General features: G+C 43.0%; 3 protein-coding genes and 1 long non-coding RNA gene across 17 annotated transcripts in view; 1 reads left to right on the forward strand and 3 right to left on the reverse strand.

The window, feature by feature from the left end:
* Positions 1 to 8,587: 8,587 nt before the first annotated feature.
* On the reverse strand, positions 8,588 to 71,073 carry LOC135515814 (protein phosphatase 1 regulatory subunit 12A-like). 11 transcript variants are annotated; one of them, XM_064939568.1, is made up of 27 exons: positions 70,740 to 71,073; positions 49,089 to 49,219; positions 44,036 to 44,154; positions 36,699 to 36,858; positions 35,878 to 36,022; positions 35,668 to 35,742; positions 35,333 to 35,424; positions 34,769 to 34,926; positions 34,074 to 34,207; positions 30,936 to 31,043; positions 29,826 to 30,089; positions 29,304 to 29,395; positions 28,735 to 28,854; positions 27,969 to 28,121; positions 27,457 to 27,624; positions 27,111 to 27,260; positions 26,297 to 26,387; positions 25,514 to 25,693; positions 25,100 to 25,304; positions 23,517 to 23,647; positions 23,165 to 23,230; positions 18,725 to 18,741; positions 18,305 to 18,419; positions 18,076 to 18,180; positions 17,903 to 17,950; positions 13,096 to 13,146; positions 8,588 to 10,302 (listed from the first exon to the last, which is right to left on the reverse strand). In XM_064939568.1, exons 1-27 carry the CDS (start codon positions 70,974 to 70,976, stop codon positions 10,216 to 10,218), a joined length of 3,402 nt encoding a protein of 1,133 aa, XP_064795640.1. In that variant the 5' UTR covers positions 70,977 to 71,073; the 3' UTR covers positions 8,588 to 10,215. The 11 variants fall into 11 exon arrangements, 10 of the variants coding, with proteins under 10 accessions (XP_064795640.1, XP_064795635.1, XP_064795634.1 ...); XM_064939563.1 differs by lacking the exon at positions 30,936 to 31,043 and having other exon boundaries at positions 34,101 to 34,207; positions 70,740 to 71,072; XM_064939562.1 differs by lacking the exon at positions 30,936 to 31,043 and having other exon boundaries at positions 27,457 to 27,609; positions 70,740 to 71,072.
* A 33,794-nt stretch (positions 71,074 to 104,867) lies between these two features.
* LOC135515816 (zinc finger protein 34-like) lies at positions 104,868 to 108,926 on the reverse strand. Of its 2 annotated transcripts, XM_064939574.1 has the most exons (7): positions 108,700 to 108,926; positions 108,222 to 108,424; positions 108,065 to 108,145; positions 107,583 to 107,678; positions 107,381 to 107,491; positions 107,094 to 107,214; positions 104,868 to 106,882 (listed from the first exon to the last, which is right to left on the reverse strand). In XM_064939574.1, exons 1-7 carry the CDS (start codon positions 108,734 to 108,736, stop codon positions 105,234 to 105,236), a joined length of 2,298 nt encoding a protein of 765 aa, XP_064795646.1. In that variant the 5' UTR covers positions 108,737 to 108,926; the 3' UTR covers positions 104,868 to 105,233. The 2 variants fall into 2 exon arrangements, with proteins under 2 accessions (XP_064795646.1, XP_064795647.1); XM_064939575.1 differs by lacking the exon at positions 108,222 to 108,424.
* Positions 108,927 to 109,157: 231 nt separating this feature from the next.
* Positions 109,158 to 119,607, reverse strand: part of LOC135515815 (zinc finger protein 79-like) — a 16,958-nt gene continuing 6,508 nt past the window's right edge. Inside the window, exons 2-8 of one of the 3 annotated variants that reach the window (XM_064939573.1) lie at positions 117,637 to 117,724; positions 112,948 to 113,150; positions 112,706 to 112,798; positions 112,253 to 112,348; positions 112,038 to 112,148; positions 111,742 to 111,871; positions 109,158 to 111,327 (exon numbers count right to left, since the gene is read on the reverse strand). In XM_064939573.1, coding sequence (XP_064795645.1) covers positions 109,577 to 111,327; positions 111,742 to 111,871; positions 112,038 to 112,148; positions 112,253 to 112,348; positions 112,706 to 112,798; positions 112,948 to 113,097 — 2,331 coding nt within the window. In that variant the 5' untranslated portion in view covers positions 113,098 to 113,150; positions 117,637 to 117,724 and the 3' untranslated portion in view covers positions 109,158 to 109,576. Of the gene's footprint in view, positions 111,328 to 111,741; positions 111,872 to 112,037; positions 112,149 to 112,252; positions 112,349 to 112,705; positions 112,799 to 112,947; positions 113,151 to 113,483; positions 114,000 to 117,636; positions 117,725 to 119,607 lie in introns of those variants that run through there. The other 2 variants (XM_064939570.1, XM_064939572.1) reach the window with 2 other exon arrangements.
* LOC135515820 (uncharacterized) lies at positions 114,485 to 118,246 on the forward strand. Its single transcript, XR_010451858.1, has 2 exons — positions 114,485 to 114,734; positions 115,920 to 118,246. It is a non-coding gene; the product is annotated as an uncharacterized LOC135515820 (long non-coding RNA).

The raw sequence follows: 119,607 nt of genomic DNA on the forward strand, positions 1-119,607 counted from the left end.
GTGTATGCGTGTTCGTTCTTCTATCCTTGTGGGGACCTAAAATCTCACAAAGTCCCCACAAGGATAGTAAAACAAGGAAAATCCTTTCCTATGTCCCCATGAGGACAAAGGCTATTTTGAGTTTTGTCGTTAGGTTTAAGATTGGGGTTAGAATTAGGGTTAGTGTACTGCGTTAGTTGTTAGGTTTAGGGTTTGGGCTAGGGTTAAGGAAAATAGGATTTTGAATGGAAACACATTTTAGGTCTTCACGAGGATAGAAGAACAAAACGTGTGTGTGTGTGTGTGTAAGAAAGTTGAAGCTCATTTACAGCATTTCTACACAATTGAAGAACTCTCAAATGCAATTCGGAGAACAGAAAAAAGCAAGCAGATATTAGCCCAACCATTATCACATTGGTTGCTGTAGCTTCATTCACCTCAGTTGATCTAAAAACACATAGCCTATTAGCTATACAATCAGGGGTTGGAACCCGGTTCAGGGAACAGAACAGAAAACTGTAAAATAAACATTTTTAAGAAACATAAATGAAAACGAAAGTAGTCCATACTGATCCGGAACAGAACCATTATTTTTAAAACATGGGAACCGGTTAATCACGTTCCTTTAGGTTCCTAGTCCCACAAAAAAATGCAGCAAAGTGCGTCTGCAAAGCCCTCACTGTCACTCAGAAATGTATTTCAGTATCTGCCTGCAAGCTGAAAATCTTTGCCAGTGTGTGCGTGTTTAGGATACCTGCCCCTCCCCCCTCTGGCGTCACCATAGGCTACTGCACTGGCGTCACCATAGGCTACTGCACTGGCGTCACCATAGGCTACTGCACTGGCGTCACCATAGGCTACTGCACTGGCGTCACCATAGGCTACTGCACTGGCGTCACCATAGGCTACTGCACTGGCGTCACCATAGGCTACTGCACTGGCGTCACCATAGGCTACTGCACTGGCGTTACAAGCGTGGTTCAGAAGATAGGAGAGATTTTTAATTAGCTAGAGAAGAATGGATTCACTTTTTTCAATGCTAGTTAAGAATAATATAGGCCTAGTCATCACCTTTCAACTTGGATATACTAACTCCAAAATCGTTAGATGTGTTTTTGAATTCTGGTGCCACTATTTCACACAAGTTTTTTTTAGATAGCAGCTAGCTCAAAGGACATTCAAAGTTCCTCCATAGAAGCCGCTCCTCCTAGTTCTAATACTGTGGACCCAATTAAGATAATGCATGTCATAACAAGATGCCCAGGCTTCAAGCCTCCTCCTCAACCCTCTCTCTCCACCCGTAAAATTTCAGTCGCATCTTGCGTCATAGGCTACACTTGTCTGTCCATCACATATGTAAATAACTTGCATGCCTGCTTTATCAGCACTGATGGGTGAAGTAATTTAATGAGCTAAATGTAAAAAAAATAATAATCACAGGTTAAAAAAGGAACAGAAAGGAAAGATAAACCAATTTTTGTAAAAAACGTTATACCTTTATTTAACGAGGCCAGGGTGTTCAACTAGGGGTTGCTGGTTGGAACAGTGGTACGAATGAAAAAACAATGGTTCTGTTCAGGACTAAATGATTAGCCGCTACATATTAACTCAGTGCTGGGATTAAAAACTCTAATTTAATACACAGAGATGGATCTGTTCGCAACAAAATTATTTTATTAACAAAATGAACACCCATACGTTTGCTTCACATAACTTTTTGTTGTTGTTATTGTTTAGGAGCTAATTTCCTGAAATTCTACACATTTTGCCATGGGTTGGGGAGACATTTTTTGCAGTTTTAAAAGCTTTTTTCCAGCAATTCTACATATGTTGACATGACTTATGCCATGTTAATATGATACCTGAATGAGAGTGACTAAGAAACTCAATGAAGGCCCCCCTGGAGGTCTGGGCCCCTGGACACGTGCCCAGTGTTCCCGGACGGTAATTCGGCCATGATGACTACAAATTTAGTTAGCTGGTTAGACGAACTAGACCAATTTAACAAAAATGTTAACTGACATGGGCTAATTGAGTGCCTGTCAATGAGTAACATATAACAAGAGGCAAATTGCTGATGCACAACCAAGTGTATGCACCTTGTGTATTCTACCATTTTAACTCTCAACAGTAAACTACAGTCTGTGTTGTACTTCAAATTAGATAAAAATGTATCGGTCGCGTACAGAAATTTGCAGATGTTGTTATCGTAGGTGCAGCAAAATGCTTATACAAACATAATACCAAAAGTTTCAGAAGTAAAAAAAAAAGAAATATCAGAACGAGTAATGTCAGTCACCGAAATGTATATACAGTACCAGTCAAAAGTTTGGACACACCTACACATTCAAGGGTTTTTCTTTATTTGTACTATTTTCTACATTGTAGAATAATAGCGAAGACATTAAAACCATGAAATAACACATTTGGAATCATGTAGTAACCAAAAAAGTGTTAAATCAAAATGTATTTTTCAATTTTGATTCTTCAAAGTACCCACCCTTTGTTCAAAGCTGTCATCAAGGCAATCTTGACATTCTCTCAACCAGCTTCACCTGGAATGCTTTCCCAACAGTCTTGAAGGACTTCACACATGCTGAGCACTTGTTGGCTGCTTTTCATTCACTCTGCGATCTAACTCATCCCAAACCATCTCAATTGGGTTGGAGGTCGGGTGATTGCAGAGGCCAGGTCATCTGATGCAGCACTCCACTTTCCTTCTTGGTCAAATAGCCCTTACACAGCCTGGAGATGTGTTGGGTAATTGTCCTGTTGATAAACTAATGATAGTCCCACTAAGCATAAACCAGGTGGGATGGTGTATCGCTGCAGAATGCTGTGGTAGCCATGCTGGTTAAGTGTGCATTAAATGCTAAATAAATCACTGACAATATCACCAGCAAAGCACCCCTAAAACCATCACACCTCCTCTTCCACTCTTCACGGTGGGAACTACACATGTGAGATCATCCGTTCACCTACTCCCCACAAAAGGACAGATTTCCACCTGACTAATGTCCATTTCTCATGTTTATTGGCTTCTTATTGGTATCCTTTAGTAGTGATTTCTTTGCAGCAATTCAACCATGAAGGCCTGATTCACGAGGTCTCCTCTGAAAAGTTGATGTTGAGATGTCTGTTACTTGAACATTTTTTTGGGGCTGCAATTTCAGAGGCTTTTAACTCTAATGAACTTATCCTCTGCAGCAGAGGTAACTCCTGTGGCTGTCATCATAGAGAGCTTGATGGTTTTTGTAACTGCACTTCAAGAAACTTCCAAAGTTCTTGAAATGTTCTGGATTGACTGACCATGTCTTAAAGTAATGATGGAATGTCGTTTCTCTTTGCTTATTTAAGCTGTTCTTGCCATAAAATGTATTAGGTCTTTTACCAAATTGGGCTATCTTCTGTATATCACACCTACCTTGTCACAACACAACTGATTGGCTCAAATACATGAAGGAAAGAAATTCCACAAATGCATTCCAGGTGATTACCTCATGAAGCTGTTGGAGAGAATGTAGTGTGCAAAGTTGTCAAGGTAAAGGGTGGATACTTTTAAAGAATCTCAAATAAACAAATCAAAAAGTGTATTTTATAACACGTTTTTGGTTACTACATGATTCCATATGTTATTTCATAGTTTTGATGTCTTCCCTATTATTCTACAATGTAGTAAAAATAAAGAAAATCTTGAATGATTAGGTGTCTAAACGTTTGACTGGTTTGACTGGTACTGTATAATGCTAGGCCAATTGTGCGTCGCGGCCGGTTACGACAGAGCCTGGGCGCGAACCTGGGGTCTCTGGTGCCACAGCTGGCGCTGCAGTACAGCGCCCTTAACCACTGCGCCACCTGGGAGGCCAGGACAGTGTATTCTTACCTGAACAATATCACACTACCAGGGTGAGCTGTTCAATTTAGTCTGCTTAACAAATTCACTGCAGCCCTTACCAGTGACATCAGCATGCTTCACAATCTTGCTATCATGTTTCTAGACAGTTCCAGTAGAAATAATGGTACTGGCAGTGCCTTTAAAAGGAATATAACTCATGTACAGTGGGGCAAAAAAGTATTTAGTCAGCCACCAATTGTGCAAGTTCTCCCACTTAAAAAGATGAGCCCTGTAATTTTCATCATAGGTACACTTCAACTATGACAGTGAAAAATAAAGAAAACAAAATCCAGAAAATCACATTGTAGGATTTTTTATGAATTTATTTGCAAATTATGGTGGAAAATAAGTATTTGGTCACCTACAAACAAGCAAGATTTCTGGCTCTCACAGACCTGTAACAACTTCTTTCAGAGGCTCCTCTGTCCTCCACTCGTTACCTGTATTAATGGCACCGGTTTGAACTTGTTATCAGTATTAAAGACACCTGTCCACAACCTCAAACAGTCACACTCCAAACTCCACTATGGCCAAGACCAAAGAGCTGTCAAAGGACACCAGAAACAGAGAGCTGGGACCAAAGTAACAAAGCCTACCATCAGTAACACACTACGCCGCCAGGGACTCAAATCCTGCAGTGCCAGACGTGTCCCCCTGCTTAAGCCAGTACATGTCCAGGCCCGTCTGAAGTTTGCTAGAGAGCATTTGGATGATCCAGAAGAAGATTCTCCCAATGTCATATGGTCAGATAAAACCAAAATATAACTTTTTGGTAAAAACTCAATTCGCCGTGTTTGGAGGACAAAGAATGCTGAGTTGCATCCAAAGAACACCATACCTACTGTGAAGCATGGGGGTGGAAACATCATGCTTTGGGGCTGTTTTTCTGCAAAGGGACCGGGACGACTGATCCGTGTAAAGGAAGGAATGAATGGGGCCATGTATCGTGAGATTGAGTGAAAACCTCCTTCCATCAGCAAGGGCATTGAAGATGAAACGTGGCTGGGTCTTTCAGCATGACAATCATCCCAAACACACCGCCCAGGCAACAAAGGAGTGGCTTCGTAAGAAGCATTTAAAGGTCCTGGAGTGGCCTAGCCAGTCTCCAGATCTCAACCCCAAAGAAAATCTTTGAAGGGAGTTGAAAGTCCATGTTGCCCAGCAAAAGCCCCAAAACATCACTGCTCTAGAGGAGATCTGCATGGAGGAATGGGCCAAAATTCCAGCAGTGTGTGAAAACCTTGTCAAACGTTTTCTCTAAGTCTTCACCTCTGTCATTGCCAACAAATGGTATATAACAAAGTATTGAGATAAACTTTTGTTATTGACCAAATACTTATTTTCCACCATAATTTGAAAATAAATTCATTAAAAATCCTACAATGTGATTTTCTGGATTTTTTTTCCTCATTTTGTCTGTCATAGTTAAAGTGTACCTATGATGAAAATTACAGGCCTCTCATCTTTTTAAGTGGGAGAACTTGCACAATTGGTGGCTGACTAAATACTTTTTTGCCCCACTGTACATGTGTATAGACTGAAGTGACCCAAGCACAAAACATCAGGTCTAAGAACAGCCCTTAATTATCACACAACAAAACCCGGGTTCTCATGCCTTATAAACTGAAATTGCCCATTGTGTACAATCACATGCCAGGTATATAGAGACATGCCTGTAACCCTAGCTGGGAGGTAAGGTTGTAATTCTATGGTGCTGTTCTCATGTTACCTGGATGTGTTCTCTGATTTCTACAGTGTGCTTCGGCAGACTGTTGATGCCGTTCCTGTCTTTCTGGTTTAACACAGCGATCCGATCGTCTCCACAGTCCTGGCCTCCAGAACCACCACCTCTTTTTGTACAGTGGGTTTTAAATTTACAAACAGGGGCGCACTCCAACATTCACAAATACAGTGATTCTGTCAGATCAGAGGCAGTAGGGGTTACAAGGCGTTTTATTGATAGGTTTGTGAATTGGACCATATCATTGTCATGGGTAACGTCGAGGAACATGGCATGGGCGAGAGGGCACGAGACGTTCGTTCAGCCCAGCCTCAGACGAGCCCACAGGCTCTCCACCAAACGTGTGGACCAGCCTACCCTCCTCGTGACTGTCTCCTGCACTCATGGCCTCTGAGGAACAGAGACAGACATAAAGAGACCGAGAGAGATTGTTATTGTAGCAACTAGATAAAACAGGCAAATGGTTATAGCCAATATGGTCATTAATAAGAAAACTCACTCGATCTGAATGAATCTGTCAATTTATTCATAGTTCACTTCTAATATTACCACCAACAGTCCTTTTTAGCCAAGAGACAATCAATTGCAGATGTATTTAATTTCATGTGTATCAATATACCGTGAACAAAGGCAATACCCAACTGTTGAAGAAAAACAGACAGTGAAAACTTGTTTTTCAATTTCTACCAGATTATGTAGCCTGGTCCCAGATCTATGTGCTCTGGTCCACTCCAATGCTCAACTCATTTCCTAATTGTCAAGGAGTTGGCTTGATTTCACAAATAGACTGGCAGTCAGGCTATAGATTACGTGCCATTTGTGCATTTCCCAGGCTCTTACCTCTGGTGAGGGAGGTAATGGCCAGTCTAGTGACAAAGACATTGTCCAGCTCCTCGCTGCCCGTGAACAGCTCAGCCACCACATACAGGTCTGGCTTCAGCTTGCGAGTTCTCTCCAGCATGTACTACATACAGCACAGCCACACCACACACACAATGCAACATGGGCAATGTTGGGGAAGGGAGAAAGAGTGAGGTTGGAGATAGAGAAGAAGAGTAAGAGAGATGGGAAAGTGAAGGGGTAGAGGCTTTGGCAGATCAGCTCTCCCCTCAGCAGCACAGCTTCAGGCTGTCTCCCCAGCAGATCAGCTCTCCCCTCAGGTACAAGGTAGAGCCAGACAGGGATGAAACAGAAGAGTTAGAAATATCAATGATATCTAAAACGAGAAAGAGTCACATTTCTCAGGGAAAGGTCAATCTTTACCACCCCCTTTTGGTATAGACTGGATATGACAATTATAGGCCAAAACTAGGCCACAGTTTCAACAGCACTATCAGCTGGCCTGTAACCTAATACTACTTAACTGTCAGCTGGCCTGTAACCTAATACTACTGAACTGTCAGCTGGCCTGTAACCTAATACTACTGAACTGTCAGCTGGCCTGTAACCTAATACTACTGAACTGTCAGCTGGCCTGTAACCTAATACTACTGAACTGTCAGCTGACCTGTAACCTAATACTACTGAACTGTCAGCTGACCTGTAACCTAATACTACTGAACTGTCAGCTGACCTGGCTCTGCAAAGTTCGTCAGGGGGTCATCTGACATCACCCAGCCGTTGTGGGCCAGGAAGTGTCTGTCTGGCTCATCAACTGCATTTCCTGGTCAAATGCCAAGTTGTCCTCTGGTGAAATATCTGCACACCACTGGATGTTACCCGGTGATAGGTCCCAATTTAGGTTTTTATAAACTACATTTCCCACGATGCAGTTCTAGAGCTCAACATTAAGCTCCTGAACCAGTTACAACACTCCAGGGCAGTTGAGGTCGCATTACTGTAACACAAGCACAGGAGTGACAATCATTTGTAGCTCCAACACTAGTGACAAGGTAACACCCAGCTCAAGATTATTGGGCTCATTTTATTCAAGGTATTCCCGCTCCTCTAAAATGGGTCTAAAGCACTTTTCTCGGACATAAAGATCGAAATTGTCAGACGGTAGCATACAATATAAGAATGGTGATTCAACATAACAATCACTCTGTATGAGCGGGTCTATTGCAATAATGGAGTATCCTAAAACAGACATGATTTGTGGCCACAGATGGTTTGTTTACATTACTGTTGAGGCTAGAGGGAGTCGACTTAGGCTTACAGCTCCATCTAGCAGTCGCATCGGGGACAACAGTTAACTATAGCATTAGCTTAACCCTTTTCCTAAACTGCTATGTTAATTCACCTAAACTGCTGTGTTAATATCCTAATCTGCTGTGGTGACAAATCACACCCCTAACCTCACAATCGTGTGATTCGCAAACATTCAATGAAATACTTCACTCATTATAGTCACTCACCAAGTCCAACTTTCAAATCGTTGACATCCCAAGAGTATATTCCCAATAGCCCTGGGGACGAGGTTAGATGGTTCCTCACCCTGAAAGTAATCTATGGGCCAGGAGAAACTAATCCATGGTTGACATGGGTCTAAATCACATCCCTATTAATGCAGGTGAAACAAACTGACCTGAGGTGGTGGTGGATGTAGGCCTAGAGTAGCATGGTTGTTGGGCTCTCCCCGGCTGAGCTGGGTGTTTCCATTCAATGTGGGTTAAAATAAACTTGAACATTTTATTGGGAAACATGAATAAGTAGGCTTTGTTATTTCTAAAAACATGCACTCGTTTGTCCTAAATAAAATACAGGTAGTTGACAGACAACATGGACATCTTTGAAGGTCCTCCACAGCTTTAGCCAGTTGTTGGAATTGGTGACATCCATAACACAGCAGAGACGACCCAAGAAACCATTCTCCTAACATGTTTCTGCTGTGCAATGGAGGGATCACTGCAGAAAGAGGCCAAGACAGAAACTATTCAGAGAAGTGACAGGTTAGCATCCCTGAAGGGCTAAAGTCACCTTGAAGTGTACAATTTAATGAATGACAAGAATAAAATAGCCAACACAAGGGCTTTACAATGTACAAGTTTATTTTTAATGAACTCTTCAGTGGTTGGTAGTCACAGCACAGCTCGCATGTATGAAGCCACATGCCTATTTTACAAGATGGGAAATTTAAAAAGGAAAAACAGCAATGTAAACCAAAAGAGATGGCCAACAGTCCAACTACAGCAACGTTTTCTTTACTACAGTATCCTTAAAAAGGCCACTGAAATGCATAAAATGTGTTTGATGCATGGACTTTATTTGATGGTGGCTGACATCAAATACTCCTCACATGGCATTGACAGTGCATGTAGACATTGTAAAAAGGACTGGGTTAGCAATACCTAAGATCTTTTAGTGACAACACCTTGGCTAATACTACAGCTTAAAAAAACAACTGAAAAGAAAATGAACAGCACTCATCCAAAGATACTGAATACAATGTGTGAAATGTAGTGAAGCAATTATATTATTCGTATCTCACAATTACCGTGAACACTTAAAACTGGAAAGAAAAAGCACTGAACACTGCCAGCCATTCCCTTTAAGAGAGAGAGGCCCTATTGTAATCCAATGTCTTTAGACTATAGATGAAGAAAATAGTTAAAAACACACTTTTTTTGTCCTCTGGAGTTTGTATATTTTTAATAGTAACAGACGGGAACCATAAATGCATGCCATGTGCTGGTCTCAAACGATACATACAGGTATATACAGCATCACTCAGTACCTGCTAAAACGAAGTGAGAAATACAGAGTATAAACCAACGCCTACACTACAACCTTAAAGAAAAGATGGGGGGGAGAGGGTCGGTGAAAGGGGTGAGCGATGGAAAGATGGAGGAGTGAAAATCCTACTAGTGATGGACTCATCATTAAAGCATTTTTATTAGAAATAAATGCATATTGCACATACAGTGAAAGCTTAAATTCCACCAAGTCCACCTGTTCTGTAAAGCGATAATTCCATTTACCTCTGAGGGAGACACACAAAGGTACAGAAAAGGAAAGGGGGTGAGTGGCGTGGTTAGAGGTGTGTGTGCTTGTGTGGTGTGTGTCGGGGTGGGGTTGCGTGTACTAAGACGGGGTACGACTGGGAAGTCTTCTGCTGTGAGGCAGAGCCTCCAAAAACGGGGAGGACTTCTTCGGGGGGGGGGGTCAGAAAGAACAGGACAACTACACATCGCACAACCCTTGTATGTAGGTCGAGGAACAAACAGGAAATGAAAACAAAAAGATCAAATAAAGGTTTGTGGCACGAATAAAATCAGGTGGGAAATAACTGTTCTTCTGTGACAGCCGAGAGATCGATACAAGTGTTTTATGTACAACTAAGGCTTATTGGTTAAATAGTTGAGGCTTCCCCGCCCGCAAACGCTTTTACATGCCGTTCACAACCCTATCCTCTGCTAATGTAAACTCAGTGGTTCTATCTGGAGAGCAGCCACAGGTTGAAGTGGAGAATAACCTAATGGAGAGAGGGAGGACATGGAGGACTCTGTGGTGGTGGTGGGAGAGGAGCGAGGCATAGAAGAGCTGAGAAGGAGTCTTGTTGCGGATGTCTCTTGCAATTAATACCTAAAAGTTGCAATTCCATTAGTCACTGCCATGGAGGAGTGGGTGGGCGCAGGAGGGCGGGTGGGGGGGGTCTGTTCTACTTGGAAAGCTTGCTAATGACTCGAATAAGAGCTCCGTTCTCGTCCTTTAGTCTCTGGTTGTCTGATTTCAAGTCTGGTAGCGTCTGGAAGAGAACAAAAAACGGAGAGAGGGGGGAAACGGGCTTAGAGACACGTCACCATCGAGACACATTGAGGTTTACCAGTCAGCCCAGTTCGAGAAACTGTTAATTGCAGTGTGTCATCAGCATCTTTGACAAGCCAGTCTCAACCACTTTTTTCCCCCTTGTCTTTATATTCTTAGCTGAGAATGGAGCAAGCACACCCCAATCCAAAGTCTCTGCTAAAAAGCCATGCAGAACAGGAGAGGCGGCTCCACTGGCAGCCAGGAATACAACACACTCGTCAAATACACAGCATAAATCCTGGCAGCACAAACAGTGCACCTTTGTTTGAAGCATACAGGACTAAATAAAAATGCATGAGCGACAACTCAAACTGTTGCAGCATCAAATAATGCCTCTGCTATCATTGACTTTTCTATTTTTTTCCTTGTGAGGTAGACTTATCAAGTGTAAAGCTAACGCCATCTCGCAGTCAGTACCCACCCAATACCCATTTCTGCCCTGAACCAAATTTCCAAACTAACTGCTATATGAAAAATGGCATTACTACATCTCTGCCTTAATATAATGCCAGTAGTTATGTTATTCACCAACATAACTACACCACTGCCTGTCATCTTGGTCATAGTTTGTGAGTGTAGTCTGAAATAGAAACTTTAACTAGTCAGTGTGGTGCCAAAGTGTTGTGGATTAAGGGGGTAATATTACGAGAGAACTACAAAATACTACCCAGTTTGTTTGACAGATGAAAATATAAATAATAACAATGAGTCACAGATTTTCATTCCCAAATATAATTCCCTCAATATCAATTAAATCCATACTGGGCTAAGCAGATTCATGAAGCCATGCAGTCCAGCATTGCCTGGGGCAGTGCAACCATGGCGGATTGCCCAGTCCCTCTTGAAACACTTCAGCATTCCCATAGGAAACAACTGAACATCCATGGAGATCAAGAGCAAAACGTAAAACTGTTCACCGCAAAACTATAAAAGCATTATGTTACAGATGACAATCAACCAACCGGAGATTCTTATGGCATGTAATGGAAATTGAAATCATGAGCAAGAGCCAAATTAATATGTCTAGGTCACTGGGAAATTAAATAAGACCAAGTGGAAACCTGCAGTATTGGGGTGACCCAGTCTCAAAGCTGGGTTGATGTCATCTATAAAGACTCAATTGAAATGGGGGTGGGACTGGAGAAAGACACTGAGGGGAAAGGAAATGTGTCCGTCCTCCATAAAAAAAATATGTCCGCCATTTGACGCTAAAATGAAGCCATGTCATGCAAAGCCAGAAACCAGCCGAACGAAACAGCGGCACTCCCTGATAAAGACTTCAAGACTGCACACTGGGGGGAAAAGAACAAAATGGGGCCCTCTCCTTTACAGTATATCAAATGATCTAGTAAAATCAATTGAATAAAGACCTAATCACGTTGTCCAATATTTATACTTCAGGTGCTGCACTAACAATAAAGAAATACATTTGCTTATATGAAAATTAACACCCGAATTGATACTTACCTGACTGCAAATAACATTTAACTTTACTGTGAACTATAGGTACTGCAAATGGAAAGTGCCCAGTCAAAACACACACCCCAATATGAAAACCAGAGGACAGGGGAGGTAGGGGGAGGAGATAACCTTGTAGTTGGGCGGCTGGGGACCTGCCTGTCTATGGGTGAGGTCGGAGCACGAATGGAGCATGAGAAGGGAGGGTGAGGGGGTGAGGAAGAGCGGTTGGGCAGGGCTACAGGTCCACGGAGGGGGGCAGCTGGCTGCAGGCTGACTGGGAGAGCTTGACCACCACGCGGGCCAGGGCCCTGTTCTCTGCCTGCAGCCGCTCCTTGACCTGACGCAGGGCCTGAACCTGCTTTACCTCTGGGAGGTTCTGCAGGAAAACCACAACACAGGGAGAGAGAGGGGGAGAGCGAGAGAGAAGGTAGAGCGAGAGAGGAGGGAGAGTGAGAGTCAAACCAGCAGAGGGCAGAGCAAAGGGGGAGATGGGAGAGTGTACCAGAAGGGAGAGAAAGAATGGAAGACAAGGGGGGCCAATACAAAATTATAGAAAGGATAAGAAGAAGGGGCAAAGAAGACAAAACAGAAAAAGGAAATTGTTAGGAAAATGGGACAGAGTTTGGAACTGGAGGAATGACAAGTGCTTTCCAAGCAGGCTGGTATGTAGTAGAGACGCCAATCTACAGTAGCAGAGTAGAATAGAGAGAGAGAGAGGGAGGAAGACCGATATGGTCGCTGGGCTGCCTATGACCTAGAAATAGTCACTACATTATGGCAGTGCTGTGAAGAAGGAAAACACTTGTTTATTTTGATGCCCTGTTTCTGAGAACATCCAATCTCCTTAGTTAGAAGGGTTTACGAGTTACGTCAACATAGAGCATCCCAAAATGTGGCAATACTGAACACGCACACACACAGAATACACACCACAGATGGGATATACTGGGGGCTCAAATCAAACACTGGGGAGTGTACAGTGACAACAGCACTATGCTGACTGTCAGGATTGTTACGTTATACATCTACAATGCTATAATTCACAGCACCAGAGTTTTTATCAAATGGGACTTTGAATTGCCTCCGACCCTCCTCACATTGGTCCACACTAGTGGTCCAGCTAAAGTATACAGTATGTTTAACATTGGAATATTGACTGCTGTTCCTGATCTTAAAGGGGCAATATGCAATATGTCACTCAAAACCTTCTGGTGCCCTACAAAAAGCATGGCATTACACCCATCGAGGGCCCAGTCTCATAACACAGTACCTTGAGTTCCTCCTCCATCTCAGAGATCTTCCTTTCTAGAGCTCTTCTTTCCTGCAGGGAGGAGGGGGACAAACAGATGTTAACCCCGGGTTTAAAGAAGAGGGAGACGAGCATAGAAAACACCACACAAGACAACCACCGCATACAGGCTCCCACAAACTGCTTCAGTTATGTTACCTCACACCTCGGCTCCGCAGCTCGGCTGTTACAGCATCGAGTTACTCTGGCTCTGATAACAATGTTCATTTCATCAACAGTATTTTTCCTGACTAAAACTATGACGAGACGAGATTCCATGGGGGGGGGATAACTATCACTCATTACTTTCATTTTAGTCAACGAAAATGTGACACTAATGGACATTTAATTTGGCATGACATGCGGACCACGGCACTAAAGCCGCAACATTCGACAGTCAAGTGTCACCTGGCTTCGCATCAGTTCAAAAGATTGACGAGTGACTGAAGTGACGGCCTGGAGCTGTGTGGGAGCAGGGCAGATCAACTCAAATCAGCTGCAGACCACGGAACATGAAGGATGCCAATTCTGCCAATGAGAGGACTGCATGAAATATTCTGAAGCATACATGTTTAGGATTGGACATGTTTGTAGAATTGACATCTTTCAGTTGCATGGTCTGATTGAGCTGATCCACCCAGCTCTCCTCCCACAGCTTCCCAGGCCACTTCAATCACAAGTCAATCTTTTGAACCGATGCGAAGCCAGGTGCCAGGACACTTTACTGTTCTAGTTGAGCTTAGTTACAAGTCATGTTTACTCACTTTCATGTTGGCTATTTTTGCTTTGATCACATCAGAACCTCCATTTCCCCCTTTGCGCTATTATTCATCTGTGTTGCCGCTCACGCACAGCGATGTGCGAATGGAAGTGATTCCATTTTTCCTATGGGACAAACGAATGCTATTTGTTGAATATTAAGAGTATGGTAATACTTTGACATTTCTGGAAAGCTTAAATTCTCCCCTTTTCAAGAGACCACTTATTTACCCCCCTTTACGGTTATGATGGGGGAGAAAAATCAGTCGTAAATTTAACCTGTAGCAAAGGCTTTATAGCCTATATGGTTAATTGTGCCACAATTAATGTCAGAGGTAGCCTAAGTATTCATTATTTAATAGAAGAAAATGCACCGACTTGTGGCTAAAATGTGACTAAGCCTAAAAAGGTATTATGACTAAAACAAAGACGAAATCTAAATTGACACTGTCTGATAGTAAAACCTAGCTGCAGTTATATCCAATAAAGTGACTGTGGAGATGAGGTGTGAACGTCAGATAACAGATGCAGGTTGAGGAGCTTCATGAAGAGAGAGACAGAGGCGAGAGGAAAGTGGGTGAGGTGCACTCGCATGATTGTGAAGCATCAAAAAGACCTAATATCTAATCTAAAAAAGACCTAACATGTCTAGTGCTGCATGTCCCATCTTCTCCTGATGTGGTTATCTTAACATGACACGTTCATGAAATGACTCATGGGTAATGTCAGCCATACTGGCGGGGCCAATACAGCTAAAATAAAAGAAGCAGTTGGCTTCGCTTACAAAGGCAGACCCAAGCTGTGAAGGTTGAGGTATGCTGACTTTAGGGAACGCCAGGGGAAGGAGATCAAGGGAAGGTCATCTAAAATCCAGTGACAACATGGACTTTAATAAGCAAACTAAAGCAATAGATTAGGGTATAAGTAAATCATTCATGGAAGATGGTTGGAGATCAGGATTAACTTTAGTTCTTGGCCATCATGCGAACTACATGTGCCTGTTGTCGTTAAGGTGATGTTTGTGTCAGTCGTTAAGGTGATGTTTCTATTGGGTCAATTTCACACCATATGTATTGAATTCAAAATAAACTACATCATGAACATGAAAAATAGTTGAGAATGTAAACATGTTTGAGGACGGGTGAAATAATGGATTTTGAAATCAAAAACCAAACAAATAAAATATCAATGTAAACAAAAATACATTAAAAGCAAAACCCCAAAACTTGTAAGCAAATCATTTTAAAGCGAGAGCAAAACTTAATGGCAAAGTATTTTTTTTAAATATTTTCAAACAAATACAAAAATAGTTTTTGGTTAAACTTTCCCAGCAACCAATCGTATTGAATAGATTTTGCCTACGGTCTTGCCTGCATGTCCTACTCTTTGGTTACGCTACTCGTATCTTTGCTTTCGATGTCTGTTTCTTTGCTTTCACAGCAAGTCTTTTCGAATGCAAGTTACACATTATTTTTCTGTGAAAGGCGGGGTTTAGGGAGGCGTAGAGAAGTCTCCATTGGCCCACTAGTTTTGTACTGACGGTTCGTCTTACCCCAATCAATGAACATGACAGGCTTTTCCCCCCTATTGTCTACTTCAGTAGACAGTCTGATGACCTCGTTTTAGGGTTTTAGTTAACGTACTTCAAACTGTCAGTCACGGGTCAATAATGTACAGATATTAGAAGCATGTCTAATACATTGAATGGCAAACCATCTGTCAGACAAAGTTCGCGCAGGTGTTGGCAAATTGTTCGTCATACACCTGCTCCGAACATTGTGCAACAGGTAATTCATATGTTTACCTAAGTAGTTAGATAAAATATGTTTTGCTCTCGCTCTAAAATTATTTTCTTACAAGTGTCGGGGTTTTGCTTTTGATGTATTATTTGTTTCTACAGCCGTGGCCAAAAGTTGAGAATGACACAAATATTAATTTTCAAAGTCTGCTGCCTCAGTTTGTATGATGGAAATTGACATATACTCCAGAATGTTATGAAGAGTGATCAGATGAATTGCAATTAATTGGCAAAGTCCTTTTGCCATGCAAATGGTCTGAATCCCCCAAAAACATTTCCACTGCATTTCAGCCCTGCCACAAAAGGACCAGCTGACATCATGTAAGTGATTCTCGTTAACACAGGTGTGAGTGTTGACGAGGACAAGGCTGGAGATCACTCTGTCACGCTGATTGAGGTCGAATAACAGACAGGAAGCTTCAAAAGGAGGGTGGTGCTAGGAATCATTGTTCTTCCTCTGTCAATCATGGTTACCTTTTTGCTTTGCACAAAAAGGGCTTCACAGGCAAGGATATTGCTGCCAGTAAGATTGCACCTAAACTATTTATCGGATAATCAAGAACTTCAAGGAGAGCGGTTCAATTGTTGTGAAGAAGGCTTCAGGGCGCCCAAGAAAGTCCAGCAAGCACCAGGACCATATCCTAAAGTTGATTCACCTGCAGGATTGGGGCACCACCAGTACAGAGCTTGCTCAGGAATGGCAGCAGGCAGGTGTGAGTGTGTCTGCACGCACAGACTGATATTCTGCAAAAGGTACAGGGATTGGACTGCTGAGGACTGGGGTAAAGTCATTTTCTCTGATGAATCCCCTTTACGATTGTTTGGGGCATCTGGAAAAAAGCTTGTCCGGAGAAGACAAGGTGAGCGCTACCATCAGTCCTGTGTCATGCCAACAGTAAAGCATCCTGAGACCATTCATGGGTGGGGTTGCTTATCAGCCAAGGGAGTGGACTCACTCACAATTTTGCCTAAGAACACAGCCATGAATAAAGAATGGTACCAACACATCCTCCGAGAGCAACTTCTCCCAACCATTCAGGAACAGTTTGGTGACAAACAATGCCTTTTCCAGCATGATGGAGCACCTTGCCATAAGGCAAAAGTGATAACCTAAGTGGCTCGGGGAACAAAACATCAATATTTTTGGTCCATGGCCAGGAAACTCCCCAGACCTTAATCCCATTGAGAACTTGGTCAATCCTCAAGAGGTGGGTGGGACAAACAAAAACACACACATTCTGACAAACTCCAAGCATTGATTATGCAAGAATGGGATGCCATCAGTCAGGATGTGGCCCAGAAGTTAATTGACAACATGCCAGGGCAGATTGCAGAGGTCTTGAAAAAGGGTCAACACTGCAAATATTGACTCTTTGCATCAACTTCATGTAATTGTCAATAGCCTTTGACACTTATGAAATGCTTGTAATTATACTTCAGTATTCCATAGTAACTGACAAATATCTGAAGACAATGAAGCAGTAAACTGAGTAAATTAATTTGTGTCATTCTCAAAACTTTTACACGACTGTATATATTTTGCCTTCAATTGTTTGATTTTTGATTTCAAAATCCATTATTTCACCCGTCCCCCAAAATATGTTTACACATTCTCAACTTTATTTTTCATGTTCATGTTTTATTTTTAATTTGAATTCAATACATATGGCGTGAAATTGACCCCATACATTTGTGTCAGTCGTTAAGGTGATGTGAGTGAACAGTTTCCAAAAAGAATGGCAAAAAGCACATGCGTAAGATAACACATTTACATTGAAACAACCCATCATGTATACTCGCTATCACACACACACTCGTCAAAAAGAACAACCATGGAGAAAAAGTGACCACACACTGGCTAAAAATGTTCAAAAACACGTGAGAGAAGGTAGGTAGCTCGTGCTTGGGTGGGGTTGCACGCCCCCCAGCCAAATATATGGGCATGGTGAGCCAGCCAGCAGGAGAGGCAGTAGACTGGAGAAAGTAGTCAGGTTTATAAGACCATACCACCCAGCTGAAATTGGGGCCTGCTTGTAACCTTCAGACATAAACCAGTTGGCATTGATTACCACGCTGTTAACCACTACCAATACCAATTCAGTTCAAACCAATAATAATTTTATTTGTAAGTGCCTTTCATTCATACAACTCCTTTTTGTAAGTTAATCATTTGACCAAACAAATGAATGAAGTTAAAAACATTAACACATAAAACACTTAATAAATCAGTACCCTTTTCTCCATCTCAAGCTGCGACCGGTCAGCAAAGCGCTCCTGCCTCTGTAATACAAGCAACGTTGATAACCCACAGTTAGCGTGGAAGTCCTATTTATTCACAATGACTGATCCTAATGCTACATGCTAATTTCCCAACTGTACAGCGCAGCCTGGCCACAATGCCTCACCTGTGTGGCCTTCTCCAGCTGTAGCTTCAAGTCATTCAGCTGCAGGTCTGTGTCACGTAACTGGGACTTCAGCTTCTCATTCTCAGCTAGGATCTGCTCATAAAGCTGAGAGAGTGAAAAACAGTCAGAAAAAAGTAACTTCACAGGGAAAATGGTGTTGTCATTGAGTCTGGTGTGATTATAGAAGGTGAATATCTGGTAGAAGGTGAGTGTCTGGGAGCTCCAGTACCTTCTTGTAGTCAGTGCTATCGTCTCGGTCCAGCCTGCTTGAGAATGACCTGCGACCCTCGCCACGGCTACCCAGGTGGTCATAGCGGTCAGAAGAGGAAGTGCTGCTCTCATTCCTGAACAGAATAAAAACATGGACACTTAGCTCTACAGCATCTTATTGACCATGTCTAATATTTACATAGCAATATACCAGTTTGTCAACGATTTATTTGGTCCAAAGTTGCACAAGCCCTCCAAGTGAAGGGTAAATAGACAGGAATGATGCATTCCCAAATGGCACCCTATTCTCTACATAGGGCTCTGGTCAAAATTAGTACACTACAGGTGCCCTATGGGCCCTGGTCAAAAGTTGTGCACTATATAGGGAATAGTGTGCCATTTGGATAGACCTGAAGAATATACTGAATTTGGCACGTACCTGGACAGTCGGTCGCTCTGTGAAAAGAAAAACAGCAGTGATTTAATGTCTTTACCCGATGTTAATACAAGCAAATCCACATGACTGATTCAAAGCAGTTTTCCTGTTGTCTAGACGAGCGCAGTATGGGGAATGTAGATGATCAATTAGAGTGCATTTGAGGGTTGTTGTTGTTCTGCTGGGGAATGTTTGGAGCATCACAATGAAAACAGGAACTTTAAGGTGCATTCTATTCTCCGAACACATCTTTTTGTAAATACTAAATTAGATATACTGCCAGGTTATTAATTTCCTTGGCTTCAAAAGGTCTGCCTCATTGATTAGCAAAGAGCTGACAAAGCTAGATGTTGGATGAATTAGTGTCCAGCCCCTCTCCCTTCTCATAGTACCTGACCCCTCTGCACTGCAACAGCCCCCCCCCCCCAACACATATTCCTGAATGGCTGCCAAGCCTGCCAGTGCCTTAAGGGCCTGCCCCTGATCCCAGCTTCTCCTAGCTCCAGCAGTGTTTCTCAGAGCAGGCGGGATGTGGGTCAGAGGGCCAAGCCTACAACAGTGTTCAAATTGCTGTTGGTTTCCTGAAGCTGAAGGAGGCCGATCTCCAGGGAAAACCCTTGTGTGTCAGGATATCTTTAAGACCTTAGCGACAGAGATTAAAATGGTGAGGGGGAAGAAACCGATAATTCAACCTGTTGTACATGTCCGAAAAATATACTGCTTCACAAAAACACCAAAGCATGTTTTAACCTACTTCCCCCAGGGTGTGATATATTTTGAAGATCTTGACCAATTCAAATCTCCCTCAAGTCAAGAAAAAAAGTGCTTCACTTCACACTGCAAGTAATTGATAAATGCAGGGACATTCTTCAATAACTCCAGTTGTCCTTGACTTCACCACCACAAGGCCAGCTATGTTTACCACCTAAAATCAAGTGGGCAGAACTGGGGGGATGAAACTCGTTACATATCACAATATTATATTGATACTTTGACTGCAAGTATCGATTTGTACTGAATGCACGTCTAATTTACACATCTCCATCTGGCTTTCGGGGGTCACCTTTTTTTCACCCAATTGTAAAGATTTTATTTTTTTAATTGCAGCGTTTTAAAAATCCTATATCGTTGCTTTAAATCAATGTACGGGCGAGCACGCCCGCTCTCCATCAATTCCATTCCAATTGCATCCAAACTAGACAATTCCGTTCAAGATTGAAGAGAGATTATGCATAATAAGCTTCTCATTTATTGCCTCCATCTCTTGCACAATATGCACACACCTGTACTCCGCTCGCTGGCCTCTTAAAAAGGCACCTTAGCTCTTGGAGTCCCATGCAGGAAAAGCTAGACTAGAATACCTTGCTGGACATTTATTTTGCATTCCTTACACCAATAGACTATTTGAAGAGAGCAAACAAGAGTTGTGTGTTCGAATGTTAAACGCAACAACCAATAGAACGCACAGGTAGTTTGAAAGAGCGATTGCGTGACGGCGCTAGACTATAGTAGTCATTTATTCAGACCCATTAACCATTCAATCCTCATGGAGAGGTGAACACCTTCTACATCTCATTCTAGTCTTACATTATTCAAGTATGTCATTAGAATGATAGACAACACAACGTATTTAATTTAACTGCTGAAAGCGAGGAAGGAATGGAGCAACACTAGAGAGAGAAAGGTTGGCTAATAACAGGAAATATCTTAAAATGTAAATCAAATTTGCTAGCCTTTACTTGTAGCTTTGCAGGCTGCATGTGCTGCACCTGCTTTATCATGGTTAGAACAAGGGGTGTAATTCCAGTCCACACTCAAGACTACTGCCACTTGTTTCATTTACTTATCCATAGATGTAGCTATGCGCCTTTATGTTTTTCTGCCGTGCATAATGTGCAGTAGCTTATATATCATATAGCCTATGTATTGGATAACGTCCCAATCATTTGGCCTTCGACGCATTGTCATTTATGTAGGGCTCATAATATGTATTCAATCAGGCGCAGGTTGCATCAGGCTTGCAATTTCAAACAAAGCTCTAATCAAATCCAGACATAGGCCTATTTATATGCTTTATAAATGCTTTTGAATAACACTTCCGGTTTTGATGGGAAGTACCGGGTTACACGGGAGAAAAGTGATTTATTCTCAGGATGAAACATTTGTAAAATACCAGGAAACTATTCAACCCTAATTGCCAGGTAACTTTAGTTGACCGTACCTGCACCAAAACTCCTGTATTGTTCAGCCTATAGCTTGTTCTCCATCTTCTTAAATAGTGGGCGAATGTGTTGTTTTCAGCCCTTTCATTTCCATGACGATCAAAAGTCACTTTCACATGCGCTCTCGTCTCTCTGTAGCAGACATGTAGTGATCAATAGTTTAAACATCAAATCGAAATACACATCGTGTATCGGCCCCTAAGTATCCTAACATTGTATCGTGAGGTCCCTGGCAATTCCAAGCCCAGGGAGAAACCCAAATCAACTCTGGCAGGAGGGAGCAGCTCTTCCTGAATTCTTTCCTATTCATGCAGAGATAATAGACCATTTCCTATTTGGTGTTCCGTTAAGGCCCCGCCCCAACGTGCAGCCTTCAACAACAAAGAGATATGCTGGCTTTCTGGCTGGTTGCTCCGTCCACCAGCCCTCCTCCTCCCACTGTGTGCGTCTGATCTGCAGCCAAGCGCCTGGCCACATCACTGTCCGCTCCGCAGCACTGCATAGGACACACCCCTTCCAAAACAGGAAGACTTAGCCAGGGAGACTCCATCTTATTCAACCTTTATTTGACAGGGAAGCCATAAGACTAGGGTCTCTTACAGAGGAGCTCTGCACAAATACAAACAGATACAATGTACAACATAACAAAAAGAGATTAAAACAGAGATATATCAAGAGAGGTCACTGATTATTGACCAAGGAGGACGAGGAGATCTCATTTCAGAGACCTCTGGAAGTTGTTCCACATGAAGGTCGCAAAAAAAAAGAAAGACTAAAAGCAGCTTTACCCAACTGTGGAGACTGAAGGGGCCTCCAGTAGTATCCAAGCCTGAGACTGGGTTTGGTCATTTTTAAGTCTAAATTGAATTAATGATACAATAGAGATAGGAAGTTTCTTCATGAGTCTTTTGTAGATAAACAAAATGCCGCTCTCTTTCTACATACAAAGAGGCCTGACCCATTTTTTGTTAGTCATACCGACCTTCTCATCTCCCTCCCAAAAGGTACAAAAGGAACTCGGTTGGGGGTTCTTTAGCTATGATTACAGGGTGGATGTCTTGTCCACTAAAAATAAGTCATTGTGGATTGCTGAATGCTGGACATTTTTCAATGCATGTGAAAAAATAAACTTAAAGTAATTGTCAATATCTAGTCCAAAAAAGTAACAAGCCCAGAACGTTATAATTCCTTCCATTTTCTCCTCCATTCGCAGAATAGTTTTCATTATAGTGAAAACTGCCTGTACGTTCAACCTTCGACATGAACAAGACAATTTCCTTTGTGTGGTGGCTTGTTTTGGAACTTACTGAACTATGGTGGAGAGTGCTTTGCGTTTGAGGTCACCTTAGCAACAGGACAATCACAGGAAAGGAGGAACCATGATATCCAAAGTAAGCAGAAGAGGGAGTCTTTAAAGTACCAAAGCTGGCTAAAATAGGCCAAATAAAGGAAAAGCAGAGGAACTTGCTTGGCCGTGACTATAGACAAAAGAGTGAAAGAGCAAAAAAAGTTGATTGGGGTGGTTGAACTTCATCAAAAAAAATGGCCACTCACTAAAAGTGTTTAATCAAAACAGTCTATCCTTTAGTTTGGGTCTCAGGCTGGACCACAGACAGTTGCGGTAAAGAGGTCAATGGAACTCTATCAAAACAATGTAAATGCCATGGAAACGAGTGGAATATCCTCAATGCCCCCCAGCAAAAACAGCCTATAGGCTATTGTTTATTATGGATATTTCACAATATGTTGAGGTATAAATCTGAGCATAACGCTTGTATGGATGTCAAATCCAATACACGTCCATGTCATAGTCACCAATCAATGGGGCTCGTGATATACACCCACTGACACTTTAATGTGGACATGCCTTTCTGTTAAAAACGACTGCCTTCCATAACTATCTCTGTATGCTAGCTATGATACCATCTTATACAAACTTGAGTAAGCATTTAGCAGTCACTTCTTCAAAACGTGAAAAGGGGACAACTTTAAAACGTTATGCAGTGAAAACAGCCCAAAATATCCAAATCAGACTTTAACCACCTTGAGCCCGTTTCAAATTAATAATACAAAAATAACAGATTTGACATACATCCACTTAGTTCGATCAGATGTGTTGAATTTGCGCAAATGAGGGCGTCACAGCATCCTGCGTTCCAATGACCTCTTTACTGCATCTATTGTGGGTTTATTTCTGCACGGTTGTGTGGACTAAGGTTACCTGAGGTTCACCCTTGATGCTGCCTTCCTCGGAGTCCGCCGATTGGTCTGGGTCATTGTCATCACTCTGGAACGCAAGGAGGGACAGGAGGTCAGGAACAGCACCGGGACAGTTATTCTCAGAATAAACCCAAAGTCTGGCTGAAAAACCCCAATCACCTACATCCAGATGTTTCATGGAGGTGCACTTCAGTGTAGTACCTCGAGAGTAGTTGTACTGCTAAATCTATAAAATGGCTTTTCACCTCAAACTGACATGTATCCTTATTACCTTAAAGGTGGGTCAAGTGGGCTCTGTTCATTACACTTGAGGCATGTCCACATTAAAGTGTCAGTGTGTGTATGTCACAAACCCCATCTTGGGTCCAGAAAGACACCCCGGTGGAGCGTCTCTTCTCACGGGGCCGCCGGCGATCCCGTATGGAGCGGGGCTGGGACTTATCCTCTCCCTCCTTCTCCTCCTCCTGCTGCTTCTTGTCTGATTCTGTCAATCACAGAGACTGAGTGAGACATATGCACTGGACCTAGTACATTTGGGGTCAATTCCAATTCGTCAGGTTTACATTGTCAAATCAAAATGTAATTTTGGAAATGCATTTGACTTTACTGAGGAGCCTAACTGGTGACAAACTATTAGTCACCCAATAAATGAGCATGTCCTTCATCAATAGTGTTCATTAGTCAGTGTGTGCCGACATCAAAGTTTCATTCCATCAAAGCATAGTTCGGTAAACCTTAAGTTATATCTTTGGTTTGCGCCTCCCGAGTGGCACAGAGGTCTAAGGCACAGAATCGCAGTGCTGAGGCGCTACTACAGCCTCGAGTTCGATCTCAGGCTGTGTCACAGCAGGACGTGACCGGGAGACCCATGGGGCGGGGTACAATTGGCCGGCTGGGATTTCCTTGTCTCATCGTGCTCTAGCGACTACTTGTGGCGGGCCAGCCACCTGCAAGCGGACTCGGTCGTCAGTTGGACGGTGTTTCCTCCGACACATTGGTGCGGCTGGCTTCCTGGTTAAGCGAGCAGAGTCAAGAAGCAGTGTGGCTTGGCAGGGCCATGTTTCATTTAAGGCATTTCATTTAAGGAAACCCAATCCTTTCCCTGCCTGGGTGGAACCAGTCACATGGCGATTCGATTTTTACCTTTATTTAACTAGGCAAGTCAGTTAAGAACAAATTCTTATTTTCAATGACGGCCTAGGAACCTAGGTTAACTGGTTAACCAGTGGGTTAACTTCAGGGGCAGAACGACAGATTTGTACCTTGTCAGGTTGGGGGTTTGAACTTGCAACCTTCCGGTTACTAGTCCAACGCTCTAACCACTAGGCTACGCTGCCACCCCGATACAGTGGAAAGTATTCATACCCCTTAACTTGTTCTACATTTTGTTCTGTTTCAGCCTGAATTCAAAATGGATTAAATTGATAATTTGTTAACCCATCTACACAAAATATCCCATAATGACAAAGTGAAAAGACATTTTTAGATTTATTGAAAATGTAATACAGAAATCTAATTTACAGAAGTATTCCCGAGTCAATTCTTTGCATAAACAACTTGGCAGCGATACAGATTTAAGTAGTCTTTGGTTTGGCTGTATGCTTGGGGTCATTCTGCTGCTGGAATGTAAATCTTCACCCTCAGTCTAAGGTCCTTTACGCTCTCAAGCAGGTTCTCCAAGAAATTGGCTGCATGTGTCTATTCATTGGTCCCTCTATCCTTACCAGTCTCCCAGTCCCTGCTGCTGAAAAGCATTCCCATAGCATGCTGCTGCCACCACGCAATGCAATGCTGACATTGTCCAGAAAGCTTACAGTTTGGCATGAGAGTACATAGATTTATCATACTGATACACCGAATGGCAGCAACATATGAGGTTTAATACAATCCATAGCATTTAGAGATCTGCACCCGTAGCTCTGCTCTAAAGGCTGACCTTTCTCAGTGTCCCTGGAGGAGCGGCTGTAGGAAGAGGTGATGCCCGTCAGGCTGTTGGGCCTGTTGAGGGAGCTGGAGGAGGAAGTGATGCTGGTCAGGCTGTTGGGCCTGTTGAGGGAGCTGGAGGTGGTGGAGGACGGGGTGGAGGCCGTGCTCAGGGTGGAGGTGGTTGAGGTGGTGGAGGGACGGTAGCGCTGGTAAGTCTGGAGAGGAGAAAGAACAGGAAGTCCAGAATGGTTACAGTCTTCTGATCAAACAACCAGAGCTTGAGGAAAACTGCCAAAAAATGTACCTAATTTACTTAGAAACCTCAAGTGATTGTCAGTTTACACATCAACAGTAAACTCATATGTTGCATTTCCAGATGGATAATAGAGCATCGTAAATAACTCTTGGGGAAGCCATGACATACCTCTTCGAAGCTGCGGTACCTCGACCGGTAGTCGTCCTCCTTGGTCTCACCAGTCTCCTTCTCCTCTTGCTTCTCCTTGTCTTGTTTCTCCTTCTCTTCTTTCTCCTCCTCCCGGGTCCGTGTGGGGCGGCTCCTGCCGATGGTCTTCTCTGCCTCTTGGAGGTCAGTCAGAGTCACACCCTGAGAGGAAACGGAGAGAATTTAGTGAATCTCTGCCGAAAGGGGTTACAGGAGCAAATGTTTGTTATTTGGCAATTTTGATATCCTCATGGAAAGAAAAACTACAAAATGGCAGTAATCTGCATTTTGGAAGATGAAACTGTACAACTAATTTCAGGCATTCTCTTACTGCACTGTGAACATTGTGGTTATGGAAAGTAAATTTACTTGGGCATTTTAAGCTGAACCATATTTAGTCATTTCAGAAAGTATTCGTGACAGCGTGGAAAAGGACCAGCCCAGTTTCCTACAGCTTGTAAACAATCTCATTAAAACTCGCCACGCTTAGGAATGTGTGCCACTTTACACAATGTTTATGTTTCCGCAATAAAAACAAACTGGCAATAACCTTTCTTTTTTTTTTTTTTTTTTTACAACAATCAGTTCAGCTATATTAGCCCAAGCCACATTATGGCAGAATACTTGATAACATGTACATTACTTTTTCTTATTTCAAAAGTCCAATAAGAAGTGACTCAGTTGACACAGCATTTATCGACAAGTATTTGGTTGGCCATTTAGGGCCAGTTCAGAAGCAGAGTTAGGACAGATGTCTTCACTAACCTGGGTAGACCGTCTGGACTGTCTAGCCTGTCTGGAGCGGGCTTTCCTCTGGGACTCCGACTCTTCATCCCTAACAGGCGTGAGGTACGATCTGCAACACAAACAAGGACAGGCGTGAGGTACAATCTTGAACAAAAACAAGCTAAAGCCACATGTAAGGATGATGGACGTGGTAGTTATGAGATTAGGCTATGTAACTGAACAGTTGTCAATCGAAAATGGCAAATCTAACAGTGTTTTCTCTGCTCACATCCATATTTGTATTGTACCATCAGCTGTGGAGATATTTATTCTCCTTTCACCTTTAATTTAGCATCAGTCTCAAAATATTGCAAATACTGAGGGAACAAGACAGGTAATTGTAATGCTTTCTTTGAAGAGGGAATGTGTTCCTTCACCGCATTCAAAAATATGAACACAATTACTCGTGAGCCTTGTCTAGGCATTGAGAAACCCCATATTCCTTATAAGGAGAACTTTCTGAAGCAGTCAGGGTTCTAGAACCCTCCCAGAACAGGTGGCTTCTTTCAGCAGCAGTGATTTCACAGGAAGACGTGCTCTTAACCCCATTCATTTTAACAGACTCCCACTCCTCCTCCAGTGTGTACACATTGTAGGAGATCACACCCAATTCTCAAGTAGGCAATGCAATCTCAAACGGCACAGGATCCTGCAAGCTTCAAGATATCCCACTTTCAGAGATGGCAGTTATTACATTGAAGAAGTGAAGAAACATGAGCTGTGTGTATCAGTGACAACCTTGTTTTTCCCCCATGGGTGCACGTGTGTGTGTGTGTGCAGGGGGTGCGCGTACGTGCGCATGTCGGACCTGCGTCTCTCCCTGCCGTCAGAGCCAATGATCGTGCCAGTAGTGGACGTGGTGGTGGTGGTAGAACCAGTGTTAATCGTAGGGATGACTGCAGCAGACTCCTTCTCCCTCTCCGCACTCTCCTCTGCCCAGTACCTGATCCACACAATTGTACACACACAGGACTTCAAAAGAGGACTAACAACTAACTGCCATTCCCAGCAATCTAGATAATAAAATGGCCTTAAATGATAAAGTAAAAAGTACTTATTTTACATAGCGGTGCAATGCTCCTCTTACATTATTTGGGGGAGATCCCTGTGTGTCACATGCATGTTTTACGTGTGTGTACCTGCTGGTGAGGCTGGAGGATCCGGTGCGGGTGGAGGAGCCCAGGCTGGAGAGCAGGCTGCGGTCACGGTGGCCGGTGGGCGAGGTAACAGACGAGGTGGTTGTGGTGGTGCTAGTGGAGGAAGAGGTGGTCGAACCCAGGTCCTCGTGCCTCCTGCCAAAGGAACCACTGTGGATATCAGTGGAACAACAGTCAGAAGGAACGAGACAACAGGAAAGAGGGAAGGAGAGTGAAAGAGGCTGGAGAGGACCCATTACCCATGCCATGAATGGCACGTTACAATCCAATACAGTTAACACTGTGGCCGTTGAAGATTAATTCCTCTCCCATTAGCCGTTACCCAGTATTCCAAAATGGGGTTGATTCTCTTTAGTTAATGGGAGGGTCAAGAGAACACCATAGTCACAAAGACACATGGAACTACACAACACTTATGCAGTCGAGACCAACAGACAGGTGACAGACAGTGGAGGTGGAGAGGGGTTCTTGTTCAGTGGGGGCTGGTGGTATACCTGCGGTAAATGCTGTAAGACTGGTAGTGGGAGGTGGGCGACTGCCAGGGTTTAGTGTTACAGGTGATAGGGTCCAAGCTGGAGGCAGACGAGGACTTGGCTGGCACGTCCCGCGTGCTGCCGCTCCGCCCTAGTGTTAGCGTGTGGGACGTGCTGGCAGTGTGTGGGGGTGGGGGGAGCGAAGATAGGCATGTTAGCAAGGGGGCACACCACACACATTAATATAACACACACACAAACACTAAGCTCTGATACACTTGGTCCATGTCTTGGTTTCTTGAGCCATAGTGATGGATTCTGGATTATGTCGTTTTGGAACCTTGCAGGCTGTAAGAGCGTGACAATGGCAGATTGTAATGTAGAACCTGGTGTGTAGTATAGAGAAACTAAAGGCACAGAAACCTGACAGGACTAGTAGTCATGCAGGAGACTGTGGCGTTTGTGACAGAGGCGTTAGACTGACTTGAACAGCTTTTCTCAGTAGATGTTTGCATGTACATGCACTGCTTTCAAATGGGACATTAGCATTGAGCAAAACTACTAAGAGTGAACTAAAAAGTGTAACTGGATATGTCCACAACGTTATTAGCAAGTCCAGAACTGGTACTGAATGAATGGATGCGCTGATCTGGTGTAGTGAGTCAGTCACGTTGAGGACCCTGAGGGGTAGCATATAGTGAAGCGTGGCAAACCTGCGCTGATCTGGTGTAGTGAGTCAGTCACGTTGAGGACCCTGAGGGGTAGCATATAGTGAAGCGTGGCAAACCTGCGCTGATAGCTGGGTGTTGTTCGATTGGTGGAAGCGCTTCCTTCACTGTTCTTCAGCTCATCGTCCCAGCGTCTCCTGGTGTAGGAGCCGCTACGTACCAGACTAGCAGCAGTGTCCCTGGGATTGGAACCACACACACTACAATAGCACCCAGGGATCCACAATATACAGGCAAGGACCAGCAGCAATGTGCTACAACAAGTCAGCACTGGATAAATCCTAAAATGTGTCTAAAATGTAAAATCAGTAATGACTAACAAAGTATCAATGACCGATATTTGTAACACATTTGAGATATTGTCAATCTAATTGATGCTGGTCAAATGTGACCCGTGAGAATATTATTTTCCAGTAACTAATTCCTACACGTCATAGAAATATGTATGAGCCCACTTTTTTAAATCTGTAGATTTTTCATTGTAAACTGAAGTACTCAGAGGCAGCAGAGCAGCTACATAAAGACAACATGCAGTGCTGTTTTTGGCCTGTAACACACAGCAGTGAACAGCAGGTGGTGCTCCTGTCTATGCACTTTTCCCTTTGGAGGGACCACGCTGGCACTTCACCTGTTCTCCTTCTCGTCAACGTCTGATGTACTGGCCAGTCTCCTGGGGATGGTGGGGGCAACGTAGGCAAGTCTGGTTCCTTTGTCTTTTTCCTGCACATGAAACATTAGGAGCTCAAGCAAATGGCTCAAAACACAAACTACATCTACTAACATTCTTCACACATTGTCCCCCAGCCAACAAACCAGTCTCCGTCAACGGTGGATTTCAACTTAACGCAAATTTAAGACAGTCTGGAACGGTGATACCGGTATATGTCCATCAACTTCATCTTAATATACACACTTCAATGTGTTCAAAGCAGCTGGACATATAACATGATTTGAAACAGATGTCATCAAATATCAGCACTATTGACTAGGATAGAGAGGGACACATTGTTATAGTAGGGGCACTGAGTGGGTCCTATAGAGACATACAGTAAGTAAATGATATCGGGTCAGCACTAATGACAAGCTCAGATAGGGACACATTATGACTGCACTGATGCCTGGGTGAAACAGCGTTAAGTTAGCTACTGACCTTCTCTTTGTCCTTGTTGTCCAGGGAGGAGGAGAGGCGGGGGCTGGAGGCCGAGCGCATCACCCCGGCCGTGTCCTTCTCCTTCTGGGCCTCCTTAGTGGCCGTGATCTCCGCCAGCGCCCCGTAGCTGCCCGTCTTCCTCAGACCCAGGCGCCACGACGCCGGGGACTCGTCCGATTTCTTAGTCTTGTCATCCTCCTGTTTATCTTTAGGGGAGACCTCTTTAGGAGAGACCTTACCGGCAGGGGACACCTGCTGGGCCACCTGGGGGAAGAGAGAGAGGAGAGGGGTTAGTGGCTAGCCGTTAGCAAAACACGTTAATAAGGGGGGTTTATACAGAGAGCAGACGAAGGCAGCAGTCCGGGGTTTAGTTTAGTTTTCTGGGGTGAAGAACACAGAGCAGTCCAGAGGTTAAGAGGTCAAAAAGCAAAGGTTTGTGTGGAATGAATCTGCAGAGGCTACGGTCTGATCTATGGCAGCACTTGATAACGTGTCATGGATTGACAACAAATTCAAGGGGGATGTTTGAGTAGGGGCGCATGGGGGGGGTCTGGAGACATGCCGGAGACATGCTCACTTGCACCCCTAGAAATAATATAACCATATCTAGGTCGACTGCTCCCTTGAAAAAGAATCCTTGGTCTCAATGGGAATCCCTGCTAAAATAAAGGTAAAATAAATAAACGCTGGTACTAGGACTTTTGACTGAGGGCCAGAGTACCGACTCCTTAATCTTAGCAGCAGTGGCAGGCCTAGAATCAGACACGAAAGAGACTAAACACTTCACTTAAACTCCAGTTAGTGATTAAGTCCTCACACAAGCCTTGGGAATATGGTTACACTGCACACATAATGGCTACAGAAACATCAAATAGACCACACTAGTTGGAGCACATGAGCCACAGACACACAGAGAAAGCATTATAGGACAGTGTGTTTGAAGACCCATGCAGAAAACAAATGTTTTGGCGGGGGGGGGGGCTGTCACTATGTTAGCAAGAGTGTTGACTGGATGGGCTATTGAAGTCAGGTGATTAGGCAAGTTGTCATTTGGTGCGGCGGTAACAAGGGCAGGGTAACTAATAACTCTGGAACACACCAATGCCTCACCATGGTTTTTTTGGGCACAAGAGAAATGCCAGTTTTGCGCAAGCCTTGACGCCACAATGCAGGACAGCTTGGCTCCACCACAGGCATGAGGGCAGTAATATAATCAGACTAAAGCCAATCAAGACAAGAGCCATGATGAGAGAGGGGCGGACAGAGAGAAAGAGACAAATGGAGTGGGAGAGAAACAGAGTAGAGAGAGAGAAGCAGCAAAGAGACAGTTCCTAGCACAGAGAGAGAGATATAATTTAAGGCCTGACCACACCAAACAATGTCTGACAAGGGGGTCAATCGTTTCTATTGGTTGAGTGAGTGACAGCTCTCGCAGGACACAAGAGGCATTTTGAAAAGAAGACAATGCTAGTCTCAAAGCGGACATTGTTAATTGTTTTGGTCACTCTCGTTAGACAGAAGACATTGTGTTGTGTGTGCGCTAGGCATTAAAGCAGGAGGGGAATAAGAGCATTTCTACAACAGAGATAACAGGAAATATTGATAACAGGGATAGTGATGGGTACATTTCATAGTCTGGACTTCAGCTTGAATGCAGAGTCCTCCACAAAGAAAATGCAATCAGATGGGAGGATATATCCAATGGGAGAAATTTCCTTGGGCACATAACATCAACTTGAAGGGAAAACGTGACCGTTTCAAAAAATTGTGGACTTCAACGAAACGTAAAAACAGAAGTAGTATAGACCAGGTATTGTTTATTGCAGGTATTTTTCTAGTTTAATGATACTGTGCCAGTGGTGTTGACATTTAAAGTAAGAGTGGTTTGTAGTATCATTAGGATAATGTTGCGCAAGTCCATTGCCTCAGTTCTTATGAGGGAATAAAGCAAAGTGCCCTCTAAAGAGTAACAGGCCTGCACTGAGACAGTATATGGACGGAGGTCACTGAGTACATTGTCAGCTCCAACGCCACATCTGCACTGCAGAGGGCAGCAGACAAAGGGAAACTGGGGTCATTTTTGAAAGAAATTCCCATCCTCATGGTGTCTTGTAATAATCAACACTGCTAAAATATTTGACTGAGGACCTTACCTGTGTCCTTCCAGGGGTCAACAGTGTGCCATTAACAATGTCGAGCAAAGCTACCCACCCCCATGTACAACCACTGCTATGCCCTCAGACAACCCATCAAACAAGCAAAGCGCTAATACAGGATTCAGATTGAATCGTACTACACCGGCTCTGACGCTCGTCGGATGTGGCAGGGCTTGAAAACTATTATCGACTACAAAGGGAAACCCAGATGCGAGGTGCATTTTCAACCTCTCCCTGACCAAGTCTGTAATACCTACATGTTTCAAGCAGACCACCAAAGTCCCCGTGCCCAAGGAAGCAAAGGTAACCTGCCTAAATGATTACCGCCCCATGGCACTCATGTTGGTAGCCATGAAGTGCTTTGAAAGGTTGGTCATGGCTCACATCAACAGCATCCTCCCAGACACCCTAGACCCACTCCAATTTGCCTACCGCCCCAACAGATAATGCAATCTCAATCACACTCCACACCACCCTTCCTCACCTGGACAAAAGGAACACCTATGTGAGAATGCTGTTCATCGACTACAGCACAGCATTAAACACCATAGTGTCCACGAAGCTCATCACTAAGCTAAGGACCCTGGGACTGAACACCTCCCTCTGCAACTGGATCCTGGACTGCCTGACGGGCCACCCCCAGGTGATAGGAGTAGGCAACAACACGTCTGCTACACTGATCCTTAACAATGGGGCCCCTCAGGGGTACTTAGTTCCCTCCTGTATTCCCTGTTCACCCACGACTCCATGGCAAAACACAACTCCAACACTTTCATTAAGTTTCCTGACGACACACGTGGTCGGCCTGATCACCGACAATGATGAGACAGCCTATAGGGAGGTCAGAGAACTGACAGTGTGGTGCCAGAACAACCTCTCCGTCAATGTGTGCAAGACAAAGCAGCTGATCGTGGACCACAGGAAAATAAGGGCCTAACAGGCCCCCATTAACATCGCCGGGGCTGTAGTGGAACGGGTCGAGAGTTTCAAGTTCCTTAGTGTCCACATCACCAACAAACTATCATGGTCCAAACATACCAAGACAGTCATAAAGAGGGCATGACAAAACCTTTTCCCCTCAGGAGACTGAAAAGATTTGGCATAGGTCCTCAGATCCTCAAAAAGTTCAGCTGCACCATGGAGAGCATCCTGCCTGGTATGGAAACTGCTCAGCATCTGACCATAAGGCGTAACAGAGGGTCGTGAAAACAGCCCTGTACGTCACTGGGGACAAGCTTCCTGCCATCCAGGACCTATATACTAAGCGGTGCCAGAGACTCCAGTCACCCAAGTTAAACTGTTCTCTCTGCTACTGCACGGCAAGCGGTACCGGAAGGCAAAGTCTAGGACCAAAAGGCTCCTCAACAGCTTCTACCCCCAAGCCATTAGAGTGCTGAACAATTCATAAGTCTACACGTGTCACGGTAAAGTCTACACGTGTCACGGTAAAGTCTACACGTGTCACGGTAAAGTCTACACGTGTCACGGTAAAGTCTACACGTGTCACGGTAAAGTCTACACGTGTCGTATTCGGCGCATATGGAAAATAAAGTTTGATTTGAAGACCAGAGCTCCTGTTCTTCAACTAATTGTAACTCACGCCCCCTGGGCCTCTGACATTTGTTTCGGTTCACAGTGTACCGCAGGTGTCGACAACACCTACCCAAGTGTTGTACTCTTCATGTGACCGGCAACAAATCCCAGGTATCCCCTTTATGTAAACCCTGTGTAACTTCAGCCAAGCGTGAAGCGTGGGTTTGTGTTAAAGCTTTAACTAAACAGACATGGAATTATATTGATCTGTATACCGGTGAGGCATTGCGCTGGCTCATTTCAGGGCCTCGCGTAAACTGAGCTCAGGCGTAGCTATGTATCCCGGTTTACAGGCTACATCTTAACGCATCAGCGGTTAAACCTTCCTTTTAGGTTCTATAATTAACAAACTTCTGGGACACGGAACCACTTGGTCAGTCATGTGACTCCAGAAAGAGTTCTTCAGTAGAGGGAGCTGTAAAGGCGTGATAAACTCTCTGCAGAAGAGGCTGACGATGACTAGTGGAGGACTTCAGTGGACCTATCCACCAGGCCGTACCTTCTTGACAGGCGAGGTGAGAGTCACCTGGTTAGTGGGGCTGGTTGGGGAGGTGGACACCGTAACGCTGGTCGGCGTTGGCACCACAGCAGTGCCGTTACTGTTGCTCACAGGGACAGGCGTCTTGCTCTTGTCTGGAGGGGAGGAAGAGAGGGGCTAGTATGAGTTACTGATGCATAAAAACTGGTTTATACTTCATCTAACCACGTGCCTGTAGACCATTAAAATGCATCAAGTGTTTCTTGGCAAAAAAATTATAAAAACGATACTCAGGAAGACTGTCGTCTGCAGACCGTCATTGCAACTGTTGCTCGTAAGATATGGTCTGATTAGCTGTCTTTTTGACATAGCTTTTTAGTACTAAAATAATCTTTAAATGGATGGGTTTGTCTGTGTTAAAATAGAGCAGGTATGCTTTTTTGACCATATTTTGTTGATGTAATGCAGACTGTCATTTTTGTGTTTATACTTTTTCATAAAGATGCACGACCATAGGTGATGTCACAGACAAGTGTTTATGATGTCATTGCAACAAGTATGTACAGACACGGTTCCAAAGAGTACATCTACGACACACTACAACATTTACAAATCAGTTCAACTAATGTAGACAGTCTAAGGTCTTCTTCAGAAATCAGGTCAGGGTTTAGAAACACCCTGCCTGCCAGTGTACCATTACAGTAGGTTGAACGTACCGGCTTCAGTCTCAGACTCCGAGTCTTCCTCCTCTTCCTCCTCGCTGGAGCAGCTGGACTCCTGGTCCTTCTTTCCCTCTTCCTCATCCACCTTCTCCGGTTCCAGGGCCTCGATGCGCGGGGCGGGCTTCTCGGGCTCCAAGAGGAGGGTCTCTTTGCTGGAACACATGTTTTGTACTTTTTGTGTGCATGGATTCATTATTAAACTACAAAGATATGTGCACCATTTCAGAGCAACACTCAAACCTGCATATTATCAGGGTGCCTCAATTACTTAGAGATACTTTCAATGTACTGAATACTTAAAACATGAACTTAACTCTATATAGCTGGGGTACCGGCACAGAGTCTATGTGCAGTGGGCACCGGTTAGTCGAGGTAATATGTACAAGTAGGTAGAATTATTAACGTGAATATGCATAGATAGAGTGAAGCAGCAGTGTAAAAGAGGCGTTGGGCGACCTACCCTGCGGTTAATTCATAAAAGACAATCCATTACATGACTGTATTTCACTGAGTGACTACCTAATGTCACCCCATTTCCCCCCCAACCAGGACATTTACCTCTTAATGGATTTTAGATTTTGATTGTTGTCCCCAGTGGTCGTCGTTTCTATCAAGGGAGACTTCTTAACATCCTTCTTTTCACTATTGAGCTGCAACGGGAGAAAAACATTAAATGATTGAAGGCAGTAAGCTCCCTAAAGCTATAAATGTAAAACTTTTTATTTTTTTATTTTAGACAGTCTGATTTGATCAAGGGCCTCTGCTACGATAACACCTGCAAGGCATATACCAGTGACTCTCAGTTTCACTTTTGAAAGCTTTAATAGCAGGTTATGCAGTTCATCCAGGCTCAAATGAAAGCGCTTATGTAAGCATTAGCCACACTGGCTTACCAGATTCTGCTTTTTCTGTAATTCCTCTAAGTAGCCAAGGACATCTTCATCTGCGACATCAAAAGCAGTCTGACCCTGAGGAGGAAGCAGACAATTCTCAGAACAAGTGTTATGAGAAGAGCACATGTGCAGTACAGAACATGCTCCACATTCAACTGAACCTTAGAGGGTATGGATAGAGGATGGAGACTCTGTAGAAGTACTACCCACCACTTTATTGATAAGGTCCATGTCACACAGGTTCTCCACCAGTATCTTGCAGGCCTCCTCTTTGCCCCAATGTGAAGCAGCGTGGAGCGGGGTCCAGCCGTCAAAGTCTTTAATATTTACATCATACCCTGCTTGGATTAAAAGCCTGGTGGGCGCAGGGGGGGGGGACAACAAAAATAGTGTTTATGAGATTTAGCTAATCTTGTTCTTTTGGATTTGGTGCTGCAACCTAATCTTATTAGTCGTTGCCAGTGTCCAGGCTTTTGTTACTGTGCCAGCATTTTGGCTGCATTTTGTATTAGTTCGGCAACAACAGAACCCAAAGACACAAATAAACCAAAAAGTATTCCATCAAATATTTGCATAAGTGCAGATACATTCGTGCAAAAGGTTTAAGAACCCTATTTCAGTCAATAAACATCTTGCAGGACAGGAAAAAATGTTGACCTCTGAGTATCTGGTCCTCAACATGGTAGATGTTAGTGTTAGCCAACTATGGCAGTGGAGTGTGTGGGAGACTTCGTTGGCTGCATTCCCAGGAGCAGATGGACAGGGTGCTGCAGTCCCTCCCTTAGGCAGTCTGTCTGTACTGACAGGCCAGAGATTGGTTCTTGATAACCACTGACACAGTAATGAAGTAAATTCCCACAAGGGACATGGCTATAAGCAGAATCCACTGAACAAATATCTAACGACAACATGTAAGTGGAAATCTCTTAAAAATCAGCATTAATAAAGGTGATAAGTCTAGAATATAAAGGAATCCAACGATGGGCTACAGCTTGTTAGAGGTAAAGGCGAGGTAAGGAGTCTGGACGTACTTTAAAACCTCAGCGTATCCCTTGGCGGCGGCCACGTGGAGTGCGGTCCCCCCGGACTTGGCGTGTCGGACGTCGTTGATGGTTCCGCTGTTGAGCCACTGCCGGGCGTCCCTCAGCATGATCCGCTCCTCCTCCTTCCTGGCCGCCTCGATGTCCACGCCTGGTGAGGGCGAAGTGTAACAGTGACCACTGTTAGTCTGGCCTCGGTGGATTAACTGCTACTTAAAAAGAGGCATGTCCCTATAAACACTGGAGATTATCTAGGCTACAAAAGAGCAGTAGAAGGCAGAAACTGTTAGGAAATAAATGCTGCCTGTCTGCCATTCAACCCCAGGGAACTAACATCACAATATTACAGAAGTGATTCAAAGACAAAAATGGAACCCTGAAATTAGCTGAAAATGACCACATCACATACACATGCTTGCCACACATGGCCTTAAGTGAATGAGTTGAAGGCTCACACTCAAATGGGGAACTACAGTCCAGAGTTTCATTTGAAACTAGCAATGGATGAAAAGTCAATGAGTCTGATACCCTTTACACAGCAGAAATCTGACCTGGAATATTACACAACAGGCTGAATGTCCCTATGGTTTACACAGTGTTGTAAGCGAGCTATGGACATTTGACATACTTTGTATGGCGAGGTGTCAAAATCCAGGCCATGTAGGCATGTAGTTTAAGCAAATAATCCACTTGTGGTTGTGCAAAGTGAGTGGGAGCAAAGCTAGCACTCTTTTCTATAGACTAGAGGCCTCTGACCTCTGACAAATTGCTTATTTCAATATTTTGTCCATGTTATCACTGCTCTGGGACTGATAGCAAACACAGTAAGTTTTCCATGTGGGTCAGTATGTCTAAGGTATGGGCCGGCATTATACAGGATACAGGCTGTTGCAGGAACAGGCGTGTACCGTCTTGCCGACACTCGACTGGAACCCGAGACGGCTGAAATTTGGAGCAACTGGTGAAGGCGTGTCTGACTACTCAGCTGTGAGTTGATATGCTCATTGTTTATGTAGTTGAGCACTAAGTGCTCTGGGGTGGAAGCCAACAACATTTCAGCTGATCCTATAGGTTTTGGGTTTCTCGTATGATGCACAATCATCCCTCAGCTCCTGGAAAAACAGCTGGACTTTCTTTTTCTATCCATTCATGAAATTACTTTATTTGTCCATTCATGAGAAAAGCAGCATTAAAAAATGAAAATTGACTAAGATCGAACATAAGGTCCAGGAATAGTTGATTTTATTCAAAAACAGATCGACATTCGTTAAATCAGCGCTGGTTCAGTGCCTTGTTAACACCATCTGTCATTGTTGATGAGATTACCGAGTTGAAGTGTGACTAATTAAAAAGGACAAAAGAAGATTCCAACTGTCTGACAGTGTGTTAGGCTGGATGGACAGGGAGCAGTTTACTCCAGCCAGAGGTTCTGACCTCGCGCCAGCAGAGGAGAACAAGGGACGATGGGACGTAGATCTGTCAGCTAGGGGACCTTGGCAAAAATTCCTGCACAAATTCACTGACAGAACGCCGCTTGTCTGCATGCTGCGTTTCAATCGTGGGAAGAAATTAAGACTTGGAAACGGTATGAAACTGACTCCTGGCTGCCCAAGAACCAATCCTGCTGCACAGCTACAGCTCACCACAGTCCATCTAGTTTGGTTTTACTTTCATATTGTGCAGTAAGAGTTAATGGTTATGACAAAAATACTTCTAGCTAAACTATAAGCCTTTGCATTGAGTTTCCCATCCCTTTCATCAACGACACCTTGGGTCACTAGGACGTCTGGGTGCATGGAATAAACAAGCTCCATTTGAAGGGGGGGGATGGGTGTGGCTCCACAAGTCAAATCCCTGACTCACTGCACAAATGAATGGTCCAATGAAACAGATTTTTCCAATACAGAAGTGAATCAATGGGTTCAGGCTGGTCTTGGGGGCAGATGGCACCATGGCTACAGTGTTCTGCAATGCTTTGCCCTTTAGTCCAGTTCATGTGATGCCATTAGTGTAATACACAATGCCCTGCTGTCATAATGGATCTCAATTAGTCCTTTATTCTGCTGGGCTGCCGCGCATGCAGCCTGTGGACCGGGTGGACTGTGGTACAAAAGGTGAGATGTCCACAACCTCACAGATGCATGTTTTACAAATGCACCAGCAAGGCAGGCGAACTATTAGTCAAGGCATTATCAAAATGACTATCCCTGCAGTAATTGGCCTGTATAAATGTTTATTGCATCTGTTACAAAAGGGCCCATCGCTTACTAGAGAACAGGGAATTTAAGGAGTAGCCTGTACTGGTTCTAGAAAAAGGCCTGTGAGACTAATAGATCCTAAGTCGGACTACAAACAGCAGCCTGGTGGAGGAACTGGACACATTCAAAGCTGCTTTTTCAAGAGAAAATTGCACCTTCTACCGGGAAGCTGAGAAAATAAATAGAGAAAGGCCAGTAGACCAGAAAACTGACTGGATGAGGACTGAATCACTCTCCCAAAGCTAGGCCTACATATGGTCTGGTAAAGCCAAAATGGAAAATATCCCAAAGAATCTGACCTGGCGCAAACATGAGAATCCTCTGAGGAAATTCACTTGGACCTCTGAGGATGAGATAACACAGGACTAAATTCAGTGAAGCAAATAATGAAGGGAAAACCTGCTGACTAGCCAAAACTAAATTACCCCAAGACATTGATCAGAGACAGCCCTTATGGGCAGTTATAGAGGTAGTGGGTGGGGGCCAAGTCACCTAATGTCTGGGAGGCAGAGGGGATCTGAAGGTGGAGCCAGCTGCGCGGGAATGGTGGCGGCTCCTTAACGAGTTTAACCCCATGATTAAGGTATCTCTTTAGAGAGGAGACCATGAGACAGGAAGAGAAAAATCACATTAAGCATACAGAGGGAGCTGCACAACACTGTTACATAACTGTACCTTACTGAACACTGAGAACGGAGAGCTGCTCTCGCCATTATTGTGGTAAGGTCAAGAACAATGCGCATGAATTCATTCCCTACGTGGGGTTACATCTAACAGCCTGAGCATTCCACTCATGCTGCAACTCCGCTGCAAACTAATTGCCAGTGTAACTGCCCATCGACCCTCAAAAAAATGTGGCATCACTGATCAGATACAGCCAGGAGGGAGAAACACTTTGCATATTAAAAAGACCTGTATTTGTATTTATTTGTAATAATGGCTATTGCACCAATACTGAATGAACACTTATTTTAACTTAATGCATCAATAAAAATCAATTTAGCCTTAAATAATGAAACATGTTCAATTTGTTTTAAATAATGCAAAAACAAAGTGTTGGAGAAGAAAGTAAAAGTGCAATATGTGCCATGTAAGAAAGCTAACGTTTAAGTTCCTTGCTCAGAACATGAGAACATGAAAGCTGGTGGTTCCTTTTAACATGAGTCTTCAATAGTCCCAGTTAAGAAGTTGTAGGTTGTAGTTATTATGGGAAGTATAGGACTCTCTCTCTCTACCATTTGTATTTCATTAACCTTTGACTATTGGATGTATTTATAGGCACTTTAGTATTGCCAGTGTAACAGTATAGCTTCTGTCCTTCTCCTCGCCCCTACCTGGGCTCGAACCAGGAACACATTGACAACAGCCAACCTCGAAGCAGCTTTACCCATGCAGAGCAAGGGGAACAACCACTCCAAGTCTCAGAGCGAGTGACGTTTGAAACGCTATTAGCGTGCAGCCAGCTAAAAGTGCTGTTTGAATGAATGCTTACGAGCCTGCTGGTGCCTACCACCGCTCAGTCAGGCTGCTCTATCAAATCATAGACTTAGTTATAACATGATAACACACAGAAATACAAGCCGTAGGTCGTTAATATGGTCGAATCTGGAAACTCTTCGAAAACAAGACGTTTATTCTTTCAGTGAAATACGGAACCATTCCATATTTTATCTAACGGGTGGCATCCATAAGTCTAAATATTGCTGTTACATTGCACAACCTTCAATGTTATGTCATAATTACGTAACATTCTGGCAAATTAGGCGTCCCATACTGTTGCATATACACTGACTGCGTGCAATGAACGCAAGAGAAATGACAATTTCGCCTGGTTAATATTGGCTGCTAACCTGGGTTTCCTTAAGCTAAATATGCAGGTTTAAAAATATATACTTCTGTGTATTGATTTTAAGAAAGGCATTGATATTTATGGTTAGGTACACATTGGCGCAACTATACGCACCGCATGGATTATATGCAACACAGGACACGCTAGATAAACTAGTAATATCAACCATGTGAAGTTAACTAGTGATTTATGATTGATTGATTTTTATAAGATAAGTTTAATGCTAGCTAGCAACTTACCTTGGCTGCATTCGCGTAACATGCAGGCTCCTCGTGGAGTGCAATGAGAGGCAGGTGATTAGAGCGTTGGACTAGTTAACTGAAAGGTTGCAAGATTGAATCCCTGAGCTGACAAGGTAAAAATCTGTCGTTCTGCAACCTGAACAAGGCAGTTAACCCACCGTTCATAGGCAGTCATTGAAAAGAAGAAGGCCGTTCTTAACTGACTTGCCTAGTTTAATAAAGATTAAATAGGGGTGTAAAATATTATTATTATTATAAAAATAAATAAAAAACGGCCAAATTGGTGCCCAAAAATACAGATTTCTGATTGTTATGAAAAGTTGAAAATCGGCCCTAATTAAATCGGCCATTCCGATTAATCGGTCAACCTCCAAAATGCAGTGGTGTGCAACATTGTGATGCTGCAGGCAGGAGTTTGTGTGTCTGTCAGTAAGGTATCTTGGGAACTGGCCTACTGACGCCCCGCTTCAAAGCCGCAGACTGTGTATCCATCAAGCCCGGAAAACGAAGGCTGAAAGCTGCAGTCGGCCGTGAGATGTGCAGGGCTCCTGTGGGATAAGCCGCCGCCTCCGTTATATAATACTCTTAAGTAGCGTAGCATGCTAACAAACAGCAGGAGAGGTCATAACTGCTGAATGAATTCTGCACATTCAGCCCTTAGGACTGGAGTGTTAAAAGGATAGGGCTCTGACCACCTCAGCCAAGCCCTGCTCCAGGTCCCTCCACTGCTGCCTTCACCTCATACCCAGACCTGGATCATGTTACTGGGACTAGTCTGGTTCTACTTAAGGCTGGGCTGTATAGCATATTTTACTACATGCCATTATTGCAGAATGAACTTATTGCAGAATGAACTATTTGAATGTTTGGTTTGTTAAAATGTGATATGCTGTGTGTAACGACCATTTTTATAGTTTATACGCTACTTGAGTCATCCGCCTCATCTCTCTCCATGCCACTTTCCACACAGACTTAGCCCAGCCCACTGTCACTCAAGGAGCACTTTCTTGCTTGACCATGAGAAACATAGGGCGCGTTCGTAAATTCACTCTGGCTATCTACTCCGATGTACCAAAGTTCAGAATAACTGATGAACTTACGAACGCTCAATAACCGTTGAATATGTCCGGCATCAGTAAACATCGGAAAAAAGCGTAATTAAATTGTCACCAACACTCTGGGTAACATGAAAACAGCTTAACCAGCTCTACTAGGACAAGTAAAAAGGTTGACTGAGGTTCTCATTCATGTCTGGAATTAACTAGCAAGCTAGCTAACTTTAGCCAGTCAGCTTAGGCACTTGACTGCCATTGTGATGTCAGAACGCTCAGATCAACCCTACTCTTCAGCCAGAGCATCCAGTGTGCGCTCGAAACGCTCAGAATTTACAAAATGGACAAATCTGACAACGCTCTGAATTTACGAACGCCCAGAGTGCGTGGAGCACTCTGGCACTCGAGTTAATTTACGAACACACCCTTAAAGTTAAGTCTGCATATTGGTTCCTACCCTGTCAACTCATTGTCATATCAAACACACTTCAAAATGCCCGTATTATTTATATTCCAACTATAGAATTAGAATAATTATTCTATTTCCATGATTCCAACAGTTTACCGAAGTAAAATTGCAGTTGCAACATTTGTTTACAAAAATAAGGCCTAGTGTTTTTGCCCATATCATGCAGCCCTTATGTGGCAGTGGGGGAATTCTCAAATGAGAGCAGGAAATGCAGAAATTGGTGAAAGTGTAGGATTTCTTTTTAGGTTGAAGAATAGTATAAAACAGAATGGAGAAAGACCCATTGAAATCACTTAGAATGTATGTGTTGCCACTGTAGGGTCACACACTAACCATAAAGCAAAAGTATAACTTTATTTCAAAAGCAACATCAGCATAAAAAACGACAGTGATGTGATATTTTGGCATATCGCCCAGCCCTAGTTCTACTCGTCTACACGTCAGGGGAGGAGCAACCTAAGCAGACAAGGGTGCAAATAACAGAGGGGGCTGTCTGACAAGCTAATCTGCTACCTAACTTCTAATTATGGCTGGTGGCTAGCATGGCTAACAATGTAAACAGTGCAAAGGTGTCCAGCCACACTTAGTGGATTTGAAGAGAGCTGCATTTGGAATGGCTACTAGGTGCAGGAGAGGGCCACAATCTGCCGACAACGTAGCGGCATCATGAGCAGAGGAGTGGTTCATCCCCGGGGCCATTAGCATGTCTGAACAAGGCCTCCCACCGGAGGGGACGGGAACACGTCATCATATCAAGAACACAGGCTCAAAAATAGAGAAACCCTTCCATCCAGTTTAGAATCATCACAAAGAGAAACCCAGAGTTTAAGTGGATCGCATTAATCTCCGAGGCAAAGCGTCGCAGCTACTGGGACTGCGTCTCACTTTATTTCATAAATTCTTTGACACAGTACACGCATGTTATACCTGGACATCATGTACGTAAGCATGGTATTGGGTGAAGTAGTGAAGGGGGAGTTAAACCAGACCAGTGAGCTTGTTGGCCGTGGAGGCTGCAGTGCTATTGAACCAAGCTGAGTGCACGCCACTGGAGGCCTGCCAAGACCTGCCTGATATGAACAGAGGCCACAGCGGCATAGATGCATGTGCCACGATCCATTTCACACACACCAACTCTCCTCCCTTAACTGTCTATTTGGAGAGGCAGTGCATAACTGCCTAGTCTGTATCAAACACAATGATGCTAGCAAAGTAGCAGCACTCAGGTCATTAAAAAGTAATCTATTTTGAAAACATAATGAAAAATATTCCCATTGCCGTTTTAGGCACTTCCCTTCCAATTACAGATGTGAAAAGCCCCATTTATGATATGCTTGGTGGACAATGTTTGACTGGCAATGGTTCAACTGAAAGCAGAAGTGAAAGTTGTTGACTAGCAGGTCAGTGTGGGGCAGACAGTGGGGCAGACAGTGAGTCAGTGCTGCGGTCCGTCTGTACCTTGTCGGTTGATCTCATTCTTCAGGAGCTCTTCCATGGCCTCCTCCTCAGCGATGTCCAGTGGTGTCTCCCCCTCACTGTTCACCACCCCCACACTGGCTCCCTGGCCAATCAGATACCTGCACAAACACACACACTTACTTAGGACAGGTAAGTAGTAGTCCAAATAGTATTAGTAACATTCAGTAGTATGTAACTCTTACACTGACTCAAAATGTATGGATCAAGTCTCTTATTGAACCTGTATTCACCTGGGTTAAATCAAAATGCCTAGGAAATCATGTCCATCTCATTCTATGTATTATGCCTATATAAAGCTACTGCTTTAGGCCTATGAAAAGTTTGAAAACAAAAATGGCACAAATTCTCACAAGACCCATTTATGAGGATTGGAAAATAGATGCATTTACCAATTACCATAACGGTGGATAATGTGTTCCCTTCCCCTGCAGGGAAACAGTCAAGTGAATATATTATGAAAACCTATACGTCATAACCGGGGATTCAGTTAGGAAAATGTGGTGCCGGACATTTGACCGGCAGAGTTTAAAATTTAGCGGACGGTGCTCAAAATGACAGAAATCCCAAGTAGATTATGGTAATTAATATTAACAGAACATACAAGACGAGGAACAACAACATGTGGTCTTTCTTACCAAATTCTGATTCGCACTTCAAATAATAATCCACATTTACTTTCTCAGCCAACAAGACGAGTGACGAACAGCAAAATCACTAACCTTTGACAATCTACTATCCCCCATAGTAGAAAAAAAGACATTCTACTGGTCAGCTTGTCGAGAAAGAAATAGCTTATTTCAAACAGACTGGGACGATAGATCACACCTTCATAAAAAAAAATGTAGCCTAGACCTTTTGATTGTATGACGTTAAAAAGCAAAGCGAGATGCATCAGAACGGTTCGCTTAAAAATGTTGATAAACTTATTCCCTCACATTATAAGGCACAGCAACACCCACAACGCAATGGGCTATAAGCAAATGTTTGTTCCGTAATACAATTATCGTGAAAACACCATTGTCAAAAGCGCACCGCACATGCTAGCGGTTTAAAGTGAATAGGGATGTCTGACAAACCAAAAAAAACAAAAAGAAAGTCTATCCGAGTTGTCTGTTCTTTTGACCAATTGATAGTTCGAAATGTTAAGTGTGCTTTTCCCCGAGTGTTTTAATAAAATCAACTATATGCACTGATCTTGTCTGATGTGTTAAGCTTGATTAAATAATTAAGACAAATGACTAGAGGGAGTCGGACCCCAATCGATTTGATTGTGCTGAGCCTGGCTCGTCCTCCCTGCTGTAACGACCACCACAGAACATTAGTGTGTATCGTGCTGTAACCATATACATTTTCAGTAGCACATCTTAGTCTGATGGACTGTGCAAGGCTTCCACAATGGATCAGTCAACTCAGACAGGTGCAAATCAGACAGGTGTCTTGTACACCATTATTTATTTATTATTAGCTACTGCTCGACTAAAATCTGTCGACCAACAGCCTATCGACCAGTCAACTAAATGGAGTCAGCCCTAAATGTGACAGATGAAAATATCAGTTAAACATTTAGAAAGAGGGGAGAGTTAATATTCAACAACTAGCATGGGTTGCTAATATGACATGGACTGTTCCTTTGGCTACTAGACAATGAAAGAAATGTCATAAAATAATTGCCTCCACAGATGGTCTGCGTTTGGCTAGGCTACTTTGTAGTAAAATGGTCAGGTTTCAAACAATTAAGTATATGTTCTTAACATGCATACTGCCTCCAGATCATTGCAACGTGGTGTGACGCGCTGTTGCCTATGCATTTGCTGTTTGGGATGCTGTAGCAGCAGATCTTGCACTGTCTGACAGATTTTCCATCAGTCTTTAGGCTTCATGTCCATCAATGAAGGCTAAAAAGCATTATTTCGCAATTTTATTCATCGGCTTATTCATTTATTAAATTGCATTTTAAAATTGTCCGAAAGCCAGCTATTACCGACCAATGGAAACCCTGGTCGCAACCCACTGGTAGCAGAAATCCCAGACCTTGGGGAAGGCTAGGCACATATCCCTCCACTGACCTAACCACCTGAGTTTAATGCTGTACTCCTCCACCCAATGGTCTTAATGCTGCATCCCTCCGCTGACCTAACCACCTAAGGGAGAAAGGTGTAAATCTAGATATCAAGTTACACCTATTGGTGCTTGGCCGTTTTTCCTCGTTCGGGATAACAGTGGTTCACATTGACAGGGCTGAAGTGGAGCGTAATTATGACATAACATTGAAGGTTGTACAGTGTAACATTTAGACTTAGGGATGCCACCCGTTAGATAAAATACCAAACAGTTCCGTACTTCACTGAAATAAACGTTTTGTTTTCGAAATTATAGTTTCCGGATTCGACCATATTAATGACCAAAGGCTCGTATTTATGTGTGTTATGTTATAATTAAGCCTATTATTTGATATTTGATAGAGCAGTCAGACTGCTCTGTGGATGGTAGCAGCAGGCTGGTAAGCATTCATTCAAACAGCACTTGTGCATTTTGCCAGCAGCTCTTCGGAAGCACAGCGCTGTTTATGACTTCAAGCCTATCAGCCTAATGGCTGGTGTAATCGATGTGAAATGGCTAGCTAGTTAGCGGGGTGCGCACTAATAGCGTTTCAAACATCACTCGCTCTGAGACTTGATGTGGTTATTCCCCTTGCTCTGCATGGGTAACGCTGCTCCGAGGGTGGCTGTTGTCAATGTGTTCCTGGTTCGAGCCCAGGTAGGGGTGAGGAGGGGGACGGAAGCTATACTCTTACACTGGCAATACTAAAGTGCCTATAAGAACATCCAATAGTCAAAGATTAATGAAATACACATGGTAGAGAGAAATAGCCCTATAAATACTATATTAACTACAACCTAAAAACCCCTTACCTTGGAATATTGAAGTCTCATGTGAAAAGGAACCAATGTTCATATGTTCTCATGTTCTGAGCAAGGAACTCAAACGTTAGCACTTAGTGCGCACTTTTACTCCAACACTTTGTTTTTGCATTATTTAAACCAAATTTAACATGTTTATTTGAGGCCAAATTGATTTTTATTGATTTATTTTAACTTAATATAATACGTGTTCATTCAGTATCGTTGTAATGGTCATTATTACAAATAAATAAGGCTTTTTTTGGTCCTCCAATAAATCGCTATTAGCGTTGAAAAATCAGTCAGTCGACCTCTAATCCACATCACCAACGAACTATCATTGTCCAAACACACCAAAACAGTCGTGAAGAGGGCATGACAAGACCTTCTCCCAATCAGAAGACTGAAAAGGTTTGGCATGGTCCGCAGATCCTAATCGGTTGCATCACTGCCTGGTATGGCAACCTCTCAGCATCTGAACATAAGGCGCTACAGAGGGTAGTGCGTATGGCCCAGTACATCACTGGGGCCACGCTTCCTGCCAGCCAGGACATGTACACTAGGCGGTGTCAGAGGAAGGCCCCAAAAATATTGTCAAAGACTCCAGTCACCCAAGTCATAGACTGTTCTCTCTGCTACCACACGGCAAGTGGTACCGGAGCACCAAGTCTAGGTCCAAAAGGCTTTTTAAAAGCTTCTACCCTATCGCCAAGGCATAAGACTGCTGGACAATTAATCAAATGGCCACCTGGACCATTTACATTACATTGAACAGTTCAAATGAGCAAAATGAAACGACAGTCCATTACTTTAACCTTTACGGGATCAGCAGAGGGACAATAAGTTACTCCCCACTGTATGAAAATGATTTAACTGAACACGACAGCTTTAACTTATTTTTAATAAATAATTTGTCGTAAGGGTGAGAAGGAAGTGTAAAGGACATCTACAAGGCAGCTCTTGGAATTACAGCAACCAATTGCAGCTGATGAAACACTATAAAAGGCAAAAATTCAGTCAATTAATAACCTTGGTAGCATAGTAGGATACTTTTACTCGGGCAGCAGGACTGCACAGGGTATGATAACGCTCATGCCAGGCTCCTGTAATATAATACAGAGAAGTAAAACAGGTCACAGCACAATGAGTGCAAGTGAGCTCCTTCAGCTCTCAGCCCGTTTAAAATGTCTACTGATAATATCTCCCTCCTTGCCGGCCCGGTTTCTGTCCCTTTTAAACAGTCTTCTTACCTCAAAAAGACAATGAAAGGAAAGACTGGAAGCAACTGGAGTAATGACCGATGCCAGTGGTTAACCCCCCGATTTCTCTATATTGATTACATCACAAGGAACTTGTGTGAGGTTGTTGGGGCCATCTGATAGGCGGTTGCCCCCATCAACATGTAATCATGCACCTTGGAGAAACAGACCATTGAAAAAAAACTGTGACCCCCTGACAAATTTAGACAGGTCTCCTCCATAAAAAGTAGCTATGAGGAATGAATTGATTAGCATTACATTTCAGTCTAAGATAATTGAACAGAAAGGGTTAATTGATGACCAAAATTATCTATACAGGATGGGGTAATGGCTGTTCCCCAAACGTAAAGGCATTCGCACAATTACGTGTTCAACCAGCCATAAGCCTCAGGGAATAGCCTTGTAACTTTTGGCGATGCAAAATAAACACTAAATTAAAAAATTAAAAAAAACTGACCATTGATTCTTGATGTGCCTGTGAGTCATTGCCTCCATTGTAAAAAAACAAAAAAAAACGGGTTTGCTCAAGGTGAATTACATGGCTAGCCATACACGTCGCCTCGGCCAAACTGACGTTTCTTATCCACAATGAATGTATACTATCATGCATGTAGCGATCAGAGCAGCAGAATTTAATTCAGGACGAGTCATCAGGCAATGTGAAAGGGCTGGTACATAATGGGGTTATCCCAATGTAGTAATGTGTGTGTGTGTGTGTGTGTGTGTGTGTGTGTGTGTGTGTGTGTGTGTGTGTGTGTGTGTGTGTGTGTGTGTGTGTAAGAGACCAGCCATTGCCCTAGAGGTCCATAACAGCCTCCAGCTGGACCCTCGCCACGTCAGCCATGACATCTCTGGCCCAGCAGCTGTACTTACTCTGCTATGTCCATGTATCCACAGGAGGCTGCGGCGTGGAGGGGGATCCAGCCCTCATTGTCGGGCTGGTTGATGGCAGCCCCATGTTCCACCAGGAACGTCACCATGTCCACGTTGTCATCTATGCATGCCTGAAGGAGGGCGGGAGAGAGAAATAGTAAGTACATTAGAAAAGTCCAACATTTAACACTAAGATACTTCAGTGCGACGACCCCCGAAAGGAGAAAAATAATGAGCTTTCAGAGACATGCAGGTAGGCTTATGTTCGTGTGTGATACCAACCCTCAGAGTGTCAGGAACCAGCTAGCAGCACCTGTGTGTGTACACACCCGGTTGACCCCGCTGACAGGTAGTGGTGTCAGTAGAAGCTGGCTCATATCCCGTTTTAAAAAGAGGAGCCTCATTTCTCCAGACAATTGGGGAATGTTGGCGGGGGGGGGTAACACGGCCAAAATGCCAGGACATAGCCGAGGTGTTTGGAATACCTCAGAGCGTACTATTGCTGTTGGAATGGGGGAAATTGGGTGTTCTCTGACAGCTCATATGCAAGTTCTTTGAATTTTCACTCCCTCTTTTGAGCTGTCCCATTCATCGGCTGTACCTATGGATTTATGTGCCGCTCTAGACAGCATGACCGATACATCACTCCAGTCAAATGTGGTTAGACAGAAAAGACCATTGAGTTACCCAAAACACACTCGCCATTATACCCTGGACTCCATAGTGTTTAGTCCAAGAATAGGCTAATCCGTTGCATTCTAGGAACAAGAAACCGGTAAGTCAGAAATTCAAAAGGAGCTTTCTTTTCCTTCAAATACACATGCCAGGACTTGATCGAGGCAAAGAGCACAAACCTGAGAAGGGAAAACATTAGACCTAAGCAACGACACTACAAAATGGCTATAAAGACTAATCTGCTAATTTTAGGTTGCATCCAAAGACAAACCATAACAGCACAATAAATGACATGTGGGAGTGAGCCAGCAACTGTGTGCATATACTAGCTGGGGCGTTCCCTGCCTAGAGGCAAAAGGGATGACAAGGGCCAACTATCTGTAGTAGAGAGGCAGAGAAAGGAGAGAGAGCGCTGTAGGGAGTGCAGACTGTTCAGAGGAATAGGGGCTGCTGGGCTAGCTCCAGAGCGACCTCAGTGACGACCTAGGGGTTAAAATGTCAATCGCTTCAAAGCCAGCCAGATAACAAGGCAACTGTCAAAGAAACAAAACCAGGCTGGGCAAAACATTGTACACAGAAATGACAGGATTAAAACTGGACAAAATTGGTTAAACAACCTTTCACTTCTGATGGCAACAGTTTCAGATCTCAGTAAGTGGATATCACCCGAAAGGCCACCTTGCTCTCATTTCGACTGAAAGGCCCCCCTACTCCCATTTCGACTGAATGAGTACTACTGCTAAACGTTACTCTGGGATCCCTTTTCGGACCCAGGACTTGGGGTTGAAATCCCTGCTTTGCATTCCATAACCTTGATCCCTTGATAACTTTCCGACCTTGAAGCTTCCCCCTTCCTGAAAGCTGCCTGTATATGTTTCGCACTCTCTCCTCAGGCTGCTATGACGGCAAAAGCAGTGAGGGGAAGAAAATATATATATATATATTTTTTTTTTGAACACACCGGACTCACATTTGCGTCACACAGCTATCTGGCTGGAATCCTTGTCCAAATTTGGTCAGTTTACAGCATTGTACATGGCCAGATCTGGAGAAGAGTCTGCGTGGGGGGTGTGTATATTACTATCCTCATGGGTACCGGAAATCATCAAGTCTCCCTCATGGGGACATTTCCCATGTGTGTGTAAGACGTGGCCGTAGAATAGAAGCTGTTCAGGCAGCTGCTTAGAAGAGTGTATCCAGGTGCGTTTCCACCTTTCACTCACTGGCTGGCTGGGCTCGTCTGACTTCACTGCAGGGCGGACAGAGACAGACGGCGCGCAATCCACGCAGCTGCTCACAACCACACACTGGCTTAGTGACAAGATGACGTTATGTCCGTCTGTCAAGAGTTCAGTCAACCCTCCCTTAGAATCACACACATTGTAGTCATTCTTGATAAGAGAGAGTGTCTTAAGGAGAACTCACTGCCCGTTCCTGCTGCTCCCCTACAGGAGGCCCAGCCCACCGCCAGCAGGAGCCCAACAATGTAATCCCTTAATGGCTGTATTTGTTTGTAGCCGACAGGGGCCAGAGTTACTGCCAACATCGCAGGAATGAGTAGCAGGGCAGCCAGGGGGACAGGACGAGGAGGACAGCCAGGGGGACAGGACGAGGAGGACAGCCAGGGGGACAGGACGAGGACAGAAAATAAAAAATGGTGAGTGTCATCCTTTGGCAGAGCTGTGGGGAAACTGGCATAACTGTCTGCACCACCGTCACTACTCAGAGACTGAGTGGGGCAGCCAGGCGTCGCTCAGTGGCCTGCGAGACACACCCACTGACACAGGAGGGACACTGCCACTGTTTAAAGTTAGGGAGGGGGGGGGGGCATTCCTTGACCAATAGAGGAGCTGCTGAGAATTGCAACGAGAGCAATACCTGAAATGGGTTGAACCAGCTTTTTACTGACAGGGGATTTCAGCAGAGTTTCAGTGGTTGAAGCCGAACAGGGCAGACAAAGCCATCTCTATTTGATGGCTAAACACACTATGGGGAGAGAGAGGGAGCTAATCTGACTATTAATGTAGGTAATAACAGGAGACATTGTGAGTAAAGCCCACCTCACATCCAGCAGGCCTGTTCTGCACTCAGAAAGACAATACTAGCCTATTCAGCAGTGATGTCAAGAGTGTGTGTGTGTGTGTGTGTGTGGGGGGGGGGGGGGGGGGGGGGGTACAGACAATTTATTGAATATAGGGGAAACACTGCAGACATGTACTGACTCTCCATAGGAAACATACATGTCACCATGCAAGCCTGTGTGGCCACTGTTCTAGCTAGAGAGCAGGCCTTGTCACATGTAGCATTACACCGCAGACAGGGAGAGGGGGGGGCAGGAAGGAGTCGGCAATGCTGTCTCGAAATCGCACAATAAATGTAGCATCATCGTAATGTTTGACCGAAAGCCATCGTGACTCGCAGTTCAAGTCCAGTGTTCCTCAACCACACAGAGCGATGTTGTCGATAGCACAACCCTCTTCAGTATTAATAAACACGGACATAACATGAAGACAGCAGCTGAGTATATCAGCGGTGGCTACTTCTCCATTTCCCTTCCAGCATGTTCTTAAAACAATGAGTCCCACTAAGGCCGGCACGTTTTGGACTTCAAACACCTTTAAAAATATTCCTGGGCTGTACCATCGGATTCATCTATTTATACTGAATCCGAAGACACCAACCATTAGTCTGTGCTATTAACGATGTTTATGAGACAAGAGCCGATCCCGAAAGGTCCTGGGGACCAGGTCTTTAAGTCTAGCGTCTGAATGGTTTGCGCTACAAACTATATCAAACAAGCACAACATGTTCTGCTCCATGATGCTCACAAGCTACACGTGAGTCATTGAAGGTAAGGGGTTCTTCTACATAGACTATAGGAAATCCCAGGACAGTGTCTTCAGCTCACATCGTTGGACATTCATTTCCTACTGAGCAAACCATTTCTGTACTTACAGCGTTCATATTCAATCCATTTCTCAGATTTGCTTTGGCAACTTTTATTTTTATTGAAATTTGTCAGTAAAACTCAAACGCACCAGTTTAGTCAAATTGTTTTACATTGTGAGGCTAACTATAAAGGGATGGATCACCACTAGCCCTGAAACCAGGGCTGCCTCCCTCCCCCAGCCGTCCCCAGAACTCCAAAGTCAGGGCAAGGCCTGGCAAGCAGTACGTGCCGGGAAAAATGGCATCCCATCTCAGCAAACTGCACCTTGGCACGTCCCCCTCCGGCCCAGGTGAAATTTCTCCCACACACACACACATGCCACACGAGAGAGAGAAAGGGTGGGGTGGGGGACAGCCGCTGCTGCACCCCCCAGGTGGTTTAGCCTACAGGCAAAGTGGCCTTTCTGGGAATGCCCTTCTCTAATGGAGAAATAGATGGGTTCTGGGAAGTAAACACTGACAGAGCTTTAGTAAATTAATCAATGACTCACAGTAGGACAGGATTCCCCACTTCATTGGTCAATAGAGTTAAAGATGCACTTTGGAGAAATCACTCTGCCATTTCCTGGTTGCTAACATTCTACTAGTTCCCCTAATTTCAGAATGTGACAAAACAAGCTAGTGTAGAGAATCATTGTACCATCTAAACCGCTGTGAAATATATTTTCCATAACCCCCCAAAAATATTGTATTTCCAGCTGTTTGAAGCATAGAAATAGCACAAACAGATCTACTGCTTCTTAGACTTGCATTCAAATGAGAATGTCAGATCTATAACCCACATATCTGTGAATTTGGTCAGTTTGCACAAAGGTTACATATTGCAGGTTTAATTGTACGTGCCTCTCCTCTGAAAACAGCCTGTTTATCCATTAAAATGGTTCAACCATGGAGAATAGCAAAGTAGTTGTCATCTCATGACGTCCAGCACTGGTTCAGGTAATGATGCACTTTCTGCGTTACTGAACAACTAGCAAGTGTTCCTGGCGGTTTATGTTTAAATGAGTAAATCCAGATGTAATCATCCTTACTAGTTGCAATATTTTTTGCATTCCTACAAGATACACAGCTCTAATGTTCTTATGATCTCTACATTTGAATAAAAAGTTAAAGGCAGCTACTGGAATAGTTTATAATAGTGGATCAACTCTTACCAAGTCTGCTTGTGATTAGAGAATCTCTGTGGGAATTTACCTCAGTGCAGGCTAGTTAAACCTCAATCTCAGTGCTGCTAAGTGACAGAACACTTAGTGTTTAAAGTTCCCGCCAGTGAAAATAAGATGCGAACACTACAACACTAGACTGTTGTAACCAATGCTATTTTCAAACACTGAAAAGTACACCTAAATCAAACCTGCGCATGTTTATTGGGTGTGTGTGTGTGCCAGGAAGTGACTGTGGCTATGAGTGCACACTTCACAAAAGAGCACCGAGGGTGGGAGGTAGTCTGTCTCCTGTAGTCAGAGCAGAGCCTAAGCACCCCAGTGAAACCTGACCCATAGAACACACACTAAACCACAATGTTAGCACAGCCAAATGCCTCCACATCATGGTCCTGCTAGGTAGCCGTCCATGTGCTGACAGCAGGAAATCAAATCAGCGGACATCTGTCCGAGCCTTGTCAATCGTGGTTTAAATGGATAAGAGTTGGAAGTGAAGAGGGAATCAACAGGTAGAATGTGTAAGATACACATGACAGAACAAACCTCGTCTGCTGGAAGAGACGCTTGGAAGTAGCCTCCATGCTGACTGTGTTCACAAGCTCAGGCTACAATGAGCGACTGGCCCCCAGCAGTAGAGACTTTCTCCAACCGCAAGGCAATGAAGCAGTGCCCTTTGCGCCTCACACATTCTCTTCAATTTAGGGCACCCATATGGGGCTGATTACAGGGCACTATCTATAGATTAAGTTAAATAAACCCACCACGAGCAGCAGGGATAAATATGGAAACATTATGAGCAGAAAGAATAGTGTCCACATGCACCAGCCTAATGCTAAAATAGAGGATTTCAAGGGCCCTGGCTAGCGGGCGGAGACGGGCAAAGCAGTTCTCAGAGAACAACAAGAAAATGCACCAATGACGTCCTCCCCGCCCCAAGCGAGCCTGGGCCATTGCCATAGCAACCAAGCCCAAAAGAGGACGAGAGTTCAGTCTTGTCGGGCATTTGTAAGAAACATAAATAAAGAGAGAAAATAGTTAATTTAAAGCACACTGGGGTTGCTCAGAGAGCCCCCAAGGCAGCGCACTGAGCAGACCTCGCAAGTACAAGATCAAAAGCTAATCTTGAGAACAGGGGGAGAGAAGGGTTCCTTCTCTTTTTGGACGTTCCAAGTTTTTGGTCACCCAACCGCTGTTCTCATGACTGGTTATGGTCAAAGGATAGAAACACCATTCTCTGTTGCTTAGACCTCTCAGCAAGGTACCAGTGCTCACCTCCAGAAACGCAGAGTATATTAATGGATAGGTTGAAAGCATAGGTCACCATTAACCATAATAGGTTAGCTTAAATGGATACAACAAAAAGAATGGTGACAGCCCACATTAAGAGAACTCAAACTTCAGGGTGGCTATCCTTGTAGCCATTTCTGTGGAAGAACACAAACTACACACCCCTCCACTCCTCAAAAAAAAAAATACAACCTCTTGCTAATGGCGTGTGTCATCCATATAGCCAGATGTTGCATTCGTCAGAAGACTTTGCTGTATGACCACAATCCATTTTAGATACACTTTTACAGTCAAGTCAAAGGGAACATCAAAGACTTCCACCTGATTCAAATGTGAATAGCCATTATGCGGCAACCAAGAGTATTTACCCAAAAAGATCATGCATGTACACAAACTATCCAAGCCCGTGTATACAGGTTCTCCAATCTATTATATAATGGAGTCACACAATATAAAAACCTGTCATACAACATAGTGAACCTATGACAGCTTCCAAACCCCATCTCCCACCCATAGTACAGTTCAGAAAAAGGACAGAGGGCTTTTTCCATACTTTAAAAGGCACTGTACTTCCTACTGATACAGTTGGGGGTCATTGTGCTGAACGCTCCATGCTAACTTTAGCAGCACTCCACATCAAGGAGAAGACACTTGAGGACCCCTCCCCCCATTTCCTCTGGCAGGGCCCTCCGATGGGCAACTAAAAGAAATGGCCTACTCCAAACCTACTCTGGAACAAGGAATCCACACAACCAGTAGGTCAAGACTACATGAAAAAAAAAATGAAATGTTAAAGCAACGAGTCTGATGCAACAGATCTGAACGTTTAGATTCAAAATGTTGATTAACTTATTTCTTTACATTATAGGCGCAGCAATGTACACAATTCAGTAGGCTGTGCGAATGTTCATTCCATATTGCAATTAGTTGGAAAACACTTGTCAAGAGCGCACTGCACATGCGAGCAGATTCATGTGACAGATGAAAATATCCGTTTTAGAAAGAGGAGATCTAAGAGGTTACTTTGAAGCAAGTTGCCTCCTATGTATTGAAACATTCCATTCTATGGGTTTTCACAGTGCATATGGCCACCAGCTCACTGCAAAGTGGTGTGTGAAGTTCTGATGAAGCGTTCAAAAGAACTGGGAAATATGAAATCTGACTTCCGACTTCAGTGCATTCAAGACAACGGGGGGGGGGGGGGGGGGGGGGGGTTTATAAATTATTTTTTGAACGGATATCCAACTCGGAAACTCAGGCCTCTTTCTAGCACTCAGGCTCTCCCACCTGAAGATCACTGACATGATTTGACCTAAGTTCCCAGTTGTCTTGAAAGCCCAAAATATGCTGCTGGTCTGGACAGACTTTCCACTCAAAGGCGTTGTATGCTGAACGCATGTGATAATTCCACTAAATAATGCTAAATTAACCTACAGACCGATAAGCATGACCAGTCAAAATATATTTACATAGACTGGTATTTCCATCAATGAATAGGCTAAAAGTGATTAGTTTGCAGTGGGACTACTTCGCAGACAATTGGCCGGCAAAATTGTATTTAACGTCGGCTTTCAGTTATTTTCAATAAAATCGGACAATGGCCAACTATTCCCAGCTAACGGAAACCCTGGTCTCAAACCCACCAAGCAGACGGGCCTCCAGCAGGTCATTCCAACTGCTAGTAGCCATGGCTAGGACCCTGGGTAATTCCCAACAACGTGACTTGTACCAGTGTGGCTCAGTTGGGAGAGCATTGCACTTGCAACGCTAGTGTTGTGGGTTCACCAGTACAAAAATGTATGCACTCACTTTAAGTCACTATGGACAAGAGCATCTGCTAAATGACTATAAAGCAAATGTAACATTACCAGGATCCTATCTGGGCCCTAGCTGTAGGTTATATAGTGGGCTCCTGATCAGGAAACATCCAGGGCCCTAGTTGATGGTGTTCAAATATGGCACAGCCAGAGCTGGTTTTAGAAACTTTTGTTTTAGCACAGGAACCAGCTCAGAACAGATGACAATCATAAACAAAAACACTGTGTGCCATGAGTGGAGAACAGTGTGGTCACTGAGCAGCTGTTTAAACCCATAACGACTGAGCGAGGCCTGAGTCACTCTCCAGTGGGATCAAAGCACCAGCACAGCCACCAAGTACTTGGAGCTCTTTGAAAACATTAATTCATCAAATCTAAAAGACAGCATTATTGGTCACAATATCAACACCATAAAAAAAGTATTATTACGGTTGTATTTCTGTAACAACTATCACCATTCCATCATTTTGTCAACCATCTGCTCATGTGTTTCAGATAAGCGTCGCTGGCCTTTAAAGAAAACAAAACTGGTAATCGAATTTCAGAGCCAAGAGAGGAACATTTGAGAAGCTGTCAGAAAAAGCAAAACATCCATGGGCCTGGCTTTAAAATATCACATGTACAACCCAAATATGCCTGCTGGCTTTTTGAGTCAGCAAATTAAAGGATTAACAGGAGATAGGGCATCCACAGTGGAGCTTGTTTTCTTTTTGGAAAATACCAATTTATTCCCTTATAAAGCAATAGTATGGAGACAAAGGTTCGCCTGGAGACCAACACGGGCCCCTTTCTCTCCCTCGCAACTTTGCTTCCTTTCCATAGCCACCTAGCATAGCTGCAGCCAAGCCACAGTCTAGCATAGCAGTGGAGAACTTCCCAGATAAGTAATACTCCGGGGCTCAGAGCTTCAAGGAGTGACGCTCTGGCCACACCTACTGGGCTATGTCACCAGCTCAGAGGCACGCAGCCACTTCCACAAAAGGAATTTCTTCTTACCGCCTGTGTGTGTGTGTGTGTGTGTGTGTGTGTGTGTGTGTGTGTGTGTGTGTGTAAATGAAAAAGAGGGTGCAAGTGAGCGAATGTGAGGGGTTTAAAAGCACAAAGCTACTGCAGAGGCCAGGGGAAGGGTTGGGGAGGGGGGAAAGCGCTGCTTGGCGGCCAGCTGGGTTCCTCCACTAGATGAGCCCTGTTGGGAGCCGTAACCTGGCTACACAGAACTCTGCCTCCACTGCTGCTGAGAACGACCATATATGGCTCTGGGATTCCCATGGAAAAAGGCCAGGATTGAAGCAGAGGGGGAAAAAGTCCAGGGAGATTGTAACTATACATTTCAGCTTACGCTCTGCAGCCAAAACAATAGCCCTGCTTGAGAGCCAAGTTTGTTTCCATGAGCTGTTACTGTCAGTGGTCCAAGGAGAGAGGGGGCATGAGGGGACAACGAGGTCAGACGGCCACAGTAACACGAGTGTGCGTGAAGCACAATCTCCCTTAATACCGTGCATTATGTGGGTTAACCTACAGCCATGAGCAGAAAATGCTGATGAGGCCTGTTTTTCATGTCATTCTCCAGGCAAGCACTGCCTGAACTCCAGAGGTTAAAGGGACAGTGTGTATGCTTGTGTCCGCCCGCCAGGCATTCAAACAATCCATAGCCATTACGGTTGAAAAATATGGATCACCTCCATAGCATTTGAAGTAAAGGCTCCAGCCGTTGTCCCCTGCACAGTGCCACCGTCAACACCGCCACACATGGTCTGAACTCAATGTCTCACATAGGACCGTGCACATTATATTGTCTTTTTTAGGCCAAGCTGACACATTATCTCTTTCGTTCCTGATATTACCAAAAGGCTACTCTTGGGAAGAAACTCCTCAAGACACAAATAAGCATCAGTGTGATTTCCTTAAAGAGCTAGGCCACACAGTACGCAATGAGGAAACAGTTTACACAACTACAGTGCTTTGCGAAAGTATTCGGCCCCCTTGAACTTTGCGACATTTCAGGCTTCAAACAGAGATATAAAAATATTTTTTGTGAAGAAACAACAAGTGGGACACAATCATGAAGTGGAACGACATTTATTGGATATTTCAAACTTTTTTAACAAATCAAAAACTGAAAATTTGGGCGTGCAAAATTATTCAGCCCCTTTACTTTCAGTGCAGCAAACTCTCTCCAGAAGTTCAGTGAGGATCTCTGAATGATCCAATGTTGACCTAAATGACTAATGATGATAAATACAATCCACCTGTGTGTAATCAAGTCTCCGTATAAATGCACCTGCACTGTGATAGTCTCAGAGGTCCGTTAAAAGCACAGAGAGCATCATGAAGAACAAGGAACACACCAGGCAGGTCCGAGATACTGTTGTGAAGAAGTTTAAAGCCGGATTTGGATACAAAAAGATTTCCCAAGCTTTAAACATCCCAAAGAGCACTGTGCAAGCGATAATATTGAAATGGAAGGAGTATCAGAACACTGCAAATCTACCAAGACCTGGCCGTCCCTCTAAACTTTCAGCTCATACAAGAAGACTGGTCAGAGATGCAGCCAAGAGGCCCATGATCACTCTGGATGAACTGCAGAGATCTACAGCTGAGGTGGGAGACTCTGTCCATAGGACAACAATCAGTCGTATATTGCACAAATCTGGCCTTTATGGAAGAGTGGCAAGAAGAAAGCATTATCTTAAAGATATCCATAAAATGTGTTGTTTAAAGTTTGCCACAAGCCACCTGGGAGACACACCAAACATGTGGAAGAAGGTGCTCTGGTCAGATGAAACCAAAATGGAACTTTTTGGCAACAATGCAAAACGTTATGTTTGGCGTAAAAGTAACACAGCTCATCACCCTGAACACACCATCCCCACTGTCAAACATGGTGGTGGCAGCATCATGGTTTGGGCCTGCTTTTCTTCAGTAGGGACAGGGAAGATGGTTCAAATTGATGGGAAGATGGATGGAGCCAAATACAGGACCATTCTGGAAGAAAACCTGATGGAGTCTGCAAAAGACCTGAGACTGGGACGGAGATTTGTCTTCCAACAAGACAATGATCCAAAACATAAAGCAAAATCTACAATGGAATGGTTCAAAAATAAACATATCCAGGTGTTAGAATGGCCAAGTCAAAGTCCAGACCTGAATCCAATCGAGAATCTGTGGAAAGAACTGAAAACTGCTGTTCACAAATGCTCTCCATCCAACCTCACTGAGCTCGAGCTGTTTTGCAAGGAGGAATGGGAAATAATTTCAGTCTCTCGATGTGCAAAACTGATAGAGACATACCCCAAGTGACTTACAGCTGTAATCGCAGCAAAAGGTGGCGCTACAAAGTATTAACTTAAGGGGGCTGAATAATTTTGCACGCCCAATTTTTCAGTTTTTGATTTGTTAAAAAAGTTTGAAACATCCAATAAATGTCGTTCCACTTCATGATTGTGTCCCACTTGTTGTTGATTCTTCACAAAAAAATACAGTTTTATATCTTTATGTTCGAAGCCTGAAATGTGGCAAAAGTTCGCAAAGTTCAAGGGGGCCGAAAACTTTCGCAAGGCACTGTAGGAGGGTTGTCTTGGCTCGCCAATGTAAGAGGGGCATATAGTGCAGACTGGGCTTTCAAGTAGGAGAGGAGCTGGGTGTGTTCTGTGATGGTGGGGCGAATGCTGGGAAATGGGGGGGTTGGTAGATGAAGTAGGAGTTAGTAGATGAAGCCGTGCTCACTTGTGGAGCTTCTACGAGGAAATGAGAAAAATAAACAAATACTTCCTGTTCCTCTGCCTGAAAAGTCTCTCCAACACCCCCATCCCCCACTACATCCTATTCCCCTCATTTAGGAAGAGGATAAACATTCCTGTCAGTCCTCCTGCCCTCTCAAAACAGACGACAGCAGGGCACACCTTTAATTAGCCAATGACAATCCACATGAGGAGTCCTGAGCAGAGACAAAAGCTCTGGAGACTAGGGCGTTGGGATTTCAGAAGGCACACCTAATCTCCCTGAGCCTCAGAAAATGTCAACTACATTGGAAGGCTCACATGAATCTCAAGTGTGGTCCGAGGACACTAAATTGAACCAAAATTACTGGTACACCAAGAGTTATACTTATTTTGTAAATGTATGCTAAACGGCTCATTGCTTGTGAAAGAAAGACTTCACTTATTTGGGTTGAAAAGGTTATACTTCTTGATTGACGTTGCTGTGCTTCCGACTGTAGCCTCCTTTCTCCAGACAGGCACATGTACAGTAGGGCAGTGTGCTTAATTCTGGTTCATTTAATTATTCATTTGGAAGGCTGACATCTGGGATAGGAGCTCAATTAGACTTAACGACCAGACAATATTCACAATCTACAAAATGTCTATCAAGTCTACAATTTTAGGAAATGAACAGTGAAAAATATGCAAATGGTGAAATTGACGCAAAATGTCCACTGATTTTTTTTTTTTTTAAAGGCACAAGGGTGAAAATAAAAGTACATTTACCTTCTAGTATATTCCTGCTCTGAATAGTTTCCTACTCTGGTCTGTTCAGCAGTGTTAATAGCACCACTAAATTACTGTACCTGGAGATACTAAATAAATCAGTGATTTTGAATGATGTCCAATGCCTGCAGCCATCAAAACTCACAAGCCAAACACACAGACACCCAGCTCGATTCACTGACACGGCTTCTACTCTGCAGTCAAATACACATGCACAACACACACACCACAGACTATAATTAAAAGGCCCCTGTCTGCACAACAGCACGCAGCAGTTTCACTGGCAAAGTCACAAGGCTGGTGGTGGCTCAGTACAAAACTAGATCCCTCACAGGCTGAGGGGAAGAGGCAGACAGACTGGTTAGCCTGTACAAAGGTTGCTAAAGACTTGTGTACTGACTGTTGTGTACTGGGTTGACTACAAGAAAGGCAAGTAGCCCACTTTGAAACCACATAGGGGTGTGATGCCCCATCATGTCTAGTAGGCTGTTGGTCCTTCACTCATACTCTAGGATGGTCTAGGCCTACATCGTATGGTCCTTCACCTAGGCCTACATCTTATGGTCCTTCACCTAGGCCTACATCTTATGGTCCTTCACCTAGGCCTACATCTTATGGTCCTTCACCTAGGCCTACATCTTATGGTCCTTCACCTAGGCCTACATCTTATGGTCCTTCACCTAGGCCTACATCTTATGGTCCTTCACCTAGGCTGAAATCGGGGCTTTACCTCAGGGATCGCGTTCAGATGTCTGCATTATCCAAATACAGACTAACCTGATTTTAAACAATTTCACTTGCGTTTTATGTTGCTTATGATAAATTTAAAAAACGACCATCATATTTAATGTTTATCATAGAAAGAACGTAGCCAGTTACAATTCCTAATGATTTTCTTGAAGTTAATCTTGCATTTTTTCCAGAGAAAGTATCTATACAGAGTGCGGTCTGCTGATTGATGAGAATTCATAAACCGGCATTTGAGTGGAGAAGTGCAACTGAAGCACTAAATTAGTCTGATGCCAAGCTGAAATTACAATAATAAGCATTTTAGATCTGCATTTACAAAATGCAGCAATGCCTTTCATATACGTTCTTTTTTGCATGAAAACGCAGAATTCTGTTTTAAAATGTGACTCCTGTACCTGTCAGTAGTTTCTGGTGCACCAATTTCATTGGCTGGAAAGATGAGGCCATTGAAAGATGAAAGAATGTAACTTCTTCCTCCCAGGACAACAACAAAACAGACTGGGCTTAATTGTCCTCCTTGCTGCATAAGACAGAGGAACTCAGTCCTCAGCATCCAGTTCCAGTCGGTTCAAAATCACCTTATAAACCCACACTCAGTGAGGCATATGACTGCTGGAATGCAAAAAACCCTGGGATGGTTTGAAGACCAAACTAGAGCAGAGGAGACCATCACAGGGTGAATAAAAACAGACAAGCTGCTGAAATCATCCCACTAAACTTTTGCAGCAGCTCAATACTATGCTAAAGCCCAAGTGTGACCGGAGATGTGGGGCAGCGGGGGAGGAGAGAAAGAGAGCTCTTGCCCGCTTCTCATCCCAGTTTACCTTACACAGATGTCGTCAACGGGTCTATGTGCCGGGACTATTTCTCAGAGACCCGAGGAGCCCTGACGACATAGTGAGAGATCTATAGCTTCTCGCTCACGTGAGAAATAGTTTGCATGTACAGGAATGCACAGTGACATCAAATGTACTTGAGGGAGAGGGTAGTACACAGGTGTGGATGAATGGCAGCTTGTAGTTTCAAAAATGAAATTGATAGCAGTCACCAGTTTAATTGTCTCGTTTTGATCATGGCCGATATCCGCGGAGCAGCTAGCCTATCGGTTGCTAGTGTGTGACAGGTCAAGTCCATCTCCACAGGCTTCTTGGTTGTCATGTCTGTGAGCACATACGTGGCAAAAAAGGTCGAGTTTACACCACTGCTGAGGAATTCTATCTACAACCCCAGGTGAACCAGTTTCAACCTGCTGTGACGCTTGTCTTAAATACTTCAGACAGTTCCAACCACTAGAGCACTTTCATAATTAAAGCATCAAGAAATTGGGTATCAATACATCTCAAGAAAATGTATGTTCATGCGTTTCTTTTTTACATGTTTTATTTGAGGTTACATTGGAAAAACTACCCACGAAAATCTGGAGTTGAACATTGCTTTCTAATGTAAGGAAGCCATGCTGACGTGTCATGATCAGAAGACTACCTGACGTGTTGTGAAGCAGTCGAGAGCAACGACTTCCTGCACTTGATTATAGGTTGCGGAAACACTTCAATGAAAACATAAGACGGAGCCCGCCTGACAGAGCAAGACCTACCAATTATAAACAGGTAGAATGTGCAAGTTCTGTGAGCTTTTCTAATATTACAGTTGTTACAGGCTAGAGGCCCGTGACGGTTATGATGATTCCGAGGCAACGTTGAATCAACATTGGGTTGGGTGACCCGCAACGCTTGAATTATAATATTTTATTAATGCACTTGTGTCCATAAAAACTGACAAGCAATCGACTGCTACGGTTATGAATACATCCAACCGTATGAGCCAATAACCTTTCTACAAGACAGACTGAACGCATAGACAAAGAGTAACACAAGTCAGATTGCCTTAATTCCATACTATAAATAGCTGAGGAACATTCTCATGGTGCTATGTGCATTAATCGCTGGGCAGGTAAATTAGAAAGGCAAAATTTAAGATACAAAGGGGGTGGTTGAAATATTTTTCTTATAGATTTCTATAATGCCTTTCTACCAGAGGTACTTCAAGAGCTTTACATAGTAACGGCTAAACTCCCCTCAACCACCAATGAAATGTGGATCTTTAAAAGCCCTCCAAAAACGACCAAATATGTCATGTCTGTTGACAGGGTCCAACACAAGAGGCAGCCGTTCAGACCATTCCACAGAATGGTTTCAAAGGAAGTGGGGCATTTCACTTTAAGAGTCCCCCCCCCCTCCACAAACCAACAGTGCCATGTTCACGCTGCCCCTCCATACCCAGTCCACTGCCAAACAGCCCCCCTCCAACTTTGGTTAAGGGCTAGGAATAGACACCCTCGATGAGCAACCCGGCTCAGAGTGACATTGTTTGAGTGACATCTACAGGAAAAGGTATCAAGTAGAGAATGATGTCTAAAAGAACAACGCAAATGCAGTTTCTTTATCTTCTGGGCCTTGGTATGGGGAAAAGAACTGACTGAAAGTATTCCGTCTTGTTTTGTGTTCCTTTGATTATCTTCCGAGGTGAGCAACGACAAATGTCCCTAGTAATGAGAGGAACATGGTGCTCTCGTCATCAAAAGTCACACAGCTCGTTTCAACCCAAATCAACTTAATCTAGCCCTAATTGGGCAGCGCTTTCAGGTCCTGACACACCAACACTCACTACGGATCAGGTGATCCGTGGTAACCCAAAACGCTCTCCGCTTCCCTCCAGGGTAAGTGAGTTTACAGCCTTAAGAATATATATTTTTTTTAAAGACAGAGTGCCGCATGACTGGTGAAAGAAATGTTCCAGAACATAATATTTCAGCAATAGGATCTGGGTGAAGACGACACTTTACAAGGCCAGACCTTCAGAATATATCAGGTCAACAAGTACATTTTCCAAATTGAAACAACAAAAATCTCAACACCTCAGCTGTGGCAGAGAATCTCAAAGGTTGGGGCTGGAACAATTATGTAATGTGTTAATGTAACTGGTGCTGCTTTGGATGGAACTGCAGTGAGGGCCCCATGCACTGCTGTCTGCATAGGCTCCATTTCAAGATTCATGCAGTCCATGTGATTCTAAACTGCTGCTGGCTACTCTGCTCAGTCAGTAGTTATGCAACTCTGTATGTACACAAATCGGCAGACAAGCCACTTGACATGAGACGTTGCCATGGTTACATTGTTAGAGTTCACACACTGATAGTGAGGGCGTGGAACTACACTGTTGCTAAGGTAAAAAAAAAATCATCGAGCCTATCCCAATGATGTCGTAAAACCTTCACCACAACTTACAAAAAGCTACTTTGATGAGCCAGTAAAAATGTAATTTCTATACAATACCTGTAGCTAGACTATATATACTAAGTACATTACCAATGATAGACAATATGGATGACTCAAGGCCAGATATGGGTAAATATGCCTGTTGTTTCACTGTGCAGGCCCTGCCTTGATTGGGCACAGTAGGTGGCAGTCAGCTGGGTCCTGGCATTGCCTGGGGAGAGGCTGGCAGGCCAGAAAGAGGGTAAGACTGTGTGTGTGTGAAGGGGGGGGTGACAGCTGAGGAATGCTTGCTCTGCTCTCCCTTTGCTATGGTTTCCACCGACTGTCATGTGAGGAATGCACGGGCCAGGAGGACAGGGACGGAATGCTACCTATCCAGCACATATCTACAAACATCTCTCTCCAGTCCTGCCCCCTCATTCACAACTCCCTGTACCTCTTCACCCCTCACCTCCGGGGAGCTGTGAACTGTGTGGAAAGCGTTACAATTCTGGTTTACAGTAGCACCATTATAGGTCTTTCCCTCCCACATTTACTCAGTGGTCCTAGAGGGCTGCAGGGTGTGCGGGCTTGTGCCCCAGCAGTAAAGATGTCAGCATGCGTCAGTTCGGCTGGTGCCTCGTCAAACTCAGGTAGCTGAACGAGTGTGCTCTCATACTACTCCCTTAAAGACCTTCGCTTGATTTTTTAATTTTGCAATATTACCGTTTGTCCAGGAAGACACCATAGCCAAAGTCAGAATTAATCTAAGATAACTCAAGAAATCTATCATAAAATTGTTGTTTTTGCCAAGGTGATCTTAGTTGCTCAATTTTACATCTAAGATGTTTGATTCAATATTTCTCAAGGGGGAAAAAATAATGGGCATTAAAAAAAACAAGTCGTCTCCCATTCAATGACAGACTTTGAGGAATCCCTACTGTTGACCAATCACCAATGAAGTGGTGTAGACTTCGGCTTCAACTTGCCTCCAGAAAAAAATACAAGTGTGCCCAACCAGACCAAACTGTTGGGATAATATATGCACAAACTCTTTCGAACTGGAAGCCTTAACACTCCCGATTCAGATTAACAACATCTCAAATCAGTCAAATAGGCCTAGTCTTTTGTGAACGGCTGGGACAAATGTCCTCCAGGTCCATAGTTAAGAACAGTGGTGGTCAGTCACAACAAAGGTGAACATCAGAGGCCATTGTTCAGTGACTCGTAGGTGATTTCTATTTCACATAGACAAACCCTTTCAAGTCAGACGGTCCACATGAACTCCAATGCATGCCAAGCCTCCAGTACAAAGCTAAGCAGTCCAGTGTGGCAATGACTCACCCAAACTTAGAATAATCTCCTCAAACCAAGCTATACTGAGAAGAACTGGTGCAGGGGGTATTTATAACCTGGCACTCAGAAGTGGCAGGAGGGCAGGAGTGCAGTGCAGTCACTGCACCCAAGGAGGAGTGAGTGACCCTCCGTGTAAAAACAGAGCATTGTTACAACCAAAGCTAGAGGTCACTGCCTTGCCACCAGGAAGGGAATGGTTCACGGCATGTCATCAGCACCCGACATCTCCATAAACAATTGTTGCAGATAAAATAACAGATCTACAGCTGCAACTGAAAGGAGACTTGCCACTCTACCATGTCAATTAGCCTACACTGCCTGGCTGGTCAGTGGTCACTCAGGTACCTGCGTGGTAGCAGCATTAGAGTCATGTTAAAGCCACCGTAGTCTCACGACCACAAGCCAATTATTACAGTAGTGGTGAATCGTGGCAACATGTTTGACTCTATAAATAAAAAGGCTAGTCAAACCGCAGGCAGATGACTACTAATCCTTACTAGACTGTTTGGTTTAGTTCCATTCAAGACCAGGACTAGGGTGCATTACCACTACTGGCCTCCTGCTAATAGGAGGGGAGTCCATCCCACTTTGGGAGAGTCATTAACCATTCATTCTGACAACTTTGATTCTCTAAGCCAACTGGCCCTACTCCTTGAAGGCAGAGATTCCCAACATGGATAATGGTTAGAAAAGCCATCAGGGACCATTAATGTGGCAACCCAGACTGAGCCACATTAGATGGGGGTTAGTAAAAAGGTCACTATTCAAATAGTATCAAGATATTTTTAACAGCAAATATGTTTATACTTGTTTTTTTTTAACTCTGCATTGTTGGGAAAGTTGTAGTCAGTGCATGTGTCCAATAAAATTTGATTTGACAGATATACGGAAATCTTAAGCGCATGTCTTTTTTTGTAGTTTTTAACTTGAGCACTGCTGCATGAGGGAGCTGTGGAGATGCCGGTGAGATTGTAATGAGCAGACTAAGGCAGATAGTGACGCTACTTGTCTACAGCCAAGACTACCGAGCTTGTAGAAGCCACAATGCTGTTTATCATCACATATAACAGTGCCAATCTTGACTGGAGTAGCCTAGAGAAGTTAAGCAAGCCAACTATAGCTGGCTGGACTAATTGAGGCCACATTCTGCGCTCACTATCCATTGAGCCACGTTGATTGGGCAATGCTACCAGTGGTTTTTATGGGGAGAACATCATAAAAACTACAATGAAAAGGTTTGTTTTTATTAAATGTATAATTTGAAATGTCATGGTATATTCTTGCATGTAACATGGATATTTTAAATTTAGAAAATGCTTTGTGTTAAAATAGGCCTATACATTTTTGGATGCTGAACGTCCGATACTAACGTCCGTTCAGCTATTCAAATAACCGTGCACATCCCTAAACAAAATCTGTTGGTTTGAGCAAACCAACATCAGCCAGACCTTCCTGAAATCCTAGGATTAGCAAGCTAAAACGCCAATCCCTATATCGCCTTCAACTCTTTTCCAAGACCCTGAAGCCAGGGATCACATGCTGGAACACAAACACAGCTGCTCCAAGTCTCTCCAGACATGGTTAGGTCTCAAGCACTGCGTCGCAAATGCTTTCCACACCTCTGTTTGTCCCTGGAGTGGACTCCGGTCCCAAAAAAAGGCTATATTTTCACCCAGTGAGCCTGCGCAGTGCAGGAGGCCGACTAATTCCAGTTGAAAGGAAGACAAACTCAATCACCCTAAAGAAAGGCTGATTAAGACACAGTCTCCGACAAGTAGTGCATATCTAATGTCAGATAAAAATAACTCACTTGTGTGAATCCCCCCCCCCCCCCCAAAAAAAATCAACTAGTTATACAGCAGCATCTATTCTAGAGACAAGGCACCACTTCTACACCCTGAGATCGGCCTTGGGTGATATAGCCTTGCCCGGCAATAACAGTTTATAAAGGTGCACACATCAAACTACTTAAGAGAAAGGGCGGGTGATGCATCACTTCGCAAAACAGGACATCTGGGTGACGAGATTATTGTAGATGTAAGGTGTAAGGCAGTTTGAGCATGCAAGACTTCAATAAACAGTGTTTCATTCCAGCATTACTAAAATGCATTTGGTGAGACAGGCAGGCCTACACCTTCCCAATTTTGCATTTACACCTGTGTGAAACTTTGATGAACAGTTAACATGTTATTCTTTGGCTACAATGACAAAACAATAGCATGACTTAAAATGTTTATGTGCAATATCCATTTGAAGAACAAAAAACTTAACTGAATTAGATGTTTTGGTTGAATGTTTTGGTTGTCAGTATTCAAGTTAACAGGCTGGTGCTCCACCTGCCATAACATAAGCTAAAGTGTTGACTAATAACATTAACAGCCCAAAAACCTAGGATTGGCTTCTTTCACACAGCTGAAAGCGACAGGTATTGACATGTAAACCTCACACCTCCCAGAGAGAATGTGTCAGCTGTTATCCGACTGCAGAACAGTCTACTGTGCAGCAAAACACGTCAGTAATGCAACACTGCAATCCGAACACATAGGCAAGATATAGGCTAGCTAGTCAAATCCAAAGTGTAACAACCTTTATAAAAATGAGCATATGATTCTAATTCTGAGCATTTACTTAGTGTTATGCTAAGAATGTTAGTATACTTTTCAAATAGCCTAGCTATCATAACTACTTTGAAACACCACAAGTTGATGTTTGCCAATCCATGCAGATAGCTTATAATACAATTGCAAATTGCAATTACAAAATGTGGATATGAATTGTAACGTTATCTGCTACAATAGAATAATCGATTGTAGGAGTGATGTTAGCTACAGAATGTCAAAAGACGTGGCTCCTGAGGCTAAGGTTTGCTAGTAACACGTTAGTGTATGATCATTTAGCAAGCCTAAGAGTTACATATGCTGTTAATCACAGATAATATTTCTCGAAAATATAAGTATCATGGCTGTAGCTAGTTACAGTACAGTCTTTCTGCCATTCAGCCTATAGGCTGCGGCATAGCTACTGTAGCTAAACATATAGTCAAATATTGTTGCATGTTATAGCTTCGACGTGATCCAAGCTGACATCTGATTCATTTAATTTGAACGGTGTTTTACTGCCGACCGACTGCAGTCAAGCTTATGCTTGGTAACGAGCAGTGCCACTGGACAGCTAAACGTTCTTACCACCATTTGCACTGGTTAGCTAACCAACTTGTAGCAAGCTAGCTAGCCATCAGCTAACAAACAAGTACATTTTCTGTACTTCCTATTAAACTTCAATATAAAGCACAATTGGCAGCAGTTAACTTCGCTAACGACTGTAATAATTAAGTATTTGTTAAACAACAAACCAACAATATTGAGTTGCTATCCTTCATAGCTTACACAGGTTAGCCAGAGCAGGGCGACATATCAGTTCCAAGAATGGTTTGCCTAGCTAGCTACAGTGTAACTGGCTGACGTTAACTAGCTATGCTAACAGCACCACCCAAGTGGCTGGTTAGATGTTAGCAAGCCAGTCAACGGCATTCTTCCCGACTATTGGATGTTTGAAGCAGTTGCTGATAAACAAAGACCAAATAGCGAACTATCCATATGTTCAACATTACCTAACCTACGAATACATTGAACATACCTAGCTAGCTCAAACGGGATAGCTACCAATCAGGTATTTTGAGTTTAACCACCCCTTCGCTTCTGATCCAATTCAATCAACAGCCCAACAAATGAAATGGCCCTGTCTCGTCTAAAAAAGACGGGCGTGCTAGGTAAACAGACTGAGCTACAGGAGGAATTACTCCATTCTCCATTACTGTGGCAGGAGGTAACGTTAGCTACGATCTTTGGCAAGACATGTGGTTGTCGTGCTCTTGTATGGGAAGTGTCTCGGCTTATAGCTGTAAAAGACAAACCTGGTGGAGGGCAGTCAGACCGTCTACATTGGCGTAGTTGATGTCAGCACCCCGGTCAATCATTCGGAGCACCTCCTCGGTATCGCCGCTTGAGCAGGCAGCCAAAAACACGGCGCCATCGTCGAACTTCACCTTCGTCTTCTTCTTTTTCAGAATAGGAGGCTCGATGTCTGTCTCCGACCCTAACCACCGTTTCAACTGTTCGTTCCTTTTTTGCTTGGCGTCCGCCATCTTCATCCCCTCCCGTCTCGGGCTTCTTATCTTTCTCCGAGAGAGGATATACTTTATAGTGCCACTATCCCACAGCGCACTGGGCGTGGGAAGGGGGGCCTGAGAGAGCGTCTGGATTGTTTTCCATAAGCTCGCGAGACAAAGCAACGTCACCTCAGGATCTGCAATATAACGTCATCATCAGCAGATGAAAGGAAAATTAGGTTTTACATTCCTTGACAGAGTTAGAGTGTTATCATTTATTATGATAAATAAGAACACCGAGACCAGCATAATGTCGATTTTATTAATTGTGAGTTCTATCAGGATTGCTTCTAGCTTTTTTTCAAGGGTTTTTATGATGACTGGTCAAACTAAGTCGAAACAGTTGAGAAAATATGTATTTTATTTCTTAGACCAGAGATAGGCAATTGATAAACATAGCTCTTTCATTCTTTTTTCAACTGTTAATTAATAACATTCAAAGAACTGTCCATATGAAATTACCAGAGGAAGACAATAAACATTAGAGGACATTGGCAATAGAAATAGCAAGGGGGTTTATGTTTTATCAACAGTGGTAAAATGGTGTAAAAGGACACAATCCCCAAAAGCAGAACTTGAAATCGATGTTGCAGAGCCAATATCAGCCGACAGGCAGGCCACATACTGTACAACACAGGCCAGTTAAATGCATGTCTCATCAAAATGATTTTCAGAGCCTTTTATTAATCAAGGATGAGGTGCTATTACATTGTTTTTATATTTAGAGTTATTCGTGAGGCCCTAAAAAACACAAAATCACATCACCAGTGATTAAAGTGCCAGATCAAATTACATCCCAAATCATTTTCAACTGGGCCTTTAAATGAAATGTGACCATGGTCACTTAATCAGACTTTCAATTTTCAAAAGCTTGTTTCCAAAACTACCACTGGTTGAACAAATATGTCTCTATTTTCTACTTAAATATCACAGTAGTAGCAGGATACTAGTATGTTTACTTAGTTTGTGCCCATCTGTGTCAGCTGTGCCACCCTTTCAGAGGAGCCATTATGGAGAGGGAGACTATTGTCCATGAAACATTAGCTGGCCAGTCCATGGAGATAATTACATTAGATATGAGAGAGACAAGTATAATTATTTTTCCATGAGTACATTGAAGCACTTTGGGTCAATAGGAAAATGTTTAGTGACCAGTGTCCAACAACAACTTATCTAAAGGAAACTAATGACTTCCTCCTTGGCCTCAAATTGGATTGGAAACCCAAGGGTGGAAGCCATGGTATGGACTGTTTTGTCTCTCAGTAGTGTTTGTGTGTGTGTTTTGTCGGGGGGGGAAATACCTTTACAAGAGAAATCCACTTTATTTTTTTGTGTCGGATGGTTATATCAGGTATAAACCAGTGGAGGCTGCTGAGGGGTTAATGGAATGGCATGTGATGTATATAATACCATTCCACTGATTGCACTCTAGCCATTACCACGAGCATGTCCTCACCAATTAAGGTGTCACGAAACTCCTGTGGTATAAACAGATGGTGATTCTCACCATTGCCACAATATTGCTGAAGCAAAGTATGTTTAGGGCCCTCAAAGCACCTTGCATAGCAAATGTGGCTCTGATAAGACAAACATAACTGTCTCAAGTGGCTGTGGATAAGCTTTGTGGCAGGACTCAAACACAAATATTAAATCTGCATTTTTTTGCCCATTTTTTTGCCCCTCCAACATGTCATCTATAAGGACATACATGGCTAATTACTGTAGACATAACAGGAGGCTGTTGAAGGAGACAGCTCATAACAATGGCTGGAATGGAGTGAATGGAATGGTATCAAACACATGGAAACCATGTGTGGAAACCATGTGTTTGATACCATTCCATGTATTCCTTTCCAGCCATTACTATGAGCCCATCCTCCCCATTTAAGATGCCACCAGCCACCTGTGGTAGACATAGTCTGTGTATTTGTGTCCCATTTGTGTTCCTTTTCATAACAGAGACACAATGCACACCAAAGAGCAATATAAAGCACCTTTACCACAAACCAGTACCTGCAATGATTTGATGGGAGCACTTGAAGTGAAAGGAATGTCTAGTGGACTCAGCCTCTGGGGTGGTCCAGACTTAGCCCTGACTGAATGCAAGGTGGACCGGCAAAGAGTGGTTTTTATTTTGGCACCACCGAGCGTTATTATTGGCAGACGCCCATGTGTACGCCGCAGGGGTGTGGTTTTGCTTCCTTGTATGCTGGTTGTGGAGTTGTTTCTAGAGGCCAGTTCCTAGGCAGTCGTCATGGAGCATGCCACAACACTATTTAAATGGAAGTGCCGTTTACTGTCATGTTCATAATGATAGTGTTTATGGGTTTGAGTACAATAATTGTTGGCCTAATTGTCCTGCTAATTCTGGTGGGAACGGCTCCTGGATCTCAAAATAGTTTATTTCCTACATGAAATCTAGAACATCCCTGTGTATAAAACAAGTGGGGATAATAGTGATACAGATACATGTATCTGAAGTTAGTTGCCCATTATAAGCTGCTTTAGTCCATCTTCTGTAACGCTGCTTGACACTGCTTCATTTGTGAATGGAACCCTCTAGTATCTGTCAGCAGCACCAGAAATGTTGTTGTGCGATTAACCGCCTGACTTTGTACAATCTGAGAAAATCTGACAACCTGAGCCAAAAAGCCATCCAAGCAAAGAAATGATCCAAAACATTTACACAGCTCCACCCACATGAGTTAAAACTCAAGACAGACCGACCACTGTGAGGACAGAGGGGGTGACAAGAGAGAGAGAGAGATCTCCTCTGCAGATCCAATCGGCTGCCACTTCTTTTCCCAACCCTGGTCCTTCCATCAGACCCAGTGGATGTCCAGCGAGGACCAGTGGTGGAAAAAGTACACAATTGTCATACCTGAGTAAAAGTATAGATACCTTAATAGAAAGTTACTCAAGTAAAAGTGAAAGTCACACAGTAAAATACTACTTGAGTAAAAGTATAAAAGTTTTTGGTTTTAAATATACTTAAGTATCAAAAGTAAATGTAATTAATAAAATATACTAGTGTCAAAAATAGAAGTTAAAGTATAAATTGTTTCAAATTCCTTATAATTTATTAAGCCGACGGCACCATTTTCTTGTTTTTAAAATGTACAGATAGCCAGGGGGACACTCCAACACTCAGACATTATTGACAAAAGATACATTTGTGTTTAGTGAGTTTGCCAGACCATAGGCAGTAGGGATGACCACGTCTTCTCTTGATAAGTCGGTGATTTTCCCAATTTTCCTGTCCTGCTAAGCATTCAAAATGTAATGCGTACTTTGGGTTGTCTGTGAAAATGTATGGAGTAAAAAATACAAAAATGTCTTTAGGAATGTAGTGAAATGAAAGTAAAAGTTGTCAAAAATATAAACAGTGAGGTAAAGTACAGATACCCCCCAAAAACTACTTAAGTAGTACTTTAAAGTATTTTTACTTAAGTATACAGTCGAGGACAGACTTTTTTATTTTATTTTATTTTTGTTTGTTTTTTAAATTGAATATTAAAACATACAATCTACTTGCAGTGAAGCCGCTCAACAATTACATTGCATTCAACCATCTAACAGACTCCATCCAGAACGACCCACAGAAGCAATCAGGGTCAATGCCCTGCTCAAGAGCACGTCGACTGATCCCCCACAAAGATAAAAACGGGGACCCAAATCAGCCACCGGCCCAAGCTCCCAACCACCAGGCCACCAGCCTGCCAAGACCCCCACCCCCCTCCCCACAGTTCCCCGAGAGCTGCCCCTCAACCATCCGAGACCCCCCTTTTTTCTCTTTGAGGCTGGATCAGCTTAATATTGCGGACAGAATGTTGCTTCCAATGTAATTGTCTGCATCATTTCCAATCCCCCATATTTTTGGGGTAAATATATATATATCCATACACGCATGCATATATATACACATATATACACACACATACCTATATAGACATACATACTTTTTCAAAGAATATACCTTTATTATTATTCCCCGCAAACCCTACCGCCGATCCCCCAATTGGAGTAAACTAATAAACAATTCTGCTTCTACCTTCAATCCATACATCTTATACACACTCTACAGATACAGTCTACTTTACAATAGTTCTCTCTTGTTTGTTCTTAGTCCTTCCTCTATTTCTGATGTCCATCCAGTTTCGGATTTCTACTTGCCATATATTTTTCAACTGTGCTGTGATGCTTCACAAAATAATTGAACCTTCCTATTCTCATAGCTTCTACAGATTGTAAATTAAAAATAAACATTTTTGTTAAAATAATTATTATATTATTGATTGATTGAGTATGGCTTTTCAAATCACCCAGTATTGCTATCTGTAGTGTTAGTTCTAGGCAAATGTTGCAATTCTTCAGCCATTCCTGGACCTATGACCAAAAATGAGCTACATATGGACAATTCCAAAATAAATGATCTAATGACTCTGCCTCCTCACAGCAGATTCTGCAGCGCTGGGAAGATTGTATCCCTCATATATATAACATTCTATTAGTTGCAAGAATTTTGTATAGTAATTTATATTGAAAAATTTGAAGTTATGAATCCGGCGTTGTTTTGCGTATCAATTCATAAACCATGTGCCATGGAATGGGTACATCGAAAATCTCTTCCCAACTATTTTGCAATTTATATGGCACAGCTGTCAGTTTTTTGGTCCTTAAATGAAATTGGTATATGTTTTTATTTATCACACTTTTCTTTAACCATTTATGTTCTTTAATACAGGGCCGACATACAAGTTCCTTACTTTTTTCCCCTTCTACTTGCCTCTTCCATTTTTGTGGAAATGCTGCAATTAATTGGTTGTCATTTTGGGTAGAGCAAACATTTCCATATGTCTGTGTTAGCTGCATGTGTGACATAACTCCCCCAGTCCTATTTATGATATCATTCACTAAATTTGTACCTTTTTTAAAAATTTCTTCGATAAATACAGTTTTTTTAATCAATTAGTATATTTGAATTTAACCACAATATATGTTGTACTATTTGTTCTGTCCTTTCAGGTGGATTAAACTGAAATTGCAACCAACTTTCTAAGGCTTGTTTAAAAAATAAAGATATATTGGAGATTATTTCCTTTTCAAACAACCGAAAGTGAGCAGGTATAATCTGAATAGAGGGGAAAAGGCCCTTCCTGAATATAGGATGAGACAGTCGTATCAATTGACTAGAGAACCAGTTTGGATTTAAGTATAACTTTTTTATGACTGATGCCTTTAGTGAGAGGTCTAATGCTTTAATATTTAATCATTTCTGCCCACCGAATTCATAATCATTATATAAATATGCCCTTTTAATTTTATCTGGTTTGCCGTTCCAAATAAAATTGAATATTTTTTGTTCATATAATTTAAAAAGCAGGTCACTGGGTGTAGGCAAAACCATAAGCAAATAGGTAAACTGTGATATAACTAAAGAGTTAATCAGGGTGATTTTTCCACAAATAGACAGGTATTTTCCTTTCCATGGTAGCAAGATCTTATCTATTTTTGCTAACTTTCTATAAAAATTTATTGGATTGAGATCATTTCTTTCCTTTGGGATTTGTATACCGAGTATGTCTACATCTCCGTCAGACCATTTAATTGGTAAACTACATGGTAATGTAAAATGTGCATTTTTTTAGTGATCCAATACGTAATATGGTACATTTATCATAATTTGGTTTTAATCCAGAGAGGATATCAAAACTATCTAGATCCTCTAAGAGGCCGTGGCGACACTCCAATTGTGGTTTTAAAAGAAAACATGAATCATCAGCGTACAATGACACCTTAGTTTTTAGGCCACGGATTTCTAATCCCTTAATATTATTGTTTGATCTAATCTTTGCAGCTAACATTTCGATGGCAATAATAAATAGATATGCCAATAGTGGACAACCTTGTTTTACTACTCTAGATAGTTTCAAACTTTCTGAGATGTAGCCATTATTTACTATTTTACACCTAGGGTTACTATACATAACCTTAACTCATTTTATAAAAGATTCCCCAAAATAGAAATATTCTAGGCATTTATATATAAACTCCAGTCGTACTTTATCAAAAGCCTTTTCAAAATCAGTTATGAAAACCAGGCCTGGTGTCCCCGATATTTCATAGTGTTCTATTGTTTCCAGTACTTGTCTTATATTATCTCCAATGTATCGTCCATGTAAAAACAACTGTCTGATTAGGATGAATAATATCTGACAGTACTTTTTAAATTTTATGTGCCAAGGATTTTTGCATCACAACACTGAAGTGTAAGAGGTCTCCAATTTTGTAAATGGACTGGAACTTTATATATACCACTTAGGTCCTGTTTCAGTAATAATGATATCAGACCTTCTTGTTGCGTGTCTGATAATCTACCATTTATATAGGAGTGGTTAAAACAAGCCAACAATGGTCCTTTGAGTATACCAAAAAAATAATTGTATACTTCCACTGGTATGCCATCCAGCCCTGGAGTTTTCCCATCCTTAAAGGCCCCAATTGCCTCAAGCAGTTCCTCCTCTGTAATTTGGCCGTCACATGAGTCTTTCTGTACAGATATTAATTTTACATTTTTTTAACAATGGAAAAGCTTTTCTTAGTAATCTACTGGAGAACCATTTAGTGTTCAAGTAAAACTTTTGTATAAGTGAAGCTTTTAGAGAGGGGTTTAGTGCTTTTATATTTAATAATCTCAACCCAGCCAGTTAATTTCATTATATAGATAGGCACGCTTTATCTTGTCTGGTTTAGCATTCCAGATAAATCTAAATATTTCTTGCTTATATGATTTTAAAAATTCATCATCAGGAGAAATCAGCGTCAAAAGTAAGTGAGTAAATTGAGATATGACTAAGGAGTTAATCAGTGCAATTTCCCCATAAATAGACAAGTATTTACATCTCCATGGTTGCAGGATCTTGTCTATTTTTACTAGTTTTCTATCGAAATTCATTGTGGAAAGACAATTTATATATTTTGTGATGTGAATATCAAGTATGTCTACTTCACTGTCAGCCCATTTTATAGGTAAACTGCAGGGAAATGTAAAAGTTGTATTTTTTAAAGATGCAATATGTAATTTTGTACGCATAATTAGGTTTGAGTCCAGAAAAGTTATCTAGATCTTCAATGAGACAATGCAGGGATCTAGCTAGCAGACTTGATATAAAACGTAAGTTATTGGCATACATGGATACCTTTGTTTTTAAGCTTTGGATTTCAAATCCTCTAACATTGTTATTTAATCGGATTTTAAAAGCTAGCATTTCAATGGCCATAACGAATAGATATGGTGCCAGCGGACAACCTTGTTTTACTCCTCTTGACAATTCAAAACTCTCTCAGAGGCAGCTGCTATTGAAGTGTAAGAGGCCTCCAGTTTTTTAGATAGATTCGATATTTATATTTGCCATCTGTGTCTTTTATAATAATAATGAGGACAGACTTACCAGTAATTGATATCTGCAGGCTCGGCACATGAATCAGCTTCCTGGCAGGACCGACGTTGAGGCGTGGAGGATCTCTAGGCCAGGAGAAACGGTGGGAGGCCAAGATACACAGCGAAGGATCAGGCCCAGTTCATCCTGATTTACTGGCCACCCATCGAACCAAAGTCTACAGTGCGAACCGCCATCAGGAGATCCTGGAAGGAGGTCTTTTGTGTTTAGTCACAGGGGAGGTGGATCATGCCAAACGTCTGTGGTGTCAGGATGATGGCTAAAAGAGTTTTATGTGCTGATATCAGGAGAGCTAGTAGTGGAAAGTGATGTGTAAGCTGCTGCTGGGCAGGGCAAGGAACAGACCTCCCAGTGATGTGATAGACAGTGTGAGTGAGCTCAAGGTACGTGTGTTGGACGGCGTTGATATCTGTAGTGTTTGTATTGGAACACTGACAATCTGTCAGCGTCTGCGTATTGTTCTTCTCAATGTGTTCGTGGTGGTGCTCAACTCAATGAAATCATCCTACCGAATAAACACACACAAGAAAATGTGTCAAATGTGTGTTAAAATCACCTTCAAAAGTTCCTGCTTCTGCTTTCAAACATAGATTCTCAAGCCAATAGTGGAGAAATTGTATATTAACCTTAAAGCAGGGCCCCTCTCCTACCTAAACACCTTACCGTCATCAGTTTATGCTTACTATACATAACATACAGCACCATACTGTATGTGAGACTGAACAGCTACACCTTTCCCACGGGTTAGATTATAAATAACCAACCATTCATTATGTAAGGATGATGTCACGTCAAACACAGTAAATCCGTTTGCTTGTTTTAAAATTTGCAGGGATCATTGGTAGCTTGAGCGGAATATAGAAGACAAAGTCTGCGAAGCAGGCAGAGCCAAGCATGGCAGTGAATTGTCTCTCTCCACGAGGCAGGTACCACCAAGAAACCATCTGTGGATGAAATGCAGTGCCAAGCTCTGTCTATCTTACAGCCAAGGCCTTCTGAGACATCAGGGTGCTAATTTGTTACAGGCTTCTGATTGGACGCCTCAGCAGAGAAACAGTAGATCAAACGGCCCCCAAGGTGAATTAAAATCCACTCGCCACCGCCCCTCCTTCTGGCCTATACTTCCCAACCTGCCAGGTCCTGTCTGTAGTCAGTCGCCACAACCACCACAACCCCTCTGCTTGTCTGACAGTGGTCATTTGCTCCCTGCGGCAACCAAGTGATCCATCATCCAACCACATCAGTTATATGACTGTGCGCGCTCTGTTTGGCTTTTCCCATGTGGACTAACCTGCCTCTTGAAGGTATAGTAAATGTTTAGGTGTCTGTTCCTTACACATTAAACAGTTGTGTTTACCACAATGCTCACGTGGGCCATTAGTGGCTGCCTCATCTGCATGCAGGCCAGTCCAGTCATCATGTGTCACCGGGAGGGAAGGAAATCCAGATGAACTCTGTCCCTCATTACCTTTCACTTTGATGCCAGAGAACTGTTTGCTGTTGTTCCTGTTCCTCGCAGAGATCAAATAAAAGTTTGGGAGGGAGACAAATTAGGTGTATCAATACCACAAACCACCAACACTCTTTTTGGCATTGTCCATTGACATGTTAGCGACTGAGGCTTAATAAAAACAAGTCATAAAGACTTATCCCAGGGGCTTGTGTGTGTGTGCTGTTGTGTGATCTCATGTCAGAACGGTTATACCTATGACTAATTCCTCAGGGGAAGCTGGTGTTTACTATTGTAATTTAGTCAGACAGCTGACTGAGGCCTCAGTCAGTCAGACAGCTGACTGAGGCCCAGGGTGGAGGACTATACAATATAGTCCTGTTGTGAGTGGGATGATTGATTGCTATTGCCTGTGGTTGTGAGTGGGAGTGAAACTGTTAATATATTGGACAGGGTTAAATTATCAGATATTGCACTGAAGATGAAATACAGTTTAGTTTGAATCCTTCCAATAAATAACTGACTACCATTGACAGTAAAATGGTCTCTTCAGACATATTCACTAACTACAGTAACACGTCCCTGAAGGTAACTGAGGCAGCAGCCACTCAGAGCTGGGTGACTCGTGAGTGTTGACGAGTGAGCACCATCTGAGTGAAGCCAGGCGCCCACTTCCTGTCGCCCACTGCCTGCTGCCGCGGGGACGTTGGCGCCTGTGACATACACTCAACTCCTCCCAGAGCAGAAACCCCAGACTGCAGTGCTATCATCACACTGATTGAAATAGTCCTGCTTTGATGTTATCTGCGATGCAAAAGGCTATGGCAAGAAATGCATAGATAGTGCCGGCTCAGACCTTAGCCTCTTCAATTTAGTCACTGTCAGATTTTAAAGCTCTCCTCCAATCCCTGGTATCAGGTGAGAGTTAGCAGGTCTGCAGACAGTGTCACTCCCGGCCTGCTGTTTTGTAATGGGCAAAGTACATATCATCACATATGCACAGCATGACGTTTAAATAGGCAGCAGGGGCAATGCAACCCTTCCTATACATCTGTGCTCATCCACGCCTGTCATTGACAAAGGTCTACGTCTCTATATATTCAAGGTATGATACGTGCGGGACTTTGAACCACCATGAGTTGAGCTGAGTTGGCCGAGGCAGTGTGGTTAGATTTTGTCAGACCCTCCTCATTGAGTAGAGTAGTAGCAGCAAGCTGATCTCCGCAGCAGCCAGTCACATGCTGTGAAGTCTGTTGATGTTGTTGTGTGTATGTGTGTGGGCGTGGGTGTGTGGGTGTGTGCATATCTGTGCACATGTTTGTATAATTTCTATAGAAATCAGTTGAGCAGTTCCCCCAAGGAAATTAATAAAATGACTGCATGCTCAAACAGCCTGTCAGGTCTTGTTGGCAGGAATGGTATTGAAGACTGGTTTTAGGTTTGTCATTGTGGGTGACACACTTCATGCTTCTGTGAGAAAAGCTTGTCAAGTGTTGAAGTGAAGTTCATTGCCCATGTCAGATGTTGATGAGTCCAATCAATTTGAGGTTCACAGAAGACCCAAAACAATCAACAACCTAATTATGGTAACACATCTTCTCTAAATAGATAGCAGAGAGGCAATAGACGAAAGAACAAGCTGTGGCTAAACTCTCAGTGCACGGTATAATTGTGGCGCCCAGCAAACAGCAGCATAGCAGAGACACTGAGGCAGAGAGACTCAGGGATTTGACTCTTGCAGCCAGGGGTCAGAGGTCGGACAGATCTGTGATGGAGCTGCCCCCCCCCCTCCTCGCAGCTGTCCCAGGGCCCCCTTTTTCACTATGCTGCTCTGAGCCTCCTTATGGGGGGTGTCTGGAAAAGCTTTTCTCTGTAGTCTCAGGGAGCTTGTCACTTTGAATTCACGCTCTTAGGATATTTACACCACTGAGCATGTGGCTTCTTCGACTTAAGGAGCAGTATTGCTCCATTGTGATTGGGCAGGCAGTTCTTTGCGAATACCAGCCAGTCTGTCAAATGCATGCCACCTGGCAAATCTTGCTGGTGCGCCCCTGTGTTCAACACGTGATATATCTCAGCGAGAGCGTACCTCGCCAAAATCCCCCCCAGAGGAGGAGTGATTATGAGCTGATCTTCTCATGGACAACAGCTGAGCTCCTGCCTCAGCAAGATACAGGGCAGGCTTCTCACTTAGCAGCTCTTACTACTATAGCGTCACTCCATTCTCTCTACTAGTCTAAAGGCTTCACATACACAGATACTGTAGTCCATCAAAGGAACGTTCGACTATTAAGATACCCCTCAGTGTGGGGTTATACTTCCTATGGTATGGGTACGGTTTACTGTAATGAATGGATGTATACTATGCACATTACTCTACTGGTGCAGGGATACATGTCTCTTTAAGGCAAAGTAGTGATAGCCTAATAAGACAAGGCTATTGGACTGACCTTGTTTCATATCAAGAGTCTAATAATAGTATGAATCTGGAGCTGTGCAGCAACCGGTACTGGGTTAGAGCTAAAAGCTCAAATGAGTCACTCCGACAGAGCAAACCATGGAAAAGACGCCTGCATATCCATCGTTTATTGTCATAAAAGGTTAACAACATACACGCCAGTGTGTTTTGTCTCTCTGCCAAACAGCTGACCTGTCCACTCCTGTGGGCTCCTAATTATTACCATGGCAATGTTGGCACTGGCAGCTTCATCAAGAGCCCAGTGGATGAGAGGCACTCTCAGCTGTCTACTCTCCATTTGTGTCTATTGGCTTATCGGCAACGGGAGGATTTGCTGTTCTTTATTTTTCTTGTCACTTCCTCATTGTCTGTCTGTCTGACTGTCTCTAATTTCCTCCATTTCTCCATGACAGTAGACATATCAGTGGTTATAATTTGTAAGTCGCTCTGGATAAGAGCGTCTGCTAAATGACTTAAATGTAAAATGTAATGTTAACATTAATGAGTGGCTGATAATGGAGAATATATCAGAAAGCCTCTTGACTTCAAAGAGTCAAATATATCTCTGGGACAAAGCCACTGCGGCTTTCCCCTTTAGAGTTACTATTGGTTATATCTCCTATCCAGACTGTTTCCATTTAGCCTACCTTCATGACAACCATGTGATAAAAAGGGCAACCACGTGATCGATCACTCAACCTGAGGGTCTTCAACCCTCAGTTGGAACTGAACCCCAACCTTTTGATGATCAGTGGATGGGAGCCCAGTGGAGACATCTCTCTCTCAGGGTTCAAAGTTCACCAGACCAGCCCATTTGTCATGGACAGAACTTCAAGGCAGTGAAATCCGCATGCAGACAGGTTCACGTTTCAATTAACAGGTGTCATATATCTTGTTTCCCATCGGTCTCATATCTCCCATGACCCCCGAGTTCCAGAGCAAAACAACTAGTTACAGGAAATTAGTATTGTCCATCCACAATATTGTAGCCAGTGTTAGTTGACAAACTACAGAGCGAATAAGAGCCCAGTTCAAAAATGAGGTAGACATAATCCTCCTTAAACCTAGTCCGCCATCGTTGCCACTGTGGAGAGTTGGCACATGTACAGTGAGAGACCTTACATTTTACACAGCAAGCCCTGGAGCAGCAGTTTTGAGTGTCTGAAAGATGAAGCAAACAGAACAGACCTTCCAACCAGAGTTAGAAATAGAGCTGTGTTCTTCTGCTTACTTAGATTCAGCTCCCCCCCCCCCTCTTTACAGTGGAGACACTCATTATTAGCATTTATGTTGTAGCTCTCCTCTCACCAGAATCAGAAGATCAGTGGAGGAGGTGAGAATCATGCTCCTGAGCTGAATCAAAACTATTCTTTTAGCACACAATACAGTTGCTTTATCAGTTAACAGAGGTGACCTGAAGTATACAATATACACACGTCGAAGGAGATGGCATTGGCATTAACATAGCAGGATTAATGCATTCATGTATTATCATCAAATGCACTAATAATTCAATGAGAGTGATTCTGCTTCAGTGAGAAAAGGGAGTGGTGTCACAGGTGTGAATATGAATATTCAGCATCCAGGGAAGCTTTGCTGAGAGCTGCATTCCTAACAGGAGTAGAATTACTCAGCTGTGTTGACTTATCACAGACAGACGTTCTCTCATTAAACAAGTGAAATAGCTCATCAAGCTCGTTGTAATCCTATTCCAAACACAGCCAGTGTCCCTCTCTCGCCTTGCCCTTCATGACCAGACAACTGTGTCGTACGTCTGCCCCTGACTGACTCCGAGGCCAATCTACACCCCACAGTGACCGTTTCAGCAGAGCTGCTAATGGCCAATGATTTTGACCATGGAACTAGACTATGGTGGTTATGTCACCGAGCGGCAAGCTACCACTACGGCTTTCTGGGATGCGCTTTAAATTTAGAGTAACAAATTAGGTCAAGGTCGACTGAATGTCCAAAGTCAAAATAACAGCCTCCCTGGTCCCACTGCAGCCCACCATCTCCATCCTAGGCCCAGAGATAGATAGATAGATAGATAGATAGATAGATAGATAGATAGATAGATAGATAGATAGATAGATAGATAGATAGATAGATAGATAGATAGATAGATAGATAGATAGATAGATGGCTGCCAATATACAATCTGTTGAGGTAAAATGGAAAATGTATAGCGTATTTTACAGGTATACATTACAAAGTGTTGAGTTGTATAGTGTAGAATACAGCCAGTCTGAATGGGTAATCTCACCTGCTACATGATGATAAGGTAATGTCAGTGTTATATCTGAGCTATTGGGCTGGACGGCGAGGTGTGCAGTGTCAGAGAAGACAAGCCAACAACTGGTGCTGTTCATCACGTGGAAATTGACAACAGCCCCGTGACAAGTCCTGATCCATGCTCATGCATTACATGTACCAAAGACTGTCTAATATATTGACAAGATAGTCAAGTGACCGCTCTAACAATGGTAATACATGTCCTCAAAGATGGAAGGCAGACGGGAGGAAGCAAGATTATGTGGGACCATTCTAGCCCATAAGAAGGCAGATACTTAGGTGGAAGACAGGCAATAGAGATAGAAAGATGACTCATCTTTATATCTGTGCCATTATAGCATCTGTGACAGCATGGGCAACGCCTTTGAGGCTATCTCCATTTTAACGTAGTCCATTTTCTTTTTCTTCATTGGCTGATAACTCCCAACTCATAGGAATCCCACCCGGTTGAGTACTTTAAAATGGTGGAAGCTCTCAATGGCAATGTCCATGCTAAAACAGGTTACTACCATGATGAGTCCTTTATCTATCTCTATGACAACAGGCACAGCTTCGATATAAAGTTGCCGAAGTGCCACGTGCGTTCACTTACATCAGTGCATTCGTAACAACCAAACTATTACGAAACTTCTATTCAATAAAATAAACCTCACATAGCAAATAAGCTATTCGACAGTCTCTCATTGACCCCCATGCTAAAATTCCTCACGTTGTGGGATTATTTTCTTGGACAGATTTTGGGCAGAGTAAAATCTCTCGCTTCACCTCTTCCTCTCTGCCTGGACTAAGGGTGTGGTGGAGGATGAAGGGTGAAGGATAATATAAGGTATGTTTGTGTGTATGTGTCGGAGAGGGAGAGGGAGGGGTGACATGCAGCTTGTGGAGCCAGTCACTGTGTACCTCCCAGACACCCCTGGGGGTTCCTCATGTCAGAGCTTCCCTAAATCAGACTTAGTCAAACACATTTACCTGTCACCCCAGATCAACTCACCCTGCAAGGTTCGATGCCTCTCTCCACACACACACACACACACACACACACACACACACACACACACACACACACACACACACACACACACACACACACACACACACACACACACACACACACACACACACACACACACACACACACACACACACACACACACACGTAATCTCACACTCACTCACAGGAGAGCATAAATATCTCTCATGGCATGCTGTTACAGGATGTGATCATTACATAATGGACTTGTTATCTATTCAAAATAGGGGTACAATAATATGATATATCTACCGATGGAGAAAGTGACAACTAAACTAAAGCAGGGAAGTAATTATTATCCAATTCATATGACATGGAAATCATCCAGCCCATTAATGCTTGGCATATTTTCTGGTTACAGTTTTACAGATGAATTTCATGCATCACCTCCAGGGAACTGAATATCAGCTGACTCCAATCGAGGTCCACGCGATCCTGGAGATGGACTTCAACATTTTCATTGGAAAAGACACAGCAAAAGGAACCATTTTCAGGTTTTCAGCTCTGAAAAGGGTTCCAATCCCCACACCACATTATCCTCCGATCAACTCCACATTTGGAAATCGCTCAAGGAAATGTCCTTGGAACTGTGACCAGCCTGCATGGAAGCCATCAAAAAATGCAGTTTAACGGACATGTAAATACAAACAGACTTGACATGGAAAGCAGGCGGGAGGTGCAACCTAAGACAAACAAACTGATTTATTTTCAGAGCCTGTGTGACATCATAATAACAACCTCCAGCAGTGGGGCCGGTGTCTAAAAATAGGGAAGACGTCAAAGCGCTGGTACATATATGTCCATAAAGTGTGCAGCACATTCCTCAGATAACAGCAGATGGCTTACAGATTTCGGTGTTGCGGCGAGAGGACGAACAGCCCACACACGCTTCAAACAACGCATCGCAGGCCCTTTGGTGCGGCGGTTCACCGCGGAGAAAGCGAAGAGTGGAGATGGGACTCCCAAATTGTCCTGTGTGGAGGCAAACGGGGGTTTAAGAGGGACACTGGGTTCGGCCATGCTGTAGCATTGTGTACATGAAGCAGTCCTTGACCCCTATCAGTGAGGTCCTGGTGGAAAAAGTTGGACTCCCTGAAACTGAAGAAGACATCCGCTACTGAACATGCTCTGTGTTTTTTAATTCGTCGTTAGGGTCAAGATGTAGCTGAAGAGCCTTCTTGGTAACTGCATGAGAATTTCATAGCATGGAAATTATCAATTGATACATCTTGCTGCTATTTGTATTGTAGGCCTAGATGAACACATAAATGGTAGTTTCGTAGAAGGGGAACCAGCTATGGTTCCCATATATTTATTGGCGCACTCCATGATCTTGTTTTTCTTTCCATCTTCAGTGGCCCCAAGACTGAACCATGCACATTAACAGGGGTGTCACACAGATGAATTAATGACGCCCTTCTCCAGATGCTTCAGCAGACTGTAAATGGTCCGGAACGCTTGAGAACCCTGCCTCGGCACATCGTGTTGTCAACCATGTTCATGTCACATTCCATCAAAGTGGACAGTCCTCTTCCCCTCTCTTCTTCAATCTCTCCTTTAAACATGCCCTATCATGGAGAACCACATAACTTGACTGTGAAGAAAAGGAGGAGGCAATTAGATTGCATTGCTGGAACTAACCGTTTTTATACTGTTCAGGAATTTATTCTACTTTTCCAATATCTAAAAGAGACAAATATAATCATTGCCCCATTGAATGACTACACATACTGCAGAAATCTGTCCAATAAACCCATGGCCTCTGTGTGCACCAGTCAGAATCTGATGGACATTAGGCCCCTGAAGTCATCGATGTTGTGTGTGTATCTGATGTGCACGATGAGTTTCACAAAGCCACAAAGCCTGCTGCTAGGCTTCTCTCCTCTTTAAGAAGGAAAGAAAAAAAATGAAAAGAAGAGAGTCCGCGACGACATCATTCATCCTGGCCTTTTAAGGAGTGCTCCTGTGGAGGCCTTGTGAGCGCTGTGCTGGCCCACTTTCCCAGCTGCACTGCCCCGTCCTCTCTTCTCCTGGGGAGCCAGGAGCACAGACACGGACTATACTGAGACACAGACACACACAGTGACGATACAAAGACATGCTGTATGGTCACACAGAGGCACTCTGTCAGGCTGCTTATGTCAGGGGTGTACAACCCCAGTCCTAAAGGGCCTCAGTCCTGCTGGAGTTCTTTTTGGTTTGGGAACTATATCATTGATGATGTCATTGATTAGCTATGGTGAGGACAGAAAATGACATACAATAACAGAAACACTCAAAGACCCCAAATAAATTAACACAGACCAAAATGTATTTCCATGCATCTATTCAATCAAAACGCATCTTATTCAATAATTGATTTATAATGGTGGTCCATTATGTAACTGAGGTAGAGCAATAACACTACCGCTATCACTGTATGATTCAGTCTGGCAAACTGGTGTTCATCAGCAAGGCCATGTTCAGAGTGTGGTGGTGGTGGGGGAAAGAACCTCCATAGTTCTGGCAACAGTATTCATCATTGTATTTCCTCCCGGGCCCAGCAGATGTTGTCCAGGCTGCAGCCACTGTCCCAGAGCCCATCAGATAGACAGAGACGGACTGGAGAGGGACTGTGCTGTGGTGGCCCTCCCTGCCCTGAACCGAGCGCTGCTGATGTCAGCCAGACCCTGCATGGCCCCCACTCACCCTCCACACATGCCTCTTGCATGAACCCGTACCAGAACCACAAAAGGAGGACAAAGGAGTGGGAGGGAGAGAGAGAGAGAGAGAGAGAGAGAGAGCGAGGGAGAGTGTGGGAGGAGAAGTGTATATGAGAAGTGTATGTGTTTGACAGAGAGAGAGAGAGAGAGAGAGAGAGAGAGAGAGAGAGAGAGAGAGAGAGAGAGAGAGATAGTGTGTGTGAATTTGACAGAGAGACAGTGAGGGAATGACTACTGTGTTGGCAAGTTTAGTTACTTTCCCATCATGCTTTGCTCTATTGCCAGGTCAACTAAATGTTCTCAATGTTTCAAGTATGGTTTAGACAGAACCTTTGAATGATCCAGCCACTCTATAAACAATAACCCACTCTAAAATACATAATGACGCTTTACGAGTAAGTGGGATAAAGAAATGTAGTTTATGTGAACAGAACACATTGGATATCACCTTCATGTCATGGCCGTTACATCTCGCTAGCTTTTAACTCAATATTACAGACCCTGTTGTTATCTCATATTCCAGTGATAATGCCTTGCATTACGCCTGGGAAGAAAACATTTCAATTTGCTCAACAATGAAAATGTACTATCTTGAGTTCATATGCATGACGCATTGCTAAATATTATGCATATTATGCATTAAACTGACAAAATGGTATTATAACTGCAAAAATCACTGCAGCTGGAGACTCATATCTCCCTCACTAACTTTAAGCACCAGCTGTCAGAACAGCTCACAGATCACTGCACTTGTACATAGCCCATCTGTAAATAGCCCATCCAACTACCTCATCCCCAGACTGTTATTTATTTATTTTATTTTGCTCCTTTGCACCCCAGTATCTCTACTTCCACACTCATCTTCTGCACATACAGTGCCTTGCGAAAGTTTTCGGCCCCCTTGAACTTTGCGACCTTTTGCCACATTTCAGGCTTCGAACATAAAGATAAAACTGTATTTTTTTGTGAAGAATCAACAACAAGTGGGACACAATCATGAAGTGGAACGACATTTATTGGATATTTCAAACTTTTTTAACAAATCAAAAACTGAAAAATTGGGCGTGCAAAATTATTCAGCCCCCTTAAGTTAATACTTTGTAGCGCCACCTTTTGCTGCGATTACAGCTGTAAGTCGCTTGGGGTATGTCTCTATCAGTTTTGCACATCGAGAGACTGAAATTTTTTTCCCATTCCTCCTTGCAAAACAGCTCGAGCTCAGTGAGGTTGGATGGAGAGCATTTGTGAACAGCAGTTTTCAGTTCTTTCCACAGATTCTCGATTGGATTCAGGTCTGGACTTTGACTTGGCCATTCTAACACCTGGATATGTTTATTTTTGAACCATTCCATTGTAGATTTTGCTTTATGTTTTGGATCATTGTCTTATTGGAAGACAAATCTCCGTCCCAGTCTCAGGTCTTTTGCAGACTCCATCAGGTTTTCTTCCAGAATGGTCCTGTATTTGGCTAAATCCATCTTCCCATCAATTTGAACCATCTTCCCTGTCCCTGCTGAAGAAAAGCAGGGCCAAACCATGATGCTGCCACCACCATGTTTGACAGTGGGGATGTAGTGTTCAGGGTGATGAGCTGTGTTACTTTTACACCAAACATAATGTTTTGCATTGTTGCCTAAAAGTTCAATTTTGGTTTCATCTGACCAGAGCACCTTCTTCCACATGTTTGGTGTGTCTCCCAGGTGGCTTGTGGCAAACTTTAAACAACACTTTTTATGGATATCTTTAAGAAATGGCTTTCTTCTTGCCACTCTTCCATAAAGGCCAGATTTGTGCAATATACGACTGATTGTTGTCCTATGGACAGAGTCTCCCACCTCAGCTGTAGATCTCTGCAGTTCATCCAGAGTGATCATGGGCCTCTTGGCTGCATCTCTGATCAGTCTTCTCCTTGTATGAGCTGAAAGTTTAGAGGGACGGCCAGGTCTTGGTAGATTTGCAGTGGTCTGATGCTCCTTCCATTTCAATATTATCGCTTGCACAGTGTTCCTTGGGACGTTTAAATCTTGGGAAATCTTTTTGTATCCAAATCCGGCTTTAAACTTCTTCACAACAGTATCTCGGACCTGCCTGGTGTGTTCCTTGTTCTTCATGATGCTCTCTGCGCTTTTAACGGACCTCTGAAACTATCACAGTGCAGGTGCATTTATACGGAGACTTGATTACACACAGGTGGGTGGATTGTATTTATCATCATTAGTCATTTAGGTCAACATTGGATCATTCAGAGATCCTCACTGAACTTCTGGAGAGAGTTTGCTGCACTGAAAGTAAAGGGGCTGAATAATTTTGCACGCCCAATTTTTCAGTTTTTGATTTGTTAAAAAAGTTTGAAATATCCAATAAATGTCGTTCCACTTCATGATTGTGTCCCACTTGTTGTTGATTCTTCACAAAAAAATACAGTCTTATATCTTTATGTTTGAAGCCTGAAATGTGGCAAAAGGTCGCAAAGTTCAAAGGGGCCGAATACTTTCGCAAGGCACTGTATATCACTCCAGTGTTTAATTGCTATACTGTAATTATTTCGCCACTATGGCCTATTTATTGCCTTACCTCCTTTATCCTACCTCATTTGCACACTCTGTATATAGACTTTTCCTACTGTATTATTGACTGTATGTTTGTTTATTCCACGTGTAACTGTTGTTGTTTGTGTCGCACTGCTTTGCTTTATCTTGTCCAGGTCGCAGTTGTAAACAGAACTTGTTCTGTTAAATAAAGGTGAAATTTAAAAAAATAATAATAATTTGTATGGGGTCTGGTGGCCATTGTCTCAACTTACCCCAAGGCAAACATTTTGACTATATTAGCCCACAGAGCTACAATGATGTACTTTCATGCTAGGTTTAGGACCTCATATTGATGCATATAGAGACTTCAACTGATGTATAGAACAATCTTCAAAGTATCTACTTTGGTTTAAATACAAGCATCATGAAACCTTTAAATACAAGCATCATGAATGTTTTTGGGACCTAACTTGCTTGCCACTTTTTCCTTGTGGTTCCTTCCTTCACAGACTCCATGGAATGATGACTTCCTAAATATTTGGTCAAATTATTCATTTTGTGTATGGTTTCCTAGAAACAAGTTTGTCTCAACTTTGGTTCAACTTACCCCACTCTCCCCTACGTGCCTTTTCTCAAACATCTATGTTGACAAATGGCAGTTAAACATTACTCTGTTAAATAACCATAACATCCTCTAAGATTTTGGTCTTGGATGCAATTTCCCCAAATTAGAAAGCTAAAAAGCCCATCCGATTCACAGGCAATGAACGACAGTGGTGACATTAACTACGCATACGCACACATACACACTCTCTCTCTGCTGAAAAAGCAGTGTGTGAAAGCAGTGTGTGTGAGTCTCTGTCTCTTCCTGGAACCTAATTATGTGTCTAATGATGAGCATCAGGTCCTGTGTACAGGCCAGGGGACAATGCCTCCCACACCAGTGGGCCAGAGGACAGCTGCCTGCAAGGCCCGCCACTATGCAGCCAATGCCTGCTAAAATAGCCAAAATAATGGAAGAGGCTCAAGTCCAAACGAGGGTTTAATACCAGGACACATTTTAATGGCCTGAGCTGTCACACACAGCAGCAGACATCAATATTTACTGCTGCCATGGCACAGCGGTAAGAGGTGGAGATGGAGTGGCGGCCATTTTGGTGGCCCTCCAGGGTACCTTTACACTGTGGTAAAGGCTGAGGAAATCCCCCCTTCAACAGCCCACCGCTATGCACCCCTGGGGCTAGTGCTTCTAAGAAAGAGGCTGGAGGCTGCCAAACATACTGTAAATAACTGTCACTCAGAGATGTGTTAGTCCCTGGGATGTTGTGTAACATGTGATAGCCTATCAGCATGTCCACAACTGACACTGAGATGCTCAAGCAATGTTTCTATGGACAAGCAGGACAAGTGTTTAGATTGTGTAGCAATATGATTCCACTTAAAAAATACAGTAGCCTATAAGTAGACTACTATTATGTCACATTGACACACCTGTGCATCACACGGTGATGTCATTTTGAATATTGAATTGCTCCCCGTGTGTTTATGCTAAAGACTTACTCTCGTTGTGGCCGCAGCTCAATCCCTTCTTTCCACCGATATGGAGTTTGAGCCTATTCCATAACGTGGGTTTATGAAAGCGGTCTTTATCTATGCATGAGAGAATCCAGACAAGAAACCCATCACGAAATCATGTGCAAAACCCGAACCGTTTCAGTCACAAACAAATGTCACCACCATTGAAAAATGACAACATCCACAAGCTTTACATCTGAACTCTCTGTCACGGACATCCTCATTTCGAAGGGATCTTCTCACAGAACAAGTTGTCCAGACCGAACCATTGGAGCAACAAAATAATGTCAGGGTGGCCTGGTCATGTTGCTGATACATCAACTGTAATTTTCCTCTTTTGTCTGACTAATCACAGCCTAACTTTGGATGGCCTGTCCTTACGCAGTGGATCAAGTCATTATGATGAAACTGGGAAAATTGATGCATGTGAGTTCTTTAAAGAGCTGGATGTAGGGTGAAGAGTGGGAATGACAGGGCCTATTCATGAACCCACAGACAGAGATATGAAAGGTAAGACCTGTGGCTCAAATTGTTATTTCCCTTCGCGGACAGGCAGGCAGGCAGACAGGCAGGCAGGCAGGCAGGCAGGCGCTGTATTCACTGCCCTCGCTGCGACGTCGCTTTTCTTCTTCATAAGCAGGCCCTGAAGAGTGATTCCCTGTCTCCATGGCAACCACACTACTGTATTCCTCACAAAACTCCAAAGCATCCCTCTCGCCCCCTCACCACCCACCCCCAGGGCTTGGCAGCCCTCTCTCTCCCTCTGCTCAGGGAAACTTCAATTGCCAGCAACACTTTTTCTACCTCGCCTCAACCTATTATGGTCAAATGAGAGTATAACATCGACCTGAAAAGCCCGCTCCTTCGCTGTAAATCTGCGAGCTATTGTCTCATGCTCGTGGTGCTGTGACAAGATAAGGTCACGGGGTCGCGCCTCCAGGTGATGTTTTTCCATAAGGCTGTGGAGAGGGAATGCACATATATGGTATTGTCTTTATTTAATGCCTGGTCCCTGGCTTTACTGGGTGACTGGCTACAGACTCTTCTCTCCCAGAGTCCTGCACTTCTGATTTGACACAGTACAGTAGAGACTCAGCTAACTATTTTAGCAATGCAGGTTTTAGTTAACCAACTCCAACACTCTTTACGTATGAAAAATGCCATTATTTTACCTGTTATGAAGCAGTGCTGAGGTGATAGTGCAGGCCCCCGGTACCCTACAAATGCTGTGCTTGAAATACCATACCCAAAGCAGTAATCTGAGAGCGTTGAACTTGAGATCGCAGAGTGGCCTGGACAATGTAAGGAGAACTTGACAGTTGTGAACACAAAGAGATTGTGTGCTTTAGCGGGTCGCTGAGCGAAGCAGGAAATCGAGGACGATTCTGTGGCCCTAACGTGTTTCCTATACAGACGGCAAGGGGGGCCCCAGCAACCCTCAACATGACCACACAGGTCTATCTGTCCTGCTTGATGTCCAGCCTGGGCCCTCTCCTCACACAGCATTTCCTCTGTCTGACACTGGGGTGTAGACATTGGCACGCTCACATGGCGAAGGAACATCCCTCCGAGTTATCTGTAGGCTGATTACTCTATGGGTTTGTCACGCATGAACCATGGCTGCAGCCCGGACGGAAAGAGCACAGTGAGCCACAGTGAGCAGGGTTCTGAATCAGACCTACCCGCTTAAGACATCTCACATGCAGTGTTGACTGTGAAACTGAGTCCATCACATAATAACCCAGAAGTCAAACACATACTGTACGTCCTCATTCACTTTAACTGTCACTCTAAACCACAGAGGGCCTCTTTTCATTCCTCTCATCCAACTCCAACCCACTGCATGAGAATTGCAGGCTCCTGGATTTAAAATTGGACCGTATCCCAACTCAGAGAAGAAAAAAAACGAAATGTTTCAAAATGTCTGCATATGGGCCCCCTTGCCCTGTGTGCCTGAATGGGAGGGCGGTGGTGGTGCTATGATTAGACTGGAGACAGGCGAGGGCATTGGCTGGCATGCCCGGCACAGCTATACCAACCCTACAGGAAATGTACCCATCGAAATGTGTTGAAAATGTATTTATCTAAGCAAACACAAACAAATATGGTTTGAAATGCATTTTTAGTTTGCATGTTTTTCACCACATATATTTAAAATATATTAACACATTGGAATGGCAAATGTAATTTATTCATCTTGTGTAAAACCTTCAGTAGTGTAGCCAAAGCCAGGTTGAAGAGGACCCGAAGTGCAGGTCAGTCTAGGAGAAGTGAGGGGAACATCAGAGACCATAATTACCATCACTACACATCCACACTGCACTGGGTCATTGGAGCGGGAAAATGGGACTTCTCCCTGACAATAAAAGAAGCCAGGTGCCTGTTCACCCACGCCCGGCATTGTAAACACCACTCTCACTGCATGACTCATGCCACTGTATACAGATTCCCAAGATGTTATTTATCTTCAGCCCTCTCCTGCCCCGGGTATGGCCTGACCGCTTCCCTCCTTTAAGGGTAAGAGTATGACAAGACGCAGACTCTACTTTCCTCTCTTCTCTCTGGTTCCAGACAGACAGAGTTGTCATTCATATAGGCTGTTCCACTGCTCTGTGTATTGTAACCTTCCATTCTGCATAATGCATGTGGTAAACAAAGTGCCCAGGCCCAAAGTCACTGCGTTTACACGGGCAGCCCATTTCTGGTATCTTTTTCCACTAATTGGTCATTTGACCAATCATATCAGATATTTTTTTCAGAGCTGATGTGTTTGGTCAAAAGATCAATTATTGGGGTTTGTATTTATTTATTGGGCTGCCTGTGTAAACGCAGGCTGAGATTCTTCACACAATAAATGCTTCTGGTGTCAGTAGCAGAAAACACAGATGAACAAATCCTATAAAACCACTCTGACTGTTTATTTCCATTGACATGATGCTCTGTCAACTACAATGCCACGATAAATCATGGGAAAGCAAACAACCACAGACTCAACCAATACACTGCAGGTCGGACGGTCGGATGCTTGATGTCAAAGAGGCTCCCCACTTCCTCTATCCCATGTGAACAGCAGGCCCATTCCCATCAGACCCCAGGCCCAAATCTCCTCGGCACCACTGAGAAATGAGGCTCTTTGTAGTCAGCATTGATGTCATGATGTAGCCATTTCTGGGTATAGACCATAGCTTCCCACTCTGTCCAACACCCAGGTTCTGTTATCTCAGGTCGTAAATTCCTGGCGGAGACTCTCTCCCCGTGACCATGCAGAGAGAGAGACACAGAGAGAACAAAGGATTTCACATGATGAACTCCTAAATCCCCAAAATGGAAATTTGAAACAAAATGTCCACTTGTCAGAAGGTGGGAATGTTCCGTGGACACTTAAGGGACGGGTATGACGAGTGTGTTTCATTTGTTGACCTCAGAGAGGACAGGAAACACATAACTATATCTCTGAATGTGTACATTCTCAATTATGAGGTTTGCATATAATTATTGTATAAAAGTAATGAGTAAAGATGAAACTATTTGTGAAATGATGTACGGTGATGTAATACCTTTAATGTGAGAGAATTGTATTCCCTTCAAATTTTAACTAAGTCATTGGCCTGACCCCGTGAGCACAGACATATTCTGGCGTCATAGAACCACCTTTCCTATTGTTACGAATAAAACCCCCTCCTGGGGAAATCCTCTTCAGACCACGTGTACCTCGGTGGACACTGGGGGGGCACAGGTTTGAGTTTATTTGAGTTTATACCAAGCAAACCCACAGCGTGAGCGTTATTGAATTCCTAACCATACCACGTGGAGCATTGGCTACACGGCTGGAAATGGTTAAACTCTGAGACTATCAATCCCTAAAGAATAAGAGCAAATCTAAGATACTAATTACAAGTCTGCAGCTAGAAATTATATAAACCTGGGATTGTGAATACCAACCACCGCCAAAACATCTATTCTATGAGAACATTTCTGAATGGTACTCTGAAGTATCCATTCTAACCACGAAAGATCTTCAGGGAAGCAGAGAGAGACTCGGGTGAACTCTCCGAAAGACAAACTGACAATTCTAACAGAGGTCACGATGACACACTGGGCGTAAATATGTATTGATTGCAATTATTCCTGAATGAGTGAGCGTTCATGTGCAAAGGATTATCATTTCAATTAATGTAATTATCAACTGTGTTGTGATTCCTTTTGTCTTTCCCGCCTGTTCTCAGTCCACACCCACTTCCCTTTGTCCATCAAGCCGTCATATTGGCTTAACCCAATAGAGAACCTCCACTTTCATTTCCTTGTAACCATATCTACTGTTTGCTTGTTTATGCATTTCTGGGATTATTTAGTTAATTAGTAAATAAATGATTAAGCCAATTGGTGTATGGATGATTCATAGTAAAGGCTGGGTTCGTGTAGATAACCAACAATTTACGATCTTTGGAATGAGACTGGCGTGAGGTAAATAATTAATTCATAGGAAGACTAATTGATCAGATATTAAAATATCTGAAGAGTTATATTTGGAAACTTATAACTTTGTAATCGGAAGATTTTCCTTGGTGCCCCAACTTCCTAGTTAATTACATTTACATTATTAGTTTAATCACGTAATAATAATTACAGAGAATTGATTTGATAAAATAATAGTCTTTTAATGATGCCAAAGACACAACATTGCCCTTCAGGCCAAATTCAGCTGCTTGCAACAGCTGCTTGGGAACACATTACTTTGTGTAACTGCAATGTGTTTGCGATTTAGAGGTGTTTTTCTCTCATTATAAAAGTGCGATTTTAGAAAGTCAAAGGTTGAATGTGCTAATTGGTTGATAATTTTCCTCTTTGTCAATTGTCAGTCTGAACGATGACGTCACTGCTTAATTGCCTTTATATTCCACCTGAGGATGCTGTTGAGCAGAGCTTTAGAGTAGTGGATGAGGTGAATCATTTTATAGTTTGAGACTTGACGTTATCAGTGCATTTGAAAGATAGACACTGATACGACCATGGTTCAAAAAGATGTACACTGTTCTATAACCCAAGCAAGTTGTCTTTCTCTTTGTTTATTTTGACTTGTGCGTCAACGTTTAGTGTGCCTCATCTGGATTGCTCAGATTTGACAGGATGCCCTGTATCAGATCAACAAGGTATGTGCGTCAACATCCCAAATAAACAGATGTTGTGGCTGTATTTCATTACACACATTAACATCTCTGTTCAATGACTAAGAGTCATTTCCTCATGCAACATTATTCCTTCAGGTTTTCTTTCTGGGCTTTTCTCACTGCTACTAGGCAGCAGTGTGTGTTTATATGTATGTGTGTGTATGTGTGTGTGTGTGTGTGTGGGGGGGGGGGGGGGGGGGGCTACCTAGTTGGTAAAGGGCTACCTCCTAATACTTTGAAAATAGAGTATTTAAAAAGTGCTTAAGACATAATCTAGTGGCCAGGCAAAGGGAGATGTATAATAATGTATCTCAACGAAGCATTGATGCAGGACGTTGGATAATACGGACTCCCTTCACACGCCTCTGTCTGGGACACACGGCTGCCTTTCATCAACTCAGTTTAGGAAGCAGCTAATTTTCTTTAGTCTCTGTGGAGTTCTGACCTGATTTCTCCCACAATGAATTGGACTGCTCTCTTTGCATTGTCATCAAATGGGTTATGGGGAACTAAGGACAGACACACTGAAAGAATAAACATTACAGTAGGCTAATACAATGTCTGCACAATGTTGAAACTTGACGCGTACGTATAGGAGACCGCAGCAGTACATTCCAGTCATAGACACACTTTCTGTCTGTGATGACCACTCTTCCATAGTCCAAATTGAAACTCAATTGCCACAAACCTTGCATGCCCTCCTGTAACTAGAGCAATACAAATAAATGAACCTCAACATGCACATGGACAAATCAGCAATTGCCTGAAAATGAATAATTTTTTCAAATAGGAAAATGTAATGCATCCCATAGAAGAGAACATTTTAGAGGGCATTTTGTGAGAATGAGAAAGGCAAATGAGATTAACCCTAAAAACAGCAATGCACACTACCGTTCAAAAGTTTGGGGTCACTTATAAATGTCCATGTTTTTGAAAGAAAAGCTAATTTTTTTGTCCATTAAAATAACATCAAATAGATCAGAAATACAGTGTAACATTGTTAAAGTTGTAAATGACAATTGTAGTGGGAAACGGCTGATTTTTTGGGGAATATCTACATAGGCGTACAGAGGACCATTATTAGCAACCATCACTCCTGTGTTCCAAAGGCACGTTGTGTTAGTTAATCCAAGTTTATAATTTTAAAAGGCTAATTGCTCATTAGAAAACCCTTTTGCAATTATGCTAGCACAGCTGAAAACTATGATTCTGATTAAAGAAGCAATAAAACTGGCCTTTAGACTAGTTGAGTATCTGGAGCATCAGCATTTGTGGGATTCGATTACAGGCTCAAAATGGCCAGAAACAAAGACCTTTCTTCTGAAACTCGTCAGTCTATTCTTGTTCTGAGAAACGAAGGCTATTCCATGCTTGAAATTGCCAAGAAACTGAAGATCTCGTACACCGCTGTGTACTACTCCCTTCACAGAACAGCACAAACTGGCTCTAACCAGAATAGAAAGAGAAGTGGGAGGCCCCGGTGAACAACTGAACAAGAGGACAAGTACATTAGAGTGTCTAGTTTGAGAAATAGATGCCTCAAGTCCTCAACTGGCAGCTTCATTAAATAGTACCCGCAAAACACCAGTCTCAACATCAACAGTGAAGAGGTGACTCCGGGATGCTGGCCTTCTAGGCAGAGTTCCTCTGTCCAGTGTTTGTGTTCTTTCGCCCATCTTAATCTTTTTTGTTGTTGTTATTGACCAGTCTGAGATATGGCTTTTTCTTTGCAACTCTGCCACCAGATAACTAAGGACCCCATGGAAGCAAAACAAATATCAAGACAGTCCACCTGTTGGTTCTGGCATGAGCAACCGATCATGTCTGTATTGTAGCTCAAAGACTTGCATGACTTTTAAAGAGATGGTTTGGGATTGTTGCATTTAAGCCCTTTTTTCTACTTACCCAGAGTCAGAGAAACTCATGGATACAACGTCTGTGTGCAGTTTTTAGGACGTTAAAAGTACATTAGTTTCTGGAGCCATTGCTAACTAGCGTTAGCGCAATTACTGAAAGTCTACAGGGAGAAGGACGCACGCTACCTTCAACTTTTAACTTTTAAAAGGGTTTAGTTGCCAAAATCTTGAATTATCCCTTTAACCCACATTAGTAAAAACAATGGCTCAACAGTTTGTGTTATCTACACTACAATCTTTAACTTTGCATATTTCCCAAATGGGACATAGTCCTCCATGTCATACTCATCATCCAGTGTCCTTGTCTGCGCCTCCACCCACTCCTCATGGATGTTTCTGTAGGCCTCTGGAAAGACTGTACCAAATACCATGGTTCCAAGAACAATCCTCATAACAGGATGCATTGTTTCCTTAATGACTTGAAGAAACCAGCCTTTTACTTTGGGATCCATAACTGCATGTTTGGGCATCTTCTGGTCTGTAAGAAAAGGCAGATGGAAGTCAGTGGTTATCGTTTTAGATAGGTACGGTATAGCTATTTTCATGGTAACAACTCCACAATAAAGCATTTTGATTTAAGCTGTGATTCATTTTAGCTAGGATTGCTTTGCTCTGGTGATTTACATTAAAATAAAATAAAACAATGCTTGCTCAAAATAGACTCAAGAACAAAAAGTCTATAGAAGTTTTGATTGAGTTAAAAACTTATTTGAAATCTTACCATAACATTTGATGACTATAATGAATGTAACTAAACTCCCCAAAATAACAAGGGGGATCATCAATGTTGAATATTTTGAAGGGTTCTGCCACAATGTATTTGTTGATGAGTGTATGTCCTTTCCTTCAACTGTGAAGCCATCTGTAAAAAGAGCTCCTCATGAGAAACAGCAATCAATAATTTTATCAGTCAAGCATCTTCAATATCTTCCAAAAGTATTCATACCCCTTGGATTTCTTCACATTTTATTGTTACAAAGTGGGATTAAAATATATTTAATTGTCATTTTTTGTCAACAATCTACTCAAAATACTCTGTAATGCCTCGTTCTAAACATTAAAGATCAATACAAGTTTGATAACTAAAATACAGTCATATGTATGAAGCCCCTTTGTCCAGGCAAGCCTAAATTAGTTCAGGAGTAAAATTTGGCTTTACAAATCACATAAGTTAAATGGAATCACAAATTCAACTTCAATGACGAGGGAGCTTTTTGAAAGCCTCATAAACAAGGGCATTGATTGTAGATGTAACAATATCAAATCAGACATTGAATATCTCTTTAAGCATGGTCAGTTTCATAATTATGCTGTTGATTATGCATTAAACCACCCAGAAACATCAAAGGTACAGTCATCCTTCTGAACTGAGTAGCAGGAAAGTGCTCAGGGATGTTCCCATGAGGCCATTGGTGATTATTAAACAGAGTTTCATGCCTGTGATGGGATACAACTGAGGATGGATCAACAACATTGTCATGACTACAATAATGACCCAGGTGAGTGGAAAGAAGAATAAAATACAGAGTAAAAATATTCCAAGACATGCATATTTTATGCAACAGGGCATTAAAGTAATACTGCAAAAAAACATGGCAAAGGAATACACTTTTTGGCCTAAATGCAAAGCATTGTGTTTGGGGAAAATCCAGCAATATATCACTGAGTAACTGCCTCCTTATTTTCAAGCATAGTGATGGTATTTCCAAGCACGGTGATGGTATTTCCAAGCATGGTGATGGTATTTCCAAGCACGGTGATGGTATTTTCAAGCACGGTGATGGTATTTCCAAGCACGGTGATGGTATTTTCAAGCACGGTGATGGTATTTCCAAGCACGGTGATGGTATTTTCAAGCACGGTGATGGTATTTCCAAGCACGGTGATGGTATTTTCAAGCACGATGATGGTATTTTCAAGCACGGTGATGGTATTTTCAAGCACGGTGATGGTATTTTCAAGCACGGTGATGGTATTTTCAAGCACAGTGATAATATCTACACTGTATTTGCTTACCAAAAAGACAGTAAATGTTCCTTAGTGGCCAAGTCAGTTTTGATTGAAATTCGCTTGAAAATCTATGGCAAGTCTTGAAAATAGCTGTCTAGCCATCATCCCAACCATCTTGACAGAGATTGAAGAATTATGAAAAGAATAAATGGGCAAATTATTTGACAATCCAGGTGCTTTTATAGACTTTTGGCAGCTGTAATCGTTGCCAACGGTGATTCTAACATGTGTTGACTCAGGAAGCTGAATACAACTATATTTTAGTTATTTCATTTCCTTAATATTTATATTTTTATTAAAATGCTCTTCCACGTTGACATTCAGTGTTTTGTGTAGATTGTTGACAATTGCAATTAAGTCCATTTTAATCCCACTTTGTCACAGAATAAAATGTGAAGAACTCCAAGGAGTATGAATACTTTTTTCCATCCAAACCACATGCATAAATTAATTTAGCTATCTATCTGAAAATGTCTCACCCCACAAAGCAGCGGTGTTGCTTGTGCTCGTTTGTACTTTACAGCGGTAACGCTATGTTTTCGTGAGGCCAGTGGGGATCTCAACACTCAGTCTCAGCAGGAATGATCCGTCAACATTGGGTAGAGGCCCAATGACTCTGACCCGATCTGTCATCACATCCCTATCTCGGGTCAAGTGGACCTTAGGTCAGTGCTTGTCACATGACATCTTAAGGACACGTCCTCTTTGTGAGGTATGGGCTTGGCAAATATGAAAATCATAGAATAAAACAATGTTGACTGATGTAAATACCACAGTTGTAACAAACAGGGAAGGCAAATGTATTCAGATGCACTATAACTCCACAACCCCAAATCCTGTTATTGTGCACATTAATTCGCAGGTCTTTGTTATTGCATAGTCGTTCGACTGTATCTGTTCATCTCACCAATCTTATGTTCTACTGCGCCAGCTCCCTCCCGTCTTCATGATATTGGTGAGTGAAGAGCAAGTCATGCTGGAGAAACTCCTTAAACATGTGACTCATCACTTTGTTTGAGTTCCAACTCTGTTCTATGGGGTTTGACTGTAGAGACTCTGACATCCATGTATGAGAGGTAGGGTCAAAGGTCAGGAAGTTCTCACCATTGAGACCCATTGGTCAAACCCAGCGGAAGATTCATTCGTGATGTAAGTGCAGCCACGCCGCCTCTGAAGAACATCTAGAAAAGATGGTGTAAGAAAGACTGAGTTGACTGGACTTGTTCAATCAAATCCGGATTTCAGGTTATATGAAAATCCCAAAAGAACTTGATAACTGCTGAATAACAGTTACATTTTTGTTTCACTCAGTAAACATTGTTTTGTGAGTATAATAATAATATTATTTTATATAGTGCATTTAATTATACACAATCTCAAAGATGCTTAAAAACAAAAGTACATGTAATATGAAACGTAACTAAACTGCATATCAGATATTTCAGGAATGAACTGAACACACTTTTTGAGCACAAGAAGGTTGTATTTTGCAACAACAAAGTGTTGCTCATCAAGTTTGTTTCCTTTTGATCTTACAATATCACCAAAAATTGTTTTCAGTGAGCATATAATTGCTGACTACCCACATGCTTAAACCTATTTTGATATTAAATATGCAATCATTGTAAATTCTGCATACAAGATCATCCACACAAAGACAAAGGGTACTCACCAACTGTACTATTGTTGATCATATGACATATAGCTGCCAGAGAACCACTTCATGTTCTGTGTGGCTCTGAACAATCTAGGGTCCTCTCCCTCCATTGTGGGCTCTGATTGACCCAGTTCTGTCTGAGCTTTTCTTTCTTAGTCACACTGTCACAGCTCGATATGAGAACTCCACATCAAACACAGTTGTCTGTTCAAACTGTGGCCGATCACCAGACTCTAAGACGATTATAGAATGGAGCTCTGAGATCGATATGAACTACAGTTAACATGACAAACATTTTTCCCATTCTGTTTCTGATGTACTTTTTAATCAATACTGTATTTTCAAGACTGATGTTTTTTTTTTAGAACTGGGACATGGTCTGGTACATGTTTGAGGTGCCTTTGTGGAATGAAGTTCAACCTGGTCTTGAGGACTTCCGTTTTGTCAGCCGTAAGAGTAAACAATCAAATGAAGAAAAAAAAACAAGTTTACAATAGGTTATAGCTCTAAACCAGGCTTTAAATCACTGGAATGTGTGATGTTGGGTACAATATACACCTTGATTAAGTTGATAGAAATCCCTATCATTAAAAAAAAAATGTTTTTATATAGCCTTCACTTTCTTGTTGAGAAAGTCTAACGTTGGTGGGATAAGTGCAGGTGTGGTTTACTGACAATGACCACAAGAGCGAAAATGGCTTAAGCCTACTATTGATTTCATTGAATCCTGACCTTTTGTTCGTATGAGGAATGCATGTGATTGCATTCATAGTTGTTATAACCATTTAAGTCATGTGTAAGTGTTTATTTATTACTAATTCATACTTTTTATGATTTCAAAATAAATCAGACTCACTGCTCTTCCTCTTAGGACCACAAGGCATGAGGAATGAGATGAGATTAAACAAAAAGATGGCATGTGGGATTGTGAGTTGGGGAACAACATTCAACAAGATCAAAATGTAAAATCTGTTAAATTTTCCCAAAGATGGCTGGAATTCAGTCGGACCTGCATTGCAGAACAGTAGGGTACTGTAGCTCTATTTCGCCATGCACAACTACAGAATGTATGAGCTAGCCTATTAGATGTCCTTCACAGGTAGATGCTTACACTTTCCAGAATAACACATGTGTGTGTGCACAGGTTCTTAGTAGTTTTGTTGACTGCAAGTGTAGTTTTGTTGACTTCTGTTTGCCAGAGAAATGTGTGAAACACATCAAAAACAGATGTCAGTAGATCACAATTTGGAGTGATCCAACATGTAACACAGAAAAACTAGACATCTGTTGCAATCTCGTTAGCTATTATTATAAAAACAATATTAACTTAGTGTATTGCTTACCACTAAATGTTGTTGATATCAAAAGACTGATGAGGCAAACTGACATTCACCTGATAAAATGCCATGATTCATTCAAAAAAATATCAATGACAACTCCAGCATGGCCATAACACCTATGTTCACAATTTACTGATGTGCCTCCAAGAAGGGTAATGCTACATCTGGGGAAAAAATGTAAGGTTTAAAAGGCAGCTACGGGAAATAAATGTTGCAGAACAGGAAATGTGTGGCACATAATTCTCCAGAGAGTTTAAGTCCAAAATAAACAACACAAATTAATGTAGCCTTTAAGCTTTTTAATTAAACAAGAACATTGCAATAGAACAAGAAGCACAAATTGAAGAACTACACTCTTGAAGTTTTGGACCCTAAGATTTTCACTGTATCCGCAATTACACCTGCAACCCTGTACATGTGATTATTAAATATTGAATCTGAATCACTCTGGTGATTATACTGTGGGAGAAGCCATGAGACTACCCAAATCAGGGTTGGAGTAACTGAAATTATTTTCTAATAGGAAGATCCTGAATTAAAAAGTAATTGACCCCCAATCCTGATCCAAGTCAACAGGTTAAAACCATGTTCTCTTGAATACTGTTGTATATTACTGTAGCCACAGTGAAAGGTGTGAACATGTGAGAAAATCAACTCCTTTTGGAGGATAGCCTCCTACGATGGCTGGTGTGACTGTTTCGCAGCGTGAGCTCTGATGGCTCGGAGTGCGAGCGCTCGTGCAACTTCAGGAGACGCAGGTACCTGAAGGCTTTTCCACACTGGCCACAGCTGTGGCCCTCCCCTGTGTGTTTAAACTTGTGCTCCCTCAGGTGCGTGTGGAGTTTGTAGGTCTTCCCACACTCGTCGCAGCTGTAAGGGCGTTCGTTCGAGTGCAGCCCACGCTTGTGTATGCGCAGGCCCCCGCTGTCTTTAAAGGTCTTGTCGCATATGTCACATCTGTAAGGTTTCTCTGAAGAGTGCCTGCGTACGTGGGCCTGGAGTAGGCTGTTGTTGCCAAACATCTTCTGGCAGACAGGGCAGGGGAGTTTGGGACTGGGGTCATGGTCTTTTTGGTGTCTCTTTAGGTCAAACTCATAGACAAAGGTCCTTCCGCACTGGGCACACAGGAACTGGCGGTTCCCAATGTGGTAGCCCATGTGTCTCTTTAACAAGCTTGGCATAAAGAAGCGCAACCCACACTGCTCACAGGCGTACGGGCGGTCCGTGGTGTGCCAGCGCTGGTGGGAGGACAGCTGGAATTGGGTTGGGAAGCTCTTCGGACAATGAGTGCAGAAATAGGTATTCTCACTTGTATGACAATCCATGTGTCGTTTGCAGTACTGTACCTGCGTGAAGCCCTTTCCACAGATGGTGCATTTGTATGGTCTAGCATCCGTGTGGACGCGATGGTGATTCTGAAGGCCAACCTTTCTCCGAAAGCATTTGCCGCACTCGTCGCAGCTAAAGGGCCGCACATCAGAGTGAATTTTCATATGGTTTGTCAGGAGTGCCGACGTCCTGAAGAACCTGTTACAATCGGGGCATTTGAAAGGTTTCTCTCCTGTGTGTATGCGGAGGTGATCCTCCAGCCGTCCCCGAGACAGAAAACGCTTCCCACACTCTTGGCAGGAGTTGGTTGCAGGTTCTCTCTTTTTCGAGCACGCTACTTGTAGTGGCTTTTGCACCCTCTTCCTTTGGATAATGGAACTCTCAAAGAGATCGACCTCTGTTTCCTGACCCCCGATCACCACACTGCTCCCGAGACCTGTGTCGGCCGACTCCATCTCCTTGTCCAAATGATCGTTTTGTGGAAGGGGTGGCAAGGAATGGAGCGATAAAGTGTAACTGGCAATATGGGGGACCCACTGGTCGACACTCGTCAGCTCGCCCGGCTGGTTATCCGTGGCAGGGATGACTGTCTGTGAAGGAGAGGCTTCAGTGACGGATGTATTCATCAGTGATACAAGCTGTTGCTGTCTCATCGTTTGCAGCATACTCCTTACTGTTGGTGCCCCTTTTGATGGTGACCCTCCCACTAGTCCGCTAACACCTTGAGGACTAGAGCAGACCACGGCATTCTCTGGCAGTACATCCTCATCTTCTCCAGCATGGTCAGAGTCATCTGACATCATTCCCAGATCCTCCAAGTTACTGAAGGGGGCAGGGTTCATGATGCTTAGAGCGGCTTCTAATGATTCTGATGGCTCGTCAAAATCTGGCTCCATTGATGGCATTCCACAAGCGAGGCGGAAGGACAGCGAGGACAGCACACAGTCACCCACCGAAGTCGTGACAGGTACTGAGAGAAAGGGACAAACATAAAAAAATTACATTCTGATTGGTTGATTGTGAAAGCCTAGGAATGAGCATGTTGACATTAATACCATTGAAAAACTAGTTCACATTCCTGTAAATACAGCTAGTTCAAAGTGATCCATAAGAGTTTGGGGAAACCGACATTGTACTTTGTTCAGCTGTTGATAATTCTACTTAAAGTAAAGTAAGCCTACCAAACTGATTCTTATTTAGCAGGTTCTGGTGCTGGAGGAGGATCTTCAGGTGCTCAGGGTCAGACACAGACTGTCCACACTCCTCCAGGTCAGAGGGGGCAGCACTGATAATGGACACTATCTGAGAAGAAGAGGTAGCAGCTAAGATCAGCATCCAGGGGGTTTCTTAGAGTGCCCAGGATAAACAACATTATGAAATGTGTTGGCACGTGTAAAGTTGTCTAACAATGTCAACATTAGATATGATTGGTTAATTGTTATAGACTTGTTGTGTACCGGTTCATTACCTGGGAGAGATCTGGCACAGATAGCAGTCGTTCCAGTTTGAGGACCAAGCCTCCCACAAGTGCCTGCAGTGCTGTGTCATACTTGGAGCCATACTGTGTATGGAACTCCTCCTACACGGGAAGGAAAGAAAATAATTTAAGTCAGTGTCTTTGAAATGACAAAGTGGACAGTGAGAGAGGAAAGGGAGAAAGTGTGCCGAACCTGGAAAAAGTGCTTCCTCTCATAAGGGTTTTTCAGCAAGGTTTGGACCAGCGCCACAAAGTTAGCCTGCGACTCCTCCACTTCTGCATCTTGCTGCTGTAATCAGGATTTTTAGGGGTGACAGGGTTTGTAGAAGTCATAAGTCCAACCTGAAAACAACTTTTTATCTCTTACCCCATCCATGTTTGCAGATCTAAGGAATCAGATGAGTGACAGCAAAGCAAGACAGATGGCACAAGCTCCCACAACCCCCACTAGAAGGTGTTAACACTTATGTCGTTTACACTTATCCAGTACCCTCAGATTTTTACACTACAGAGCTAAAGGCTATTTTCAAACTAGACTAATGTGCAAATGTTACTCTCTTTTAAGTAGTCGTCCGAGAATGGTATTGACAGAAATCTTTTTGTTTGCTGTGTTACAGGTGTGAGTTGTTCACTGGTATGGGGCGGAATTTCCACACAAGAGTGAAATATTCTTACCCCAAAGATGTTCATCTTTTCCAGGAGACGTTGGATGTCCTGAAGGTTGGGTGGGTCCTTGCGGAACAGCTCCAAGATCATCTAAAATAATGGGACAAAATTGTATATGATTTTTCTAATACACAAATGTATCAAAACCACATATCATGTCACTCACCCTTGCTCTCAGGCCCAGGATGAGTTGAGCCCTCTGTTTGTAACTCAGCAACTTTGGAACAGCTTCAGTCACCACAGTTACAAACTCCTCGACCTTCCCATAGTGCATCACATTGCGTTGATTCACCACATGCCATACAAATGAATACATCAGCCGCAGGGGAGAAACCAATAGTCGCAAAGAGGAGAGAGGAAGTGGGGGAGCTATAGCAAGACGATAGAACAACATGTTAGGGTCTGTGGCTTCATCCTCTAGGTTCTTTAGCAACAAATACCTCCAGCAACATAGCCAGCCAACTTAAATTTAGAAGGCATGCCGAAATAGACATTAGTTTTACACTAAGTTATCCCATTGAAGATAGTCGCTAGATAGCTAGCGCTCTGCACTGCAGTGATTTGGGTCTGTAGCCAGGTGCACATTTGTAAAATTGGTTAGATTACTAATACATGGTTAGCAAGTGTCGTATAATGTAACTTACCCGTACTGGCTGTCCTCTTCTTGACTCGTTTGTCCATGCCGGAATGTTACCAAATATGTACGATAGGCAGTAATCTAACAGTAAAGGTAACTAGCATGATAGATAGCTATCACCAACTTACTGACGATTTATGAAAATGGCGACAACAGCTGTAAACGGAACCAAAACCAGAAGAGTTTTGACCAGACTATTAACAATAAGATTGGCAGCATAAGATCATTACTGCCACCTATCGTCCTGGAATAAGAGCCGCAATTGAATCCTACTGCTCTTTTCTTGAAATTACATTTGAGATTAAAACGCAAATTTCATAATTTTTCTGTATATATTTGGTTGAGTATGAATTTTTATTTTGTGGCTTAATACACTTTAAATGTATTATAAAAAGTCATCACACAGAACCGTTCTAGCATACATTTGGTTTCCCTTGCTGTGAATAAAATAGCAAAACAAGTGAGTAGTGGCACACAATTGTGACTATTTGCCTTTATCCAACAACAAATGTTGTGCATATTTTTTGTAAAGGCTTCCGGCAATCATTGACTACTCTCAAAAAGAGATTAGTAAGTAGCTGTCAATTTACATCGTGTCATTAGAATTTCAACCTATACAAAAAAACAAAAAATAAATATGTTTTAATGACACAATCATGAATTGTTATCTAACAGGAGATATGTTTGTTGCTGCCTTAATTAAGCCAGACATTATACTATTTTTCAGTGTTCAGTCTATTTAGGATATCCTGAATTATGGTCCAAAATGGTCCAAAATCTACAACAAAAAATGAGGAATATTATTACAGCTATTGGCAATTTGTCAGGGCATTAAAAATAGCATCACAGTCTGTGTGTGCGGAAGGCAGCCAATGTGCAGAAAATCAACTCATTTTGGAGGAATTTCCCCTGCGACGGCTGGTGTGACTGTATTTCCTTGGTTGCTCAGATCGCTCCCCTGAGTGCAACCGCTCATGCGCCTTCAGAAGACGTGGTAACTTGAAGACCTTTCCACACTGGTCACAGGGGTGCCCTTCCGCCGTGTGGTGGATAATTATGTGCTCCTTCAGGTGCTGATTCAGCTTGTACGTCTTCCCACACATGTCGCAGTGGTAAGGGCGTTCACCCGTGTGCAGCCGTTTGTGACTGCTCAAGCTGCTGCTCTGTTTAAAGGTCTTGTCGCATATGTCACATCTGTAAGGTTTTACAGAGGTGTGCGTAAACATGTGGGCCTTGATGAGTCCGTTGCTGCCAAACACCTTCTGGCAGACAGGGCATGGGATCTTGGGCTTGGGGCCATGGTCCCTTTGGTGTTTCTTCAGGTCAAACTCATAAACAAAAGTCTTTCCACACTGGGCACACAGGAACGGGCGGTTCCCAATGTGATAGCCCATGTGCCTCTTCAGCCCACTGGGATGAAAGAAGCGCATCCCACACTGCTCACAGATGTACGGGCGCTCCATGGTGTGCCAGCGCTCGTGGACAGACAGCTTGTATTGGGTTGGGAATCTCTTTGGACAATGAGTGCAGGGAAAGTTATTTTCACTTGCATGAGACTGGATGTGTATTCTGCAATAGAATGCTTGGCTGAAGCCCTTTCCACAGATGGTGCATTTGTGTGGTTTCGCACCCATGTGGATGAGCTGATGCTTCTTCAAGTCAGCCTTTTTCCGAAAGCCCTTGTCACACTCATCACACTTAAATGGCCGTGCTTCAGAGTGATTTTTCATATGAGTGGTCATGCCTCCTAAGGACCTGAAGGCCCTGCCACACTCAGTGCACTTGAACGGTTTCTCTCCTGTGTGAATGCGGAGGTGATTTTCCAGCTGAGACGGATAGACGAAACTCTTCCCACACTCCTGGCAAATGATGGTTGCCTCAGGGATTTTCCTCTTCGAGGGTACCGTCATTCTTTGTGGGTTGGGCGGCCTTCTCCTTCGGATAACAGCCCTCTCAAAGAGATTGGCCTCTGTTTCCTTACCCCCAATTTCCACACTGCTTCCAAGACACGAGTCACCTGACCGGATCTCCTTGTCTTCATCGTTTTGTGGAAGGGGTGGCAAGGAAGAGAGCGAGATCGAGTTACTTGCAATGTGGGAGACCCAGTGGTGGAAACTCGCTACTTTGACTGGTGGGTTACCCGGTTGGTTCCCAATGGTGACCGTGGCAGGGATGACTAATTTGACTATCTGTGAAGGAGAGGATTTGGTGAAGGAACTACTCATCAGTGATACAAGCGGTTGGTGTCTCTCTGTTGGCAGCATACTCCTTACTGTTGGTGCCCCTTTTGATGGTGACCCTCCCACTAGTCCGCTATCACCTTGAGGACTAGACGCGCTCTCTGGCAGTGCATCGTCTTCTTCACTGTCACACACTGCATTTTTCACCCCATTTCCGTTATCGTTGGCACCCTCTTCTCTCTGCAGAGTACTATCTTCTCCAGCATGGGGCGAGTCATCTGACATCATTCCCAAATCCTCCAGGTCACTGAAGGAGGCAGGTTTCATAACACTTAGAGCAGCTTCTAATGATTCTGATGGCTTGTCAAAATCTGGCTCCATTGATGGCATTCCACAGGCGAGGCGGAAGGACAGCGAGGACAGCACACAGTCACCCACAGAAGAAGTGAGAGGTACTGAGAAAAAATAAAATATGAAAAATATTGAAGTACTTCACATTAAAAAGACTAGGCTTTTTATATATATATTTCTGTTTAAAAAAATCATTAAATGGTTTATAATGAACTGAAAGGTCCGTCCCGTATGTAGCTTTGTGCCCGACCCAACCAAATGTACATAGAAACGTGAGTTACAGATCTGTCTTTCTCATTGTAAGCAAGTCTGAAAAGTGGTATATCGGTTCTATGCATGCTATTTCTATACCTTCCGTCCTTAAGTTTAGCTTTTGCATCTTTTTATTTAAGGTTTTGTAAACTTGTAATGTTCTTTGTCTAGCTGTTTATAAATGTACTGTACATACACAGGGAGGATAACAGACAATGATTGAAGTAGAGACTCCAAAGCTTCCTATGGACTTTTTTCAAGCCTACCATTTCTGTTGAACTGGGTTTTATTTAGCAATTTCTGGTGATGGAGGAGGATCTTCAGCTGCTCAGGGTCAGACATAGACTGCCCACACTCCTCCAGGTCAGAGGGGTCAGCACTGATCATAGATGCTATCTGAGAAGGAGAGGAAGAACCAAAGATCAGCAAAAGGGAGGTGGCTTAGCATGTGAGGTAAAGACAATAATATGGCATGTGACATAAATTGTTATCTAATAATGACAGAATTTAGGTATGATCAGTGAACTGCTAGTTAATGACTTGTCATTTACCAGTTCAATACCTGGGAGAGATCTGGCACAGATAACAGTTGTTCCAGTCTGAAGACCAAGCCTCCCACAAGGGCCTGCAGTGCTGTGTCATACTTCGAGCCATACTGTGTATGGAACTCCTCCTACAGGGAAGGAAAGTGTGACAGTGTCTATAAGAGAACCTACCTGAATGACGAGCCGCTAAATGCAAGTCAGAAGAAATTAAGAGAGAGAAAGTATGTCAAACCTGGAAGAAGTGCTTCCTCTCATAAGGGTTTTTCAAAAGGGTTTGGACCAGCGACACAAAGTTAGCCTGCGACTCCTCCACTTCCACATCTTGCTGCTGTAACACAGAATGTGAATAATTTGATACAAGTATAACTTTTCTGGTTATCTGAATTAAGCTATTAAAATGAGTAGCTGTTACACACTTTGAATGTATGTGTAACCAATGTGAAATGGCTAGCTAGTTAGCGGTGGTGCGCGCTAATAGCGTTTCAATCGGTGACGTCACTCACTTTGAGACCTTGAAGTAGTGGTTCCCCTTGCTCTGTAAGGGCCGCGGCTTTTGTGGAGCGATGGGTAACGATGCTTCCTGGGTGACTGTTGATGTGTGCAGGGGGTCCCTGGTTCGAGCCCGGCGAGGGGACGGACTAAAGTTATACGGATACATATGCAGGAGAGAGAAAAATGTACTTACCCCTGAGGATGCACTAATGTTCATGTTTCCCAGGAGACTTTGGATGGCCTGAGGGTTAGGTGGACAACCCTTGCGGAACATCTCCAAGATCATCTAAATAATGGGAATCATTGCGATATTGAGTAAACTTGCATCTTCCCCGCCCACCTTACACACATCTAGTTTCTACTGGGATTGATACAAATGTGTCAATCAAAGCATAATAAACTACCCCTCCCATGACCACACAACATGTCACTCACCCTTGCTCTCAGGCCCAGGATGAGTTGAGCCCTCTGTTTGTAACTCAGCAACTTTGGAACAGCTTCAGTCACCACAGTTACAAACTCCTCGACCTTCCCATAGTGCATCACATTGCGTTGATTCACCACATGCCATACAAATGAATACATCAGCCGCAGGGGAGAAACCAATAGTCGCAAAGAGGAGAGAGGAAGAGGGGGACCTATGGAAAGAAGAGAGAAACGAAAAAATGTTAGGCAGTAGTTGCATTAAAAAATGGTTTTGTCTACAACATCAAGGCTATACAAAATATTATGATAAGACTATAACACATGTGGGCGTTATACTCTTTGGCTTTAATATATTTAGCAGCAATAGATAGCTACATTTAGAAAGAAAGCCAACATGACATTAACATGAAATGAATGTAGTTAGCTATACTAGTAAATTACTTTACAGTTCACTTAGGGCTGCCTGTAAATTGAATTTGAGCTACTCTAGCTAACGTTAGCCGGGGAAAATAGCAGACAGTTAAGAAAATAAAAAACTGCCCTACCCGTACTGACAGAAGCTTTGACTCGTTTGTCCATGATGGAAAGTTGCTATCAAATGTATGTATGGATAATAAACAACAAATCTAACAACATACATCAGTATATCAACATGCAATAAAATTAATAAATGTGGAAATGGCAACAACAACGGTACATCCAGAAAGTAATTAGTGTGTCGTCAGCAACACTAAAAAAGTACTTCCGGGTCAAGGTTTCGGGGAAAATGTAAAAGTAAGGGTAACGTAAACTCCTACATCGCCTTGGTCCATACAATTGCCCTTATTTTAGCGCCCCCAAAACGTAATACTTCCAGTATTGCATTCAGGACCTCTTTATTTATTTTTGTGAGTAGTAAGGCTAATATCTTATAGTCATTATTAAGAAGACAAATTGGACGCCTGTTATTGATGAGCAGCACTTCTTTTTTAGGCTTAGGTATCAGTGTTATTAACCCCTGACTCACTGTAGGATGGAGAACATTGTTTTTAATACTCTCTAAAAAAGACTTCAAATAGGAAGGGAGCTAGTTGTTCAGAAAATAATTTGTAAAATTCTGATGTAATTCCATCAACACCTGGTGATTTATTGTTCTTTACATTTACATTTAAGTCATTTAGCAGACGCTCTTATCCAGAGCGACTATGTTTGATAGACTCTATAATCTCTTCAACTTTGATGGGTTCATCACACTGTTTAGATTCGATATCACTGATAGAGTGAACATTATTCAGTGAGTTAAAAACCATATCTGTGGATTCCTGACAGTACGTAGAGCTATACAATTTTCTGTAAAAATTGCTACAGGATTTAGCGATTCATTTTTTGGTCATCTGTAATAACACTCTTTACACTGGCTTCCTGTTAAGGCTTGGGCTGATTTCAAGGTTTTTACTGCTAACCTACAAAGCGTTACATGGACATAATAATGTCTGGAATGGAGTAAATGGAATGACATCAAATACATGGAAGCCATGTGTTTAATGTATTGACACTATTCCACCAATTCCGCTTCAGCCATTACCACGAGCCCGCCCTCCATCCTCCCCAATTAAATGGAATGACATCAAACACATGGAAGCCATGTGTTTAATGTATTGACACCATTCCACCAATTCCGCTTCAGCCATTACCACGAGCCCGCCCTCCATCCTCCCCAATTAAGGTGCCACAAAACTCCTGTGGGTTGTCCATTTCAACAGGATGCAACCGTAACAGACCCGTAACAGACGGTCCATGAAGCGGTGTATGTGAACGTGAGTAGATTACCTTGAAAACAACAATCTTGGACACAGTCCCCAGTTCTTATTATACCTCAGTGATCCAGTTAGTGTTGCTGCCATGAGTCAGAAAGTAATCCTAGCGTACTGGAATTTGACGTGTAGACTATGAAAAACAATGTAAAACCTATAACGCAGGAAAAGCCTACTCTTGAATACACAAATACTTTTTAGGCCTACACAAATGTCTGGATGATTTATACACGTTGCACACTTGCTCTGCCAGTGTTAATTTTCTGCGTTCTGTCTGAACCAACCTTACCTAATTTAGTTTTGTGATCTATAGCTGTTTATATTAGTTACTATGCTGTTACTAAGCAGTAATGTATTACGGCAGGGTTATGTTACAATACCTAGTAGATTGTGCACATGCACACTATTAGGCAGGGGGCTGTAGGACACAAGATGTTATTACTAAACTACACTAACTGTACTCCTGTCTCCTGCCTGGTAGTTTTCTCCACAACACAAATATTACAGTGACGAGGTGATTAAGCTTCTTTTAAACAGACATTGCTTGAAGGGAAGAATTTTGTGTGAGTAATGAAACTCAGTATCATGATGTAAATCGTCAGTAATTTTGTTCCACCAGTAGAAGACTGTTTATTCTAAGCACTGCTAGCAGGTACAGTGTTCGGGAGCTGCCAAGTAATAATAATATATATATAATAACAAGTAGCAAGCCTATTGGAGTCGAGAATAGCGACACTGCCCTCTGATGGTTAAATTTGAACCCATCGAAAATAGGCATCTCAGTTGAGAAATATTGTTTATTTAAAAAAAAAAATTTTTTTAAGAAGAAACGTGCAGACAATGAAGAAATTGCAGAAACTCTGAAATGGAGAAAGTGAATAAAAATACAAATTAAGCAATACAAGGAATGAGGAAACTGAAAAATTAACTGTGAAAATGGCAACCATTGGTCGAGTACCCGAGTTTGAGGCTACAAAAGAGAATTTTGATTCCTATTTAGAGTTTTGAGCATTGGCTGGCTGCAAATTAAATCAAAGATGCAGATGTATTTCTTAGTGTTTTGTGTCCAACTGAGTATGGATTGCTGAAAGGTCTCATTGAACCAAAAAATTGCAGTGGAGTTGACCTATGCAGAACTGACTGAAACTCTTCCAAGTCTTTTCAAGCCCAAACCAATTCTCATTGCAGAACATTTCAAATTCTACCAACGTCACCAGAGTCAAGGGGAAACTGTGGCTGACTACATCATTGCTTTGAAAAGACTGGCAGGTACATGTGAGTTTGCACAATTTCTTGATGATGCTCTCCGAGACAAGTTTCTATGTGGTCTCACAAGTGAAGCATATCACAGAAGGCTTCTGTCAGAGAAGGACCTGACTTTCAAGAAAGCCTGTGATATCGCACTTGGACTCGAACTTCCCCACAGGGCTACAATTGAGCTATCAGGACACGCAGAACGTCAGAAAGGATTTCACAAGGTCAGTGACACACGTGGAGGAAGAGGCTCACAAAAGTCACACTTTTCTCAGTCCCGTCCTCAAGGCTACACAAGAACACAGCAGCCTATATCACAAAGGACTAAGCCATGTTGCTACAGATGTGGGGGAGATAATCATCAGCACAGTGAATGCCGATTCCAAAATGAAAAGTTCCACAATTGTGGAAAGGTTGGACATTTACAGAGAGTATGTAAAGCTCCAAAATGCACAGCAAGAGCGCATAAGGTGTCAGACGCAGCACAAGAAGAGGAAGGCACAGCTGGATCAGTATTGGAACTGTTCACAGTGTACACAGCTCAACAACAAAAAGATGGAATTATCTCAACATGGAGTTAGCTGGAAATCTGGAGCGTCTGTATCTCTTGTTCCTGAGAGAATCTACAAAGAAAAACTGAACGAGTGCCCTCTTCAGCCAACTTCCATCCGCCTTTCACCATACACTGGTGACACTATCCCTGTGTTAGGGCAGATCCACGTACCAGTCTGGTATGAGGGGAAGGAGTGGACGCTACTGCTTATCATTGTTAAAGGAGAGATACCAGCCTGCTAGGCAGAAACTGGTTACCGAACATCAAGCTGAACTGGGGAGAAATCATTAGTCTGAGAAATGACAAACCAGTGAGTCAGGCTACACTCACTAACATGCTGGAGAAGCACAAAGATATTTTTAAAGATTGTTGCTGTTCGCAACAAGCCTGCTACTGCACCTCTTCATCCATGGTCCTGGGCTGCTACACCATAGGAATGCATCCATGTGGATTACACTGAGAATGACAATCAACATTTCCTTGTTGTCGATGCCCATTCCAAATGGATGGAAGACCATCAATCTTCTCAGACACCTGTTTGCATCCTTTGGACTAGTCAAGGAATTTGTCTCGGACAATGGCCCTCCTTTCACGTCGATTTCGAAATGTTTCTCAAGAACAACAGAGTAAGGGGCATCCTATCACCACCTTACCATCTGGCATCAAACGGAGCAGCGGAGAGAGCCGTGCAAACCTTTAAGAAGGCCTGGACCGGACTCAGGTGGACCTCAGGTGTGATCTTGCAACGCAGAGAAACTTTGACTTACCACGTCCAAGTTGGTTATCGCCATGTCAATGTTCATGTGGATCATATGCTATGGTCCAACGCCCCGGCAGAGACATGCAGAGAGAACAAGGACAATAACGACCCCCGGGACTATTCTCCTGACTGTGGACGTATGGGAGAGACAGAGCCTGACCTTCCACCTAAACCTGTCCCACCACCGGTAGCCAAGGAGGAGCGAAGATATCCTGTTCGACAGTGAAGGGCACCTCAAAGCTTGACCTGTGAGTTGAGCTGTTTCAGGAGGTAACGAACAGTAAAACAAACAAACACTTTAATATGTCCTAGATAAAAAGAAAGAAAAAGGACATTACCTGGATTAGTTATTTGGACACAAGTTCCATCTTTGGGGCGGAATAATACCCTGGATTTGTGCTGGACTCTGGAAAGTCTGCTTTAACCCTTTAGTTGAGAAATGTTTAAAAATGCATTGTTCAGATATTGCATTAGTATTTACCTTGTTGTCTAGGAGTTACACACTACGGGGGGAGGAGTGTAGCATCGGTGATCTATATCTGTCTATATTAGTTACTATGCTGTTACTAAGCAGTAATGTATTACGGCAGTGTTATGTTACAACACCTAATAGATTGTGCACATGCACAGTTTTGGGCCGGGGAGCTGTAGGGCACGAGATGTCTTTTTTTGTGTTTTTTTTGTAAATATATATATCTATACAGTATGCATACATACTGTAGGGCACGAGATGTCTTTTTTGTGTTTTTTTTGTAAATATATATATCTATACAGTATGCATACATACATATAACAATATACACATATACAGTGGGGAGAACAAGTATTTGATACACTGTCGATTTTGCAGGTTTTCCTACTTACAAAGCATGTAGAGGTCTGTAATTTTTATCATAGGTACACTTCAACTGTGAGAGATGCAATCTAAAATAAAAATCCAGAAAATCACGTTGTATGATTTTTAAGTAATTAAATTGCATTTTTATTTGCATTCACAGTGGGTCAGAAGTTTAGATACACTCAATTAGTATTTGGTAGCATTGCCTTAAAATTGTTTTACTTGGGTCAAACATTTTGGGTAGCCTTCCATAAGCTTCCCACAATAAGTTCGGTGAATTTTGGCCCATTCCTCCTGACAGAGCTGGTGTAACTGAGTCAGGTTTGTTGGCCTCCTTGCTCGCTGGAGAAGGGTTGCCGTGGTTAGGGGTGGGGGGGTGGGGGGGGGGGGGGGGTACTGTCACACCCTGACCATAGTTTGCTTTGTATGTTTCTATGTTTTCTATGTTTCTATGTTTTGTTTGGTCAGGGTGTGATCTGAGTGGGCATTCTATGTTGTGTGTCTAATTTGTCTGTTTCTGTGTTTGGCCTGATATGGTTCTCAATCAGAGGCAGGTGTTAGTCATTGTCTCTGATTGGGAACCATATTTAGGTAGCCTGTTTGGTGTTGGGTTTTTGTGGGTGATTGTTCCTGTCTCTGTGTTTGCACCAGATAGGGCTGTTTTGGTTTTCCACATTTGTTGTATTATATTATTGTTTAGTTGTCTTATTAAAATACATGAATAGAAACCACGCTGCATTTTGGTCCGCCTCTCCATCACACCAAGAAAACCGTTACAGATATAGATACTTTTGTACCCGTTTCCTCCAGCATCTTCACAAGGTCCTTTGCTGTTGTTCTGGGATTGATTTGGACTTTTTGCACCAAAGTACATTCATCTCTAGGAGACAGAACTCGTCTCCGTCCTGAGCGTTATGACGGCTGCGTGGTCCCATGGTGTTTATACTTGCGTACTATTGTTTGTACAAATTAACGTGGTACCTTCAGATGTTTTTAAATTGCTCCCAAGGATGAACCAGACTTCTGGAGGTCTACAGTTTTTCTTCTGAGGTCTTGGCTGATTTCTTTAGCTTTTCCCATGATGTCAAGCAAAGAAGCACTACGTTTGAAGGGTGGCCTTGAAATACACCCACAGGTACACCTCCAATTGACTGAAATTATGTCAATTAGCCTATCAGAAGCTCCTAAAGCCATTACATCTGTCACGCCCTGGTCGAAATATATTATGTTTATTCTTCATTTATTCGGTCAGGCCAGGGTGTGAAATGGGTTATTGTGGTGTGTTTTTGTCTTGGGGTTTTGTGGGATGTCTAGCGTTAGTCTATGGCTGCCTGAGGCGGTTCTCAATCAGAGTCAGGTGATTATCGTTGTCTCTGATTGGGAACCATATTTAGGCAGCCATATTCTTTGAGTGTTTCGTGGGTGATTGTTCCTGTCTCTGTGTAGTTTCACTAGATAGGCTCGGTAACTT

This window comes from Oncorhynchus masou, chromosome 27 (genome assembly GCF_036934945.1).
Source record: "Oncorhynchus masou masou isolate Uvic2021 chromosome 27, UVic_Omas_1.1, whole genome shotgun sequence".
In the NCBI taxonomy this organism is placed as follows: domain Eukaryota; kingdom Metazoa; phylum Chordata; class Actinopteri; order Salmoniformes; family Salmonidae; genus Oncorhynchus; species Oncorhynchus masou.

Coding starts and splice junctions, on each gene's coding strand:
- LOC135515816 (XM_064939574.1), bottom strand. CDS start 108,736: ATGGACAAACGAGTCAAGAAGAGGACAGCCAGTACGG. Junction 107,215..107,380: donor CTGTGCCAGATCTCTCCCAG/GTAATGAACCGG, acceptor TCTTCTTCTCAG/ATAGTGTCCATTATCAGTGC. Junction 106,883..107,093: donor GCTAAATAAGAATCAGTTTG/GTAGGCTTACTT, acceptor CCTTTCTCTCAG/TACCTGTCACGACTTCGGTG.
- LOC135515814 (XM_064939568.1), bottom strand. CDS start 70,976: ATGAAGATGGCGGACGCCAAGCAAAAAAGGAACGAACAGTTGAAACGG. Junction 36,859..44,035: donor GAATGAGATCAACCGACAAG/GTACAGACGGAC, acceptor CGCCCTCACCAG/GCGTGGACATCGAGGCGGCC. Junction 34,208..34,768: donor GGAGTCTGAGACTGAAGCCG/GTACGTTCAACC, acceptor CCTCCCCTCCAG/ACAAGAGCAAGACGCCTGTC.